Here is a 144,179-nt window from a genome sequence, read left to right on the forward strand (position 1 = left end):
CCTCTATCGGCCCTGTGCCAGGCCCTGGGCGGTTCACTACGGGTGGTTATATGTGCCTTGCACAGGATGGCTTTGCACTGGCTCCTGAGGGATCTGGGATGCAGACTAGCCAAGGAAGGGTGCAGCCAGGCAGTCAAGTGCCACTGAACACAGCTTGGTGTTTCCCACCTCATCATGTAAGAATGACCAGATGTGCTACAAACACAGTCATTTTTATTGAGTGTGAAGGAGTAATTTAGGATGTTAAATTATGCTTGAGGGCATTTTGGGGAGAACTTTTTTTGCCATCATCATGGTCACAGGGGGTGCCAGATTCCAGATGCGGAAGCTTGTGGTAAAGCCAGAGTGAGGACCACAGAGAGAAGTGCCAGTGCCTGAGTAAGAGGGAAGTTGTGCAAGGAGTGTGGCTGACTGTGGGCCAGTGCAGGGAGGCTGCGTGGGGGCTGGCCTAGGTCAGTGGATGGTGACCCTGGAAGCACATTATAATGACCTGGGAAGCTTAAAAAAAAATCTGCCCCCAGATCCCAGCCCCACCTGATTAAATCAGGATCTCTGGGGAGACATTTAGGCACCTGTGTGTTGTGGCTAAAGATCTGCAAGTGATGCCAGTGTAAAGCAGGCATGGGACAGAACTTGGCCATCAGTGAGGTTGCTCCTTCTTGCTTAATTGCACTTGACTTGGTACAATGAAAACACACACGCACACAGTGGTACATATATATAGACACATACACACACGTAAAAATCCTGGTCAACACTGTAATTTTAAACAAACAAAATCTAGCATATATGTTGTCAGGTATCATTGTGACTCTTGGGGACACGCTGATTCAGCCGTGTGCAGAAGACAATTGCAATGGTATTGTAACCTTAGGCTAATCTCTAGGGCTTATGCACAGTGCTTGACTTTTTTCTTTTTCTTCCTTCCTTCCTTCCTTCCTTTCTCCCTCCCTCCCTCCCATTACTGATTTCTTTTTGGATGTATAGGAAAAAAAGATTCTGGAGATACAGAACCAAATAAACTAGGGCTTTGGGTGGGCGTCCCTGTCATTTACCCCGTCATCATCTTGATCTGGTTTCCTTTGACTAAAAGTAGTTATCTGTGAACCCTTTCTTTGAGGGCCTCTCTTGGCCAGTCTCTTGGCTGGGGACATCAGCAAAAGGTTGAGAGGGTTCTTCTCATGCCTTTTCAAGAGTCTGCCTACAGATTATGTCATGAAATGGAGGACCCTGAAAGGCTTTTTCTAGAAGTTTCTTTCTCAGGGATTTGCTCCAGTGGAGGGTGGGTCATGGTTCTCAATGAGGCATCTTCTTTTCGATGCCAGAGTCCTAGCCCCATGTTCCCAATGTGAGCTGGTCACTTGAGAGAAAAAGCATGATAAGGTTTGGTGATGGGGCTTCCCTCTCTGTGTGTATAAGAAACAAACAAAAGAAACTGAAAAGAGAAAAATCCAACCCCTTTCAGAAGATCCAACCCTTCCCTGACCCTGGGTGGCCCTTAGCCCATCACCCAGTCACCTCCAGGGAAAACCCTAAGACTCTTGTCCTAAGAAAACCCTACTCTGAGAAGGAACTTGGGTGCAGCTGCTCGCATGGAAGGAGCTAGACTAGGGATGACAAGGCAGGCCTCTGTGAAAATCTTCCAAGGAGCTATGGAGAAAAAAACAGAAAGATTCCTCATTTGCATCAAGAGTAAACTTCCTGTCCTGTTAAACAATGAGGCATTCAAAAATCTGCCTGAGTAAAAGTCCCCTGATGCAATGAGAGGGTGAGCAATTTCATGTCAGACTGTTGTTATGGGATTTATACATGTCCTAGCCGGGCTTGAGGTGAACCTCAGAGCCAAAAACAATAGCCCTAAACCCCACATGCACAGAAAGCTCATTCCAGTGGAGTTTCCTTAAGAGAGAGCACAGCAGACTTTTCACAAACAAAATGACTTCAAAGGCAGGCTTGCATCACCTGCCTTCCCCCTGGCTTGACACTTCCCTTTAGTCCAGACCTGGCCCTTCTGTTTCTTGGTTTACTTTATGAGGTTCTCAAACACACACATTGCAAAGCAATTATCTGAGCTCGCAGGCCAACAGGAAAGTAATTGTAATTGAGTACTTCCTTTGTCAGTTGCAGACCTGGCCTCTGCAGTGGGGATGGGAGAGAAGGCAGCTCAGCACCCAGTGACCTGGCAACTCCTCCCCCCAGGCACTCAGAGTGAATTCCCCAGGGAGCAGGATGCCAGGGGGATGGGGGAATGGGGGGAATTTTCTTACATCACTTGACTGCGCTTGCTTTCACTCCCCAAATCCTGAGTCATGACTAAAGCCAGATTGCCTTGGGTCTCTGGCTGAAACCAGAGGTTACAGATTTGGAAACCTGACTCCCTCAGCTGACTCTTGTTCAGTTCATCAGAGGAAATGTGTATTATCTTACTTGCCCCTCTTCAAGCTGAAGTGCCTTCTAATTGAGGGGATTAGGTGAGGAAAGTGGCTCTGTAGTGGCTTAGTAAACTGACGCCAGGCTAGTGAAGGATATTGGGTGAGTTTACAAAAAGGGCAGTCTCTCTGTTTGTTTAAATGGAGATTAAGTGAAAGGAAAAGTTTTTCTTTCCCATCCCAAGACAAATGTGAAACACATGTTTTCCCTTTTGACTTTGTAGTACAAGGCTCAAACAGTGCTCCCCAGCACCCCCTCAGCTGTGAGTTTTCAAGCATTGCAGAATGTTTCCTCTCTTTGGTGGCCAAAGCCAATATGAGCCTTTATATTTCCAGACAGTGGAGCTAATGGTGATGACCCAGTTGATTCCAGGTAATTGTGTGTGGGGTGTTCCTGGGCAATTTACCGGTAGGCAGGATGGTAAGATGTAGTACAGGTGATCCCGGGAACTGGGTTCAAGTCATAGCTCTGCCTTTGTCCAGGTGACCTCACTAAACCTCAGTTTCCTCACCAGCAAAATGAAATTGGTTGAACTTGAAATGTCTCAGGTAATTTCCAACTCTGGAAAGACTGTTGGTTTAGGTTGGTTTTTCCTGTATGTGGGAGACATTCCTAGTTGAGGGCACCCTTAGCGTGGGCTCGGGGCAGCGTGGGAGACCTCAGTCAAGGAGCCTGCCCTGCCACTGTGCACGTGACTCACCGTGACCTTGAACAACTCACTGGCCCTCTTTGTGAGTCCTTCTCCTTATCTGAGAGAGGAGGTTTGATGGTCTTGCCCCTGACAGAGCAGTTCAGATATGAGACAAGACTGAATGAGACAAGGGTGTAGTTTGAGTTCCTTGGACTAAATGGATCATTCATCTCAGAAGATAAGTTAAAAAAAAAAACGCTAGTCCCCAAATATTTTTTGGATTATCTCAAGAATAAAGCAATGAAAATCTGTATTCTTTACTCTTGGCTTTCCTTAAATGGCTACTGGTTCAGGGAGTGCATGCATCAAATGACCAATAAGGGCTGTGAAAATCAGGATTTCTTCCTCCTGTGTTGGCCAAAGCCATGTTCCTTGCTTTTATCATGTTGCTAATCCGCTCAGAAACCTGTTTCTACTCTGCTCAGAAACCTTCGAGGTTCCCTTTGCTTCCAGGATTCAGTCCAAACCGACATTCAGTTCCCATTACGACCTGGCTTCAGCTTGCATTATCTGCCACCTCTTCTACCTAAAATCCTAGAATTCACTAGAATCTCTGCAATGATGCCAAGATCACCCCTGTAAATGTCTCCTCACAAGTGGGCAGCCAGTCTCTGCTTGGACACAGTGGCGGGGAGAAGCCTCTGATCCTGAAAACAATCTGGCCTTTTTCAAATCATTTCTAATCATTAGAAACTTCTCTCCTATGTTGAATCAGAATTTGCCTCGTGGTAAATCCCAACCACCCATCGCTCCTATAGGAGCTACTCCAATTCAGCTTCATTCCTCTTTCTCAATGTTTGAAGACAGCTGTCATGCCACCCCTGAGAAATCTCTTTTCCAGACTTAACAACTGTGGTGTCCTTAACAGATTTTCATTGACTTGGTTTTTGGATTCCTAAATGTTGTTGTCCTTACCTTCCCCTGGGCATGCTTCAAATGGTCAGTGTCTCTTAAAAAAAAAAAAAAAGTGACCCTTTGAAGGAAACACAATGTTCTAAATGCAATCTGGTTGGTGGAGCTAGTGTCTCCTTTGTTTCTGTAATAGTCAGGTTAGGTGAGAGATACAACAGTAGTTCAGTGGCTTAAAGAATATAGAATGTTTTTTCTCTCTCAAGTACCTGCCTGAGGTGATTGATGCAGGTTAGCAAGTGGCCCTGCTCTCTGCAGTCATTCAGGGACCCAGGCCCCTTGAGCTGGGGCTCCACTATTCCATGGGGTGTTCTGGTCCAAGCTGGGTGGCTACCAAGTCCCAGATGCAACCAGGAGGAAGAAAGAACAGAGAGTGAGGAGGGGGTATGTCCATCTCTTAAGGGCCCAGCTCCCGACACAGACCACTTGTTAGCATCTCACTGGTGAGAACTCGGCCCCGTGGCCATACTCAACTGCGAAGGAGGCTGGGAAACATGATACAGCGTGTCAGCATGCATCACCACGGAGGAAAGCGAGAATGGATCTTGGTGGCCATGAATATAGACAGGGCTCACTGGTCTTTCAATTCTGGGAACACACCAAGCTCCTTCTGTGGTCAGGGCCAGTGCACTCCCTGTCCTGCCTGGAATGTTCCATCTCCCTGTCTCCTCTTCCCCTTCATATAGCCTTGGCTTCAATGCTACTTCCCCAGAGGGGCCTGCCCTGACCACCCAGGAAAAGTAAGCACATCCCTCACCACATTCTTTCTGACCTTCATTTGTGTGCTGCTGGGCCCCGTCACAAGTTTCAGCGATTTTTTTTTTTTTTTGGTGTTTACTTCTTTCCCCTAGTAAACTACAGCCTGCATGAGGGCAGGGACTCCACCCGTCTTGTCCTCCTGTGTTCACTGCCCATCACAGTAGTGACACATATTGGGGGGCTAAATAAGGGTTTGTTGAATCAGAGAATACATAGAGACTAGATGCTTCTTAAATACAGTCTTTTCTTCCAAGTGCGTTGCACCGTTAGGTCACTAGCGGTGAACCAAAAGCCCTGTGTCTCTTCTTGCATCAACTGTTGCTGAGACATATTTCTCCATCTGCTTCTTAAGAAGTTGATTTTTTGACGATGGAGGCAGCATTTTACCCTTAATATCTATTGTATTTCTGCTGCTTGTTTTTGACATCATTCTAGTCCCCAAAGACCTTTTTCTGATATATCAACGAATACATTTATTTTCCCCTTCCGGTATTATATTATCTGAGATTCTGATAGATGCAGCCTGTGTGTTTCCTTATGCTGTTGGCAAACATTGATGGAGATGGAAAAAAGGGCCAAACATGGACCCCTGTCAGTACCAGAGTCTGTCCTCCATCCTACCATCAATCCATCACCAGCTGCCTTTGGGAATGAATGTTTTCTCATACAAACCATGCTCTTGACTAGCATCTCATTGAGCCCAACTATGTCAGGTGCCTGTTGAAATGAGATACACATTAGAACTCAGGGCCTTCTGTTCCTTTCCTGCACAGGACCATAGAAACTTCCAGCCAATGGCAAGGATCCCTTTGACAACACCCTCTAGTTTACCAGTCTAGTAATCTTATAAGAAACAGGAAATGACTAGTTCTTAGTGAATCCATGCTTAGTGATTCCTAACAATTACTGTTCTCTCATAAGTGTTTACAAACCTTTAATTCTTAATTTCTTCTGAAACGTTTCCAGGATCTAACCTTTCCAGAAACCCTGCCACATCAGTCCATTTTCTGTCCCCAAGTGTACCTCTATCCTCATACCTCTGTAGGAAAGGTTTTTCCTGCCTGACTCTGAGTATCCAGACCTCTACCTCCCCTCAAGAGCTAGCTGGAAGGGGGCCCCCTCCATGGCGCTGTCCCTCCACATTCTAGGCCTCTCTATGCTGTGGGTCCTTGTGGAATTCGTTAACCACATCCCTCCTCAGGTCTTGCTGCTGCCACCTGGGCAGACTTTCAGACCTTCCTCTCATGGTGCTCAGCCTGGCCTTGTACCAAACACTCTCCCAATGAGGTGTGTGGATTGAGTTGACCACTGAAACCAGCATCCACTTATGCTCAGAGACTAGCCCATTATTGGAACTTCAGCCTGAGCTGTGATCTAGGGCCGGCTGGTCTTCCAGTGTGTTTGGAAATTTTTTTTTTAGGTTGGTTTTTTTTTTTGGTAAAAGAAAAATTTGGTAAAGTATTGATATACTGTAAAGTCCCAAGGAAGCTATAGACGTACTGGATCGTTGACTAAGGGACACCAATCTGGTTGATGTAACATTCTGGGAAATCAAGATAGGTAGTGACAGATGATCAAACTACAACATTTACAACACCTTGAATGTTGCAGCGGCAAAGGAGACGAATCAAAATTCAGAGCAACGTGCAAAATATTTCAGAAGTGTTTAATCACCTTTCAGAAACATATTTAGATTTATGAAAGATTTCCAGTAGGGTTTCTTTCACTACCTTTGTAGATTTATTTTTTTAATTTTTTAAAATTAATTAATTAATTATTTAAAATTAATTAATTTTTGGTTCTGCTGGGTCTTCGTTGGTGCGCACGGGCTTTTCTCTAGTTGCGGTGAGCGGGGGGCTACTCTTCTTGAAGTGCATAGGCTTCTCATTGTGGTGGCTTCTCTTGTTGCGGAGCACAGGCTCTAGATGAGCAGGCTTCAGTAGTTGCGGCACGCGGGCTCAGTAGTTGTGGCTTGCGGGCCCTAGAGCACAGGCTCAGTAGTTGTGGCACATGGGCTTAGCTGCTCCACGGCATGTGGGATCTTCCTGGACCAGGGCTTGTACCCATGTCCCCTGCATTGGCAGGCAGATTCTTAACCACTGTGCCACCAGGGAAGCCCTACCTTTGTAGATTTAAAACAACTTAATTTCCGTATAACTTTGGAAGAAAAAGTCAGTGTTATAAAGTGAAATCCACCTGTTTAACTTCCCCCCGAGCAGCATCAGAATCTGGCTGAGGTGCTGATGCCACATCACACAATATTTGGGGGGAAAAGTTAGCTCTTTCAGATCATTGAGTCCAATTCCTCCCAACTGCAATTGAAAATCTTGTACCCTGCAAGGGAGGGTACTCAGAAGGGAATGATTCTGCCACTCCACTCACAAAAGGAGCCCCCCGCTCCCGCCTTCCTAGTCCCCCGGGGGCCTGCCACTTCCTTCAGACCAAAGAGAAACTTTCTTCTCTATCGAAATGCCTGCTGATGACTCTCATTGTAAAAACTCTCTCTGCTGCTTGCGTTCCAAGCCTTAATAAATCTCAGATTAGTGTGAGAACCACCCAGGCACTGACTATCCACATTTCCCAATGAACTGTCTGGACGTGGCTTCTTCTTCATGAGTAACTTCCCCAAATGTTTGGGAAATTGCCTGACACCGTGAACTTACGACCACCATGTGAACTCAGGGCAGGGAGAGAAAACTCACCCCAGTGTCAGTCCTGACCTCTCCCCTGTTTCTTTTTCCCCTCCTTCCTTACTCTCCCTTCTTGCTCAAGGCAATTCAGGCCCCTTTTCTCCACTAAGAATGGAATTTGGATTCCCAGCTGTCGCCAAGGACTTACATACAACTCATGGATTTTCAGCTTTGCCCTTTCCTATAACTTCTGAGCAATTGGTTGTTCAGCTTAGGCTGAAGTTCCAGTGAAGGGCTAGTCTCTGGGCATAAGTGGATGCAGGCTTTCAGTGGTCAACTCAATCTGTACACCTTGTTGGGAGAGGGTTTTGCACAAGGTTAGGCTGAGCATCACGAGAGGAAGGTCCGAAAGTCTGCCCAGGCGGCAGGAAGCCTATTTTCCAGTGATCTCTACCCCGTGCTTCACGACCTTCATCCATATTCCTAGGAAGCTGCGATGCTACAGGGGTTCTTGCAAAAGACCACAGAGTTTCCCATCTTAATGCTTTCCCTGGCCTTCACTTCATGTGTGCTCAGGACCACTGTCACCGTTTCCAGAGTTACTTTCCAGCATCCACTTTTCCCTCCCTCGTTTCCCCTGGGGTGAGCCTCCATGACCCGAGGGCCTCTGTCACCCCCTCAGCAGGTGTTAGTTAGACTGAGGCATGAGCAGGTGCTGACGCAGAACTTCACAGCAACATCAAAAGGCAGCACCTTGGGAGTGACTGTGAGAGAGGACCATTCTGGGGGTGGCTGAAGGCACACGATTAAAGCAGTTGGTTGACCTTAACGTCCAGAGCCCCCATCCAGAAGCCAGCTGATTTGTACATGTGTCTTCCCATCCACAAAATGGTAAGTGAAATCTGCTCGAGGACAGAGAAAATTTTGATTCCTTTTTTTTAAATTGTGGTAAAATATACATAACAAACTTTTACTCTCTTGACTGTTTTTAAGTGTACAGTTCTGTGGCAGTAAGCACATTCACAGTTGTTGTGCGACCATCATCAGCATCCACCTCCAGAAATTTTTCATCTTCTCCAGCTAAAACTGTACCTATTAAACTATGACTCCCGGGCTTCCCTGGTGGCGCAGTGGTTGAGAGTCCGCCTGCTGATGCAGGGGACGCGGGTTCTTGCCCCGGTCTGGGAAGATCCCACATGCCGCGGAGCGGCTAGGCCCGTGAGCCATGGCCGCTGAGCCTGTGCGTCCGGAGCCTGTGCTCCGCAACGGGAGAGGCCACAACAGTGAGAGGCCCACGTACCACAAAAAAACAAAAAAAACCCAGAAAAACTATGACTCCCATTCCTCTCTCCCAAAGCCCCTGAAAATTACCATTTACTTTCTGACTCTGTGATTTTGACTGCTCTAAGTACCTCATATAAGTGGAATCATACAGTAAATGTCCTTTTCTGACTGGCTTAGTTCACTTAGCATAGTGTCCTCAAGGTTCATCCCTGTTGTAGTGTGTGTCAAAATTTCCTTCCTTTTTAAGGCTGAATAATATTCCATTGTATGTGTATACCACATTTTGTTTATCCATTCATTGTTGTCTGATTCTGGTCTTTTTTAAAATAGTGAAGTTTGTATTTTAACAATTGAAGAGTTGGAGAGTCGGTGGAGTATGGTGGGAAAAGCATTGAACTGGACATCAGGAAACCTGGGTCTCAGTTCTGGCTCAGCAGCTAGTGGCCTAGGAATGATGGCTCCTGCTGAAGTGGGTTGGAGCAGCCCCCCGGTCAGAACTGGCTGGGCTCCCTGGGAGGATTGCAGACTCCTTGGATCTGGTCTCTGGGAGTGGAGTCTGAGAATCTGTATTTCTGAAAAGCTCCCCAGGTGTTTTTCTATATTCAAGTTTGACAACCACTGCTCTAGGCCTCATTCGTCCATCTGGGCTAGACCACAGATTTTTCAAACAGGGCTGCACCCTTGCTCAGAAGAAAGCCAGGGTTTCATAGAGGGACAGTGGAGACTCCCAGGTGGATGGGTGCAAGGCGCACAGCTAAGAGGAAATTCAGGGCAGATTCCCACCTCTACTTGCTTAATCTCTTTTGCTTCTAAGTGTCTACAGAATTCTTAAAAGCAAATTTAAAACCAATAGGATCAATATTAAAAAACCACTTCTACTGAAGTTAAATGAATTAACTAAATGTGTTTTTGAAATTACTGTTGTTTTAAACATGATTGTTTTATAAACTTAATTGGTTTTGAATTCTCTTTGGGTTTTTTTTTTTTAATTAATTTATTTTATTATTTATTTTTGGCTGCGTTGGGTCTTCGTTGCTGCGTGTGGGCTTTCTCTAGTTGCGGTGAGCCGGGACTACTCTTTGTTACGGTGCGCGGGCTTCTCATTGCGGTGGCTTCTCTTGTTGTGGAGCACGGGCTCTAGGTACATGGGCTTTAGTAGTTGTGGTACATGGGCTCAGTAGTTGTGGTTCATGGGCTCTAGAGCGCAGGCTCAGTAGTTGTGGTACATGGGCTTAGTTGCTCTGCAGCATGTGGGATCTTCCCGGACCAGGGTTAGAACCCGTGTCCCCTGCACTGGCAGGACGATTCTTAACCACTGTGCCACCAGGGAAGCCTCTTGTTTGGGATTTAACATAAGGTTGTTTTAATTTAATTTTAAGCTCTGGCAAAAGGTTTCCATAGAGCTTTGAATGTCCCTCCTGCCATGCTGCTGACAGGCCATTTCTGTAAATGGGTGTTTAGTACGTATATTTAGTGTCACACGTGCACTGTAGAATGCATATCTTGGTCCGTATGTCATAATTCTGCCTAGTCTCAATATTTCTGATTCTTGATTTTAAAACATGATTGTAGACCTTGAGGCAAAGCCAGTGTCTGACACCTGTTCTCTCATCTTGGCTCCGTCTGGGCCTCATTTGCTCTCAGACAAGTCCCTTAACCTCTTCGTAGGGGACCCCTTTCTGTGGGCATTTTCCTCCCCTCCTAGCCCCTCTCCTCACTGCCACAGGGTCGGGAGAATGGGCCTCTGTGTGGTGTGATTCCCACCCCTCCCAGTCGTTGTGGTCCACACTCCCCCCTCCCTGACTCAGCTGGGCCATCAGACCCTCTCCCGGGAAGACCAGTGCCTGGATCCAAGGTGCAGCCCCTCAGCCTCCCTATGTAGCTGGGCCTGTGACTGTTGACCTTGGACCATGGGCACCCATCTTTGGCCAATGGACTGGGTATCAGAAAGAGCCATTATGAAGAGAGAGAAGAATGGGTTGTATGTGTAGAAAGAAGCAGAAACAAGACCCCAGTAACCTTGGGTTTCTAAAGGTTTTGCAGTTTCTAAGTCTAATCCCTTTGCAACCTCTGACTATAAGCCTTGGGTTCCACCCCTGCATGGGTATAGCAAACTCTCCAATTTTTTTTTTTTTTTTTTTTGCTTAAACTAACTCAGGATGGGTTTTGCCACTTGCAATTGTAGAGTCATAACTAACATATCCTGTAAAATATGAGTCCAATCCATAGGAGTATTATAAGAATAGATTGAGATATTTGTATGAATATGCCATAGAAGGATTATTATAATTACTTTTTTGGCTGCGTTGGGTCTTCGTTGCTGTGTGCGGGCTTTCTCAAGTTGCGGTGAGCGGGGGCTACTCTTCATTGCTATGCGCGGGCTTTCTCTAGTTGCAGAGCGAGCAGGGGCTACTCTTCGTTGCGGTGTGTGGGCTTCTCATTGCGGTGACTTCTCTTGTTGCAGAGCACGGGCTCTAGGCTCGTGGGCTCAGTAGTTGTGGCTCACAGGCTGTAGATTGCAGGCTCAGTAGTTGTGGCGCACGGACTTAGTTGCTCCGCGGCATGTGGGATCTTCCCAGACCAGGGCTCGAACCCGTGTCCCCTGCATTGACAGGCGGATTCTTAACCACTGCACCACCAGGGAAGCCCCGCCATAGAAGTATTAACACTAATTTATCTTGTAATAATGTTATCATACGAGCCCCCCCTTTTTCATTTAGATTAAAAAATACTATATTCACTGGCTAGACTTAATATTCCAAAGTTACTCTTTTATTTGGGATAAGGCATTGAAGGCTGAGTGGATTTTGAGATGCAAAGAAAAGGGTGGGCATTTTGAAATGCAAATATTTTCAAGTAAGAGTAACATACTTAAAATAATTGACCGCCTTATGTATTTCAGGAAAGGTGCCAGGGTGAATATTCACCCCTCTCTTGCTTGCCCAGCCCCAGAGAGTTAGGAGCAAGCAAGGGGTGGGCGGCCAGGCAGTTACAGTGTGTTCTAGGTGCCAGGATGAGAAGAAGGAGAGGACAGGGCCACAGGGGAAGGCATCTGACCCAACTCAGGAAGATTTCCTAGAGGAAATGATGCTTAAACTAAAGAATGAATAGAAATGAGAAAGGCCACTGGGAGAGAGGGTTGTAGGCAAACAGCCTGCTCACCGCCCTGGAGGAAGAGGAGAGCATGGCACATGCCCGCCGGGCACTGAGCACCGGGATGCTGGTGAGGGGGGCAAAGGCTGAGCACGCAGGGCACATGGGCTGCGCTGAGGAGTCTGGACTTGACTCTGAGGCCCTGTGGAGCCACTGGAGGTTTTAGGTAGGATAAATCTGTTCATACTGGGCTTCCCTGGTGGCGCAGTGGTTGAGAATCCGCCTGCCGATGCAGGGGACACGGGTTCGTGCCCCGGTCCGGGAGGATCCCACGTGCCGCGGAGTGGCGGGGCCCGTGAGCCATGGCCGCTGAGCCTGCGCGTCTGGAGCCTGTGCTCTGCAACGGGAGAGGCCACAACAGTGAGAGGCCCGCGTACCGCAAACAAACAAACAAACAAACAAAACTCTGTTCATACTCATTCTCGGGAAGGATTCTTTTAGCCAGGGTGGAGGGTGTGTGGTGGGGTCATGTCTGGAGGCAGAGAGACTGGTCAAAGGGCTGCTACTGTAAACTGGGTGAGAGAGGACAGTGCCCTGAGATTTGCTTTAGGAGAGAAAGAAGGGTTGAGGGGAAGAGAAGGAATTCAGTTGATTACATGACATTCCGAATGATTTCACTTGATCCTCACTTGTAAACAACTGTTATGTGCATTTTACAGGTGACATTCGTGGGTGGGTGCTGAGTTACTTGCCCAAACACACACAGCCAGCAAGTGGTCCCCGGGCGGTTTGGGGTGTTAGACTGTTACACCATTGACAGCATGTAGTCTCTTAGCACAAATTGACCCCCTGGTAGGGCTTGGAGAGATGAGATGCAGAGTAAGTGGGTTTAATTGTGGGAGAAAAGGTCTAGGTTCAAGGCCCAAGTGGTTACGCAGGCGGGCAGGCCTGCTGTGGTATTGCCTCAGGGAGTCCTGGGAGAATGGGAGGTGGCCGAGGTCATAGGAGAGAAGCCTTCAGGATGGGGTAGAGGGTCACCAAGACCAGACGTTCACCGTTTAACAGAGTCATTTAACTGATCAGTGTGCCTTAGAGAAAGACAGCCTTTGACTGCAGTGAAGGCCCTATACTGAGCTGAACAAGGTGTGGACCAAGGAGACGGAGGGTGGGGGAGAGCAAGGCCACCATGCACGCCTTGCAACCCTCAGACCCAGGTTCTACGTGAATGTTGTGATCCGGGCAGCCAACAAAACCTCTCCGGGCTGTGGGCAGTGGTCGTTACCCACCTCACGAGACAGATATGAAACTTCAAAGAAATGATATACGTTAGAGGCACTCTGTAAATCCTACGTAAAGGTGCGTTCTGTGTTGTCCTGCGTTGTGGTTATTGTCTGCTCAGATCCTCTCCAGAGACAGGCTGTTAGTCTGGTCCTCACCACTCACTTCTCCCCAGATCAACCCCTCCCTTGAAGGAGGCTCTATGGGATCTGGGAGAAGTGGTGACCCTCCATCCCTAGTAGGTTGTTGGTTAGAAGAGCTGATTAGTTTAGTCCCAATGCCTTGTCATTCCCCCGGGATTAGAAGACTCAGACAGAAAGACGTTTTCAAAACACTTGCAACGGAAAGAAAAACAGATTTGACCTTAGTTTTAGGGTCAAAGAAAAATTTCTTTTGATCCATCTGGCTGCCTGGTATTGAATCTTAAATTTCAGACAGCTCCTGCCTCAACAGCTCCAAGGGGACCTAGGACCAGTGACTATGGGTAAGAGGTAATTTAAAGGGAAGACGGGGTGGGGTGGGGGGTGGATTTAGGGGCTCAAGTTAGTGAGTTCCAGTTTCCAGAAAAAGCCAAGTTTGACTTAGCAGTTGAGATACTCACCTGATTTTCTGGTAGCACAACTCAAGTTAGAACAGTGGGCAGGAAGCTTGGAAGAGTAACTTCGTTGTATGCGAACTCCAGAAGGTACTTATTGTGGAAATTTATGTGCATATGAAAGTAATTCCCAGAGAGGGCCCTCTGAAAAGCTTGGCCCTCGGCCCTGCTCTCCACTGCCTCACCTGCAAATGGGTAAAACAGCTCAAGGAAAGAGTGAGAATTGATGCAACTGTGTTTCTAATGACTGGATGACTGTTTTTTTCAGAAACGGGGGGTCATTCTTTGACTTCCCCTTTTGTATATGTTTTTCTGTTTCTGCTGCTTTAATTAGTGCTAGAAATTCAATTAACAAGGAGAAAAAAAAAGAGAAACAGTCTTTTCAAGCCAATTTCCTTGTGCTCCTGAGAGGTTTTGAGGTTAGGTCGGCAGGCACATAGCTGTGCTGTTTACCTCCCTGACTGTTGACGGGATGGCATGTGACTTGGCCCAAAGCTGTCACCGGTCATAGCAATGACCACTACTGTCTTGGCTTCAGAGACTGTTCTTCAGTGTCTTGGCGTATAACACCAGTTTTTAATAACAGTTTTGTTTACCAGGTAAATGGTTCTTTCGAACATTTATTATTATTTTTGCAACACCTGTCAAAGAGAAAGCAGCCCTGCCAGGGTGTGATTAGTGGCCACTGTGCTGTTTCAGGGACTTCAGGTTTCCTGTTGACTAGCCTACATTTTTCTTTGCACCCAGACTCATTCCCCCTGCCCCGCCCCTAAGGAAACTGAACAATATGAAGTGGACATAACATGAAATGCTTTGAAGGGAAAAGTCACGCTATGTTTCTAGACACAACACATTTTTTCAGGTCACTTAAAAGAAACCATTCTGCGCCCATTTTCAGAGAAGCTCTTTGAATTTAGGGAAATAAGGCCTCTACTAAATCAGCAGCCCCCTACTCTACCCCACCAATCATAAATAAGTGCTTCCAAACTTGGCTGGGCTGGTATTTACAAAGTAGACTAAGACAATTGTTTGTGCAATCAAAGTAATATCTTTCTATGGGAGAATGTTCGTAAGGTATAGCTAATTGAAAGAGAGAGGGGGGTAGATGAGAAGTTCCACTAAATTAAATGCTTTTGTACACACACACACAAATACACATACACATAGAAAATACACAAAAATGGGTGGTGGGACTATGGGTAATTTTTTTTCTTCTTTATGTTTTTCTTATTTTTCTAAACTTTTTACCATAAGCAGGTATTTATACTCATTGTACAGCATGGTTATTGAAAGCACAGACTTTGGAGCTAGGCTGCCTGGTTCGAGGCCTGGCCCTACCACTTCCTGTGGTGACATTAAGCAAATGACTTGACTGATTTCTCTGTGCTTCATTTTCCTGATCTGTAAAATGGGGATAAGGATTGTACCTATTTCATAGGGTTGTTATAAGAATTAAAGAGTTTATGTGTGTAAAGTGTTTAGAAAATGTCTAGCACATGGTAAGCACTTTTGTTAAATGAAGAAAACAATAATTTTTAATTAACTCAAATCGTGGTTAATTTTCTCTGGAATGCTCTTGGCCATACTTCTATGGCATTCATATTTTATGATACGTGTTGCTGAAGAGAGGATACATACATCCCTATGCCCATGTTTTGTGCTCAACTAATGCAGTTAGGGTGGACGCATGGCATTTGTTGGGTGGCTAAAATTCTTAATTTGCCAGGTCATGACAAAGAGCAGGGATTTCTCAAGGGTATTCTGTGACCTCCCTCCACCCCCCACCCCCAGTTTGGTCATAGCTGAATTACATACAGCAAGCCTAATTCTCTTCTAAACCACAAGTTATACTATCACAGTTTGGTTGGTGACGTTCACAGAACTGGAAGGATCCTTGACCTTTGGTAAATTATACCCCCTTGCCCAGGTTGAAATGCCCTGGATAAACCTGTGTGCAGTGATGCGTGCTTCACTTCCTCACGTAGGCCCGGGAGGAGAAGAGGGAAATGAGAGCCGGCTTTGTGGTAGATAGTCAAAGAATTGTGAAATTGTTAATGAGTGATAGAAGGTGAAGGATCTAATGATGAGGCAGGATGAGCTCAGAAGGATCTTTTCCCAACACTGTGAGAGTATCTACACAAAAGCAGGTCCGTGAACATATACTTGATATTGTCTTGCAGACCAAAGTACTGAGTGGTGGAGCTCATTTTTCATTCCATAATTTAAAAAAAAAAAATGTATTTGTGAGGTGTAGCCCAATAACTGACAGAAAGAAAGAAATGGAAAAAAAAAAAGCATAAAAGAGGGGATGCCTCCTGCTCGAGGGAGGGAGGACAGGATGGCACTGAAAACCATATAAAACCACACTGATGCTGTTTCCTTTCAGCCAAGGGAAAAATATTCTAGAAAAAGGAAACTCCAAATCTCTTGTTTACCCAGCTGTTTGTACAAAGTGAATTATTCATGATCAAATGTGAATAATAAACCTATGCAAATATTTGTTGTATTCTCAATTTTGAGGAGGTTGGGGGAGCAGCAGGAAATAAAATCACTTTAAAGAGATTTAGTTAACTATTTTCTTTAGAAATATATCAAGAATATAGATTTTGATTGTTATTTATATACAGCCTTCTCCAAAAAAAAAAAAAATGTGTTTTTCTTTAGGAGGTCATGTCCTGTTGGAAATGACAGTCTAAAACTTTTCTCTTAGTTATTATGACTTTTATATAATTTCCTTAGAAACTAATTGTGAAAGTTCTTTTTTCTTTCTTCTGACTTTAGAGGCTTAAAAAGCTTACAGCAGAAGTTCTCTAATGGGAAACCTTAACTGACAAGTTTCCAAGTACCTGCTGCTTACTGTAAATTCTTAACTATAAATTTCAGTTATAAGTTTTTGTTAAAGGGAATAATACAATAATACTGATACCTGGCAGTTTTAAGCCGTTTGTCTTTTGGTTGCAGAATTGGTTTAACAGTTTCCATCAGAACTGTTAGACTTTTAGCTAGAAGTAGGTTAGATTTTATGTCACTTGCCCATTCTAAGAAACACTTAAAATCCAAACAATAGCAGGAAAGTGAAAGGTGTTTAATCATCTCGCAACCTCTGTAACTTTTCAAAGTCAGTTTACATAGTGTATCACCACCATAATCTCCTAAAGGGTTTATAGCACGTAAATGACTGTTCTAGGTATACCGTAATTGTAAATGAGTTTCGTTAATAATAATAATTTTAAAAAACCTTTCCCCTGGGCCCCAACCTTAAGGCTGAGTTCATTCCAAGTGAAGCCCATGTTATAGTTGACGGTAGACTAGGTTCAGATAAGTCTCACTTGTGCTCAACAGTAACCTTAATGTCTGGAGGAGGGGCCAGAGGACTGGTATGGTCTCCCCTGGCTCCTGGGGATCAGGCCTTCTCTAGAACCAGTGGCGAATGGGCTGGGCCCCCAAGGGAGCTCTCCTTTCCTCCTCCAAACTACCCCAGAGCCCAGGCAGAGGGATTCCAGGCACAAGGCCAGATTTAGCGTGGGCTGTCACCACCCCTTGCATCTACCTCCTGGCTGTCAAAAACCCTAGGTGGGTCACCATCTGCATTTTGCAGCTAATGAAACAGAAGAGAGGAGATAAATGACTTGTCCAGAAATAAAGGGAGAACCAAGATTAAGATTAAAACCCAGATTCTGCCAAATTGCTAGCCAGTTCTCCACATTACGCTACCCTCCTCAGTCTACCTGGAAACCAACAAATTGGTGGTTTATCAGTAACTAGCACAATCCCTAGCACTACAGTTAATCTTCTGCCATTATTTTTTTCTTCTGCTATTGTCATTTCTGGAGATTTGGACAGTGTACAAGCAGGCCATACAGAGGAATAAGAGACCAGAAAGTCATCTAAGCTACTCCCCGGGCTTTAGGCAACACTGCATTGAAACCAATCTAGACTTCCAAAAAGGATAATTCTACCACCTTCTCTTGAATTTGAGTGCCACATAATCCATCCTAACTCCATTATCTTTTATTCTATGTTGACTGGAGAGAACTATTTTCTTATTAAAAAAACATTAAAATTGCATTTTAATGTTAATTGGTAGTATTAATAAGTGGCAAACATAGGTCTCATAAAAGAGGCGGTAATAAAGAACTTGAAATTTTTGGAAAAATATGATCTATATTTAATACAACCCCATCAGTGAGTGAAAATTGGTTTCATTGTTAACATTTTCACTATCTTGTTTCTCCTAGGGTCTGTAGTTACCTGAGCAAACTTGCCTCTCACTTTATAGGAACTTGTCTCAGGATTTAGATCGGTGGTTTCTTTCTCAGGCTATTACAGCTGGGGAGCCATTTCATTATGCTGGGAAGTTTTCTGAACCTTCAATGTAATTAATTCCTTTAATAGGCTCCTCTTTAGGGAAGGCCCATTAGTAGACATCACCGTGAATTAACATCTTAGTCCAGGAGGAAAGCTCTTTGGAGGCAACAGCGAAACAGATAAATCTTTGTTGAGAGATGTGACCAGGGGACTTAACCACGTTCCTTGTGGTTTCAGAATGACATGCATATTCTTGGACCCATAGATAGGCAGAGATAGTTGTCTTCTCAGTAATACCCTAACCACACCAGTTCTTTACCATAAAGAGATAGTTCTGAATGTTGTAATTTCTTAGGAGAAAGCGGTGTGGCGGGTGTGCACATCGAAGGCCAGGCCATGAAACTCTGCCTGCTGACTGACTAATGCCCATGAAGAAAGGCTACCAGCCATTTAAAGCACACTTGAAGACTGCTGGACAAATCCATTCTATATTAACCTGCGAAGGATTCTTACCCCGCTCCCTTGCTCTGGTTAAATAGTAATGAAGTCTTTCTGTTGGAGTTTGAGTATTTTCTTGATTAGTTTCACATTGCTTTGGGTTCAAAATTCTGGCTCTACTAGCTGTGTGACCTTGGGCAAGTGATTTCACTTCTCTGTATCTTAGATGTCTCATCAGAAATCGAGATAACAGCAGGACCTGCCTCCTTTGGTGTGGAAGGGATTAAATGGATGAGCACGAGTGGGTGCTTAGTAGAACGCCCAGCCCAGAGGAAGTGCCACTGATGTTGACTAATACTATGATTAGCTCTGCTGAGTGGAGGTCCCACCACACCACGTAGGCCTGAAACACAGAAGCTGAAAAACTCTGACAAAGCAGAGGAGTGGGTATGTGGGCCCAGGGAGGGGCACAGCTACAAAGGAACATGAAGGAACTTCTGGGGGTGACAGAAACGCTCTATATCTTGATTGTGGTGGCAGTTACCCTGGTGTAAAACTTAAAAAAAACCCCACTCAAACAATTCTTTCCCTGATTACCCTCTTTAATATACTAGCCCAGGCTCTGATCACTTTACATGTGGGTTGATGCAAGAGTTGCCTGGTTGATTTTCTGTCTCTGAGCTTTTTCTTCTCTAATTCCTCCTTAGTGCGCCCATGCTCACCCCCACTTCTGTGACCACATCAGTAAACGTACCTGGAACAGTGTATGTGGCTGTTTGTTTAAAAAGGAGGGAAAGAAACCAACGTGCGTATGCTAGTATGTTTACTTATTTATGCCTAAAATAACTCTAGAAAGACATATGAGAGAGTGGTTACCTTAGTCACCTATGGGGAGGAAAACTGGGGACAGGGCGGGAGGGATGTGTTTCACTCTATAGCCTTTAGTTCCTTTTGAATTTTAAGTCATGTGAATGAAATTACCGAATCAAAAATAAATAAATAAAATGTAGGAAATAATAAGAACCCTGCCAAGTTCATCTATTCATTCAACAAGTATTTACTGGGCATCCACCACTTGCCAGGCACGTGTCAGCGTTAAGGTGTCCACGGCCGTGATTGAGTTTCATCAGCAGGATCCTTCATAAACTGTGCGTCACAGGCTCTGCCTGCTTGTTTAGCTTTAAAGCTTGCCTACAGGAGATAGACAGTGCACTGGTTAATTACAGTGGCCATGGCTGGCATATGATTTAGGAAAAAACAAGGTCAGGGTCAATTATGGTAGAAGGGACTTCCTTCCACATACTGAAAAGACGTAAAAAGCTGCAGAGTAGCAAGGGTATCAGATAATACCTTGTAACTAACGTGTATTGAGCGTTAACTCTCTTTGTGCCAGGCATTCTTCAAAGTGCTTTACCTATATTAACTCACTTAGTTCTCACGATAACTCTGTGATAGAGACACTATTATGGACCGCATTTTGCAGATGGGGAAACTGAAGTACAGAGAGAGCAAAAAACTTGCCCAGGGTCACACAGCTAGTAAGTAGGATGACCAGGGTTTGAACCCAGGCAATGTCTAACTCCAGAACCCTCAGCTTTAACAACTTCACTCTATTGCCTTTTGGGAAAAGGATTTATAAAATGTTGCTTTGCTCCCAAAATCTCTCTGTTGAAATTCTACCTTTAATAAGTGTCATAGAATTTTACACCTAGAAGAGACCTCAATATTCATTTGATTCAATTCTTATCCATAGAGCAACATCCTGGACAACTCGGCTTGAACACCTCTAGTGATGGGGAACTCATTACAGTCAGAAGCAGTCACGGATAAAAAAGTCAAAGAATAGTGGTTACTTTTATGGGGAAGAGAGGAGTAGCCCTTTGCTAGAGGTACAAAGGCAATTTCTGGAATGCTGGCAATGATCTTTTTTTTTCGGTTGTGCTGCGCTGCTTGTGGGATCTTAGTTCCCCGACCACAGATTGAACCCAAGCCACAGCTGAAAGCGCCAAGTCCTAACCACTGGACCTCCAGGGAATTCAATGATCTATTTCTTGAATGAGAGGTAGATACTTAGGTGTTTGCTCTGTGATAAATCATCAAACTGTAAAAATAAAAATAGGGCTTCCCTGGTGGCACAGTGGTTGAGAATCTGCCTGCTGATGCAGGGGACACGGGTTCGAGCCCTGGTCTGGGAGGATCCCACATGCCGCAGAGCAACTGGGCCCGTGAGCCACAACTACTGATCCTGCACGTCTGGAGCCTGTGCCCCGCAACAAGAGAGGGCGCGATAGTGAGAGGCCCGCGCACCGCGATGAGGAGTGGCCCCTGCTTGCCACAACTGGAGAAGGCCCTCGCACAGAAGCGAAGACCCAACACAGCAAAAATAAATAAATTAATTAATAAACTCCTACCCCCAACATCTTCTTTAAAAAAACTAAATAAATAAAAATAAATAAAAATAGAGATTATAAAGAATTTTTAAAATTTTCCAAAAAAATCAAAATTCCATATAAAACTCATTCACTCATTCAAAAAAAAAAAGAAGCAGTCATGGGCAGCTCTAATTGCTAACGAAAACATTAAAATCCATGTGCCCGGCACCTTGCATGGGGGAGAAAGTCTTCAATGTGTTGAGCCCAAACCTTCCTCCCTGCCACTTCTTCCTCCTGGGTCTGTGTGTTCTGTCTTTGGAACAACACAGATTGTATCTGTGGTTCCTGCATTTCCAGACAGCCTCACATATATTTGAAGACAGCTATGAAGTTCTCCTTAGACTTTCTTCTTCCCTGTTTATTCAATCTCTTCTCATATCTCATTCCCTATGTGAGATTCAGTTTTCTTATACACAAGCTTTTGTTTTAAAGTGCACATGTGGGAGGGCAGCGCATTAAGCTTAATCTGATGCTTCCCTTCCATCAAACTGTCTTGAGGGAAAGGAGTGGGGAGGGTGCTGAGAACAGAAGCAGTTGGGAGCATGGTTCAGGTGCCAGCCCAGGCTTGGAGAGGGTGTCCATGCAGGATCTCAGGGTAGGCAAAAAGCAGCACAGGAACTCTGAGCTCCTGAGACTAAGGAAGGGGACGTGCCAAGAGCTAAAAAATAGCAAAAGTGATGAACACCTGTTGAGCACCGACTATATGCACGCTGGGCACTTAGCTTGAATTGCCTGGCTTAATCCTCACAACTGTGTCACTAGGTAGGTACCGCTATTATCCACATGTTATAGATTGAGTAATCCGAGGGCTAGAGCAGGGAAATAACCTGTCTAGAAAACGGCAACCAGGTTCTGCAGCCAGCACCCTAGCCTTTTCCTTAACTACTTTGCTCACAGAAAGATGAAAACCTAAATTTGCCTCCTTACCCTAGAGCCGATTAGTAATTATCCAGATGCCCCAGACTCCTCCAGCCTTCAGGAGTCCTGCGGTACACAAGTAACAAACCCCACTCTTATACCAGGTCCCTAAGTATTTGAATCCCCAAGGAATGGTCTGTGCTCCACCAGTCTGTCTTAGATGTTTTTGGCTCTCTGAATCTGCCTGCCTCACCACTCCTGCCACGGGGAAACCCTTGTACTGCTGAACCTCATGGCACAGTTGAGACCAGACGAGACTGTTTAGTGAGACTTGTTCCCAGGGTCCCCTACTGAGCAAATCTCACGGCAACTTCCAGCCAGGTTGCAGTGATCAGTTTACCCTCCACCTTCCCCACTGTGAGCCCACCACCTCCAGAGTCAGTCTCAACAACTTCGACACTCCCAGAAGGTAGACCCTATTTGCAGAGATGTAGTCACCCAAGGGGAAGTGATGTGAGCTGATTAGCACCTCATGTCTCTCCATTTCTGGATAGGATCTTGGCTTTACCATTGCAAAACCAAAGAGCCCATTAATTAAGGCCCTCCTCCTCTACAGAAACTTGCAAACTGCATAGCAAGTCTCAGCCAGGGCCTCATTACACAAACACACAATCACATTGAAAATATTACCTTTTAAAATATATATATATATAAACTAATAATTTCTAAAGAGAATACATTTGGGACAAAGGCATTTCTTCGCTTGTTCGGAATCTAGACTCACACCGTGGGAGGACCTAGCTTTAAAAGCACAGTGTGTTAACTCTCATTTTATCACCTGGGTCTTCCTTCTGACCGGTGAAGGAATTCTGACTGAGAATTATTTTTACTATAAGCATCTGTGGAAATCTCTCAAGATCCAGTACTGTTGGGTTTGAAACCATGAATTGACAATTTTAAGACACACTGAAAACTGTCTCTAATGGTTAGTGTTATTTTAAAAAACATATACACAACTTTGAACTTGTGTGAATGTAACTGACACTGATGAACATGTCCAGTGTCTTCCTGGTAGAGGTGAGCTGGAGAATGAAAGAACCCAGATACCATAGGGACCTACAAGAAGGGAAATGAAGGTGTGGTTTTGGTGCCTGGCTTCAAAGGCTAGTGGCAATCATGAACCTAATCTGTCTCTTTCCAGCTAGACCAATTTTCTGTAAAGACAGAAAAACCCCAGACAGCCAAACTTCCCCTGCAAAAATGTTAATTTAACAATGTCCCAGTTTCCAAGCTATCTGCAGCTGATTTTTATAAGCACACTGATAACCCAGGCACCAGCAGGGTGAGGGAATGGCTAGTGTGCCAAAGCTTAGGCTCCCCAGCTCGGGGTCTAAGTCTTCCTTCTTTTCCCTGAAGTTCCAGCTCCTTGATGAACTTATGTTTACTCATTCCATTATTATTAAGGACAGAAATGAATAGACTAGAAAAGAGGTTCTTTTTTTTTTTCCCCATCCCAATAAATCATCCAGTAAATAGCACTGAACAGCCTCCAATCTTGATAGCTGGTTGCACATATGAACTCTGCTGTGTAAAATCAGCTAGTTCACGTTTTCTGGGTTCTCAGATCCTCTTGATAGCAGATCTCTTCCTTTGTGTGCCCAGCGCAGGGCACAGGCCCAGCAACTTCTCTCTGCTGCCTCACACAAACTGCATCAGACATACACATTCCACCTATTAGCATCCATTGTGGGAGGGGGAGTGTTAATAGCGACGGTAAACTCACTAAAAAATATCTAGACAGATTCAGATTCTAGACTTAAAGGACCTGCCACCTTAGGCTAAGTTTATGAAAACTATAAATATCAATTAAGAGCTAAATTCCTCTTTTAAACAAAATGGTTCTTCCTGAGATCCAGATTGACTAATTACTCCCCATAACTAATTTGCTCTGAGAGTCAAAGCCTCCTAGAGTATATATGAAGCTTCTTTGTGTTCAAACGCTTGGGGGGTGGGTAGGATCACTGCCTCACAAGGCAGGCTGTTTCAAATTTTTGACAACCTGTGGAGTTACAAAGTTCCTCCTTATACTGAGTCCAAATGACCTCCTATAGCTTTCACCAATTTGGTCTTGGATCTACGCTCTGGAGAGACACAAAATAAACCTAATCCTTCTACTAGACAGCTAATCTCTTTATATGATTCTCTTAAAAGAAATTGTGGTGACTCAGGCTACAATTCTATCAAGGATATAATAAACCCAATACCTTCCCCCTCCTCCTCCTTTTAGTGGCAGAGTGAGCTTATGTGAGTATACTTAACATGCTGGGAGAAGGGAAAATGCTCCTCTCTGGCAGGCCCCAGTGCTACAGGCCAATTCAAGATTCCAGTTTGGAGGCTGCCTATGGGCAATCAGAAATGGATGAGAGTCTCACAAAAGGTAGCGCTGGACAGGCAAGATCCCTCAGATTTTTCTCTGTTACAACCCACAGCCTTCTGCTGGCTAAAGTGCATGTCTAGCCCCAGGGATTCTCCTTTTAGCCTGGATCAGGGGTCCTGGTTCTCAATCTTTTGTGTGCATTAGAACCCAGGGAGTTTTCCATAGGGCCCACCCCTTGAGATTTTGATTAGTAGAAATGAGGCAGGCCTAGTAATCTGTATTTTAACAAGCACTCCAGGTACTGATGTCCTTTCTACACTGATCTGAATGAAGAAAAAAAAGATGAGCCAAAAAATACCTTGTATTTTGGCTTTATTTAACCAGAAAGCACACACACTTATAACATTTAACTTATTGGTCCTATCCATTTAAACAAAATTATTAAATTTCATGTTATATAAATAATAAAAATAATACTTCATCATTTATTATTCATCTGATACTAATCATTAAGTCTATCAAAATTCTTCCAGAATAAGGAGAGGACTAGTAGCATCATTTGCAGGTTACAGACTGATAAACTGAAGTTTTGGGGGAAGCATTTAACATCGGCCTTCAGAAGGGAGCCAGGCTCCTGCACTGCAGCTAGTCCTGTCTCGGGCTGGCCAACAGAACCGGGTGGAGGACCAGCTTTGAGGAACTCTACAGGGAGAGTACGTTTTGGTCCAGCACTTAGCTGATCAACCTCGTGATTGAAGTTAACACAAAAATCACACCTGGATAAGCACCACCACACACATGCTATGCAATTTTGTGGGAGTTTTAATAAAGCTAAAGAGGGATTCTAGCACACAGGTTACAACAAGTTAAAATGCTTCACAGTAGTCTAAGTACCTGGGAAGTTTAATTATGCAAAGAAAACCCTCTTTCCTTTGAGAACAACAGCTTATTTCTTTTCAAAATAGCTGCTGTGGTTCTTTAACAAATATAAAGGGTGTCTCATCTCTAACTCAGCCTTGAAGTAATGCTGTCCCAAAGCAGCCCTGGTGACCTTGTTTCCCTGTGGCAAAGTGAACCCACGTCCTACCCAGTAATTTAGCACTTAGTAAACTGACTCAAAAAGTTGAGCAGCAAATTTAGTAAAAGGTTTTGGTGATAGGAACTTACTTTCCTACTACGACACTTCATGCATATTTGTTGCAAAATAAACTTATTTTAGAATAAAAGTAGCAAAGGCATCTAACTTTCATTTTCTGTCAGGGATGAAGACTTCACTGGTTGGCTGACCTTCCTCTTCTTCCTGGAGCTCTCAGAACTTTGCTGACTGTACACAAAATTCATTCTTTGAATCTGTGAGAATCATCAGAGATAGGCACAATTCAGCAGAGATTTTGACATCTGCACAAGGCATATACAAGACAGGTAGACCAAGCATTAATCCCTCTTGCTGCATAACCAATCTAAACCTGCTTTCCTGTGGGCTGGTTTAGCCCTGCACAGAGGCCCTGCTGCCAGTATCAGAGTCTGGAATTCAAAGTTTCAGGAGCTGAGGCCCCTGGATGCAGCCAGTTTCAGGGGCAATTTCTTGTCTCTCTTTAGTGAATTCAGCACATCCAGCTCTTGAGAGAAGAGTTGTCAAGGTGTGGGGCCAACAAGGGGCAATTAAGGGTCAGGAGAGATCTAGGGCACTGGCTGGTTTAGAGGCAAATAGAATTGAAGTCCCTTTTCAGTTAGCAGAAACATACAGCCTTATTATTATTTTTTTAATCGTAGGTTCAGATTAATGAATTAGGAAGCACCATGGCCCTTCTTTCTGCTTGATGGGACTTATATGTTATTGATTTAAGACAAGTTGATTAGTGAATCATCATAGTCATATATTTCTCCATTGGGCTCAACTTTGGTAAAGATTTTAGAATTTATATTTGCTTAACTGAGTGAACAACCAGATGTCAGACAATCCCTAATGCCTGGAATTCCAAGAAGCACATGGAGGGCATTTTTATATTTTCCAGCCACTAGATGGGAGGAAAGGTTTTTCCATGTTCTCTGTTCTTTCTTTGGAGGAAAATGGAATAAGATATATATTTTTAAGCAAGACTTAGAATATCTAGTAGAGGTTCCAACATTATTCTTTTTTTATTTTGTTATAGATACAGGTTATTATTATTGACATGTTTTTACTACAAAATAGTGGAAATGTCATTAAAGCATTTACCATTTAGAACCAAAGATTGGGTCTACAAATGGCTAATTTAATCACTAACTTTTCGTTTTAGAAAGTAGTTGAATTTCTGATCTCAGAAACCACAAATTCCCTTTGGCTTAAACCAAGACATTGACTATATAGAGCAGTAAAACTCTGAGAATATAAGTAGAGCTGCTTTTCAAGTAACTGGTTTGCTTAGATATGCAAAGTTTGAAATGGTCTGCTCTAAAGGAAAGGAAATAGCAACATAAAAACCCAAAGCACAAAAACCAACTTCTGCATCTAGGAGATGAATTTTTTACAGTGTAGCTGTAAGAAAAAGTACTTGGTAAAATTCAGCTTTTTAAAAAATGTTGCTTGGGCATGCTTTCTATTCAAATGAAATTATCCTCACTTCTATCAAGTCTGGATACACTGGGAAGAAAACAAGATGGGTGTACAAGTTGGTCTGTTGGTTTAATAGTGTTTTTCTCTTTTTCTTCTTTGCTCAAAAGTAAACCAGAGTTTTATTACAAGTTTTAGAGCTGTAATTTTATTACAGTGAGTTCATCAGAACATCTTTAATAATGTATACAATCTCAGGGCAACCAGTGAGGTCTGGGAAGTCTCACTGGTTTATAGAAAACTAGTGGGTTCGAAAGCAAGTGTGTGATCAGTCAGGGGATACTTCCTTACATAGATTAATAGTCCATATTCTGAACTATATAAACCAACAAATTTATCCATAGAAAGCAACATGTTTTTGAGAAACATTTTTCAGGTGTGTTCTAACTGGCTGAGTTTGCACCTTTGATGGCAAAGCCACCCAGGCAAGCATTCCCCTGGAGGTGTCCAAGTTAAAAACCTGGGAGTTGAGGGAGACCTTCAAGATGGCGGAGGAGTAAGATGTGGAGATCACCTTCCTCCCCACAAATACATCAGAAATACATCTACATGTGGAACAACTCCTACAGAACACCTACTGAACACTGGCAGAAGACCTCAGACTTCCCAAAAGGCAAGAAACTCTCCACGTACCTGGCCATGTGGCTGACAGGGTCTTGGTACTCTGGCTGGGTGTCAGGCCTGTGCGTCTGAGGTGGGAGAGCCGAGTTCAGGACATTGGTCCACCAGAGACCTTCCAGCTCCATGTAATATCAAACAGTGAAAGCTCTCCCAGAGATCTCCATCTCAACGTTAAGACCCAGCTCCACTCAACAGCCAGCAAGCTACAGGGCTGGACACCCTATGCCAAACAACTAGCAAGACAGGAACACAACCCCACCCATTAGCAGAGAGGCTGCCTAAAATCATAATAAGGTCACAGACACCCCAAAACACACCACCGGACGCAGTCCTGCCCACCAGAAAGACAAGATCCAGCCTCATCCACCAGAACACAGGCACTAGTCCCCTCCACCAGGAAGCCTACACAACCCACTGAACCAACCTTAGCCACTGGGGGCAGACACCAAAAACAACAGGAACTACAAACCTGCAGCCTGCGAAAAGGAGACCCCAAACACAGTAAGTTAAGCAAAATGAGAAGACAGAGAAACACACAGCAGATGAAGGAGCAAGGTAAAACTGCAGAAATACAAAGGATCATGAGAGATTACTACAAGCAACTATATGCCAATAAAATGGACAACCTGTAAGAAATGGACAAATTCTTAGAAAAGCACAACCTTCTAAGACTGAACCAGGAAGAAACAGAAAATATAAACAGACCAATCACAAGCACTGAAATTGAGACTGTGATTAAAAATCTTCCAACAAACAAAAGCCCAGGACTAGATGGCTTCACAGGCGAATTCTGTCAAACATTTAGAGAAGAGCTAACACCTACCCTTCTTAAACTCTTCCAAAATATAGCAGAGGGAGGAACACTCCCAAACTCATTCTATGAGGCCACCATCACCCTGATACAAAAACCAGACGAAGATGTCACAAAGGAAGAAAACTACAGGCCAATATCACTGATGAACATAGATGCAAAAATCCTCAACAAAACACTAGCAAACAGAATCCAACAGCACATTAAAAGGATCATACACCATGATCAAGTGGGATTTATCCCAGGAATGCAAGGATTCTTCAATATACGCAAATCAATCAATGTGATAAACCATATTAACAAATTGAAGGAGAAAAACCATATCGTCATCCCAATAGATGCAGAAAAAGCTGTTGACAAAATTCAACACCCATTTATGATAAAAACCCTCCAGAAAGTAGGCGTAGAGGGAACTTACCTCAACATAATAAAGGGCATATATGACAAGCCCACAGCCAACATCATTCTCAATGGTGAAAAACTGAAGCCATTTCCTCTAAGATCAGGAACAAGACAAGGTTGTCCACTCTTACCACAATTATTCAACATAGTTTTGGAAGTTTTAGCCATGGCAATCAGAGAAGAAGAAGAAATAAAAGGAATCCAAATCGGAAAAGAAGAAGTAAAACTGTCACTGTTTGCAGATGACATGATACTATACATAGAGGATCCTAAAGATGCTACCAGAAAACTACTAGAGCTAATCAATGAATTTGGTAAAGTAGCAGGATACAAAATGAATGCACAGAAATCTCTTGCATTTCTATACACTAATGATGAAAAATCTGAAAGAGAAATTAAGGAAACACTCCCATTTACCATTGCAACAAAAAGAATAAAATACCTAGGAATAAACCTACCTAAGGATACAAAAGACCTGTATGCAGAAAACTATAAGACACTGATGAAAGAAATTAAAGATGATACAAACAGATGGAGAGATATACCATGTTCTTGGATTGGAAAAATCAACATTGTGAAAATGACTATACTACCCAAAGCAATCTACAGATTCAATGCAATCCCTATCAAACTACCACTGGCATTTTTCACAGAAGTAGAACAAAAAATTTCACAATTTGTATGGAAACACAAAAGACCCCGAATAGCCAAAGCAATCTTGAGAAAGAAAAACAGCTGGAGGAATCAGACTCCCTGACTTCAGACTGTGCTACAAAGCTACAGTAATCAAGACAATATGGTACTGGCACAAAAACATAAATATAGATCAATGGAACAGGATAGAAAGCCCAGAGATAACCCCACGCACATATGGTCACCTTATCTTTGATAAAGGAGGCAAGAATATACAATGGAGAAAAGACAGCCTCTTCAATAAGTGGTGCTGGGAAAACTGGACAGCTACATGTAAGAGAATGAAATTAGAACACTCCCTAACACCATACACAAAAATAAACTCAAAATGGATTAAAGACCTAAATGTAAGGCCAGACACTATCAAACTCTTAGAGGAAAACATAGGCAGAACACTCTATGACATAAATCACAGCAAGATCCTTTTTGACTCACCTCCTAGAGAAATGGAAATAAAAACAAAAATAAACAAATGGGACCTAATGAAACTTCAAGGCTTCCTCACAGCAAAGGAAACTATAAACAACATGAAAAGACAACCCTTAGAATGGGAGAAAATATTTGCAAACGAAGCAATGACAAAGGATTAATCTTCAAAATATACAAGCAGCTCATGCAGCTCAGTATCAAAAAAACAAACAACCCAATCCAAAAATGGGCAGAAGACCTTAACAGACATTTCTCCAAAGAAGATATACAGATTGCCAACAAACACATGAAAGGATGCTCAACATCACTCATCATTAGAGAAATGCAAATGAGGTATCACTTCACACTGGTCAGAATAGCCGTCATCAAAAAATCTACAAACAATAAATGCTGGAAAGGGTGTGGAGAAAAGGGAACCCTCTTGCACTGTTGGTGGGAATGTAAATTGATACAGCCACTATGGAGAACAGTATGCAGGTTCCTCAAAAAACTAAAAAATAGAACTACCATACGACCCAGCAGTCCTACTACTGGGCATATACCCTGAGAAAACCATAATTCAAAAAGAGTCATGTACCACAATATTCATTGCAGCTCTATTTACAATAACCAGGACATGGAAGCAACCTAAGTGTCCATCGACAGATGAATCGATAAAGAAGATGTGGCACATATATACAATGGAATATTACTCAGCCATAAAAAGAAACGAAATTGAGTTATTTGTAGTGAGGTGGATGGACCTAGAGACTGTCATACAGAGCGAAGTAAGTCAGAAAGAGAAAAATAAATACCATATGCTAACACATATATATGGAATCTAAAAAAAAAAAGGGCTTCCCTGGTGGCGCAGTGGTTGAGAATCCGCCTGCCGATGCAGGGGACACGGGTTCGTGCCCCGGTCCGGGAGGATCCCACATGCCGTGGAGCGGCTGGGCCCGTGAGCCATGGCCGCTGAGCCTGCGCATCCGGAGGCTGTGCTCCACAACGGGAGAGGCCACAGCAGTGTGAGGCCCGCGTACAGGAAAAAAAAAAAAAAAAAAAAAATCCCTGCCCTGTAGATTTTACAATCTGGCCATGTTACCTTTTGGCTTAATGATTTCCAATGGCATCTCACTACTTTTAGGACAAAGTCCAAAGTTCCTGCCTTGGCTTTTCATACACCATCAGTGGTTCTTCACACTTCTAGGGAAGGAGAGGGGTCACAGATTGGCTATAAAACCCTGATGAAAGCTCTGCAATCATTCCTTAGAAAATTGCTCCCACTCCCACTCCCACACTCATCCACTGTGATGGGCCGTTTGAGGGGCTCCTACCCCCCCGAATACCTCCCAATTAGAGCCACCCCCCCTCAGGGCCTGGCTGTGCCCAGCAGTACCAGCCTCATCTCCTCTACTCTGCCTCTCACTCTCTGCCCTCTCAGTTTTCTCATACCTTGCTTCGTCTTGATTCTGGACCTTTGCACATGATATTCCTTCTGTTGAAAAAGCTCTTTCCCCTACACCAGCCCTCTTTTTGCCTAATTAATTCCTACTCATTCTTCAGATCTCAGCTGAAAAATTATTTCCTTAAAGAAACTTTCCTTCCCCTATTCCAATTAAGTTAGGTACCCCAGTCATACGCTGTTAATAGAGTTCCAAGAGATCAGGGACATGCCTGTATTGGTCACAACTTACATTAGAAGGGGCTTAATACATTTTTTTTAATGGATGAATGAATGAATCTGTCTTCAAAGAGCACTCTGCCTGCTGTATAGAAAGGTATTGGAGGCATCAAGTGGATGCAGGGTGATGAGTCATGCTACTGTAGTAGTCAGGTAATAACTTGGATACCAGTGCAGATGGAGAGAAGTCAACAGTGAAATATTTAGACGGTAGAGTCAGAAGGATGATCAACTGGATACAGTGGTAAAGCTGAGGTAGGTAGGTCAATAATGACTCTTGGTTTCTGGTTTAGCTAACTTAATGGATGGAGGGACTATTGTCTCAGGCAGAGAACAATGAGAGTTTTGAACCTGCTGTGTTTGGAGTACCTGAGAAACCCCAAGTAGACGTATTGAATCGGCAGCTATATGTGGAAATCTGGAGCTCAGGACAGAAGTCTGGGTTGGACACGTAAATTTAAGAGTCATCAGCATATGGAGGCTAATGCCATGGGTGTGGAAGAGATTGCTTATTGAGAGATCAGAGCGTGAGAAGGGAAAGGGGCCAGGACATAGCCATAAGGAACTCCAATATTTAGAGATCAGGTGGAAGATGAGCCAACAAAGAAGGTTGAGAAAGAGAGAGAGAAAAGAAGTCTAGCAGACTGTCCTACAAAGAAAGCCAAGAGAAGAGAGTTTTAAGAAGGAGTAGAGAAAATAAAAGAGGTGAGGGTGGTGGTCAGTAGAGTCAGGTATTGCTGAGAGGTCAAGATAAGGAGTGAAATGTGTCTACCTGATTTAGCCACATGGAGGTTACTAGGGGCATTGGATTGTTCAGGGCAGAAGTCGCCTTGAAGTCGTTGAAGAATGCATAAAAAATTAAAGAAATTGAGACAGCAAGTATGCAAAGTTTTATCAAATCAAGAGAGAGTGACCAGCTCAGCCTGGGGAATTTAGAGAAGCCTCCTTAGCAGAAGAGGGATGTTGAGCTGGGTCTTGAAGAACGAGTAGGAGTTCACCGTACTGGAGATGGGGGTGGATAGGAGAGATCCTTCTAGGTGGAAGGTTCATTCAGCATGTTTAAAGACACTAAGGCATAAAAAGACACAGAAGGTATATGGGACAGTGAGAAATGTCCCTTCATTAGATTGGCTCTTAGGGTGAGGTGTTATATATCCAACACACTCCTGTTAAAAATATAAATTCCCCTGGAATTATTACTCAATATGATGTTAGTGTAAATTAACTTATCAAGTGTCTCTAAGTGGCAGCCTGCTGAAAGCAGGGCCTCACAGGCTTTGGGAAGAAGATAGATAAGTATCAATATAGAAAAAGCAGTTCAGGGCAGTGTGCTTTGCTTTAGGAGGTAGATCCGTGTGGCGGACCAAGGGGTGGGCAGCCCCAGACACCCAGGAAATATCGTGAGTACTTCTGTGCCTGGGGTGAGAGTGCAGTGAATTTTGCTTACTTCAAAATTGTCAGGTCAGGTATGGCAAAACGTTTTTCTTTAGAAAGAAATTCCTAGATCAAGGAAATTTATGGTTCAGAGAGGGTCTGTGCCCCTGTAAGTTATAGCAGTGATGTTAGTTTTGAATCCTTTCCCTTAACATTTATCTTTTTTGTACAATGAAAGGTAGATCAACAGCAATTATAAAATAAATGCTATTAGCATAAATGGAGCTCGTGTTAACATTGAGATGAATGAGCAGTAAGAAACCAAATACCTAAAGAGAATGCTTACCTCCAATTCCAGTAGAGCTGTGAACTCTCTGATATGTTGGGAAGTGTCTCATGTTTTACTGAGATTTATGAAGTGTTTGCCCATTAACTTACTTTCTTGATTTTCTGTAGTTTATGCCCAGGGTTCTGGACCATGTTTATCTCTATTTGGGAGGTAAATATGTATTCTCCTTAGAGTCATAATCACATATTTCCATTAATCTCTAAAAGTTATTATATCGGTTCTGCCTTCCTCTGTATTTTCTAAGGCATCATATGGCTTTAAAGTTCTATAATTAATTCAGTTTTTAATTCAGAAAACATTCAGAAAACATTCAAATGTTTTTGAGCATCTTCTCTGTGTCCTTCATTGTGCTGAGCACTAAAGACACAAAGCTGATCAAGACATACTTCAAGTCCTTAAAGAGATTATGGTGGGGAAACAAACTGGCTACAGATGAAATGATAGAGTCACGTATAGGGTACAGTAAAGGTTCCAAAAAGATCTTATCAGCTCTTCCTGGGGAGGCCTGGCAAGGCTTCAAAGGGGATGTGAAACTTGAACTAAGTACTGCAAGATGAGCAGACATTCACCAGGCAAATGGCATTAGGGACTGATCTTGTAGAGAGAACATTCTAGACAAAAGCACAGGGATGGAGATATAAAGCAGAATACTCCTGGAGAATTGGGAATTGTTCAGTGGGACTAACAGGAAGGGCATAGGGTGGTGCGCTGGGTCAGACAATGTCATTCTCCGAAGTTTGGACTTTGTACTATAGTGGAGTGCCGCTGAAGGGTTCTAAGAGCAGATTTGTTTTAGAAAAGTCCCTATGGCAGCATTGTGAGGGGTGAGCTGGGGAGGAGTGTGACAAGAAGCAATGAGGCTACTTCAAGCAAGAACAAGAGCAGCAGTGAGGTTAGACAGGAGAGGGCTAAAGCGGCAGAGGTCCGAAGAGAGAGAGAATGAAGGCCTGAACCTGAACCCTAACATATCTTTGCCATCCATTGTAATGGGCACAGAGGTGGCAAAAGAAAGAAAGGAGTAAAAAATGACAAGAATTACCCAGGTAATGCCATTGACAAAGATGGGAAACAGAGGAAGCTAAGGGGGTAGGTGGCAGAAACAAGGTGGGGAGGATGGATGGAGAAATAACTGACTCTGTTTTCAAGATTCTGAATTGGAGGTGAGATATCCAAATGAAGATGTCCACCAAGGCACTGACTATGTGACCTGGAGCTCAGGATGGAAGACACTGCCTCAGGAGCACGTGTAGAAAGTGTATTCACTTTGGATAAAAGACGGACTATTACTTGAGGTCTGCAGGAGGGTGGTAAAAGTGGATATAGATACAGGTACATCTTTAAATAGGGGGCAGGAAGTTGAATGATCTATACCTGATGGCCTTAATTATTTCTATGAAGTAGAGTTTAGGTCATCTGTTTAGAAAGGGAGTGAATTGTCATGGGTGGCACTTAAGACACTTATGTGATAAAAGTATGGACAATGGGAAAGGAGCCAATAATGCACTTTCAAAACTAATAGTTATTGCTTAGAATCCAGATAACTTTAAGATATATCACCTTCAAATTAAAATATTTAAGTTTGACATATTAAAATTTTTGCTCTTCTTTTTACAAACATTTGAAGTCTTACAACAGACTGTGCTAAGAACATCACAAATGTTATGTCATTTATTCCTTGCAATAACTATGTGGACAGGGAGGGGGTTTTTATTCCTCTTCTACAGATTTAGAAACTGAAGCTCAGAGAAGTGAAATGACTTGTCCAGTTCACACATTTAGTAAGTAGAAGTCTTGAACACAGGTCTCCTGACTTCAAACTTAGTGCTCCTTATAATTTGCTTTCAACCCAAAGGGGTAAACAAAGGTAGGAAATTGCAGGAGAGGCTGTCAGGACTCTATGTAGGGTCCTTGGGCTTCTATCTGCGGTTGACCATTATTGGGCATAGCCTACTGCGACCTCAAACTAAAGCCCAAACTGAGTTCATTCATTTTCCTTTGTAACCAATTTTTCCTCATGACTTTTCAATTTCTGTTAATCACCATTTCCCAGTCATCAAAGGTGGAAAACACAGGCACCCTAGATTCCTCTCTCATTTCCTAATGCCTACACAGAGTTCTTGTAATGAGTAAATGAAATAGCACAGATAGAGCACCTGGTACATCTCATATGTGCGAGTCATTTAGTGACTGGTGGCTGTTATCATCTCTACTGCCACAGGTATCCCTACTCCAGCCAAACTGGATCCTTGTGGTTTGAAAGGCTGAAAAATGGGCCACCAAAAGATTGTGCATGTCGTAGTCCCTGGAGCCTGTGAATGTTACCTTATTTGGCAAAAAAGGCATGGGGTGGGGGGGGGCAGTCTTTGCAGATGTGATTAAGGATCTTGAGATGAAAAGATTTTCCTGGATTATCCAGGCAGACCCTACATATAAGCACATATATTTTTATAAGAGGGAAGCAGAGGGAAATTTGAACACTGACAGAAAAGAAGACAGTGTGACTGCTGAGGCAGAAACTGGAGTGATGTGGCCACAAGCCAAGGAACGCCAGCAGCCACCAGATGCTGGAAAAAGCAAAGAACCGACTCTCCCCTAGAGCTTTTAGAGGGGGTGTGGCTTGATTTCAGCCCAGTGACACTGATTTTGGACTTCTGGCCTCTAGTGAGAGAAAACATTCCTGATGTTTTAAGCCAGTAAATTTGTGGTAATTTGTTACAGCAGCCCTAGGAAACTAATACAGTTATTCCCCAAACACACCTCATTCTTTTCCCTCTTCTCTATTTCCTCCACATTTCAGAATACAGAAATCTTCTATTACTTGCTCTCTTAAATTTTGAATAATTCCTTCAAGATCAATCTCTAAAAGTATTTCATCCACAGAGCCTTTCCTGTTTCTTTAATCTAATATGAGCTTTCTTTCTTGAGCGAATACCCACAGCCCATTTTTTGTAATTAAGTTTTCCTGACAGCATTAATATTTGTAAACAATTTGTCCTTTACCTGGGACAGGGTTTTCTGTTCTTTAGGAATTCATTTGTATTAATGTTATGATCTTTAGACTCTCTGCAATGCTTTACGTGGTGTCTCACATCAGTAATTCTTTTGCTACCTACCTCTACTACGTACAAAAGTATTCAATTACATAGTTATTCACATAGCCTAAAGCTGCACTGTCTATTATGGTAGCCATTAGCCATACATGACCATTTAAATTTAAATTAATCAAAATTAAATAAAATTTAGAATTCAGTTTAGTCAGTTGCTTTAGTCACATTTCAAGTGTTCAAAAGTCACATGTGGGTGCTCAGTTCAAGTGCTGAATAAATAACCACATATCAGACATCACAGATATAGAACATTTTCATCGTCACAGAAGTTCTACTGGACAGAACTGCTTTACAGAGGCAATCTATATAATGCAAGCAAACAAGTTTCCTAGGGACCATGGTGATAATAGGAATACAGAAATTAGAAATAAATTTTCCTCAAAATGCAAAGACTTGTTATTGTAAAAATGTCACAATTTTCCCAAGATAATTTTATCAAACCAATGCAATCCCCATCAATATCCCAATAATATGTCTTTTGGAACTTATTAAGATGATTCTAGTAGTCGTCTAGAAGTGAAAATACACAGGAAAATCTCTCAAATACTGAAATAGAGGAACTATGAGGGGAAGAAGAGTTGCCCATCCAGACAGCAAAACATAAATGTAGAGTAATTAAAACACAATAGCAGTAATATAGGAATAGACATATGGATCAATACAGTAAAATAGAATAGCAAGTATAAAAACCTATATATCTATGGGTTTTTAATTTATGATAAAAGTGGCGTTCAAATTAGCAGGGAAAGGGTAGATGATTCAAGTGGTACCAACACAATGGGAAAACTTTCTCACACCAGGAAAAAAATATTCTAGCTAGCTTAGGGAGCCAAAAGTAAAAAGCAAAACTACTTCATTAGGAGAAAATGTAGAAAAACTTATCAGAAGAAAATATGGAAAACTTTGTTTACAGCTTTAGCACTGTAAAAACCTTTTTAAGCAAGTATGAAATGATGAAACCATGGAAAGTTACCCTGTGTTCCTAAATTGGAAGACATAATATTGTTAAGATGTCAATACTACCCAAAGCAATCTACAGATTCAATACAATCAATCCCTGTCAAAATCCTAATGACGTTTTTTTTTTGCAGAAATAGAAAAATCCATTCTAAAATTCATATGAAATCTCATGGGACCCTGAATTGCCAAAACAACCTTGGAAGAGAAGAACAAAGTTGAAAGCCTCACACTTCCAGATTTCAAAATTTACAACAAAGCCACAGTGATCAAAACATGGTACTGGCATAAAGACAGACGTGTAGACCAAGGAATAGCATAGAGAGCCCAGAAATAAACCCTCACTTATATGGTCAAATGAGTTTTTTCTTTTTAAAGTTTCTCATAGAGTTTTTTAAAAAATAAATTTATTTTATTTATTTATTTTTGGCTGTGTTGGGTCTTCGTTGCTGCACGCGGGCTTTCTCTAGTTGCGGCGAGTGGGGGCTACTCTTCGTTGCAGTGCGTGGGCTTCTCATTGTGGTGTCTTCTCTTGTTGTGGAGCATGGGCTCTAGGCACGCGGGCTTCAGTAGTTGTGGTGCGCGGGCTCAGTAGTTGTGGCTCGCGGGCTGTAGAGCACAGGTTCAGTAGTTGTGGCGCATGGGCTTAATTGCTCCGTGGCATGTGGGATCTTCTCAGACCAGGGCTCGAACCTGTCTCCCCTGCATTGGCATGTGGATTCTTAACCACTGCACCACCAGGGAAGCCCAGCTCAAATGATTTTTGACAAGGATGTCAAGAGGATTCAGTGCGGAAACTAAAGTCTTTTCAAAAAATGGTGTTGGGAAACCTGGATATCCACATGCAAAAGAATGAAGATGGACCCTTATACCACCTCAAAATGGATCAAAGACTAAAACGTAAGAGCTAAAAACTATAAAACTTGTAGAAGAAAATATAGGGGGGAGCCTCATGACATTGGATTGGGCAAGACTTTCTTGGATATAACACCAAAAACACAAGCAACAAAAGAAAAAATAGATAAATTTGACTTCATCAAAATTAAAAACTTTTGTGCATCAAAGGACACTACAAATGAGATGGAATAGACAATCCATAGAATAAGAGAAAATATTTGCAAATTATATATCTTATAAGAGATTAATATCCATAATATATAAAGTACTACAATTCAACAGCAACAAAACAAACAACCTGATTAAAAAGTGGGCAAAAGACCTCAAGAGGCATTTCTTCAAAGAAGATACAGAAGTGGCCAACAACCAAATGAAAAGATTCTCAACATCACTAATCATTAGGGAAATGCAAATCAAAACCACAGTGAAATATCACTTCACACCCATTAGGATGGCTATTAGTTAAAACAAACAAACAAACAAAAACTAGAAAATAACAAGTAATGGAGATGATGTGGAGAAACTGGAACCCTTGTGCATTGCTGGTGGGAATGTAAAATGGTGCAGCTGCTATGGAAAACAGTATGGCAGTTCCTCATAAAATTAAAAATAGAATTACCATATGATCCAACAATTTCACTTCTAGGTATATACCCGAAAGAACTGAAAGCATAAATTTGAACAGATACTTCTACACTCATGTTAATAGCAGCATAATTCACAATAGCCAAAAAGTGGAAGCAACCTAAATGTCCATAGATAGATGATTGGGTAAACAAAATGTGGTATATACATACAATGGAATATTATCTAGTCTTAAAAAGGAGGGAAATTCTGACACATGCTACAACATGGATGAACCTTGAAGACATTATGCTAAGTGGAATAAGCCAGTCACAAAAGAACAACTAGTGTATGATTCCACTTATATGAAGCACCTAGAGTAGTCAAATTCACAGAGACAGAAAGTAGAATGGTGGGTGCCAGGGGCTGAGGAGAGAGATGGGGAATTACTATTTAATTAGTATGGAATTTCAGTTTGGGAAGATGAAAAATGTTCTGGAGATGGTTACACAACAGTGTGAATGCCACTGAACTGTACACTTAAAACACAGTTAAAATGATAAATTTTCTGTTATATATATTTTACCTCAGTTAAAAATAAAAAGTGGCACGTGATTTAAAAAAAGATGAAACTGTAAGGAAAACGTTCTTTGAACAGGACAATCTGGAGGATATACAAAAATTTCAAATGCACATCTATTCTAGTCATCTATTCTAGAGAAAAGTCCCCATATGACACAGAGTCGTGTTCAAGGACATTCCCTGAAACGATGTTCCTAAGGAAAAGTGAAAACAAATGTTCCAGTAATAGCAGAAAATTGAAACAAACTAGAGCACTTTACTACTAAGGAATACTATGCAGTACTTAAAAAGAATGGGGTTAATCTAAATATACCAGCAAGGAAAAATCTCTTAAGACATACGTTAAGTGAAAAAAGCAAGTTTCAGGAAAAGATATTATCCCATTTATGCTTTTAAACTACCCACAAATAGGGAATTCCCTGGTGAGGGAGTGGTTAAGAATCCGCCTGCCAATGCAGGGGACACAGGTTAAAGCCCTGGTCCGGGAAGATCCCACATGCCGCGGAGCAGCTAAGCCCATGCACCACAACTACTGAGCCTGCGCTCTAGAGCCTGCGAGCCACAACTACTGAACTCACGTGCCACAACTACTGAAGCCTGTGTGCCTAGAGCCCGAGTTCCGCAGCAAGAGAAGCCTCTGCAATGAGAAGCCCACGCACTGCAAAGAAGAGTAGCCCCCGCTCACTGCAACTAGAGAAAGCCCGCTCACAGCAATGAAGACCCAACGCAGCCAAAAATAAATAAATTTTTAAAAATCCACAAATATATGCATATATGTGTGTATATATATATATGCATGTATATATGTATGTATGTATACTATATATACGTACATACCTATACATGTATATAGCGCTGTCCAATAGAAATAGAATGCACAATTATAAAATTTAAAATTTTTTAGTAGGTACATTTTAAAAAGTAAAGGAAACGGATGAAATTAAATTTTAATAATTATTTAATCCAATATATCAAAAATATTATCTCAATATGTAATCAATATGAAAACTGAGATATTTTACATTTTTTATACTATGTCATTACAATCCAGTATGTAGTTTACACTTGCGGCACATTTCAACTCAAATTAGCCACATTTCAAGTAGTTAATAGCCACACATAGCTAGTGGCTACCATATTGGTCAGCACATCTTGTGTGTGTGTGTGTATGTATGTGTGTTTTAAATACAAAATCAGTGGTATGGAATACCCTTATTGGTAGTGTTTGAATTATCTGTGAGAATGTATTCATGTAAAACTTATATAATTAAATTTATATTAAAAATATAAAGTTCCATATTAGTTTGCTTATTGTTAAAATTATATCTTTTATGAACTGATGTGTTTATAATTAACATGGTTTATCTCTTTGTTTTCCTTTATTTCAATGTGATGAAAGCTTTATTATGAAACTATTTTAATTTGTTAACTGGAAAGTTAATAAAAGAACATTAAAACCTTTAAAGTTTGTTTGGCTTACGTTTTACAGTTATAAAATATTCTGAACTATTATTAGATACTTTTCAGTAGAAAAATGTCAGCTACTTTCCTACCTTCAAATGCCTGAGTAATTAACTATTAACTCTATGGTAGCTAAAGGTAGATATATAAAACACATATAAACACACTCAAGCACATACTTGAAGTAATTATAAAAATGAAAAAGTTGTTTTTGGTTTGTGGCATGTAGGAGGAAACCTACAGGCAATGATATGATGATGTTATTAGATGTACTAAACTTGACATAGGTTTGCTGATTCTTCAAAAAAGAGATGAACAGATAATAGTTACAGAATTGGAAATGTGATACCCTACTTCTCATAGACTTGCTATGTAGGTCATTTGCTTGAGTCTGAGTCTCTATAAAGTGCTTCAGCAGGTGTTGAAAGGAACATAGTATAACTGTAAGTACAGAAATGACTATAGAGATAGGCCCCATAAAATAGACAGAAAAAGACCACTCTGGTATGAAGACTGTCTGAGATGCAAGATCTCTATGGGTGTGACATCCAGACCTCGGGTCATAACTGCCTACTCTTGCTGGCAGGAAGGAGAGGGCAAAGCAGATGACACTTAAGAACTCTGGCATCCCCTGAACAGTTCTTCCATACAAGGTGGAGGCAGAGTGGCAAAGATACATTCACTAAGAAGTCAGATTTTCACTTTAAACTGGTCCTAAGTTCACTTGAAGAAGAAAAGAGAAAAAACTAAAAAGAAGTAGTTGAGTGTTTAGAGTGAGGATAAGTTTTATATGAGGGACAGACACCTAACCTTAATTTTTATTTTACTTTTTCAGCCAACAGTGAAACATTTTCAAAGTTTTTAACAGAAAATGAAAATAATCATACCTCTCCTTCTGATCTACTTTTATTTTTTAATATATTTGAATCCTTTCCTATAATTAACAGAACTTTCCATTCAGTTCACATCTAGTTATTTAATTGCCTGGTTCCCTTTTCTTGATTTTATTTATCTATTTCAATAACTAATACAGTCACATAGTATGAAATTCAAAATGTAAAATAAAGGTATACAGTGAGATTCTCCCTGCCATCCCAGAGCCACTCAATACCCTGCCTAGAAGGCAACCACTGTTACCAGTTTCTTGTACATCCCTCCAGAAACTTCTGTTTTCATGTTGAAATCAACTATACCACTAAAAAACTTAAACTGCTATAAAATTCACAGTATCATCCTCTTCAAATTGTTTTACTAAAGCTGGATCAGGCCTGGCCTGATGAGGAAGTGGAGGGTTGTGACCAAGTAACCGACCTATCTGCAGGGTCATTCCTGGTCTCATATCAGATGGAGGTGGGCTTTCTTCCCGTTGTCTCCAGTTATCTTCCCCATCTGGAGACCACATGTTTTCCTCCTGACTAAAGGAAATGAAAGAGAACCAAACTGTAGAAGGGTAAAAAGGAGGGTCAGGAAGGCAGAGATTCAAGGTACCATGCTAAGTGCTGTGGTGGTGATGGGAACAGCAGGATGACACGGCAGGGATGGGCAGCAGAGTGCCTCAAGGTAGTAAGGAACAAAGATGTAGAAACAGTGAACTCTAACCAACATCTAACACAGGTAAGATGAAGTAAGGGCTAAATAAACATACAAGCAGGATGCTGTAGGAATGTAGAGGGAGAAGGCGAATGGGGGGAGGGACTTCAAAAATTAGCCTGGGGCTGGTTGAGCTCGTCTGATGAGCTTCTTCTCAAAACAGCACATGTTTTTCCCTGACTCATGAAAACCTAGAGCTGGGAGAACGCCAGACCAGTGTGCTGAAGCTCAGTCAGTAGGGAAGTCTTTTAAAACCAATATGGAGGGACTTCCCTGGTGGCACAGTGGTTAAGAATCCGCCTGCCAATGCAGGGGACACAGGTTTGAGCCCTGGTCCAGGAAGATCCCACATGCCATGGAGCAACTAAGCCCATGCGCCACAACTACTGAGCTCGAGTGCCACAACTACTGAAGCCCACGTGCCTAGAGCCCATGCTCCACAAAAAGAGAAGCCACCGCAATGAGAAGCCCACGCACTGCAACAAAGAGCAGCCCCCGCTCGCCGCAACTAGAGAGCCCATGTGCAGCAACAAAGACCCAACACAGCCAAAAATGAAATAAATATATTAAAAATAAAAACCACTATGGAGAGGAAGAACTAAGAGCTTGCACACACACAAAAACATAAAGATGAATAATAAAAGTCCCGCTGCAGCTTACAACTTGTCTTTGTTGTGAATCTGAGAAAAAACATGAATATTTTCCAAAGCTTTACTAATTAATTAAATCGGAATAGCCAGGCATTGCTCACCTCCAGGGGGCGCCATTCACATTGCTATCTATGTTTTAGGTACCCCACTGGAATTGTGCACAATCAATACAACCATGCGTGGCAACCCTGGTAGGGCAAACATCACTTTTTTTTTTACTACCACTTTCTAAGTTTCCCCATCACTAGATTTTTACTTGGGATACAGGATATTCCTTTTGGCTAATATTTCCTATGACAATAAAAAAACATATTTAAAATATGAATACATTTTCTTAAAAACCCAAGGTTGTTGAGTATAAACTGCAGTATAGCTATGCTACAGAATATGGCTAGATTATATACCTAAAGTATGACATACTGTACATATTTTCCAACCTATAAAGATTTTCCATGATGGGATAGGGCTGCTCAGTCTCAAATTAAATACTATTTATTTAGAAATGTAAGGCTATTTCAAATCAAGCTGGGCCAGAGAGCAGGGTGGAATAGTATTATTGTTGCAGGGCATCTGGCACATTTTTACTCTGAGGCTTTCAGATTTAATGATTAAAAGTTGAAAGTTTCTCCTTGTTTTAGAAGAAGAGTTTTTCTGTTTTCCCCCAGCATCTCTCTTTTCACTGCCATTATCTAATTCAGCAGCGTAAATACATCTACCGGTTTGGAAAACAATATGACGGTGGGTCACATGAAAGAATAAAAAAATGAGATGTGAAATTGATTTTTGTGTTTAAAATTATGCCACCATAGTTCATAATTCCTGGTTCGAATATTCCTGATTAGGAAGTGTCTAACCAAGTGAAATCGAGAAATACTTGTCTTCATTAGACACTGTTGTGTTTTGTTCTCTGTGCTTTGCATTAATTGGTGAATATGCAGGAACCAATCTTTTAAGGTGTTAGGGTTTTTATTTTGGTGGGTATTGAGCTAATTCCTAGTGGTTTTTAGAATTCACCCACATTTTCCCTTTTCGTGGAAATATTTATGCTGGGGATTTCCACTAAGGGAATTAGAGTTAATTGAGCTCTTTGGTTTGGGGTGTGGGAGGGGAGGTTGGAGGCAGGGACATGGCAGCTGAGGCCATACTTCTATTAGTACCTTTCTTTTTCTTGCCCCACTCTGTATCCATACACATAAGACTTAATCTAACAGGTCCTCATGGGATATCATATATGTAAAATAAGATCATGTATTTGAAAATGTTTGGCACAGTATCTGGTACATGTTAATCACTCAATACAAATTGGTTGTATCTAGTTGAACATTGCCTAATTTTGGTGAATATGTGGTTGCTGTAAATGAAATGTGCCCTAAACTGGCATAGGGATTTTAAAAAATCTAACTTATCCTGGGGTATGAGAAGTATACGGGATCTCTGAGTGATAAGTGAGATTATACATTTAGTAACGGTCTTCCCTTCAAATTTCAGCTACAAACTTGCACTGAAAACTGAAATGCATACAAACTGAGACATCCTCTCAAATCCCACCCAAGAAGAAATGAATAAGCTTGAAAAATTATTCATCTGGTTATTTTCACGGTATAGTGCAAAGACTGAGAACTAGGGGGCTGGGTTCCATCACTGACTTGCAAGTTTCCATCACAGTAAAAAAAAAAAAGGAGGGGGATAGTATTTGCCATGTACCAAACAGCAATGCTTTGAGGATTAATGACATAATGTCTGTAAAGAGGTTTGGAGCTCCTTGGAAAAAAGACACTACATAAATATAAAGTAGTATTAATATTTAGGCTTAGTCCACAATGTGAGACCTGCTTTCTTTGGCTCATGAGGTCATCAGCAGTTTTGTAAGGTGTGCTCAAACACCCACAGAGGAGCCTTGTTAGCTTCCTCGTAAGTGGACTGTAAAGTTAATCTGGACCCACCTGGTGGGAGCAGTCACAGAGGCCGTGCTCCCTTTTCATGGTCTCCAAGAGGGTATGGATGGAGAGTGTTTGACTCCCTGAAGGAATGAGACGTGGCCAAGGAACACTCAACAGCATTTAGGACTTCCCAGGAATGCAGTGGGAGTTTGGGAACGTTTTGGCTTAGAATTAAACAGAAGGCCAGTCTATCATATCTTGATTTAGAAGAAAGGCTAAATTTGCCTTTCTCAGACAAAGAAAGTTGGGAGTAACAGTAGGAATGAGAAAGCTACTTCTTGGAATGGTTAGTTTATATCTTTAAAGGATTTGGAAGCAAACTTGGGTATTTTTGTCCTGGGAAAGTTGTGGTCTCCAGGGGCTGTCTGTAGTCTCTTTGATGGCCACATTCTGACTCCTCATCAGTGCTTCATCTCTGTGAAATCGTTATCAAGGGCGATCTTGCAGAGGTCTGACTGAATGATTATAATATTATTGTGATGAAATATTTGCATTTCTCAGTTTTAAAAGATAAAATTAATTTTGAGCCTCAGGCATCAGAAACCACCATCTTCAAAAATGTAAGGTTCATGAATTTACCATAATCACAAGCACTTGATAGTGATTCTGAGGCTGTGTCCATAATACCAAAATATTTAAACAAAAGGTGGAAAAATATGAAGAAATATTTCTTTTTTTATCTGGGTGTTTTGTTTCTACATTGATCTAGGTTGGGTATTCTTTCAGAAATGATTTGGCTTCTTGTCCACTGATTGCTATGGTATTTCAGATTGATATTGACAATATGTGTTTTTTAGGAGAAAGGAAACAAATGTTATCACCTTCTCAACTTGTAGTCAAATCTACACTAACTAGAAAGCTTTTTCTAAATAAAATATTGACTTTAATTCTTCTTCCTCTTCCTGCCCCTCAATGAGCAGTTCAGTCCTAACATCAGTGTCAGGTGTGGCAGAGCCAGAGAGGTGTGTGCACGGAGGGGAGTCAGAACCTGAGCAGCGTGAGGAAAGCCTCCATGTGGAGGATGGGCCTAGCGTGAGAAGTCAGAGGCTGAATGGAGTGGGGAGGGCCTCACAAGTATGGGTGACTCACAGGGGGTGTCAGAGCTTGAGCAGGGTGAGATAGGTATCTATATGTGTGTGGGGAAGGTGGCAAGGATGGGAGCTTGGTTACATTCGAGGGGACAGATAACATAAGTAAATATGTTAAGTATAATGGGGGCCAGGTTTCTTACTGATGCAGAAAGAAATGACAAATACAGAAAGTGAGAAAACTAGAATGATTTCTGTAGTATTAGATTGGAATTGATGGTATAGGTGTGAATTCATGATAGGAAAATAATAATTGTGTATTGGACAGTGGAGTTAGTGGGAGTGAACACCTGATTAAAGTGGGTCAAAGAGAATAGAGAGCAGGGAAGTGGACACAGCAAGCATAGACAATTCTCTTGCAAGATGGATATGATTTAGGTCAATAGAAAGAAGAAAGGCATTCCAAGCAAGAGAAAGTATATTCGTTAAGATATGAAGGCAGAAACAAACTTGGCTTCTTCTTTGACAGTGAGAAAACAGACTTAAGGAAGGGGGAACAGGTTGGGTAAGAGTGGGAAGTAAGACAGGTAACATGGAGCCATTTCATGAGTGGCCTGAAAGCCAGGTAGGGGTGTTTAGACTTGATGTAGTAGGAAATAGGAATCATGAGAGATTTTGATTAAGGAAGTGATACAATGAAAGTTGTATTTAAAGAAGATTTGACTGGCAGTGGTATATGGGATAGAGCAGGAGGCTGTGGGAGAGCCTGGAAGCTGTGGCTGCAATTCAAATGCAAGAGGATGAAGGCCTGGACTCCAGTTTTGGCAGTAAGAACAGACTGGAAAAGGAAGGCTTGGAGGAACTTTGATACCTGACTGAATAAATAAGAATGATTTCAAGATTCTGAACTTAAGACATTGAGAGGATAAAGGAAACTGCTGAGAGGCAGGGAAACTGGGTGAGGAAAGTTGTTCTGGGTGTGGAAAGGGGAGGGCAGTGGTGAATAAAAAGATGAGCATACTGGATTTGACATGATAGTGAGATATCAAAGGGGAAATGCCCAACAGAAGATTAAAGATATAGAACTGAAGCTGTTCAGTGCTGATGGTCAGGGCACAAGATAAGACTTTTGGGAGTCAACAGCACACATGTGATGATTAAAGCCCTGAGAATGGATGAATCCTCCAAAGTATGTAGACATTGAAGATTATATAGTCTGGGCCTTGAAGAGGTTGGGCTTTGCCCACAGTTAGAGGTGGGAGAAGGAACAAAAGTAACGGAGAGAAGCGGATGACAGCACAGACAGATGGAAAGAGAATGAGAACAGTATAATGTCATAGAAATAAAAAGGAACATTTAAAAGAGAGTATAGAGTCAACATCATAAAACAGGCCAAGAAGATTGAAAAAAGGAGTAAAGACAGTGAGATCTCTTAATTAAAAGTCATTGTTAGGAAAAGTGAAGGAAAGTGAAGATGACTGAAGAAGTCAGCTTTCTGATTCAAAGAGCAGGTGAGAAGGGGTACAGTAAATGGATAGCCTCTTATGAAAAATTTGGTAAGGAAACAGCACAGTAACTAGAGGGATAATCAGGATCACGTGAAGGCTTTTTCTTCCTAATGTTTAGAACAACTTCATTCAAATTTTCCTCCTCACCTTCTACTCAGAATTTCAAAGTCTTGCTTTTGAACAAAGTCAGGATTATGACACAAAGCATCCAAAACCAAGTGGAAGAATTTGATCTCTGTGTGTTCTTCTAAGTTAATAGGACAGTATCTTTGTGGACTTTTAAACTATCTTATACTAATATTTTTTTCCTAAATTGAAACTATGGATGTTCTAGCAAGCTCTGAAAAGATAGAGTATGCATGAAAAATTTTAAACATGCAAATATTTTCAGATAATATCATTATTATATCCAGTGGCCTTCTACCCATCTGAGATATTTATTTCCAAGTGGAAGACTCTGAGCTAATATTCTCTTCTTGAAACCATTTAGACTTAAATTATCTCTCTTTTTTTTTTTTTTTTTTTGCGGTACCCGGGCCTCTCACTGTTGTGGCCTCTCCTGTTGCGGAGCACAGGCTCCAGACGCGCAGGCTCAGCGGCCATGGCTCACGGGCCCAGCCGCTCCGCGGCATGTGGGATCTTCCCGGACCGGGCACGAACCCGTGTCCCCTGCATTGGCAAGCCGACTGTCAACCACTGCACCACCAGGGAAGCCCCTAGACTTAAATTCTTTAAATATGATTTTTGTAGTATCTTTATAGTATTATGAAGTGTTTTTTATGTTAAAATTGTTGAGCAATACTTTACCAATTCTCAGAAATCCTGTCTGAAGCAAGTAATAATACCTTTATTCTTCAGACCAAAATGCTTAAAGAAAAAAATGCATTGCTGGTCCTATAAAGTAATTCTTGACATATTTATTTTTTTAGGAGTATATTTACTGACTTCTGGGTAAAGATGGTAGATGCACACACCATCAACATTTATTTAGTTTCCTCCCCAAACCTCTTTAGAATGACAGTAAAGAGATTTATTTAAAGAGTAGAAACCCCAAAGGACAGAAAGAATAAGAGAGAAAGCAGCAGCAATGAAAGTTTGGAAGCTGGAAAGCAGATGGATGAGAGGTAACTAATGTAGTGGTAACTTAAACCAGCAGTGGGGCAAACCAAGAACCATCCAAATGTACAGCAGTCTAAAGAATTTCCAGCATCAGGTACTTGTGAAATAAGGGATAAAGAGGGTGGGTAGAGGAGCTAAAATAAGACCAACTAAAAGACATTTATGAAGCAGTTGGAATCCTCAGACCCCTTCTTCAATTTTGCAAAACCAAACAGTTGCCCCTTGACCACCCAGGCATAAAATTGGAAGTTTATTCTCTGGGGAAGGTGATAGAGGTGTTTGGATAATGGGATCCAAAGCACAGTTGAGGCAGGGTTATGGTACTGGAAATGGGGGAATTAAGTGAAACTATGCATACTGAATGTGGAGACCCTCAGCCCTCTATCTCTATTTGGCTCCCAAAACACTGGTGGCCAGCATAGATTGAAGAAACTGACCAAGAGGAATGATTTAAAAAATACAGATATTGAGCATTCCCCCCAAAGGCCTGATCATATCATTCTACAATGAAGGCCACAATCACAATCATCCACAAGCTCAGAGCTTTCTAGTCCTTCCCCTTTTAAGTATAAGCAGACAACCAACGACTACCAGCCATCTTTGGCCTTCTGAGGAGAGAGAGGTGGGAGAGGTGGATGGGGGTAAAGGAGGAAACTGCTAACAAATAGAAGAAACAAACAAAGACATACAAAGAGAAGAAATGTATCTAGAGATATCAATATCCTCTGAGATAAGAGACAATTCTGTAAGCATTAACGAGAGCGGGATGCCGTAAAAAGGAACACTCAGAGAACAACAACAAAAGGCTCTTGGAAACAAAATACGATAGCACAAATAAAAACTCAACAGAAGAATAGGATTACGTTGAAGAGTTATCCATGAGAGCAGAACAAAAGCACAAGGATATGGAAAATTGTAGAGAAAAGATTTTTAAAAATAGAGTAACTATATACAGGAGGTCTACTATCTAAATATTAGGAGATCCAGAAAGAAAGGATAGAGAGTTTTGAGGGGACATAATTTTTATCAAGGAAATAATTCAAGAAAATTTCCCAGAACTGAAGGATCACCCAAGTTATCAGATTCAAACTGGCCACTGACTGACAAGCATAAATAATTAATGAAAACAGACCTATATCAAGGCACAACATTATGAAATTTCAGAAATCTGAGGAAAAAGCTTCCAGACAGGAAAAAACATAATATACAAAAACTTGAAATCAGCATGGCTTGGAAATTCTTAACAGCAACACCAGAAGCTAGAACACAAGGAACAATGCCTCAAAATTCTCATGAAAAATAATTGTCCTCCTAGATTGTTATTTCCAGCTAGACTCTCAAGCAAATATAAGGGTAAAATAATAATATTTTTAGGGCTTGTATGATTTCAAAAACTCACCTCCCATCACTCCTCTTCTCAGGAAGTTATCAGAGGATATGTTCCATGGAAATGAGGAAGAAAACCAAGAATAGCAAACAAAAGGTCTAACACAGGAGAGGCAAAGAATTCCCCAGAAATTGTTGAAGGTAGATTCCAGGATGAGAGCCAGGCACCAGAGAGCAACAGATTTGGTCAAAGGTGAAAAGCTCCAGGAGAAATTTCTCAGTGAGGACAAAATTATTGCTTCTGAGTATCTTAGAGGAGACTTAGGCCAGCACTGTCATTAGATCTTTCTGTGATGATGGAAATGTTCTATATCTGCACTGTCCAATACAGCAGTCACTAGCCAGAGCGCTTGAAATGTGACAAGTGTGACTGAGGAACTAAACTTATCATTTCACTTAATTACAATTAATTTAAATTTTAATAGCCACATGTGGTTAGGGGCTACCACTTTGGATAGTGCAGGTTTAGATAATCAGTAGAAAGTTTGGAATTGAATTAGGAATAAGTAGAGGAAAAACTAAGCAAATGAAGAACAATTATTAACTGCAGAGAAAGCAAAAACTTATGCAAGAAAGGAAAAGCAATCATGACTTACTACATAACTCAGCTCTTTATAGAATTATATAGTTATAAGAATATAATGCAAATTACTGACATAACCCAAATTAAATTATATATTTGGGAAAGTATTAGGTGGCTTGTTTTATCTTATCTTCATTTACCAAAAAAGTACAAATATTTTCTCCAGATCAATAATTTCACTTCTCTACTGTGTTCTTAATGGCTACATAGTGCCTCATCTTATTGGTCTACCAAAACTTATTGAACCAAACTTTCACTGAGGGATGCTTAGGTTGTTTCCAATTTGTAACAATTACCAATAGGGCTTTAATGAGTAATACCATGGATTACTGCTTTTTAAAATTTAACTGTAATGAGGCAAAGTTTACATACTATTGTACATACTATTGCATCTATTTTAATTATACATTTCTATGAGCTTTGATAAACCTATATATCCACCACCACAATCAAGATAGAGAATGTTTCATCGACTTAAAGTTTCCCTATTCCTCTTTGCACTAAATCCCCATCCAACCCCCACTCCTAGGCAAACATCAGTTTGTTTCCTATCATTTTAGATTAGTTTTGCTTCTAGAATTTCATGTAAATGAAATCATATAGTATATACTCTTGTCTGACTTTTTTTGACTTCTAAAAATTTATTCACAGTTTTGCACAGTTTATTCTTTTTTTTTTTTTGCACTGTTTATTCTTTATTATTATTATTGCTAATACTAATTCGTTGTACAAAGATACCACAGTTTGCTGATCCCAGGACTAGTTGATGGGCATTTGGATTGTTTCCAATAATAGGAGCTATTATGAATATAGCTGCTATGAACATTTCTGTTCAAGTATTTTTGTGATTATATGTTTTCATTTCTCTTGGATAAATAACTAGGAATGAGATTGCTGTACCATATAGTAAGCGTATGTTTAGCTTTCTAGGAAGTTGATAAAATCTTCTCCAAAGTGGTTGTACCATTTAACATACCCACCAGCAATGTATGAAAATTCCAAAAGATTTACATCCTTGACAACACTTGATATTGTCGATTTTAATTTTAGTCATTCTAGTGAATGTATGCTAGTATCTCATTTTGGTTTTAATTTGTATTTTCCAGATGACTAATAACATGAAGCATCTTTTCATGTGCTTACTTGGCTATGGGTACATATTTTTTGGTGAAGTGTCTGTTCAAATTCTTGGACATTTTTAAAAATGGGGCTGTTTTCTTGAGTTGAAAATTATCTGTATAAATATCATCTGTACACATAAAAATTATATATCCTGAATACAAGTTCTTTGTCAGATGTATGTATTAAGAATATATTCACCCAGTTTTTTTGTTTTGTTTTGTTTTTTTATTCACCCAGTTTTTAGCTTGCCTTTTTCTTAACAATGTCTTTTTGGAAGAGAAGTTTTAAATTTTGATAAAGTCCAATTTATCAATATTTTTCCTTTTATGGTTAGTATTTTTAGGGAACTGCCTGAAAACTTTTTGCTGAACATTTTGTTTCCTTCTAGAAGTTTTATAGTTTTAGCTCTTACGTTTAGGTCCTTAATCTGTCTTCAATTAACCTTGTGTGTGGTATGAGGTAAGGATTAAGGTTCACTTAATATGGATATATGGATATCCAATTGTTCCAGCACCATTTGTCAAAAAGACTATCTTTTACCTTGGTCCTTTGTAAAAACTCAATTGACTATATATGTGTGGGTATATTTCTGAATTCTGTATTCTGTTCCATTGATTTATATGTCTATCTTTACTACAAGGTCACCCTATCTTGTTTACTGTACTTTTAGTACCTTTACAGTGTTGATATCTGATACAGTAAGTTCTACAACTTTTTTCCTTTTCAAAAGTTCTGTCTTTTCTAGGTCCTTTGCATTTCCTTTCAAATTTAGAATCAGCTTATCAATTTCCACAAAAGAGAGGCCTGTGGAGTTTTGACTGGGATTCCACTGAATGTATAGATCAATTTGGAGAGAACTGACATCTTAATTATGTCTTCCAATCCATGAACATGGTAGATCTCTGCATTTATTTTGGTCTTCTTTAATTTATCTCAGCAATGTTTTATAGTTTTAATTGTGTACGTTTTGGCAAATGTCTTATTAATTTAGCTTTAAGTATTTCATGAATTTTTATGCCACTGTAAATAGTATTTAAAATTTTCATTTTCCAATTGTTCATTGACAGTATAGAGAAATACAATAGTTTTTTTGTGTGTTGACCCTGTATCCTGTGACCTTGCTAATTTCATATATTAATCCTGGTAGTGTCAGGATTTTCTGTGTGCACAGTTGTGTCATTTTCAAAGAAATTTAGTTTTACTCCTTCCTTTCCAATCTGTATGCCTTTTATTTTTTATTCTTACTTTAATTCACTGACTAGGACCTCTAGTATAATGTTAAATAGAAGTGGTAAGAGTTGATATCCTATTTTACTCTCTATCTTAGGTACAAAGTGTTTAGTCTTTCACCATTATGTACGATGCTACCTTTAGGTTTCTTTGTAAATGTCTTTTTTTTTTTTTTTTTTTTGTGGTACGCAGGCCTCTCACTGTTGTGGCCTCTCCCGTTGCGGAGCACAGGCTCCGGACGCGCAGGCTCAGCGGCCATGGCTCATAGGCCTAGCCGCTCTGCGGCATGTGGGATCTTCCCGGACCGGGGCACGAACCCGTGTCCCCTACATTGGCAGGTGGACTCCCAACCACTGCGCCACCAGGGAAGCCCATAAATGTCTTTTTTTAAATTGAAGTATAGTTGATTTATGATACTATATTACTTTCAGGTGTATGGCATAGTGACTCAGTACTTTTACAGATTATACTCCATTAAGAGTTATTACAAGATAATGGCTATAATTCCCTGTGCATATAATATATCCTTGTTGCTTATCTATTTTATACATAGCAGTTCGTATCTCTTAATCCCAAATTTGCTCCTCCCCCTTCCCTCTCCCCTTTGGTAACCACTAGTTTGTTTTCTATATCTGTGAGTCTGTTTCTGTTTTGCCTATATATTCATATGTTTGGTGTTTTTTTTTGGATTTCACATATAAGTGATATCATACAGTATTTGTCTTTTTCTAACTTATTTCACTAAGCATAATATTCTCTAGGTACATCCATGTTGCTGCAAATGGTAGAATTTCATTATTTTCTATGGCTGAGTAATATTCCATTATATATATATATACATATGTATGTATGTATCTCACATCTTCTTTATCCATTCATCTGTTGATGGGCACTTGGGTTGCTTCCATATCTTGGCAATTGTAAATAATGCTGCTATGAACTATGAACAATGCTATGAACATTGGAGTGCATGTATCTTTTTGAATGAGTGTTTTTGTCTTTTCTGAACATACACCCAGGAGAGGAACTGCTGGATCATATGATAGTTCTATTTTTAGTTTTTCAAGGAACCTCCATACAGTTTTCCATAATGGCTGCACCAATTTACATTCCCACCAACAGTGTACAAGGGTTCTCTTTTCTCCACATCCTCTCCAACATTTGCTATTTGTAGACTTTTTAATGATAATCATTCTGACAGGTGTAAGGTGATATCTCGTTGTTTTGATCTGTATTTTTCTAGTAATTAGCAGTGTTGAGCGTCTTTTCATGTGCTTGTTGGCCATCTGCATGCCATCTTTGAGAAAATGTCTATTCAGTTCCTCTGCCCATTTTTTAGGTCAGGTTGTTTGTTTTTCTGATATTGAGTAGTATGTGCTATTTATATATTTTGTATATTAACCCCTTGCCGGTCATATCATTTGCAAACATTTTCTCCCATTCTGTAGGTTGTCTTTTTGTTTTGTCAATGGTTTCCTTTGCTTTGCAAATCCTTTTAAGTTTAATTAGGTCCCATTTGTTTATTTTTGCTTTTATCTATTTTGCCTGAGGAGACAGATCTGAAAAAATATTGCTATAATTTATGTCAAAGAGTGTTCTGCCTATGTTCCCTTCTAGGAGTTTTATGGTTTCAGGTCTTACATATAGGTCTTTAATCCATTTTGAGTTTTTGTATATCGTGTGAGGTAACATTCTCAATGTTTTACATGTAGCTGTCCAGTTTTCCCAGCACTAGCTGTTGAAGAGACTATCTTTTTAAATTATTTATTTATTTATTTAGTTAGTTAGTTAGTTATTTGGCTGTGCCGGGTCTTAGCTGCAGCACATGGGATCTCCCTTGTGGCATGAGGAATTTTTAGTTGCGGCGTGTGGGATCTTTAGTTGCAGCATGCGGGATCTAGTTCCCTGACCAGGGATGTGGGATCTAGTTCCCTGACCAGGGATCGAACCTGGGCCCCCTGCATTGGGAGTGAGGAGTCTTAACCACTGGACCACCAGGGAAGTCCCAAAGAGACTGTCTTTTCTCCATTGTATATTCTTGCTTCCTTTGTCATAGATTAATTGACCAAAGGTGCATGGTGTAAATGTCTTTTATAAGGTTGAGGAAGTTCCCTTCCATTCCTTGTCTTCTAGAAGTTTCTCTTTAAAAAATTACAAATAAATGTTGATTTCATCAAACACTTTTTCTGCATCTATAAAGATGATCATGTGGTTTTTCTCCTTTATTCTGTTAATATGGTGAGTTACATTGATTGATTTTAAAACCTTAAACCAATCTTGAATTTGTGGGATAAACCCCATATAGTCATGATGTATTTTTCTTTCTGTATATTGCTGAATTAGATTTTCTAATATTTTGTTAAAGATACTTGCATCTATAGTCAGTCATGAGAGCTATTGGTATTGTTTGGTTCAGAGTTTTCTTTTCTTATAATGTATTTGTCTGGTTTTAGAATCAGATAAGTCCAGCTTCATAAAATGAGTTGTGAAGTCTTCAATATTTTCTTAAAGAGTTTGTTTAAGATCAGCATTATTTCTTTCTTAATTGTTTGAAAGAATTCACCAGTGAAACCATCTAAACTGGAGTTTCCTTTATGCGAAGAGTTTCAGTTACAAATTCAACTCCTTTATACAATATAAGATTATTAAGTTTATCTATTTCTATATGTGTCAGTTTGGTAATCTGTGTCTTTCAAGGAATGTGACTATTTCATCTAAGTTGTCCAATTTATCAGAATACAGTTTTTACAATATTTCTTTATTTTGCTTTTGATATCTGTGAGATTTGTGGAAATATCGATCTTTCATGCCTGTTATTGGAAATTTGTGTCTTCTCTATTTTTTAATCAGTTTAGCTTATAGGTTTATCAATTTTATTGATATTTTCAATATTTTCCAAATTTTTATATATTTCCCAGATATATTGTTATTGATTTCTAATACAGGCATACCTCATTTTATTGTGCTTTGCAAATATTACGTTTTTTACAAATTGAAGGTGTGTGGCAATGCTGTGTGGAGCAAGTCTGTCAGTGCCATTTTTCTAATAGCATTTACTCACTTCATGTCTCTGTGTCACATTTGATAATTCTCAAAACATTTCAAATATTTTCATTATTGTTATATTTGTTATGGTGATCTGTTATCAGTGATCTTTTGATTGTTACCATTGTAACTCTTTTGGGGGCACCATGAACTGCACTCATATAAGACAATGAACTTAATCAATAAAAGTTTTGGGGGTTTTTTTTGTTTTTTTTTTTTTGCGGTACGCGGGCCTCTCACTGTTGTGGCCTCTCCCATTGCGGAGCACAGGCTCCGGACGTGCAGGCTCAGCGGCCATGGCTCACGGGCCCAGCCACTCCGCAGCATGTGGGATCTTCCCGGACCGGGGCACGAACCCGTGTCCCCTGCATCGGCAGGCGGACTCTCAACCACTGCGCCACCAGGGAAGCCCGTTTTGTGAGTTCTGACTGCACCACCGCCTGGCCGTTCCCCATCTCTCTCCCTCTCCTCGGGACTCTCTATTCCCTGAACACAACAATATTGAAATTAGGCCAATTAATAACCCTACAATGGCCTCTTAGTGTTCAGGTGAGAGGAAGAGTTGAATGTCTTTCACTTTAAATCAAAACGTTTTTTGGTTTTTTTTTAAGATTAAATAAAGGAAGGCATGTCAAAAGCCATACTAGGCCCAAATCTAGACCTCTTGTGGCAAACAGTTAGCCAAGCTGTGAGAGCAAAGGAAAAATTTTTGAAGGAAATTAAAAATGCTACTCCAATGAACACATGAATGATAAGAAAGCAAAACAGGCTTGCTGATATAGACAAAGTTTCAGTGGTCTGGATAGAAGATCAAACCAGCCACAGTATTGCCTTACACCAAAGCCTAATCCAGAGCAAGGTCCTAATTCTCTTCAATTTTATGAAGGCTTAGAGAGGTGAAGAAGCTGTCAGAAGCTCAGAGAAGCTTTTCTCAGAAGAAAAGTTTGAGGCTAGCAGAGGTTGGTTCATGACGTTTAAGGAAAGAAGCCATCTCCATAACATGAAAGTGGATAAAGCAGCAAGTTCTGATGTAGAAGCTGCAGCAAGTTATCCAGAAGTTCTAGCTAAGATAATTAATGAAGGTAGCTACACTAAATAACAGATTTTCAGTGTAAATGAAACAGCCTTATGTTGGAAGAAGATGCCATCTAGGACTTTCATAGCTACAGAGGAAACACCAATGCCTGACTTCAAAGCTTCAAAGGACAGGCTGTCTCTCTTGTTAGGGGCCAATACTGCTGGTGACTTGAAGTTGAAGCCAGTGTTTACTTACCATTCTGAAAATCCTGGGGCCCTTAAGAATTATTCTAAATCTACTCTGCCTGTGCTCTATAAATGGAATAACAGAGCCTGGATGACAGTATGTCTATTGATAACACTGTTGAGACCTGCTACTCAGGAAAAAAAAATTCCTTTCAAAATATTATTGCTCATTGACAATGTACCTGGTCACTCAAGAGCTCTGACGGAGATGTACAATGAGATTAATGTTGTTTTCATGCCTGCTAATACAACATCCATTCTGCAGCCCACCAATCAAGGACTAATTTTGACATTCAAGTCTTATTATTTAAGAAATAAATTTCACTACAACAAAGGAGGCAAGAAAATATACAATGGAGAAAAGACAGTCTCTTCAATAAGTGGTACTGGGAAAACTGGACAGCTACCTGTAAAAGAATGAAATTAGAACATTCTCTAACACCATCTACAAAAGTAAACTCAAAATGGATTAAAGACCTAAATGTAAGACTGGATACTATAAAACTCCTAGAGGAAAACAAAGACAGAACACTCTTTGACATAAATCACAGCAATAATTTTTTGGATCCGTCTCCTAAAAGTAAAGGAAATAAAAGCAAAAATAAACAAATGAGGGCTAATTAAACTTAAAAGCTTTTGCACAGCAAAGGAAACCATTGACAAAATGAAAAGACAACCTACAGAATGGGAGAAAATATTTGCAAATGACATGACCGATAAGGGATTAATATCCAACATATATAAACAGCTTATATAACTCAACATCAAAAAAACCAAACAACCCGATTAAAAAAATGGGCAGAAGTAGACATTTTTCCAAAGAGGAAATGCAGATGACCAACAGGCACATGAAAAGATGCTCATCAGGGAAATGCAAATCAAAACCACAATGAGATATCACCTCAGACCTGTTAGAAGAGACTCCTGGAGAAATTCAATAATGTATATTTAATGTATTGTTCAATCTATAACATAAGGAAGTGTAATATATGTGCCAATATAAGCACAAAGGACTTGAGTAAGAACAAAGCTGCATTGGGCTAAGAAAATGACTACAGATGGCAGAGTAATAATTATGACAATGTATTGCTGGGTGTGTAACATTATAGGTGTAATATTAATAGCAATAATAACCACAGAAAAGGGGGAAAGGGAATAGAGCTATATAGGAGTAACACTGCTAAATCCCCCTGGAATTAAATTAGCATAAACCTGAAGCTAATTCTGATGAGTTAAGATGTATATGACAGAGTAACCAATTAAAAAACCAAAAAATTTAGTGAAAAAATGTTTAATTTTAAATGCTTCATTAAAAATATTCACTCAATACAAAAGAAAGCAGTAAAGGAGACTAGAGGAACAAAAAAAACAAACACATAGAAAATGAAAAGTTAAATGATAGTCATAAATCCTACTTTATCAATAATAACATTAGGGACTTCCCTGGCAGTCCAGTGGTTGAGGCTTCACCTTCCAGTGTAGGGGGTGCAGGTTCGATCCCTGGTCGGGGAGCTGGGATCACGCATGCCTCACAGCCAAAAAACCAAGATGTAAAACAGAAGCAATATTGTAATGAATTCAATAAAGACTTTAAAATAATAATAACATTAGTGTGAATGGATTAAACAATCCCATCAAAAGGAAGCGATTGTTACTGGAGATAATGAGGGACATTTTATGATGGTAAAAGGGCCAATCCATCAAGAAGATGAAATAATTATAAACATATATACATATATACACACCTAACAATAGAACACAAAATTACATGAAGCAAAAACTGACAGAAGTGAAGGGAGAAACAGGCAATTCAACAATAACAGTTGGGGACTTCAATACCCCAATTTTAGTAATGAGTAGAACAGCTAGACAGAAGATTAATAAGGAAATAAAAGGACTGAAAAATAGTATAAACCAACTAGACCTAACAGACATCTATAAAACACTATATCCAATAACAGCAGAATATACATTCTTCCCAAGTGCATGTGGAACATTCCCCAGCAAAGACCATATGTTAAATCACAAAACAAATCTCAAATAAATTTAAAAGGATAAAAATAATTAAAAGTATGTTCTCTGACTACAGTGGAATAAAGTTAGAAATCAAGAACAGAATAAAATCGAGGAAACACACAAATACATGAAAATTAAACGACACACTCCTAAATAAACAATGTGTTCAAAAAGAAATCGAAAGAGAAGTCAGAAAATCATTTGAGATTAATAAAAAAAGAAGATACAACAGAACAAAACATAACACTGCTAAAACAGCAGTGCTTAGAGGGAATTTAATAGGTGTAAATGCCTATATTAAGAAAGAAGAAAGATCTCAAAGAACCTAAACTTCCTCCTTAAGACGATGGAAAAGTGCAAACTAAATCTAAAACAAGCAGAAGAAAGGTAATAAAGACTGTATTGGAAATTTATGAAATGGAGAATACAAAAAACAATAGAGAAAACTGATGAATCCATAAGCTGGTTCTTTGAAAGATTGACAGAATTGACAAACCTGTAGCCAAGAAAACAAGAGAAAAGACTCAAATTACTAGAATCAGAAATAAAACAGCAGGGCTTCCCTGGTGGCACAGTGGTTAAGAATCCGCCTGCCAATGCAGGGGACATGGGTTTGAGCCCTGGTCCGGGAAGATCCCACATGCCTGGAAGCAACTAAGCCCGTGCACCACAACTACTGAGCCTGTGCTCTAGAGCCCACGAACCACAACTGCTGAGCCCACGTGCCACAACTACTGAAGCCCGTGTGCCTAGAGCCCGTGCTCCACAACAAGAGACGCCACCACAATGAGAAGCCCGTGCACCACAATGAAGAGTAGCCCCCCACTCACCACAACTAGAGAAAGCCCACATGCAGCCAAAAATAAATAATAAATAAATAAATAAATAAATAAAATAGCAAACATTACTACTGACTTTACAAAAATATAAGAAAAAAATATAAGAAAGCAGTATAAAGGGGTACTACAACCAGTTATATGTCAATAGAGATAACATAGCTGAAATAATAAATTCCTAGAAAGACACAAACTACTAAAACTGACTCAAGAAGAAATATCAATAGAAAATCTAAATAGATCTATAACAAGTGAAGAGACTGAATTAATAATAAGTTTAAAACTACCCAGAAAGAAAAACCCAGACCTAGCTAGCTTATTTTAATTCAAAGAAAAACTAATGCAAACTCTCCACAAACTATAGAAAAGGAGTGAACACTTCCCAACTCATTTTATGAGGCCAATGTTATCCTGATACCAAACCAGACAAAGACATCACAAGAAGAGAAAACTATAGATTAATATCTCTTATATATGTGGACAAAAAAATCCTTAACAAAATTTTAGCAAACTGAATTCAGGAAAAAAATATACATATATAATCTCCCATGACCAAATGGAATTTATCCCAGAAATACAAGCTTGGTTTAATATGTAAAAATCAATTAATGTAATACATCATATCAAAATCACTTGATCATCTTAATAGAAAAAAAGCATTTGACAAAATCCAACAGCCTTTCGTGATTAGAAACAAAAAACACTGAAGAAACTAGGAATAGAAGGAAACTTATTGAACATGTTAGAAGGCACCTACCCAAAAACCATAGTCAATAACATACCTAATGGTGAAACACTGGATGCTTTCCTCCTAAGATCAGGAACAAGACAAGGCTGTCCACTCTCACCGCTTCTATTCAACATTGTAATGGAAGTTCTAGCCAGGGCAGTTACAAAAGGAAAAGAAATAAAATGCATCCAGATTGGAAAGGAAGAAGTAAAAGTGTATCTATTTGCAGATGACATGATCTTGTATGTGGAAAATCCTAAAGAATCCACTAAAAAACTATTAGAACTAACAAGTTCAGCAAGTGTATTATCTAGGGTTCTGCAGAGAAACAGAACTAACAGGATTTGTGCAACTAACATTGCTGAAAGAAATTAAAGAAAATCTAAATAAATGGATAAATATCCCATGTTCATGGATCAAAACGCTTAATATTATTAAGATGTCATTAATCCCCAAACTGATCTTGAGATTCAATGCAATCCCTATGTGAATCCTAGCAGACTTCTTTATAGAAATTGACAAGCTGATTCTCAAATTCATATGAAATTGCAAAGAACTCAGAATAGCCAAAACAATCCTGAGAAAAAAGAAGGAAGTAGGAGGACTCATACTTGATTCAAAACTTATTACAAAACAATGGTAATCAAGACAGTGTGGTACTGGCATAAGGATAGACACATAGACTAATGGAATAGAATTGAGAGTCCTAAAATAAAACCACCTGTCTATGGTCAACTGATTTTGACAAGAGCACTAGGACCATTTCAGGGAGAAAGAACAGTCTTTTGAACAAATGGTGTTGGAATATCCACATGCAAAAGCATGCTGTCAGACTCTTACCTCACACCATATACTAAAATTGACTCTCAAACTGTATCAAAGATCTAAATATAAGAGCTAAAATTATAAAACTCCTAGAAGGAAACAAAGGAGTAAATCTTCAGGACCTTGGATTTGGCAAAGGATTCTTGGATATCAGATACACACATCGCACAAAGCATAAGCAACAAGAGAAAAAATGGATAATTTGGACTCGATCAAAATTAAAAACCAATTGTGCTTCAAAGGACACCATCACAAAAATGAAAAGACAACTCATAGAATGGGAGAAAATATTTCCAAGTCATACATCTGTTAAGAGACTGTACCCAGGAAATAAAGAATTTTTACACCTCAACAGTTTTTATTGTTGTTTACAAATAACCTAACTTAAAAATGGGCAAAATATCTGAATAAACATTTCTCCGTGAAAGACATACAAATGGACAATAAACAATGATATCACTAGTTGCTACAGATATAGAAATCATAACAACGAGATACCAGTTACTTCATACCTACTAGGATGGCTAGAATCAAAAAGTGACATAAGTTTTTTGGGGATGTGAAGAAAATTAGAACTTGCATACACTGCAGGGGGAAATATAAAATGGTGCAGCCACTTTAGAAGACAGTTTTGGAGTTCTTCAAATGATTAAACAGAGTTAATAGGACCCAGCAATGCCACTCCTAGGTATATACCCAAGAGAATTAAAAATAGGTGTTCCAAAAAACTTGTACATGAATGTTTTTTCATTTTGTTGTTGTTGTTGTTGGCATGATGCAGGATCTTAGTTCCCTGACCAGGGATCGAACCCCTTGCAGTGGAAGCACGGAGTCTTAACCACTGGACCGCCAGGGAAGTCCACATGAATGTTTATAGTAGCATTATTCATAATAGCCAAAAGGTAGAAACAACCTAATTGTCCATCACTGATGAATAGATAAACATGTGGTCTACCCATACAATGGAATGTTATTCAGCCATAAAAAGGAATGAAGCACCAATACATGCTACCACATGGGTGAAACTTGAAAACATAATGCTAAGTGAAAGAAGCCAGTCACAAAACACAATATATTGTGTGACTTCACGTATATGAAATATTCAGAATAAGAAAATCTATAGAGACAGAAAATAGATTAATGGTTGCTTAAGACTTGGGGGAGAGATGGAAAGAGGAAATAGGGAGGTGATAGTTAAAGGGTATGGGGTTCCTTTCTGGGGTGATGAAAATGTTCTAAGATTGACTGTAATGATAGTTACACAACTCTTTGAACATACTAAAAACCATTGAATTATATACTTTAAGTGGGCAATTTGTATGGTATATGAATTATATCTCAATAAAGCTGTTCAAGAAAAAAATGTTGTATAAATAGAATCATACAGTATGTAGTCTTTTGATGCTGGCTTCTTTCACTTAGCATGATGTATTTGCAACTGATCCATGATGTTGCAGGTACCAGTAGTTTGTTCTTTTTTATTTTAAATTTATCCATTCTCCCATTAAAGAACATCTTGGTTGTTTCCAGTTTTGGGAGATTACAAATAATGTCACTATAAACATTTGTATACATGTTTTTGTGTAAACATAGGTTATTATTGCACTTGGTATAATAGTTGTTTTAAAGTCCTTATCTACTAATTTTATCATTGCTGGCATTTCTGGGTCTCCTTCTATTGACTAATTTTCCTTGGTTATAGGTCAGTATTTCTGCTGCTTTACATGTGAATGAATTGTTATCGGATTCTAGACAATAAGAATTTTACATAGTTGAGTGTTTGGACTTTGTTTTCCTCTAAAAAGTGTTGAATGTTATTTTGGCAGGCAAATAAGCTTGATCCTTGCAAGGCTTGTTTTTAAGCTGTTAGAATTCAGTTTGGAGGCCTTCACTAAAGGATTGGTTTAGCCTTCATGCTAAGGTGTAACCCTTCTGGAGTCTCTATTGAATGTTCCAGGTGTTCAACAAGGTCTCTCCACATAACTGATCGTTATGTGAATGTCTGTCAGTCTTGTGAGAGTTCTAAGACTCTTTTACAGTTCCCCCAATAGTTTTCTGTGTCCAACCTTGTAGAATTTCAACCCATACTTGAGAAGCTGAATATTCAACAAAAGACTCAAGGGATGCCAGTGATGATTTCTGGAGCTCTTTCTCTCTGTAGATCCCTCCCTTCTGATACTCTGTCCCCAGGTGCTTCAGCTTCCTCAAACTCCAGTCTATTTCTTCAACCCAGCAAGATGCCATGCTCTGCTTGGGTTCCCCCTTCCCACACCAGTGGTCCAGAAAGAACCCCCTGATGGAAGGTGCAGTTTTAAGGCTCACCTTGTTTTTCTTCTCTCAGGGATCACAGTTTTGCCCTTCCTGTTATCTAATGTCTGAAAACAGTTGCTTCATATATTTTACCCAGTTTCCTAATTTTTTATAACAGGAGAGCAAGTCTGTTACATTATTCCTTCATGAATAAAAGTGGAATTTAATCATTCTATAGGATTTTTGCTCTCTTGTGGGATTTTTAACATTCTCTCCTACATGAATGAATGTAAGGTTTAATGGACTGAGGATGAGCTTTGGAGCCAGAGAGACCTAGGTTCTCTGATACTGACTCTGATGCTTTCTAGTTGGGCAACCTTGGATATGCTACTTAATGTCTATGAACTTCTGTTCCTTCAGCTATAAAATGTTATGCAAAGTTGTTGGGATCAATTGAAGCCATGTGTATATAAAGCCCTTTGTAGGCACTTAATAAATGCTGATTATTATTATTATTTATATAACAGCTACTTGTTCCATTTCTCCTGAGCAATTCTGAATCAGGGATTTGACGTGTTTATCTTTGTACAGTGAGTCAAGCATGATAGGCTTCAATATAAATTTGCTGACTGAATAAATGTTGATACCTTATGGTTGATTAGAATATTTTAGAATATTATTTTAAACTTTCTTCACAATGAGCTAAGTGTGGACTTGTTTTAATGTCAGACCAGTGCTATTAGCTATAAGGTTTCTGTTTGTTCTGCATTTGGTTATCAAAGCAGGAGGAGCCCTCCATCATACAGGAAGAAGCAAATTTGAGGTGGTGGCTCCATAGAGGATATATATATACTTCAGTGTCTAGCTCCTCTTTATCACTGTCTGAAGGACTGATCTTCTGAAGTCTTAAATCTCAATTTTGAGATCCTAATATAAATACCAAAAGAATTACTCTCCTTACAATGCCTGGGTTTGTTACAAACCATAATCTCATCTGTTTACCAACAGGCAATGTAACTCAGATGGAAAACTAGCAGCACATATAACAAGTATTAGAAAAATTGGCCAACTGTATATAGTTCTATATAATTAAGTAACATTATCATTATATTTTTTCCAATATGTAATTGACTAAATCTCAATAAAGTCTCTATTTTTTAAAAAACTCTAAATAGAGCCTAATATTACACTGGTTTTAGTATAATGATAACATTGTATTATTTCAGATTATTACAGGCATTTTTTTTAAACCAAAAAGAACATTCTCAGTCTTACTCCTTTTTTAAAAAAACAAAACTTACTTCTTTTAATGCTAGGGTTTAATAATAGTAACATCCAAAGTGTTATTACCTAAGATTACTCACTATGCTTTTCTTCTGTTGTAATATATATATATATATATATATATATATATATATATATATATACTCTTTTTTTCTTTATGTAAATGAAACATACACAGATCATCAGAGTGGCTCTTCCCACTCACAAAAGAAGGAGATAATTCTCTGGTATGTTATAGAGTGATTCATTTAAAAAAAGAGATGACTTATATGACTGATGGAAAAGTCAACCAACTTTCATTCCTCTTTTCATGTTTAACAGAGGATAATAATTATATTCTGTAATGCAGAACAGAAAAATTAATTGAAAAAATTTCCTATTTGACAAAAAGAAACTTTGTGAAAAGGACTATATAGCCCCATGACAAAGAGAGAATGATGTGTGGTTTTTAAGTCTGAATATTTTCTGTAGATAATGTGCCTCTTCCAATGTTTTCAATAATCAACTCTATTTCCAAGAATCTAAGATATTCTTGCCAATACTACATTGTATCAAACAAGGCATATATGCTTCAAGAGATGTAATACTGTGAAAATCATCAGACTATACCTCAAAAATGCAAAACTTCAGTTCAGAGTTTAGTGGGAGGAAATAGATTCTGAATGAAAAGGCTCTTGTTTTAATCCACTGACTAGAATACAAAGCAATTCTAAGGAATTACAGAAAATATCTTTCTAGTCCACGCTTAAACGGTTCCATTTACTTTGGCACCAATGTACTTTACATTCTAATTTCTCAAAAACAAATCATTTACACTTTAATCAAATGTGTTAGCGCAAAAGGTAAGAAATGGCCTTCACACAGGGAAAAAAATGGCCTTCACACAGGGAAAAAAAGGCATATATTGTTATATGTATTATTTTGTGGACTTCATCAAAAAGAAAAAGCAACCCTTTCTGAAGGTACAAAAATTCATAAAAAGCTCAGAAAATTACGGCCTATGGATCCCCACTTAAAAATTGATAAAAATACGAATTCCCAAAGAGCTGTAATGTCTTAATAAACTAGGACCATCAGTCTCTACAATAGACATGTGCAACATTAGCTCTCCATCTTTTTATAGCTGTCTGGATGTATCAGTAATTACTAGTCCTTTAAGGAGCCTGGGTTAAGTACCTCTATTAGAAAGAAGTACTTTTCCCTCAGCATTTAAACTTAGCATAAAATTTAAATAAGATTCTACAACCAATTCCAGAACATGTGGTTATTGTCACCACATAGGTGAATTCTTTAAAGAAGCCTGTCCAGGGCTTCCCTGGTGGCGCAGTGGTTGAGAGTCCGCCTGCTGATTCAGGGGACACGGGTTCGTGCCCCGGTCCGGGAAGATCCCACATGCCGCGGAGCGGCTGGACCCGTGAGCCATGGCTGCTGAGCCTGCGCGTCCGGAGCCTGCGCGTCCGGAGCCTGTGCTCCGCAACGGGAGAGGCCACAACAGTGAGAGGCCCGCATACCGCAAAAAAAAAAAAAAAAAAAGAAACCTGTCCAAGAGCCTCTCTCTAGTGTATATTTCTATTGCTATCCGTCCAGCTGACTGAAACAGAGAAAACAGGTCCAACTTCACAGAGTACTGTGAGGTGCCACTGTGTTTTTGTGTCCTTACTACCTAAGGCCTTAAGCTTAAACCACCCCTACAAGGGAGTAAGACCTGTCCCGAAGATGTCGCAGAGGTAGATAAAGTAAGGACACATTTGGGACAGGGTTTTTCAGACAGTTCTACATAACCCTGTTTTGTCCTGGGATTCCTTGGTCTCTTTACTTGGGTTCTGTGTCCTATTTTCCAAATGGAGTTAGGTTTTAAGAGTTCTTGGGGACTTCTCTGGTGGCACAGTTGTTGAGAACTTGCCTGCCAATGCAGGGGACACGGGTTCGAGCCCTGGTCTGGGAAGATCCCACGTGCCGCGGAGCAACTAGGCCCGTGAGCCACAACTGCTGAGCCTGCGCGTCTGGAGCCTGTGCTCCACAACAGGAGAGGCCGCGATAGTGAGAGGCCCGCGCACCGCGATGAAGAGTGGCCCCCGCTCACCGCAACTAGAGAAAGCCCTTGCACAGAAACGAAGACCCAACACAGCCAAAAATAATTAATAAATAAATTTTGAAAAAAAAAAAAAAAAGACTTCTTGGGCTTCCCTGGTGGCGCAGTGGTTGAGAGTATGCCTGCCGATGCAGGGGACACGGGTTCGTGCCCCAGTCCGGGAAGATCCCACATGCCGTGGAGCGGCTGGGCCCGTGAGCCATGGCCGCTGAGCCTGCGCGTCCGGAGCCTGTGCTCCGCAACGGGAGAGGACACAACAGTGAGAGGCCCGCGTACCGCAAAAAAGAAAAAAAGAAAAAAAAAAAAAAGAGTTCTTATCATCTAAGAAATTTTAAATTTCAAGTTTATCTCCTTTAATCATTTCTGAATCCATTGCCAAACTATGATCTCAGTTTTACATTGTTCTTCAGATCTTAAGGATCACACCAGAAAATGAAAAGTACAAATATTGAATAATTTCAACTACTGGTAGAAATCTTTTATATTTGTCTTTCTGTGACTGAGATAAGAAATAACCTGAAAAAGAAAATTGTATTAAAATATTTTTTTCAATCTTACAATAACCTCACAAGATGATTATGTTAAATTACTTCTTTACTATGGATCACTGGTGAAAAAGCAGCATAAGCTGTTTTGATCAAGATTTTGTAAACTTTATATTTTAATAGAAAAATTTTATGATTTAAAAAAGCTTTTAAAAATCTTTGAGTTAAAGTTTATGAAAAGTAGAGATTTCAGCAAAGCCAGGTAGGATACAGGAAAAGATGTGGAAGGTTCAGAATTGGAATTCCAAATCATAGAGACAGAAGTTCTGATGCTACCACACTGTACTTTCCAACTTGCCTGGAACGTCCTCTGCCTTAATCTCTGCCAATCAAACTGATGTATCCATAAAATCAACTCAATGAAACCTTCCCACACAGTGCCAGTTTACCTTTATTTCTGTATCCTAAGAGCACAGGCTTTGGAGTCCAACTGCCTTGATTTGAATTCTGGCACTGCTACTTATTCACTGTATCTGTAGCCTTGGGCTAATTTCTCTAAGTTTCAGTTTTCTCCTTTGTAAAATCAGGATAATAATAGAATCTACCTCATAAAATAGCTGGGAAGATTTAAAGTGATAATACATGTGAAGCCCTGAGTATCATTCTCAGTATTGTTAGTTAATATTATTTCTATCATTCATATACTCTCCAGTATTATTTTTCTTTATATCATGTAGATATTGTCTCTTCAGCTAAAGTTCTCAAAGGTAGAAACTATATTTTATATGTCTTAATTTTCCTCACAGTGCTTAGTAGGGCATTATTCTCTTAATAGGAATTCAAAATATAACCCAGGGAATCTTAGCATGGAAGGGACCTCAGAGGTCAGTCTAGTTCAACCTTCCCCCTAAATCATGATTTTCTCTTGCAACACCCTAGAGACAATCATCTATACTCTATCTTGAACATAGTATATACCTGTACTTGAACACAGCTGTCGACAAAGCGTTCACCCTTCTCAAGACAGTCAGTTTTATCAAGTAGTTGTCTTTTTTAGAAAATCCATCCTGAGGAGGTAGAGAAGCTGGAAGCTTCTGGAAAATGATAATACTCATTTGAGAGCTATACAAATTTTCAGGCTCTGTAAATTTCACTCCTGATACTATACCCTTAGAAAATAAGGGAATATTCTGCCATACATACAAAGGTATTTATTACAACACCATTTACAGTAGTAAAATCAGGAATTAACTTAAATATTTAATGTAGGAAAATGGTATAATACCTAAATGGAAAAAAAAGTTCATTAAAATTAAAAATATGAAGAGTAAGGTAGGACATAGTTATAAAATTAATATTAAGTATAAAATTATCAATAAAACAAATTTATATTTATACCATGATTAAAATCGTGTATAAATATGTATATCTGTGAAAAAAGACTAGATGGGACGGAAAATATAAAAATGAAAACAGGGATTTCCCTGGCAGTCCAGCGGTTAAGACTCTGTGCTTCCACTGCAGGGGGCACAGATTTGATCCCTGGTTGGGGAACTAAGATCCCACATGCCATGGTGTGGCAAAAAAAAAAAAAAAAAAAAAAAGGAAAGAAAACAGTAGTGATGGGATGGGATGGTAGGACAGCTGGAAGATTTGCACTGCTTTTTAAATTACTTTAATATCATTATGATATTGCTTTAAAATTTTTTTTAAGAGAAAGTTCTTCCTTCTCTTGAGCCAAAATCAACCTCTGCACACCTCACCCAGCCAATGTAATTTTCATTTTCTGGTTCTCATTCTGACCTTTGAAATTACACAAAATAAATCAACTTGAAATATTTGAAAATGATCATCATAGTTTTAGTACCCTCACTCTCTGGCACTCTGGAAGACAAATTAGAGGGGCAATGCTGACATCAGGGAGACTCAGTTAGGAGGCTCAGCTGTCTTTCACCAAGAAAGCAATGATGACAGCCTGAATCAGTACAATGGCAATAGGGCCAGACTGGAGAAGTATTTCAGACACAAAACAGACAGAAATGGCAACCAAAAGGCTGTGAAAAGTGAGAAGAAAATAGGAGTTGAACACATTCCTGGTCAGGTTGCTTGGTAAAGTTTTAATGAAATACAAAGATAAGGAACCTGGGAGGAAGAAGAGCATGTTTGGTAAGAAGTTGAAATTCCATTTGATACTGAATTCGAGGTACTCGTAGAATATATATGTCTATATATTGATGGAGAGATCAGTTTGGAATAAGGGAGACAAAACCAAACCAGAGAAATAGAAGAAGGCAAAGATAAAAACAAAACATGAGCAAAATAGAAAAACAAAGCAACAGAAGAGATCAGTACAACTAAAACATGACTTTGAGGGCTTCCCTGGTGGCGCAGTGGTTGAGAGTCCGCCTGCCGATGCAGGGTACACGGGTTCTTGCCCCGGTACAGGAGGATCCCACATGCCGCAGAGTGGCTGGGCCCGTGAGCCATGGCTGCTGGGCCTGCGCGTCCGGATCCTGTGCTCCGCAGCGGGAGAGGCCACAACAGTGAGAGGCCTGCGTACCACAAAAAAAAAAAAAAAAAAAAAAGATGACTTTGAAAAGAGTAATAAAAAATACTGATTTGGGGCCAATCTAACCAAGAAAAATGAATGGGGCACAAATAAATACCAGATATAAAAACAGGGAAATAACTACAGAAGCAGAAGCAATTTTTAAAATTATGAGACCTCCATGAATAACGTCACACCAAAATATATAAATACTTGAAGATAGGGGAGAGAAAGGTCAGTTATTTATATTTTTGGTATGATGTTATTCATGGAGGTATCTTATAATTTTAAAAATCACTTCTGTTTCTGCAGCTATTTCTCCTTGTTAGAGAAAAACAGAGTACATCTCTGTAAACTTTAGAGTGGATAAAAATTTTTAAATAAAAACTGCCGAAGATAGCCGAAAAGATTGATAAGTTGAACTATATTAAAATTAATATTCTGTTCATCACAATACACCGTTAAAAGAGTAAAAAGGCAAGTTAGAAAGTTGAAGAGATATTCACAATACATGTATCTGACAAAGGACTTATATGTGGAATATATATTCAGAACTCCTACAAATCCCTAAGAATGAAAGACAAACCCAACAGAACCCAATAGAAAAATGACAAATGACTTGAAAAGACATTTCACGAAAGAGGACATCCAACATGGCCAATAAACATGTGAAAAGGTGCTCATCTTCATTAGTCATCAGGAAACTACAAATTAAAACCACAATGACCTACCACTACACACCCACCAGAATGGCTAAAATTAAAAAGATGGAAAATGCCAACATTTGGTGAGGATGTGGAGCAACCAAAACTTGCTGATGGAAGTGTAAATTGGCACAAGCACTTTGGAAATTGCTTTGTAGTATCTGTTGAAGCTAAATGTACTCATATCCTGTGACCCAGCAATTCTACTCCTAGTAAATCTATTCCCTCCAGAAATGTGTATATATTTCACTAAAAAACATGTTCGGAATGTTCAAAGCAGTGAAAAAATGTTTCATCCTCCATGATTCCACATCTATAAAATAAAAAACAAGAGAAACTAATCTATGCTAATAGAAGCCAGGATAGAGATACTCCTGTTGTGTAGAACAGTGACTGCAAAGTAAGACTGAGTTTTCTCAAGGTGCTGGTAGTATTTTGTTTCTTGATCTGGGTGCTGATTTCACATGTGTATTCATTAGGGCTGGAATGGGGTGAGGCAAACAAGATACCTAGGAAGTAATATTTAAGGTGGTACTCACTCTTACCTTGTTTGCCTCACTCTCATCCCAGCCCTGGTGTTCAGTTTGTGAATATTTATTGAGCTGTATCACTATGATATATGTATTTTTCTGTATGTTTATTATACTTGGATTTTAAAATGTAAAAGGGGTCTGGTCTACCTTACCCCACAAATAAAAATAAACTCCAAGTGGAATAAAAATGTAAAAAGAAAAACCTTAAATTTTTTATAACAAAATAGAGGAGAATATTAAAAATGGAACTCAGATAAGGAAGAATTTCTTAATATCCAAAAGCACATATTAGAGGAAAAGAGTTGACTACATTAAAATTAAGAACTTCTCTTTAGCAAAAAACATCTTAAAGAAAGTGAAGAGACAAGCCACAAACCTGAAAAAAAATTGCAACATAAATAATGAAAAATAATTACTATTCAGAACATATTTTTAAATCAATGAGGAAAAGATAAATAATCCAATAGAAAAATGCATGAAAGACTTGAACAGTTACTTTATACATAAGAAAACCAGAACCGCCAATATACATGAAAAGATACTTAAACTCATTAATAATCAGGGAAATGCAAATCAAAATCAAATCATGAAGCATTACCATTTACATCCAGGAGTTAGGCAGAAAACATAAACTTGGGTAAAATTAAGTATTGACAAGGGGACTTCCCTGGTGGCGCAGTGGTTAAGAATCTGCCTGCCAATGCAGGGGACATGGGTTCGAGCCCCGGTCCACGAAGATCCCACATGCCGCAGAGAAACTAAGCCCATGCGCCACAACTACTAAGCCTGCGCTCTAGAGCTCGCAAGTCATAACTACTGAACCCGCGTGTCTATAGCCTGTGCTCCACAATAAGAGAAGCCACCGCAATGAGAAGCCCGCGCACCAGCAAAGAGTAGCCCCGCTCGCTGCAACTAGAGAAAGCCCGCGCACAGCAACGAAGACCCAATGCAGCCATAAATAACTAAATAAATAAAATTTAAAGTATTACTTAAAAAAAAAAGTATTGACAATAATGTACAGCACTCCCTCCACTTTTGGTGGAGCATAAATTGGTACAACCATTTTAGAGAACAGTTTTTCATTACCTAATAAAGTTGAAAATGTGCAAGCCCTAGAACTCTTTGGTATATTCCCTGGAGACACTCTTGCATATGTGTACGAGGAGGTGTATACATGAATGTTTATAACAATTGCAGAGGAAGAAAGAATGTCTGTCAAGAGTAGAATAATCTACAGCAGTGAAAATGAATGCACTCTGACTTAAGTTTATCCATAACACTTTTCTACCCCAGTAATCAAGAACTTACTTATACTTGCAGTGAGTATGAATAAACACCTATAATATTTTAAAATATGTTTAATATGCTCTTATAAGTTATAGAAAATCCAAAATTTCCTAAATTCATGGGTACCTTTTATAAAAAGAAGTATATTAGAAAGTCTTTTTTTCTCCTAGCCATGGACCACTTCATCTAACAGAGTATATTTCCTTCTCGAAGATAGTGCTTTTTTAGAATAAAGACTCGAGGTTAGGGGCTAGTTTTGTTTCAGTTTTTACACCCGGCACACTCCATTGGATCCTGTTACTATGATATGACCTGTGTATGAACTGAAAAATGTCAACTGGGTTTAACTGAAGCAATGGAGGGTCGCTACAGCTTTGCCTTACGTGATTGTTGCATTCCTCTTCCTCTTCCTCTTCATCACAGTCTAGACCCTGATGGGCGATCTCTGTAGTGCTGCTCTCCTGAAAGACTCTGTCCTCCAAATCAGACACTCTGGTGGCCTCAGTTGTGACTTTTAATTTCATGCTGTGAAAGCCAGTGGAGACCAATCCCGCTTGCAGGTTTACAGGGTTCCCCTCGAACAGCAGGAAGTGTGAGTTTACCCCTTCTTTAAAACCAGGGGGATGGTAGTTATGTGGGGTCACTGCAAAATGAAAAGGGCAGAAAACCGAGAAAACTGTTGAGTTTCAGGAGAACAAGTCAGCATAATCTTTCATGTGTAACAACAGACATCTCTTTCAAATGCTTGCCAAAATCCTTCTATTTATCCAAAACATTTACTTCACCACTGAAGAAGGAATTTGACTAGAGGTCTTCACCTACCTGCATTATAGTAGTGGAGGTTCATAGTAAGTATAACATCATTAGGAAGGGGTCCAAGGTTCTGCATCATCATGTACAATTTACGCATCAGTAGAACACTGGCTTTCTTAACATCTTCACTGTTTGTCCCACTTTCGAAGGTTGTGCTACTGCTATAACCACATAGAAAAACAGCATACTTTTCAATAACATATAATACTGAAAATCTATTTTAAAAAGAACAAAACTTTTTACTATATGATCAGATAAATATAAACTCAGGACACTCTTGAGACTATTTTAGAATGTAAATTAGAGGAGTTATTGTACTTTTTGCAATGTATATACAAAGGATTTCTTAAGTAGCAAGTTCCCTTTAAGACATTTTCAATGTGACCTGATTTTTTAAAAATCTGATTTACAAATAACTGCATACTATAATAGTGAGAGCAATGGACTTGACATTTAATATTGGCTCTGCTGCTAACTGGCTGAATGACCCCGGTCAAGTCACTTAGACACTCTATGTCAGTTAGCTCCTATGTGAGATAAGCTTACACACATTTCTATACCTCTCCAAGTTAAATCAATCATCAGCTCTGGGCCTTTGTACCATCTGGTTATCTCTCAGAGGCATCCCCTTCTCACTGTTACATGGATTATGACAATGACTGACTATTCTTCCTGCTTTTCTTCTTGCCCACACTGCAAAACATTCTCCACACTACTACCAAAATAATATCCTAATAGGAAAATCCACTCATCTCATTCTCTTGCTTAAGTTTCTTCTATTATATCCATCAACTTTCAATCAAATTTGAGAACAGTGTGTGTACAATGCCTTTCACAACCAACCACACACTCACCTCCACCTTCATCTGCAACTACTACCCAGTTCCTTCTTACTCCTGTGCATTTGTATGTGCTGTTCACTTTGCTTGTACTGTGCTTTTCCCACTTCTTTTCCTGACTCTACCGAATTTATCCTTTAATACCCATCTCATGTGTCATCTCTTCAGGGAAGTCTTCCCTGGTAATCCCTATACCTCACCCCTGTTTGTAACTGTATGTTCCCTCCAGACTATGAATGGCTATATTTTTCATCTCCACTGTACTAAGTTTAGTGCCCAACTATATTAAGTACTCAATAAACATTTGTTGTATTAATGAATGAATGGACAAGTTGGACTAAATTACCTTCCAACTCTAAACATTTTTTATTTCTCTCCAAAATTTTTTCCCCAATTAGTCTCACATTTGAGTAGTTTCCAAGGACTATGACTGCAATATATTTTTACAATGCCTTTCTCAATACTGAAAAATAATCCTTAGTAATTGAACTACTAGAGATAGTGTGAATTCATAAAACAAACATTAAGGAATCACATTTGCTCCTTTTTCAGTTTTGAAAAACTTAAAGTTTTGTCTACCAGGATTTAACCAATTTGAAATAGGTAATGAGAGGGAGGGGCTATTGCCATGTAGCACATGGGATCCTTCAGTATACACCATATTCATAAAATCATACTCATGTAAAATCATTTTCAAGACTCCCTTGTACTCTTTTAAAAGGAAAATTTTCTTTACTATAGAAGAGGTGATAAGGTAATTTTGTATGAACAATCACTTGAACAAATGCCCACCTTTGGTCACGTATGCATTACCTTCTCTTCCCCTTAGTAAAAGATTTGACCATTTCTTCTTTTTTCTTTTTTAAAATATTTATTTATTTATTTGGCTCTGCCGGGCCTTAGTTGCAGCACGCGGGATCTTCGTTGCGGTGTGAGAGAACTTTTAATTGCGGCATGTGGGATCTAGTTCCCTGACCAGGGATCGAACCCGGTCCCCCTGCATTAGGAGCACGGAGTCTTAACCACTGGACCACCAGGGAAGTCCCAGATTCGGCCATTTATGTTTTACTGTTCACCTCTAGACATATGTGCCTTCGTAACAAAAGAGATTAATCTGCTTGTCAGTTGTACAGAGAGTAAAATACAGCTGTTTTATGTGAGAGAATATGTGTGAAAAGTGCTGAACAATCTGTAAAGTGTTATACAGATGTTAGCTAATGATGGTTAGTACCTTAATTTTTGTTCCTAGAACTTACTTCCACTTCACATCCTAATGCTGTCCATATATTTTACAAATGAGAAGATAATTAAGGGTGTGAATCTTGGAGAGAAGTCATTAAACTTGTAATAATAAATGATGAGACAGAACTAATAGTATGGAAAATTGAGAATTAGGCCACATTTCTCTTCAGTGTTATTCCTTTCAGAGAAACTCATCCCCCTGAGGTGCAGCTTTCTACCACCCAAGGCTTTTCTCCATCATCCACCCTCCCCACTTCTGTTCCGTCTCATCAGCAATACTTAGCTCTATCTGAATCCAAAAGCTACTGGGAGGGGAATAAATGTTGCTCCTCAACAAAACATCTCCATCTTTACTAAGGACCTTCTGAAGTAAATGTCCTTGTCCTTGCTATTTAACCCATTAGTATATCTAAAACTTGGAATTTCAGACTTGATAGGAAAATGCGGTGCTTTCCAGTCTTTTCCATACAGGGACACATAGATAATTATATTTGTATGACATACTGGGGTAAACAGATGAGAATATTTGTGTCTATATGTAAATAGCACAGGGGTTTCATCTACCCCAGTCCTGATCTGGCTATATTGAGGGTAGAAAGGGTTAATATCTTGGCATAGCAATTGAGAAACTTTGAATTAGTGGCTAGATAGAGCCTCATGGAGTTCTTCAATCAACACCACATAGACAGCCTCATTAATATAATTTCTACTGCTGTGCCACCCACCAAACCACCATTGCCTCCAAAGACCACCACCATCCCCACCACTAGGTACAATTTACTGTGTGTTTATTATGTGCCAGGCACGGGTAAAGCTTTGTATATAATTTAATAATCACAGCAACCATATGAAGTAGATATTATTAATTCCACTCTGCAGATGAGAATACTAATATTTAGGGAGGTTTATTATTCTGTCCAAAGTTAAATGACCAGTAATAGTCAGAGCTGGGGTTCCAAGCTAGATCTTTCTGCCTTAGGAATTAGAACTCTTAACCACTAAATTGCCTTTAGACCCTACTAATATCACCTATAGGAGAAGAAGGAAAGAAGCAAAGGAAGCCTCTTCTCCTACTGGCTTCATCTATGGATTTCAGAAATTTAGACAATTTTTACAGTCCCTTTTCATAATAGTGGTTTTTGTGAGATTGTTGGGGAAGTTACAAAGGAAGTATAAGACCTATCTCTGGCCTCAAGAAGCTTATGTTTACCTCAATCCTACATATTTCTCATGTTCATTAAACAATTAGATTCTACCTGTCAAAATCCATAGTGGCTCCTTCTTTTGTGTATTTGAATTTGAACTGGTATATCTCAGTCACTTTCTAGAAATAGCAAAGGGAATAGAGAAAGAAATTATTTTTAAAAAATCCAGAATCTTATCTGATAATAAGTAAGGAACACTTTCATTGTATACCTACTATACCTCCTACATACTTGTTTTATAGCATTACATTATTCAGGAGTAATATTTCCAGATATAAAGATAACACTTTTTCTCCTCCATGCTGAAAATGAGTTAGATGGCATAATCTCTTGTTACCATCTTAAAGCTGGAGAAGCTAAAGCACAGAGTCAAGTGTCTGACCCAGCTTAGGTAAATAACAGTGGAACTAGTTAAGAAACCATTCATTCATGATAAGGATATTTATTGAATGTCTACTTTGTGTCAGGCAGTGGAGTCACTATGGTGAACATGACAGAAAAGGTCCCTGTTTTTCTGGAAAACACAGACTGGTGGGAGAAATGGTCAATAAACAAGTAAACAAATAAAATAATTTCAGGTAGTAATAAGAGCTGTGAACAATATGAAGCAGATGCTGTGACAGAGTACAGAAGGGAGAGGTGGTGATTTGGTTTGGAAGGGCCAAGGAAGGCCTTACTAAAGAGGTGATGTTTGAGCTGAGCCTCATTGATGAGAGAGGTCAGCCATGTGCAGAGCTAGGGGAGAGCAGGGCACCCCAGCAGAAGAAACATCAATGCAAAGGCTCTACAGTAGGAAAGGAAGCCTCTTCTAGGATCACAGAGGAGGCCAAATGGCTGACGATGAGTGAGCAAGGGGGAGAGTGTAGGAGATGAGGTTGTAGAGAAAGTTGTGGGGCCTTGTTAACTAAGGGGTTTGGACTTTATTCCAAGTAAACCAGAAGTCCATTGAAGGGTTTTAAGCATGGGAGTGATCTGCATTTTTTAAGATCACCTTGGCTATTTTAAGAGCGCAGAGAAGTGGGAACCATGAGAACAATTAAGAGACTCCTGAAAAAAAAAAGAGAGAGAGAACGCAAGAGGGAAGAGATATGGGGATATATGTATATGTATAGCTGATTCACTTTGTTATAAAGCAGAAACTAACACACCATTGTAAAGCAATTATACTCCAATAAAGATGTTAAAAAAAAAAAAAGAGAGAGAGAGAGAGAATTCTGTAGTAATTCAGGGAAGACTAGAATGGCAACAGGAAAGCTAGAAAAAATCAGAAAGGAACCAGGGTCTATGGTATCACATGTTTTTTTATTTTTGTTCTTTTGATCCTGCACTAAAAACTAGACACCACTGCTGTCTGCTAACTGTAAATATGGACAAATATAAACAGATATAAATAAGCTAGAAATAAAGGACAGATTTCCTCATGAGAGATGTACTCCATTTAAAATAAGGTGATTGCCTAATAGTTGAAGCTAACAGTTGACCCAGATACATGTACAGTTGACTGTTGAACAACATGGGTTTGAACCATGCAGGCCCACTTACACGCAGATTTTTTTCCAATAGTAAATACTACAGTTGTACATGATTCATGGTTGTTGAATCTGAAAATGAGGAACCAAGGATACAGAGGAATCGTGTATATGGAGGACCTACCATAAATTATACATGGATTTTCCACTGCTTAGGGGTCACCACCCCTAACCCTTGTGTTGTTCAAGGGTCAACAGTAGTCTGTACACAGAGCCGGAGAAGGTGCTAAAGACAGGCAAGGGTATGAATTTAAGTCTGAACACAAAAAATACCCTTCATTCATCTATTTCAGTGTTTGTTCCTTGACAATGTGGGAATGGAATGTTAGACTGATCAGAAAAACTCACAATGTTCTTGTTACTTTTGTCTATTCTGAGATTTGGTATCCCATGAATTATAGGTGAGCAGGTCCTAGGGAAACTGGCTCATGGTGCTTATACTCTAAAAAGACTGACTTGTAATGGAGTTATTTTTAAGAGAAAAAGATTTTTTCTAGCAAGACAGTCTACTTGAGAAATCAAACCAAGTTCAGAATGTTGCTTTGTGAGTACGAGAGATATGTGAGAATAGAGGTACCTACAGCAACAGGTTCACTCCAGACAGGCTAGATACACAATATCCTCTCTTCCGTTGATGCGTTGATGCATTGATGCGGTATAGTTGCCCTGTCAAGTAAACAATGCCTGTTCTTCCTGACCGCCCATGTTTCTCAACCAGCTCTAGCTTTTTGATGCTCTGAGCTATCTATTATTTTTTTTAAATGTATCAAGAGTAGATCCTTTAGTGGCTGATAATTTTATTAACATTTTATTATTTGGTCCTTAGTGCAACTACTAATAAAAGAGTTATGTTTGTAATTGTTTTATAGAAGATGATAATCCTTAATAACTTCCATCCGAGTCTGATTGATCAAGGAAGGTATATTTACAGCAGGCACTAGTCTCTTCTTAACACCTCATAAAACATTCTCCTGCTTTTCAGATTAATGTGTTGCCTAATAAGTATCAGTCTTTAAACTGCTCACCAATGGTTTCTATTAATCATACTGAATGCATCCACATGGTCCAAAGCAACAGCAACATACACAGCTTTTCATTCTCCCTCCACACTCCAATCCATCGGCAAGACTTTTCAGGTCTATCTCCAAAGCACATCCCAAGTCCATCTGGTTCTCTTCACCTTCATTCTCTTCACCCTATCCAAGCCAACACCGTCTCTTTCCATCTGATCTGCTTGCTTCCGAACTACTTCTCCTCCTCCAAATTCATTCTCTGTTCTACAGCCAAAAAAAGTTTTGAAAATGCAAATCAGACCATGTCACTCCTTTGTTAATGGTTTCCCATTGCCCTTAGAATAAAATCCAGAATTTACCTTGGTCCATGGGCCTTACTCATCTGTCCCCTGCCTACCTCTCTGACCTTATCTCCTGCCTCTTTCCCTCCTACTCACTCAGCTCCAGGCTCAGGACACCCTCTTTGTCCATGAACACACAAGATGCCTTCCTGCCTTTGGGCCTTTACACAACTGTACTCTGGAAAATGTTGTCTCCAGTTGATGATAATAATCATGATATCTGGGCACTTCCCTAAATGCTCTACATCTATTCATTCTTACATAGCCACACTCAGAGTAGGTATTACATCATTATAGATGAAGCTAGTAAGTAGTAGAGCTGGGATTTGACTCCAGCGCCTGCAATGTTAACTACTGTGTTGTTCTGCAGTCACATGCTATTACCTCTCACAGGCCTGCATGGGGTGACTCTTCTTCAGTTTCAGCTCAAACAGTGGCCCCTCAGGGAGGCTTTCCAGGGACTGCCCTCCAATCTTTCTTCCTCCATTCCTACCTTAGCACTCTCCAGCATACCAACTTTTATTTTCTTCATAGCATTACGATCTATCTGAAACTGTTTTGCTAATTTTTGTTTACTTGTTTATTGTTTATCCTCCCTCATAAGAACGTAAGCTTCCAGACAGCAGGGACCTTGTCTACCCATTAACTCCTGTGTTTCAGGCACATAAGGGGAACCCAATTAATACTTGCTGAATGAATAAATATTCAGCCAGGATAGAGTTCACATTCAATTAGGATTTCATCCTACAGGATTTTTTAAAAACAAAGTATCTAAAAGTATATTGTGGCTAGAAGCAGGGACCATCTATAGTTCAGTTCCTGAAGCAGTCTATTAAAAGTGGTGTTGACCACCTCTAACAGGCAAAAAGAAAAACCGATGGTGAAATAGTAGGATTTGAATCCTCACAATATTCAAATATAGTAATTCTTTATGGGTCTATCATGCATTAAACTGTGTAAAAATTTCCTTAACATATTTACATTTTGGCTTACACATCTTATTAATACCCTGCACCCATTCTGTAGTGTGTATCTGCAGAAAAGACACACTAGCCCTCTTCACTACTTTAGTTACTTTCGTCAGTTCATCTCTTTCTTAAGATGGAGCAACCAGAACAAAGCCTCAAGTGCAGAAGCTGTGTTTGTGCAATGCCCAAAACTCTGTTGGTCTCTGGACTGGATAAGCAAACTTATTTAAGGCAGAGGTTCTCAACTGGTGTACCATGACAGACTCTTCACAAGAGTGCTGCAAATTTTAGTCCATGTGTAAAATGCATTTTTGCTTCAGGTAAATATTAATGTTGTTACTGTTTGTGCAGTTTTGCTTAGGGGACAATATATACTTCTACCAGTATGAGTCAAGAAACATGGTACCATATCAGATAAATGCCAAAGAAAGACTTTATGTGAGAATGCTGTTTTGCGAGTACATAGAAGAAAGAGATCAAAGAGGTAAATAGTTCTATCAGTGACTTGGTGCTAAAGAGCAACCATAAAACAGTGTAACCCCATGGATACTTTCAGGCACTATGAACATTGCTGTGCCATAGTTATACCATAATTATTGCTGACACATTTGGTGTCCTTTTAAGTCTTTTAATACCCTTAAACATGCCACCAAATTTTCTAGTAATCAAGAGTGTGCCATGAACACAGAGGTTAGGGATCACTGCTATAGGAAATAATATGTAAGAGTTCAAAATATTTTTTTCTGGGTCATAAATGATAGCTCAGAACTTATATAATAAGCTTTTGCTTTCTAACTTTATTATTACGTACATTGCCTGCATCAAAACTCATTTAACAGTTTTCTTCCCACTCTGTAATATTTTTCTGTAGATAGCCCAATTTCCTCAGCATTTCACTACCTCAAAACCATTAGTTTCAGATGAGTTTTACATGCATAAGAAAACATAATTTATTGCACTAAGGAAATGACCAATTTATTAACAATTTATCAGGAGATCTTACTTTGGGAAACCTCCCCTCAAACCTACTGAAAACAAAAAAAATTGAAACTAAACTAGAGACAAAGATAAAAATAGGTTTAGCTTGGGCATTGAGGAATTGTTACCCACCTCATGCACCAGTTTTCTTCTGCCTTGCTCAAACAGCTGTTTATAATCTTGCCAAAGAAGAAAGGATATTAAAGGCTAAAAAACACTTAACTTAGTTGTGAAGGTTACCAGTTAGGCTAAATCCATAGGTTTAGGGAAGGAAAATTGAAAGCAAGCAAAAGGGAAAGGGAAGAGGAAAGAAAGCTGGGAGGAAAATAGAGGATAGAATAAGAAGAAAGAACGAAGGGCTTCTCCCTCCATTTGTGCCACTGCCACAGCTGTCATTCAAAGTAGCACAAGTTACTATTACGTATCCAGGACTATGAATTCACACTGGGAGATCGAAAAGAAGATAAGATTTGTCCTCAGGAATCACAATCTGGTTAGGGAGATAAAGTAATCTTTATGAATTAATTAAGAGTGTTAAATTGTGAGGTCCTGCTGGAGAAAGGAATTTAGAGAAAGGAGAAATTAGTGTGAACAAAACAGCCAAAGAGGCTTTCATGAAAGCTTTAAACATAAGTTGGTGTTGAGGATAAGTAGGATTCAATAAGCAGAGGGGAGAAATTTAGAGAGAGAAGTAAAGAGGTAAAGCTTAAAAAATCTATGAAAATGTCAGAAGGGAGAGAATTAAGTTAGCCATAAAAAAAGAAGTTTAGCATTATGCCACAAAGGTCAGAAATAGAAAGGATTCAGCATCATTTAAAATAAAAATAAAAGGTAGTTTTCATACAGATTCTTACTGTTAACGTGTTAGGGAATACGCTCAGTTCTACTCAATGTTTTTTTCCCAATACCCTTAGGTAGTTTTTTAAATCTCATAATAAAGAATTGGTGACATTTATAATAAAACACACTGAAAAAGCTCACTACAAGTTGCTTTGTTCATATGGTAGTCTAGTGATATAATTTATAGCCTCAACTCAGGTAAACATATTTAAATATAATATACTGCCCATCTCTTTATGTGTTCTTACCTCAGGTTCCTTCGGATTTGTGTAAAGCTATTTAAGGAAAAATAAACAGCATTTAATTTCTGAAACTAGATTACTCCCCACAGAATATATTTTCTATGTGAAGAGTTCAATTTGTGCTATATTAATTGAGTACTGAAATATATATATATATATGTATCTTGAGATATATATTTCAAGCTAGAGATAGAATAAGCTCTTATTTTGTGAACATAGAGAGTCTTTAGAGCATTCTGTGAACCCTGATTATAAGGAAATTGATAACCAGATATTTATGATTACTGCGACTGCACTACAGTCACAGTAATTTGTTATGGTTTAAAAATTTTAAAATAACTCATATATCTAAGACTCTCAATAGTATCTTTTCAGGCTTCCCTGGTGGTGCAGTGGTTGAGAGTCCACCTGACGATGCAGGGGACACGGGTTCGTGTCCCGGTCGGGGAGGATCCCACATGCCGCGGGGCGGCTAGGCCCGTGAGCCATGGCCGCTGAGCCTGTGCGTCCGGAGCCTGTGTTCCGCAACGGGGGAGGCCGCGGCGGTGAGAGGCCCGCGTACCGCAAAAAAAAAAAAAAAAAAAAGTATCTTCTCATTTTCCTTCTATTCTTAACTACATATACCGTGTTATATACCAGGAAGTATACAAAGCTTCAAAAAAGTCTGTAAAACTTCAAAAACAAAGAGCTTTGAGTCTGTAAATTAACTCAGAAAATGAAATTCTAATAGCCAGTAGATGAAGCAGATAGTATAGCCTATATATTTCCTCATGTATTATAATATGCCAAAGAAATATGTAGATTGTGATCTTTTATTAAAACTTCTGATAGAGTTTTTTTTTTTCTTCCAAAATGCATAGGACAGACAATGCAATTCAGGGAGGATGGGGGAGAGTACTGTTTTACTATTTCACTTGCCAAAAGACAATGAAGCAGAGACAGAGGCTTGGTCTTTAAATGTGCACTTACTGTAAGTACTGCCATGTGTAGCTTCAAGAGAAAAGAAAACTATTGTTACTATACACTTGCACCTATATTATTATTATTTTCAATAAAGTCTAATTAAAATATGACTTTCAAATTAAAAGATCTGGGTAGGAAAAAAATACTATTCAGAAGGTCAGAGAAATGGATACTAATTTTTCATCCATTCATGTGAGTCTCTATTACATACCCAAGGTCCTGCTGGGGAGGGGAGAGATGGAAAAAAAAAAGAAGAAGAAGATAACTATCCTTAGTCTCTATAAGTTACGTTCTAGTTTGGGAGGCAAAAGATATACAAAATAATTCATTATTACTAAAAGTTAATTATGCCATAAGCATCTCTAAAACAGTTTGTGTTTTGAAAGTAATCTAAAATAAAAAATTTTAAGTCTGATATAAGTCTACAAAATCTCTGCCCTCCCTACAACTACATTACTATAAACAGATTCTGCTTGGAAGAATAATGGAATATATAGATACAGAGATAGAGATATAAGCAAGCCTATTAAAAACTAGGATACAAATGAGAAAATTTCAGGACCATAATTTTGTATCAAATTATTCACCTATTTCACCCAAAAGACTAAAACTTTAGTGACACTGTGTGGCCGTTTTGGTTACTGCATACAATTGATTTTCAGACTACACAGTAAAACTCTAATTTATATTAATTATTTAATTAATAGTTCATTCATTCATTCAAAAATAGAAATGGCCCCTGATCTCAGGGAACATGCAGACCAGCAGGAGAGAACAAAAAAAGCACACAGATAGGTACATCATTACAATTGTGTTAATTGCTATGAAGTAGCGGCACTGAGTGCTTGTGACCATTAAACAGATGGACAGTCTAGGCTGGGAGAGGGGTGGCGGTGGGGGGGGGTGGTTGTCAGGGAAGGCCTCCCCGTGGAAGTAAATATTTAGGCTGGGACCTGAAGGATAAATTGGAATTAGCCAGATAAAGGGTGTGGGGTAGGGAAGAAAATTTTGCAGGCAAAAGTAACAATATGTACAAGGGTAAAAGGCACTTGGCATGTTCTCGAATGCTTGTGTGCTTGAACATGGTGAGCAATGGTGAGAGTGATGCCTTGGAAAGTATGGTCCCTAGACCAGCAGTCTCAGCATCACTTGGAATTTGTCTGAAATGAAAATTCTTACACCAGAAATTTTGGGGTGGAACCTGGCAATGTGTGTTTTAACAGGCCCTCCAGGTGATTCTGATGCAAGCTAATGTTTGAAAACTACTGCTTTAGATTATTAACTCATTTAATTCTCAAACAACCCTAAGAGGTTCGTTCTATTATTATTGTAAAGAAACTAAGTTACCAAGAGGTAGGTTATGTGCCAAGATCACACTGGTATTAAGTGGCAGAACTAGGATTCACTTCAGACTTACTTCTTCTAAACCTTGAGCTCTTAACTATATTTCACTGCCCCTCAAAGATGGGCACTCAAGAAATGTTGCTAAATGAATGGACAAAGGAGAATGAATGAGTGCTGTTCGGTGTACTGGTAAGGACCTTCTTCCCCTCTCAACCTGTCTAAATACTAAGGGCCTTCAAAGTCATTTTCTCCCAAAGATTTCCCTCATGTCCCTCACTGGATATAACCCCTCCTTTTCCATACTTCCTTTGCACATGATCAATATCTTGCCTTTGGTATGCATCACTTTCTAATGAAATATCAAACTGATATGAAAAAATCAAAATTTAACAGCCCAACATGGCACAGGTACTGACCAATCAGAAAAGATGCCAACTTAGCCCTGGTGCTGGGTTCCTGGAAGCTCCCCCCGGGCCAGGTGTCAACCCTTTAGTTGCTAGATTGTGGAACAGTCTAGGGACATCCCAGAAGAGACACTGGTGGGGTGAAGGGGCGGACATGGTGGGAGTCATTTGGGATCTCAGAGAAGCAACCATTTACCACTGGATATAGAGTACTTCAACATTTTAACAACAGGTACAGCTATGCCAGTGTGCAATAGCTGATCATCAGCCGTGCATATGATGTCATCTGTCTTCTGCCATGGACTATAAGCTCTTTGTGTGCACAATCTCATATCTGTTTTATCTTTGTATCCCTCAACCCCCCCAGTCAGTGTTGAATAAATCATAAGTAATAACTATTCAGTGAAAAAGGAAATATATCAGTGCAACTAAATAATCCAATGTAAGGCTTACTCACCTTAAGGTTTTTTAAAGGAATAGGAATTGAGAAGTAAAAAGAAGACAGAGATGGGGAAAGGAGAAAGCAGTGGTGGAAAGTTCATTTATATATTATCTCTTCAACTAGGACTAGAGCCTCTAATTTTTACACGCTTCATAGCTGTCTTGGGCAGCAAGAAAAATCTAATGCACTTAAAATTCAAGCTGCATTTAAAAAAATTCAAGCTACAATACTAGCTATTTTGAGGGAACAGGTTATATACATGTGCCAAACATAGTTAACAAAATAACTAACATAGAATAAAAACCGATTATTCAAGTCCATTTTTTACTCTCATATCTGCAAATTGAATCGCCACTATTTTGAACATGTTCAATGTGCTAAATGCCAGATTCTTGTCTGCCCTTTCCCACATCCTGTGGATCTCTTCCAGTGACTTCAGAGGAAATTCTGTGGTCAAAAGATATGAGTATGTAAAAGAGAAAAATGAGGGTTTCATTTCTAATTGATGTAAATGAGACATCAACAGGACAACAAAGACACAAAATAAAAAGAAACTGGTTCATGAATGCAAATGTAGGAACTGGTATACTGTTAAAACACAACAACAAAATAAAGGCTAAATTTTTCTTTTAAAGGGATAAAGGATGAGTCTTTGATCCTGGTGTAAATTTAAAAACATTCTTACGTATCTCTTTTCCAAAGCATCAAAACAACCTCGAATCCTGTCAAGAAATAAATGTTTGGTGTCAATTTGGACCAGATGCAAAGCCAGAAAGAATCCCAAGTACAAAACTGATTTGTTTCTTGCTTTGAAATACATTAAATTGATAACCATTTCACCTTTCCCATTTAATCATTTTTTAGAAATTCCTATATCTTTTAATATGTTGATAGTACTTTATAAATAATATGTAAGCAATTTTGAGGTAGGGAATCACATCTTATTTTTCTTTTGGCCTCCCATAATGTTTAGGACACTGACATGCACATGATGAGTAATCAAATTTTGACTGATATTTTTCTTTCTTATATAAAGTCCACTTTCTTCAAAAACAAAACTAAATCAGTATCTTAAAATAATATTGAATAATTGTTACATATTTCTAGGAAATTAAAAAAAAAAGAAGATGAAAAGAAAGAAAGGAAGAAGGCAATAGTTTTAAGGAAATGATCTTACCAAATAAAGTCTTATGGGTAATTTCAGCTATGATAAAAATAATGTTGTTCAACTTTGGTGGAATTTCAATTACTTACCACCTGATAATATGCAGTGACCCAGGACATTTTTTATCTTCTCGGAGGATTTTTAAACTGAGGTCTACAAAAATAGAAACAGTCTGTTGCACTAAAATTGTCCATACTAAATAAGGGTATTTCCTTTCATGATTTTATTTTTATAACTTACTTAGTTTATAGCTTATAAAAACATTTTGAATCACAAAATATCTAATTTAAAAATAAATCCTATGTTGATAATTGACTTAGTTCCCATTTTTATTATAGATTAGCAGTCTTCCCTTCTACAATGTAGCACAACTGATTTGGTTGCAAAATCAATTTGTGTCACTTCTTTGCTTCTGCTGAATTCTAAGTTATCATAAGGTAGTACTGAGACCATCTCCATCAACCAATTTAAAACGTACACCTCAGTCTCAAATCACTTCTCTGGTATTTCTCTCTCTCTCAATGAAAGAAAAAAAGGATGAAAAATGTTTCCATGGATTATTCTCAAATATTAATTTCCATCTGAAATTCGACTACCTTACTATAGGAAGGAAGAATAAGAAAATCACATTAAAAGTTTTGGTTTAGATCAGTCTAAAATCAATTACTGATTCACGTATGACTTTATATAAATCACTTCACCTTTTCAGATTGTTTTCCTATCCTAAAATTGATGTTACCTCTATTGCTATTGAGAGATATGAAAATTATTCCATATTGGTATAACATTTAGAGATTGCCAAAAAGAGAGCAACTTAGGAGTACTGGGCATTTTTATGATATATGCTACTTTAAGTACAAACACTGGGAGGGAGATATATAACTTCCATTAAAACTGTCACAAAAAATAAAGCTATAAACAATGGTATTGCCCTCCATGCACAGGTTAGTGATTGGCACACAGTAAGCGCTTAATTACTCCAAATACGTCTTTTTCCAATTCTATATTCCAAACAAGAGGAGAAACTGCAACTATATGCTACATATAAACATTTTCACTATTACAGATTTATATCCTATAGACCAAAAGAGGACATAACACAAATGAGGCTGTCACAGTTGCAAATATAATGCCTTTGTGTTTATAGCACACATGCATTTCATTGATGCTCATGTAGAGAATCAAATGTTTAAGAAAATTAAATTGGAATGAGGCCCAAGTATATCATTAAATACAGATGTGAGAAATTTAAAGTAAAGTTAGATTTTGAAAAATAACATCTTACAAGGAAACTTGTAGCCCTCTATATTTATTTTCCAAATGATACTTTCCCACTTTCATGACAAATCAGCAAAATTTTCTGAATTGTTATCACAATCCATCTTTTTAAACAAAAAGATTTTTGAAAAATTGAAGAGTCCTAGGTACATTCTTTTTAATACAAGAGAAGGAAAGGAGACAGAAACAGCTTGTAATACAAGGAAATGAGATCATGAGTTTAAGGACATAAGAAATAAAAGGAAGAAAAGTAGAAAAGACAGAAAATTAAGAAAAAACCAGAGCTGATTAGAATAATAATTGTCTACATATCCATGTTAATCAACAAATGGGTTTGGCATGGGTATGCATATTTTCCACATATTTGTATATGTTAACAGAAAGAATTAAACTTCTCAATTAAAATTCCTCAAGGCCAAAGTCTACCTCAAAGAAAAAAATTCAGTTGAGACACAAAATAGTGCAAATGTACAGCCCCCAAGTAGATTTCGATCTGGTTGCTGCTTTTGTAGGTACAGTTTAGAATTACTGGGCTTGTCCATACGTATTTCTTTTCTTTTCATTCCGTGATTTGGTATTAGCCAGGAACTAATGGTTCCTATAAGTAAAACCACTAAACATAGTGAAATTAAAATGGAAAATGAATTAGCAAATTGATCTTAAAGAACCCATGACTTGGAATTAGCACACTCTGTGAGAAAGTAAAGTTTTACTCCTGCCAAATAGAGGAAAAGGGCTCCACCAGCCAAAGTAACCATTTAGTTAAACTTTACCATCCAAATGGCTTTCTTCGTAAGAGCTCTCTGGAAACAGGCCCCTTAGATATGTTACACATGAGATAGAAGTAGCAAAAAGTTTCTTCACCATTATCAATGACTCATGCTCCTTAGTTATTTGACATGGGAAAACTGTTTGCTGGGAGGGGGGGAAAATGAAAAAGATTAGTATTCTTTAATATATTCAGCCCATCATGCCATTATCACAGTAAAATGGAAAGATTTTTCAAGACCTCAAATCTGATACCTTTATAGATAATCAAAAGGAAACTGGGCTTTGAATATTGCGTCAGATTAGATCTTCACTGGCAAGGCAAAGAAGAAAGGCAGAGACGGTTAACCAAGTAATTCAAGACTGACATAATTTATTTTACAATGACCCATGGATTTAAGCAAAATGGGGAGTTTTACTATGGTTATATAATCTTCCCTTTCATACACTCCTCAGAACCCACTGCAATCTGTCTTCCACCCGCTCTGTTCTATACTATTCTCTCCAAAGTCACCAAGTACATCCTATCATTGACCTCATCTTGGTCCTCGTACTATGTAAACTCCTCTGCAGTGCTTAACACTTTTGCCTACACTCTCCTCTCTCTCAGTTGCCATAACATCCTCAAACTCAGTTTATCTCTATCACCCTGACTGAAACCTGATCCCAAGTTTCATTCTCAGACGAATGGATCAGCATCCACTCCAATCATCCAAGCTAGAAGTACAGTCATCTTCGGCTTCTCTCTCTCCTCCATTCCCCATATCCAATCACAAAGTCCTATTAATCCTCTCTAGGAGAGTTCTCAAATCTGTTTTCTCCTTTCTCTTCTCACTGCCACTGCCTTGGCTCAGGACATGGTCACTTCTCCCCTTTACTACTGTAGTTGCCTCTGACCTCCCTGCTAACAGTTCCTTTCATTCAATCTGTCCTTCATACTGCCGACATTATTAACTTTAAAGAATACAAATCTTATCATGACACTCCCAGTGTTCATACAGGATAGAGTTCAAGTGTAGCGTTTGAGAACTGTCAAAATCTTATCTTTGCCTAGCTTTCCTGTCTCATCTCCCACCCCTCCCTTCTGCCCCTCCTCCCTTATCCCCTCCTATGCACCCTACTCCCTAGCCATGTGGAACTACTATTCATCTACTATTCTACTACCATGTATTTCCACATCTTTGTGCTTTGCTTAAGCAAAAGTTCTGCAGTATAAGTGACTCTCACAGATAAAGCTGAGTGCAAAGAAACCTGATACAATTGAGTACTAAAGTATGATTTCATTTATATAAAGTACAAAAGCAGGTGAAACTAATCTATGATATTAGAAGTCAGAATGGTAAATCTCTGATTACCTCATGCAAATTCAGAGGTCTTTTTTTACTATACTGCACAGTTTCAACTGTTGAAGTTTTAATAATTCTGTCACTTAGAGGCAGGTACTACCCACAAATATGCATTTAGATGAAAGAGAACGCCCCAAAATCTTTATCTATATCTGGTTCTAGAATGTCTTCAGGACATTCTAGACATGATTTTGCAATGTAAGCTTGCTTCCTCTTTGGTACACTACATAGCGAAAATGAATTATCAGTTCATCATTTTGTCAAACCATATTATATTCAGTTGTTAAAAAGATACATAAAATTATTCTTGCATGTATGATAGGAACTTTGGGGACAAATTATTATGGATCTTAAAAGTCAGGCTAAGGGCTTCCCTGGTGGCGCAGTGGTTGAGAGTCCGCCTGCCGATGCAGGGGACACGGGTTCGTGCCCTGGTCCGGGAAGATCCCACATGCCGCGGAGCGGCTGGACCCGTGAGCCGTGGCCGCTGAGCCTGTGTGTCCGGAGCCTGTGCTCCGTAACGGGAGAGGCCACAGCAGTGAGAGGCCTGTGTACCACAAAAAAAAAAAAAAAAAAAAAAGTCAGGCTAAGGAATTTATGCTTTATTCTGTAACCAGTGGAAAAGCAGCAGGTTTGATTAGGAGAGTGAGCAGAATAATTGTTTTACGAATATTAAGCTATAGCAGAAGTAGGAAAGATTAACGTTGAAGGAGAATATGTAATATGCATGTGTGTCTATGTGTATGTGTGTAAAATTTTACAGAAAATTGCTTTTGGTACCCATAGATCCTGAGAAATTAAGGTTCTGTGGGGGTAATTGGGTAATAGCCGGCATGGCATACATGTATAATAACTTATTGAAAACATGCCAAAATTTAGAGGCAATACTTGAGTAATAACCACTTGTTAAATTAAATAACCTAAAAATATAAAGATGTTTACTTTAAATATAGAATCTAAAAGGCCATTTGTAATAATGAAGATCAATGATTGGAAAAGCCCTCTAGAATTGTTACTTTTCTATACTCCAGGGATTTTTTTCTCAGCTCAGTTGATCTAATACTTTAGGGGTTATCATTCACGTTTTTATAAATGTCTAATACATGAAAATACTGTGGCTTGATAATAGAAAACACTATTATAAATTATTTTAATAAGAAATTGTGCTAATGATATAAGTAATGTTTGACAGCTCAGCTGTCAAGCTACATGACCTACGGCAAGTTACTTTACTTCTCTGAGCTTCAGTTTTCCCCTTATTTCAAGGTTTAAGTGAAATAATAATATAAAGCCCTTGGCACAGTGCCCAGCACATGGTAAGTGCTGAATAAATGTTAGCTTCTATAGTTATTATTATTGTTGTTTTAAGTATTAAATAGCAAAATCATACAGTCACTTAAAATTTACTGGGAGAAGTAGCTCATGCAGTTCAAACTACAAAGATCTGTTTATATCAAAAGGTCAATTTGTTAATTTACAGTAAGAAAAATAACTGCCAAGCTGATTGCAATTCATATACCCAGCTCAGCATTTTCACCCCAGGAAGGGTTTCCTAAGTGGAAACGCAATGAGATCAGAAGTTGGCTTGGTGAGTATATTGAATTTGAGCCAGAAAGATGACTGCTTTCTCTCTGCCCTAATTCTCTTTCAACTTCAGTCTTCCCTGCCTCTGTTACAGCTTAATATTCCTAAAACATTATTTTACTCACTGTCCTGGTGAAACCACTGACTTTCCATTGATTACAGAATAAAGCATAAATTCCTTAGCCTGGCTTTTAAGATCCACATTAATTTGTCCCCAAAGTTCCTATTCAATTTTATTTCCTACTTCTGTCCAACATGATGACACTCCACTACAGTAAGGATGGATTCTTTGTTATTCTCTGAAACATGCCATGCTCATTTCTTACTCTGAGCCAAGGCATATGCTAGTTTTTCCTCATGGAATTCTCTCCTCTCTCCTCTCTCCTAATCCTTTTCATTAATTAAGGTCCACCTTAAGTCCTATCTCCTTCGTGAGGAATATACAAACCATTCCAGTCTATATAAAATCTCTGAATTCCTATAATTGTATTGCTTTACTCTTTTCACATATATTTAATGCATATACTGCTTTGTATATTGACTTACCTCCTGTAAATCTTATTTCCCTAACCAGATTATAAACTTCTAGAATGTGAAGATTCTTTTTTTTTTAATTCTCTCAGAGAATAACACAGCATTACATATATATTATATAATATTAAGCTCTCAATGAATCAATGAATGTTCATTAATGAATGTCATGGGACAAGATAAATTTGCCCAGGTGAACCCAGCAAGGTTGCCTGGCCCTGGCATGCTTCCCCAGGGCCCCAGGATCCTAGTTTCTCTAAGTGCTCTCTCCTCCAGTTATTATAATTACATCATAGTGTGCATTAGAAGTGTCCTAATTGTGTCAGGAAGTGAATGTCTAACAAAGAGCCATTCTCTTTAAACATCTTTTTTTGTTTCTGATTTCTTTTCCTCTACAAAGTCTAAATATATAAACATGAAACAAGCACCCAATAAGTTACTTTGTAGAAATCTATTGATTTCCTGAACATCCTCAGTCCATTAGCTAGTTAAAATGTAGACATAGTCTGCCAGAATATTATGTGCCGATTAACTGATAAAACTGCTGTTTAAAAAAACACCAAAGATTAAAGTCATGATTCTGAACTAACTCACTAAATAGTCATTGATTTTCTTTTAATTCTTAATAAATACCTTAGGTGCCTTGTGAATTCTGATAGAATGAGAGAGCTGAGCAGTGGCCATTATAGCAATCTATCAAGGATTCTTTTAACAAGTCTAACCTGTAAAAAAAAAAAAAAAATTAGAGACCTTGCCTAATGTAATCCTTATTGTGAATTTTCCGAAGAACTATATAATTAGCATTTGATTGTATTCTTTTGAAAATTAGTTTAATAAACATTTTTATCTCCACTACCAATTTTCTATAAAGTAAGATCTCTGGATTAGTTTTTCCAACCACCCGATAAAAATTTAAGTTGACTTACTTGTTCCCAAATACATTTGGAGGGGAAAAATAAATTGTAAATCCCCTAAAGATTCAACAGTATATTTTACTCATCCTTGTTATTCCCTCAGAGTGTAACAGTGCTCTCTATATAACAGGGGCTCAAAAATACTTCTTGAATTAACTTCATGTATAACTGATTTTCAAAGTAAACTCAAAAGTTAAAGTTTACACTTCATACTCATTAGGATGGCTATTCAAAAAAGTGGAAAATAACAAGTGGAGGTGAAGATGTGAAAAATCAGAATCCTTGTACACTGCTGGTAGGAATGTAAAATGGTGCAGCTGCTGTGGAAAACAGTATGGCAGTTCTTCAAAAAGTTCAATAGATTTACCATATTACCCAGCAATTCCACTTCTAGGTCTAAACTCAAAAGAATTGAAAGGAGGGATTCAAACAGATTACACACCAATGTTCACAGCAATATTATTTACAATAGCCAAAAGGTGGAAACAACCCAAATGTCCAACAACAGTTGAATGGATTTTTAAAATGTGGTATATACAATGGAATATTATTCAGCCTTAGAAAGGAATGAAATTCTGATACATGTTGCAACATGGATAAACTTGAAAACATTATGTTAAGTGAAATAAACCAGACACAAAAGGACACATATTGCACGATTCCACTTATATGAGGTAGAGATACCTAAAGTAGTCAAATTCATAGCAACAGAGAATAGAATAGAAGTCACCAGGGGCTGGAAGGTAGAAAGAATGGGGAGTTCAATGAGTACAGAGTTTCTGTTCAGGATGATGAAAAATTTTTAGAAATGGGTAGTGGTGATGGTTGTACAACACTGTGAATGCACTTAGTGCCACTGAATTATACACTTAAGAATGGCTGAGATGATGAATTTTATGTAATGTACATTTTGTCACAATAAAAAGTATTAATATTTAAAATACATAGTTTTCAATTCTGTTGCTTCACTAACATAAAAAAGAAGTAAATTTCCCTTTTTCTTTTCAAAGGACTTAATTTATATTGTAGTTTCTTGTCAAGGTTTTATGGAGTTCTGACCAAAATATCTGTAGATAACCCACTTAAAGAAATTCCATTCTGGATCACTCAGGATAGCCTGTGACTTGTTTTTGTGTACAAATTAATGCAAGATTCTGGAAGATTTTGCAAATAAAAGAGGGCAGAATTATTTAAGGACACTGCCACAAGGTGGTGATAGAGATTATAAACAGGTAATAATTTCTCTCAAATTATTTCTTCAGAGCAGCACTAGGGGACACTCTTTTACAAGATTTTACATGAGACTGAAACCACCTAATAGTCCTTTGGTCCTTAATGATTCCAAGGTATCTTTTGTTGACTTCAGATTATAACCTTCATTTCTGAGTGTAACCTGACCCTTTCTTAGCTTTTGGTGTTCTTCAAGGGCTCTGTCCTAGGAGCTTTTTTTTCTTTTTTTAACTTCTAAACACACTCCCTGGATGAACAAATACTTTCTTGTTTCAATTATATTTCTATTCTAACGACTCTTAGATGTATTCCCCCAACCTAGGTTTCACTGGGGAGTTGCAGATCTATACCTCTATGAGCCAGTTCCAATTTGATGTTCCCAGCATACCCAAATGTGAATTCTTTTGCCCGAAACCTATGTCTGTACCTTAGCTAAGTGAATGACAACATCAAATACCTAGATGCTCAAGCCTAAAAACTATGACTCAACCCTGTTCCCTCCCTCATTCCCACATCCATTCTCCTTTCTCAAGTGTCCACTCCTCACTTTATACACATTGTTGTCATCTATGCTTCAGATCAGATCAGCCTCATCTTTTGACTGGATTTCTTCAACCACCAGTCTGCCTGTCACTGGTCTTACCCTTCTCCAGTATGTTCTTTGTATTGCAGCCAGAGTATTATTTTTAGAGTACAAACTTGACTATGTAACTTCCTCAACTGAAATACTTCAGTGGCTCCCCACTGTCCTCAGGATGAAATCCAAACTCCTTACCATAGCCTCAAGATCTGGCTCATGCCTCTTTAGCCACATCTCTAACCATTTTCCCTTACACTTTTATGCATCAGCTATTCTTATCTACTTTAATTAACCTATATTCTCTCTAGCTTTCAGGCTTTTGTAATGTTCCTTCTGCCTGAAACATCCTCCTCCCTTTCCAATTCCTACTCATCTTCTAGACATGGCTTAGTATAAGTTTCTCGAGGAATTATTCCCTGGTTCACCACCAAGTCTGGGTTATGTGCCCATTGTAATATATTCCATATCATTGCATTTATGTATCCACCCCACCCTGCTGTGAGATAATGTGAGGGCAAAGTTGTATCTGCCTAGTTCATTCCATATTTTTTAAGTTTTTTTTTTAAGGTACAATTCAGTAGGTTTTAGTATATTCATGAAGTTTTGCAACCATCACTACCATCTAATTTGAGAAGATTTTCATTACGTGAAAAGAAACTCCATACCCACTAGCAATCACACCTCATTTTCCCCTCGCCTGACTCCTTGCAACCATTAATCTACTTTTCATCTCATGGATTTGCTTATTCCAGACATTTGATATAAATGGAATCATATATAAACTTTTGTGTCTAGTTTAGCTCATTCTTGGATCCTTAGCACCATGACAGTACTGGAATAAAGTAGGTAGGTGCTCAAAAAATATCTGCTGAATCAATAGAGAAGTACTACATGAACAAGGAAAAAGTAAGGGTCTAGAATAGAATTACAGAATTTTAGAAGTAGAAGGAACTTTAAATGTCATCTAGTCCAAACATCTAATTTTCTAGATGAGAAAATCAAGGTCCAGAGAAGTCAATTGACTTACTCAAGGTCAATCAGAACTGAGAATAAAAATCAAGAAAATTTGACTCACAATTTAGGGGTTTTTCTACAATGACTCTGCGTAATGAAATTCCCCTTGCTTTCATTCCATCTAAAATACTGCATTACCAGCACCTTCTTAGTTGTTGGGCTTGCTTGCTTATTTCTAAACATGGTAGGGTCTCTTTTTGGTGTCCTGAAATAAACTGGCTTCAGGAAGGCAAAAAAGATCTAAATAATTATTTTAAATAGCCAGGCTCCTTTCAACCTCTAACTATTCTGTTGCTACTGTCTTTTTCCCTTTGAGCAGGTGTTTTGTGGAGGTCTCCTATTCAAGTACAAACTCTGCTTAATTTTGAAAGCTCACAAGCTGACAGCCCCAGGAGGTATGACTCTACAGATCATGTACTCTCAGAGAATTACTCTGGTATTTTTTTATCACCTTGTTCTGACTCATTATCTAAAACTTAAGAGATATTTCATAACTATGGGTTTTAAGAACAGAACTTTAACTTCCAAATGTCTTTGACATATATTTGCTTGTATATTGGATCCACAAACATCCGAAACTTCACAGGGCATCAATACATTCACTCTTATGCTTGATATGTCTACTCTGTGACAAGGATTATGATCTTGAGAAAAACAAAATTTCTGTGTTTTCTCAGATAAGACTCACTCTGGGCTTACTTCTTGACCTATATCACAATTGCCCTATTTAAAATGGTGGCACAATTACTCTTTTACCCTTTTATGTGTGAATCCAAGATTCAGATAAAAATTAACCAGCTGTTGTTTAGTTTCTGAAGGCCTAAGCCACTTTTTTTTGGGGGGGGGGGTGTAGGTGGCATTCTGAGTGACACACACAAAAAAGTTTCATTACATTTGCCCAAAGACAATAATAGTTGATTTCCTAATACTTTTCACCCATCTTTCCCAATCTTCCAAAACCATTTTTTTGAAACAAGAAAATCCCTTTTCTATCAAATGTATAATGTCCAACAGCTAGATTCTAAAATGCAGCTAGATGACCTTCCATACATGTGTATGGTATGAAGGAGATGGCTTTACTCAAAGGAAGTACCTGTCAACATAAATGGGCTTAAATCAGAGTTGGAAGGGGGAGGAGACATGCTCTAAAACTAATCCAATCCTTTCATTTTAAAGAAAAGTCAATTCAGTGGAGGAAGGATAGTCTTTTTAACAAACAGTGCTGGAACAACAGGACATCCATAGACCAAAAAACCCTGAAAACCTTCAACCTAAATCTGACACCATATACAAATATTAATTCAAAATGGATCATAGATTTAAATGTACAATATAAAACTATTAGTACAAAGAAGAGGAAAGTGAAGTCCAGTAAGGGAACATGGTTTGCTAAAGGTCACCCTGTGACTCAGAGGTTTCACAGAGTTTGCTCCCATAAATTATTATTCTCCATTTTAACAAATCCCATTTGGTCCTGTTAATTCCCCTACTCTGTGCTCACTCAGAGTAAATGGTTTCCACTATATTAATTGGGTATTTATTCATGCTCTTTTGGTTTTTTAATATCTTCTTCAGGCTACTTCAATTATTCATTCTATTCAACATTTACTGGGCGACTACCACGTGCTAGTCTTCGTGTAGGCTTACAAAGATGTAAAATACTGTTCCTACCTCAAGAGATTTATGGCCCAATGGGGGAGAAATTAGATTATTATCCTAATCAGTTTAAAACTCCTTTATGGGCAAGAACTGTACTTTTTCTTCATTTTCATCAGCCAAGTAACATGATGTACTGCACACCAAGTCCAGTGCTCTGCACAATTGAACACATTTCGGTGATTGGTTAATCTTGAGTTTCAAGACACTCTCTCCCCTGCACTGTTTGGGGAACTAAAGTCCATGAGATTAAACGGCAAATCCTGGATAAGGCGAAAGAGGAGCTGAGGTCATCCTGTGGGGACTCACACCTCTTGGTGTGCGCCAGCCATTGATTCTCACAGAACACCTCAATGGCTGGAGAAAACCTGACCTAGAAGATAGATAGCCCTCCCCCACAAAGCTCCCGATCCGACTGGTTGCAACACGCAGGTGTCGGCCGGAATAAGAGCTTGGCTGCCGACTGCCCGCTGCTGCGTCCTCACCTGGACTGATTCCTTCTTTTCCACCACCATTTCAATTTAAAAGCTACCTTGATAGTGGGAATGTGAGTGTTCCCAGTACAATTCTCTCCACCCCCGCACCCCACCCCCAGTAAATGTGAAATTTTTCATCATCAAGCGTTGGGGAGAGGGGTGGGGAATGCTACCTAGGGGTTCCTCTTTGTCCTTCCCCTCAGCCCCGGCCTTCCCGCTACTCCTCAGAATACTTCGGGCCTCACAGAAATACTTTCAAATCAAACTTAAAGCCTCGAGGAAAAAGAAACGTAAAGGGAAAAAAATAACCTAAGAGGAAAAAAAAAAACCCGAAAACTCTAAGAGAACTAACGACGCTCAAGCGCCGTTTTTCTCCGTATGCCTCCCATCTGGACAGCCCTCACCTCAGAGGGTCGACACCTCCCAGTGAGAGGGACTCAACGGCCTTTTCCGGCTCAAACTCTCCCTCGGGCTTAAGAATAAGCAACGAGACCTTCCTGGGCGGGGCGAGACGCGTCATGAATAATTCATTACTTCTGCTCGCCTGATCGGCCCGCCTCGCTCGGTCTCATGAATATGCAAAAAGAGGCGAGCGACGGCTAACGCGCCCCCAGCAAGCCCCGCCCTCCACGCCTGGCCTCCTGGCGCCCGTGAGGAGGTGGTTCCCTGCTCACCTGCCGTCAGGCCTCCGGCTCCAAGGCTCTCCTCCGGCGTTTCCCGCCCTTCCGAGGGTTCGCCGGGCGCTCCCGGGCCTGAGGGACCCGCACCGAGCTCGAGGCGCCGCACACGGACCCCGACGGGGCCTTCGGCTCGGGGCTGCTCCGCCTGGGCAACCCTTACGTCGAGGACAGCCTGCTGCCAGCCTCCCTGAGGAGACGCCTGCCCGCCGAGGTGAGGGGGGGGGCGGGGAGGACTTCGCGGGCCCGGAGGGGCCTGGGTTAGAGCCTGCGGGGTCGTGGGGTTAATGCGGGCCAAGGGCCCGCCGGGGGTGGGGGGTGTGGGGTGTGGGAGGGGAGGCTAGAGCCTGGAGGGACCGGGTCAACGCAGAAGGGCGGTAGAGGCCCAGAGGACAGAGGTTTCGCCCGCGGGAGGGCATCTCTCCACTTCTTCCCTGTATGGACCCCCACTTTGCATTATTTTTAATATTCATTGGTTATTATGGAAGTAAAACACGAATATGTGCTCCTCTTACACTGCCTCCTAACCTGGTCCCCTGCGCAGAGGCAACCCCAGTGAGCAGTTGGGTGTGGGTCTCCGCAGGTCCCTTTCCAACGGGTTCAGCTACACATCTAGTATCTTGTGGGGCTTCTCAGCGGTTTGTGGAGCCCCTGGAACCTCTGCAGTGGGCTTTCCTGAGAGAGTGGATGAAGCAGTGGGTCACTTGAAACCTGTTTTTACTTTGTTTCCACAGTAAAGGAAAACAAAAAAGATTCAAGTTTGTAAAAACATGAGTTTATAACCTAATGACTAAAACCAAACTTCGGGCAGTAAATTCCTTTAGTGCAGGTTTTCTCAATCTCAGTAGTAGTACCCTCCCCACCTCAAATCATTTGACAACCCAAAATGTCTCCAGACGTTGTCAAATGTCCCCTGGGGGACAAAATGGCCCTTAGTCAAGAACTACAGCTGACCCTTGAACAACTGGGGGGTTGGGGGTGCTGGCAGTCTGCACAGTCAAACATCTGCCTGTAAATTTGTAGCCGGCCCTCCTTATCTGAGGTTCGGCATCCAAGATTTAAACCAGCTGTGGATTGTGTAGCATTACTGTAGTATTTATTGAAAACAATCCACGTGTAGGTGGACCCGCGCAATTCAAACCGGTGTTGTTCAAGGGTCATCTGTACTGCTTTAATTCTGTACTTTCCAGAAGTAACTGCTCTTTAAAACAACCATGCAGATGATCTGTCTGCTCCAGCCCTTTCCAGCCTCGGCATTTTCCTGCTTCCCTCGAGCTGAACCACTAGCCCCTGTGTGCTGGCTGTGCTCACTTGAGGTCCCAGTCAGCTAACCACTACCATCTCCAAAGGGCCTTCCCTATGTTGAAGTCCACCCCCCACCACACCGCATGCACACACACACAGAGTTATTCTCTCTCATTATCCTCTGTTTTCTTCCTAGAACTAATCACAATCTGGATTTCATTTATTTGTTAACCTGTTTTTCTTTCTTCACCACCTAGAATGCAAGTAAGCTTCATTAGAGGCCTGATCTCTTCAGGTCACCCCAGGATCCCCAGTGCCCAGCACAGTAATCAATAAACTTGGTGGACTGAGACAATAAATTACCCTCTCTTCCTCCCAAGAGTTTCTGTGGGGTTTCTCCTACTCCTTTCCATCCACATTCCCTTCTGGGCTCCTCTGTGACTTTTGTTTAGAACTAAAATGGATGAATGAGCTCCTAGGAACTGCGGGTGAAGCCTTCACTTTTCCCACTGACTTATCCACTCTTTGAGGGCAGAAACTGTCCTTTACTATGTTCATTGAAGGTATTCATATTGTTGAATGAACTAATTGATGACTTAAGGAAAAATATTAGACAATTAAAAATTGATCATGCTAAAAGGGGCTTTAGAAATTATCAAAGAACTTCACAGATAAGAGTTTAGGTAATTTGCTCAAGGTCCCCAGGCTTGTTGAGAGGCCAAGTCACAGGTGGAACCCATGGTATCACACCTCTCATTTCAAGGCTCTTTCTTATCTCCAGCCAGTCTAGTTTCTGATTACTTTTCTGTGAACCTGACTTACAGCTCAAACAGAAAAATCCCAAGACTTTTTTTTTTTTTTTTTGGCTGCTTTGGGTCTTCATTGCTGAGCATGGGCTTTCTCTAGTTGTGGTGAGTGGGGGCTACTCTTCGTTGCGGTGTGCAGGCTTCTCATTGCGGTGACTTCTCTTACAGAGAAGCCTGCACACCGTAAGGAAGAGGTGGCTTCATTTGAGGAGCATGGGCTCTAGGCGTGCGGGCTTCAGTAGTTGTGGCGCACAGGCTGAGTTGCTCCGTGGCCTGTGGGATCTTCCCGGACCTGGGCTCGAACCCGTGTCCCCTGCTTTGGCAGGCTGATTCTTAACCACTGCGCCACCAGGGAAGTTCCAAGACTTACTTCTTGTCAACTAAAAGCTTTTGAGTTTGTATTTTTCATCTTTTGATTAAATCCAGCCCTGGATTTTGATTAAATCCAGCCCTTTTGATTAAATCCAGCCCTAATAAACTCAAAAGTGCTATATGGTATTCAAACAATTTTCCATTTTCTTTTATGCGTTTCAGTGCTAAGCGATTGGAAATTGTCCCTGTCAAAACAAAGTATCTTGTTTGTTTTGGAATGGAAAAATGTACATTGTAGGAGAAAGTGATCATTGTTTAGAAATTTCCAAATAACCAGTTGTTAGTTTTGCCAAATCCTGTATCCAGCAGTAAAATAACATGTGAAACAGATGAAAATGTGGGGGGGGGGGGGGGGGGGAGGATCTTTTTTGACTTTTCATTGCCTAAAGTTGACCTTTCTCTCTTTAGACACGTGTGTTTCCTTTTTACGCTGTGTACCTGAAACAGTTGTCACTCATTAGTTTCTAGTTAGACCCTTGCTTTTTGAGAACTAAAGACCATTCAGGGTTCCTTCTTTCCTCTTCTTGATCATTTTATATAGGTAGCACCTGGTTAATAGAGTCTTGTGGAGTCATGCTCTCAGCTTTTACAATTTTGCACTTTTTTTCTGAGGTGTGTGACAGCACACTGCATCACAGGAAGTAGAGATAGCTTTTGTCTGACTCATTGAAACTTTCCCCCATTGAATTCCATTTAACCCTGGAAATCTTTTCTAAAAGATGGTTTACTCGAGGGTTATCAAAATAGACATATCAAATATAAAATGTATTCTCAGGAAGACATCTCTAAATCTTTCTCTCTCTTCAGTGCACATAATCATGATACCAAATACAGAGAAAAGAGATTGAGGTTTGGGGAGCAACTACTCTTAACATCATCAAAACTTCTAGTCATCATAAAGCTGACACCACCGTATTTATTCATTCATCAAACATTTATTTTGCACCTACCATTTATAAAGCACTCTGCTTGGCCTTGTGGGGACCAGAGAGATAATGACTTGGTCCCTGAGCTGTGGAAGTTTACAGTTTAGTAGGAGAGGGAGACCTGTAAACACATTACTCACATAGAAAATAATTTGCAAATATTAATGGAGGTATAAATTATGATAGAGTGTAGAGAAGGAAGGTATGCATTGTGAATGGGGAATCAAGACAGCTTCACAAAGGAGGTGGCATTTTAGGAGGAGAATGTGTATATATAATTTCCTTTGCACATTTTTTGGCAGTGGTTTAGGCCACTTCAAACCAATAAAAGCAGACATTTTGCTCACCGCTTTAGAATTAGGAAAGAAAAGAAGATGTAAGATCCTTTCTTTCCACTCTTGTCAGCAACAAGCTTCTGAAAGCTAAATGTTGCCTTTGCAATCCCAGGTGCCTCACTCATGGTTAAGAGGAGAGCTCCAGCTACATTATTTTGAGCCCACTCATTTCTGCGTTAGGGTGTTATTTTCATTGGGGCATACATTATACAGTAGCCATGTGATTTTTTGTTTTTGGATCAGTGGTGTTTATAGAAGCGTTTATGAATTTGAAATCCTAGAATTTTAAGTATTACAGGGAAGGAAAGAGAGGCAAATGATTGAAGTTTTTAATCAAGCCTCTGTGTGTAAATTGGCTATGCTGCCTTACTAATTTAGGTATTTTTTAGAGAGAAAGGCAAAGATAAAGAATTGACAACTTGGCTTTAGCTTCTGAACTTGATCTATTTTTTGGCAGCCAAAGAGAAGCCAGTCAATAGGAAATAAGTGCCGACTATAAAATCTAAACATATGCTCCTGCTGCTTCTGCCCATACACTGTCAACCTAGAAAATATAATTCCATGCGTAGGTAGCAGTTTATTATGGCGTTCATGCCCACTCAAGAGTTGCATATCAATTTCTGCATCCTTTGAATTGATCTTTTCTGACTGGCAGAAGAATCTCCATGTGGATTGTGTGTTTCTGGGGAAAGCCTAGGGTTTAACGAATTGGAACGGGAAATGACAGAGGCTGTAAGTGACAGGCTGCTGCCTGCTTGAGTGCCCCGACTAAAAAATAATGTCAAGGAAGATATTGAATGCTCAAACATTATAGAAATGTTCTATTTGGCTACTTAGTTGCGTTTTCTGCTGACTGTGATGTTTTGTTGACATGTAAGATTATGTTATTCCTCTTAATGTTTATCATTTAATAGAAAAGATTTCAAATGAAGTAGTTTTTAAACTGCCTTTCTGTGATTGCAACTTGGTACCTCTGTACAGAGATCTGAGAGGAGGTGATGTTCAAAATTTGCCACACTACTGACAGCCCATATTTTGAGGCCCTTTACTTTCTACACATTTTGGTGCTTGGAAAATGACAGTTACCAAAAATGGTTTAGAACTCCTATGAGAACATAGTCCAACCTCAGCCCCATGAGGGGCTTTTCTTCCCCTTCCTTTAGTTTATACTAACCTAATGATAAATGTGTAAGTACTAACCTCTGACTGAGACGGTGCCTAATTTAAGATTCAGAATACTTATGATCTTAGCATGAACTGAATGTAACGATACAAGACATCTGAGGCAGGCGTTTCTAACAACTCTCCTCATTAAACAAACAAAACCCAATTCCCTCCTGCCAAGAGAAAGGTTAAACAACTGGAAAGTGAGACATTACACAGAAATTACCAACATAGCTTTAAAAATGAAAGGGAGAAAGAATTGCAAGAAGACATCACTTAGAGGTTTGCTATAACTTACACCTAGGAAAGCTATACCAGAAAGCCAGATTTCTTTGAAAGTCATATTCTCAAATGTGCCAGGGGCTATGTTAGCCTCAGTCATGTTAGTGCATAGCACAGAAGATTTACCGTAGTTAGAGGCATTGGGAGAATTTAAAGTATGACCTCATCAATAACCTGTGGATATACCCCCCACCAACCTTTATTTGTTGAAGAGTGACTAGGCATAAGACTTACTCAATAAACACATTGAGTGAATGCACATATGTTATTGGAAGAATCCCAAATACCCAAGCAATTAACTGGGATACGTTCAAATTATGCATAATGGATTGATCTTTGAAAAGATGCATTGAAAACTTCCTATTTCTGTTGATAATATTTTTTTTCCATTTATCTAATTTGAAACCATTATCTGTATGTTAACTTTTTAAAATATTTATTTATATTTATTTTGGCTGCGCCAGGTCTTAGTTGCGGCTTGTGGGATGGGATGGATCTTCGTTGTGGCATGCGGGCTCTTAGTTGTGGCATGCATGCTGCGGGATCTAGTTCCCCGACCAGGGATCGAACCTGGGTCCCCTGCACTGGGAGCACAAAGTCTTACCCAGTGGACCACTGGGAAGTTCCTGTGTGTTAACTTTTTATTCAGGTATAGTGTACATACAGAAAAACATCCTCTTTTTTCTTTTTATTGAGGTATAGTTGATTTACAGTATTATATTAGTTTCAGGTGTACAACATAGTGATTCAGAGTTTTAGATTATACTCAGTTTAATTATTATAAAATATTGGCTGTATTCCCAGTGCTGTACAATATGTCCTTGTAGTTTATTTTGTATATAGTAGTTTGTACCTCTTAATCTCCTACCCCTATGTTGCCCCTCCCTCCTTCTCTCTCCCCTCTGGTAACCACTAGTTCTCTATATCTGTGAGTCTTTTTCTATTTTGTTATATTCATTTGTTTGTTTTATTTTTTAGATTCCATATATGAGTGCTAACATATATTTGTCTTTCTCTGACTTATTTCACTAAGCGTAATACTATTCAGGCCCATACATGTTGTTACAAAGGGCAAAATTTTATTCCTTTTTATGCTGAGTAGTATTCCAGTAGTATTATGTGTATATGTGTGTGTATCACATCTTCTTTATCCATTCATCTGTTGATGGACACTTAGGTTGCTTCCATGTCTTGGCTATTGTAAACAATGCTGCTATGAACACTGGGGTGCATTTATCTTTTGGTGTTTTTTTTTTTTTTTTTTTTTTAGCAGTACGCGGGCCTCTCACTGTTGTGGCCTCTCCCATTGCGGAGCACAGGCTCCGGACGCACAGACTCAGCGGCCATGGCTCACGGGCCCAGCCGCTCCGCGGCATGTGGGATCTTCCCGGACCGGGGCACGAACCCGTATCCCCTGCATTGGCAGGCGGACTCTCAACCGCTGCGCCACCAGGGAAGCCCCCCATGAACATGTTATATCTTTCCATCTGTTTGTGTCATCTTCAGTTTCTTTCATCAGAGTCTTATAATTTTCCAAGTACAGGTCTTTTACCTCCTTAGTTAGATTTATTCCTAGGTATTTTATTCCTAGATATTTTATTCTTTTTAATGCAATGGCAAATGGGATTCTTTTTTTTTTAATTTTTACAAAAACTTTATTTTTGGCTGTGTTGGGTCTTCGTTGCTGCACGCAGGCTTTCTCTAGTTGCGGCGAGCAGGGGCTACTCTTTGTTGCTGTGCAGAGGCTTCTCACTGCTGTGGCTTCTCTTATTGTAGAGCATGGGCTCTAGGTGCATGGGCTTCGGTAGTTGCAGCATGTGGGCTCAGTAGTTGTGACATGTGGGCTCTAGGGTGCATGGGCTTCAGTAGTTGTGGTGCACGGGCTCAGTAGTAGTGACTCGTGGGCTCTAGAGTGCAGGCTCAGTAGTTGTGGTGCATGGGCTTAGTTGCCCTGCGGCATGTGGGATCTTCCCGGACCAGGGATCGAACCTGTGTCCCCTAAATTGGCAGGCGGATTCTTAACCTCTGCACCACCAGAGAAGTCCTGGGATTCTTTTCTTAATTTCCTTTTCTGATCATTCATTGTTAGTGTATAGCAATGCAACAGATTTCTGTATATTAATTTTGTATCCTGCAACTTTACCAAATTCATTGATGAGCTCTAGTAGTTTTTTGCTGGTGTCTTTAGGATTTTCTATGTATAGTATCATGTCATCTGCAAACAGTGACAGTTGTACTTCTTACTTTCCAATTTAGATTCATTTTATTTCTTTTTCTTGTCTAATCATGTGGCTAGGACTTCCAATACTATGTTGAATAAAAGTGGCAAGAGTGGGCATTCTCGTCTTGCTCCTGATCTTAGAGGAAATGCTGTCAGCTTTTCACCATTGAGTATGATGTTAGCTGTCGGCTTATATATGGCCTTTATCATGTTGAGGTATGTTCCCTCTATGCCCACTTTGTGGAGAGTGTTTATCATAAATGGATGTTTAATTTTGTCCAAATCTTTTTCTATATCTATTGGGATGATCATATGATTTTTATTCTTCAGCTTGTTAATGTGGTGTATCACATTGATTGATTTGTGGGTATTGAACCATCCTTGCATCCCTGGGCTAAATCCCACTTGATCATGGGATATGATCCTATCAGTGTGTTGTTGAATTTGGTTTACTGATATTTTGTTGAGGATTTTTTGCATTTATGTTCATGAGTGATATTGCCTGTAATTTTCTTTTTGTGTGATATTTTTGTCTGGTTTTGGTATCAGAAGGACGCTGGCCTTGTATGAGTTTGAAGTGTTCCCTCCTCTGCAGTTTTTTTGAATAGTTTGAGAAGACTTGGTTTTAACTCTTCTCTAAATATTTGGTAGAAGTCACCTGTGAAGCCATCTAGTCCTGGACTTCTGTTTGTTGGGATTTTTAAAAATTACCTATTCAATTTAATTACTGGTAATTGGTCTGTTCATGTTTTCTATTTCTTCCTGGTTGAGTCTTGGGAGATTGTACATTTCTAGAAATTTGTTCATTTCTTCTGGGTTGTCCATTTTATTGACATATAGTTGTTTGTAGTAATCTTATCCTTTGCATTTCTGTGGTGTTGGTTGTAACTTCTCCTTTTTCATTACTGAGTTTATTGATTTGAGCCCTCTTTCTTTTTTTCCTGAGTCTAGCTAAAGGTTTATCCATTTTATTTATCTTATCAAAGAACTAGTTCTTAGTTTCATTGATCGTTTCTATTGTTTTTTTAAGTCTCTATTTATTTCTGCTCTGATCTTTATGATTTCTTTTCTTCTACTAACGTTGGGTTTTGTTTGTTGTTCTTTTTCTAGTTCCATTATGTGTAAGGTTCAGTTGCTTATTTGAGTTTTTTATTGTTTCCTGAAGTAGGCTTGTATAACTATAAACTTCCCTCTCAGAACTACTTCCCTCTCAGAACAGATTTTGGACTGTTGGATTTTCATTTTCATTTGTCTCCAGGTATTTTAAAATTTTTTCTTTGATTTCTTCAGTGGTTGTTTAGTAGTATATTGTTTAGCCTCCACATGTTTGTGTTTTTTGCAGTTTTTTCTTGTAGTTGATTTGTGGTTGGAAAAAGCACTGTGGTTGGAAAAAGATTCTTGATATGATTTAAGTTTTCTTAAATTTACTAAGACTTGTGGCCTAGCATGTGATCTATCCTGGAGAATGTTTCATGTGCACTTGAAAAGAATGTGTATTCTGCTGCTTTTGGATGGAATGTTTCGTATATATTCCATTTGGTCTATATCTCTAAGGCAGTGTTTTCATATTGATTTTCTATCTGGATGATCTGTCCATTGATGTAAGTGGGGTGTTAAAGTCCCCTACTATTATTGTGTTACTGTCACTCTCTCTCTTTATGTTGGTTAATAATTTGCATTATGTATTTAGGTGCTCCTGTGTTGGGTGCATATATATTTACAATCGTTATATTTTCTTGGATTGATTCTTTCTTTGTCTCTTATTACAGTCTTTGTTTGAAAGGCTATTTTGGCTGCTATAAGTATTGCCACCCTGGCTTTCTTTTGATTTCCATTTGCTTGGAGTACCTTTTTCCATCCCCTCACTTTCAATCTATGTCTGTCTTTAGATGTGAAGTGAGTCTCTTGTAGGCAGCATATATATATGGGTCTTGTTTTTGTATCCATTCAGCTACCCTGTGTCTTTTTATTGGAGCATTTAGTACATTTACATTTAAAGTAATTATTGATAGGTATGTACTTAGTGCCATTGTTAATTGTTTCGGAGTTGTTTTTGTAGTTCTTTTTTTGTTTCCTTTCTTCTTTTGTTCTCTTCCCTTGTGATTTGATGACTATCTTTTATATTTGATGTTGGGATTCCTTTTTCTTTTCTGTGCATATATCTGTTACAGATTTTTGGTTTGTGGCTACCATGAGATTTATATATAGCAACTTATATGTATATGTGATCATTTTAAGTTGCTGATCTCTTAATTTCAAATGCATTTTAATGACCCTGAATTTACACTCCCCTCCCCTACAGTTTACTGGTTTTGACATCATATTTTACACCTCTTTGTTTTGTGTATCCATTAAATACTTATTGTGGTTATAGATGATTTTACTACTTTTGTCTTTTAATCTTCCTGTTAGCTTTGTACATGGTTGATTTACTACCTTTACTGTATATTTCCCTTTACCAATAAGCTTTTTCCTTCTGTAATTTTCATGTTTCTAGTTATGGCCATTTTTGCTTAGAGAAGTCCCTTTAACATTGTTTGTAAAGCAGGTTTGGTGGTGAACTCTTTTAGCTTTTGCTTGTCTGTAAAACTTTTGCCCTCCTTATCAACTCTGAATGAAAACCTTGCTGAATAGAGTATTCTTGGTTGTAGGTTTTTTTTCTTTCATCACTTTAAATATATCATGCCATGCTGAAATTTCTGCTGAAAATTCAGCTGATAGACTTATCCCTTGTACAAAACTTGTTGTTTTTCCCTTGCTGCTTTTGATAGTCTCTTCATCTTTCATTTTCGCCATTTTGATTACAGTGTGTCTTGTGGTCCTCTTTGGGTTGATACTGTTTGGGACTCTCTGTACTTCCTGGACCTGGATGTCTTTCCTTTCCCAGGTTATGGAAGTTTTCAGCTCTTATGTCTTCAAATATGTTCTCTGCTCCTTTCTGTCTTTCTTCTCCTTCTGGGATCCCTATAATGCAAATGTAAGTATGCTTCATGCTGTCCCAGAGGACTCTTAAACTGTCCTCTTTTCTTTTTGTTCTTTTCTCTGTTCAGCTTCAGTGATTGCCACTGATCCATTCTTCTGTATCTTCGAATCTACTGTTGATTCCTTATAGTGTATTTTTAATTTCAATTATTGTATTCTTCAGCTCTATTTTGTTCTTCTTTGTATCTTCTCTTTGTTCATCTTCTTACTGTGTTCATCCATTCTTCTTCTGAATTCTTTATGATCATCACCTTGAACTCTTTATGAGGTAGATTGCCTATCTCCATTTCACTTAGTTCTTCTGGGTTTTATCATGTTCCTTCGTTTGGAACATGTTCCTCTGTTGCCTCATTTTTCCTAATTTGCTGTTTTTTTTTTTTTTTTGGTGGTACGCGGGCCTCTCACCATTGTGGCCTCTCCCGTTGCGGAGCACAGGCTCCAGATGCGCAGGCTCAGCGGCCATGGCTCACGGGCCCAGCTGCTCTGTGGCATGTGGGATCTTCCCGGACCGGGGCACGAACTCGCGTCCCCTGCATCAGCAGGTGGACTCTCAACCACTGCGCCACCAGGGAAGCCCTTTAATGTGCTGTTTTTATTTCTATGTCTCTGGTGAGAGACATAGGTTATGTCTTTGGTTATGTTTCCCAAGTTTGGAAAAGTGGCCTTTTGTAGGAGACGTCCTATATGTCCCAGCAGTGCACTCCCCTCTGGTCACCAGACCTATGTGCTCTAGGGGTGCCCGCATGTGGGCTGCATAGGTCCTTCTGTTATGGTGGGCTGACTACTGTGGGCAGTCTGGTAGGTGTGGCTTGTCCCTGGTCCAGCTGGGTTGCTAGGCCCTGCCCGGTGAGGAGGCTGCTGGTCACTGGTTGGCAGGACCAGGTCATGAGGCAGCTGGCTGCAGAGCCCTGGAGGGTCCTGGGGCTAGTGCTGGCACACTGATGGACAGAGCCAGGTTTGGGGATGGTTAGTTGTGGGGCCAGGGTTCCTGGATCTAGTGTTGACCTACTGGTAGGTGGAGTCAGTTCCTGCATGGCTGGCTGTGGGTTTGAGGTGTCCCAAAGCTAGTTCTGGTGCAGTGGTGAGTGGGGCTGGATCCTGGGGTAGCTAGCTGATGAGACCAAGCTATCTTGGAGTTGGTGTTGGCCTGCTGGTGGGTGGGGATGGATTCCAGGGCTGCTGGCTGAGGGACCCAAGGTGTCCCAGAGCTGCCAGTGGGCAGGGCAGCGTGCAGGGGGTCCCAGGGCATGGGATGTCCTAGGGCTGGTGCTGGCCTTCTGGTGTGTTGGCTGAGTCCTGACAAGGCAGGCTGTGGAGGTATGGTGGTCCTGGGGCTGGTGTCTACCTGCTGTTGGGTGAGGTCAGGGCCCAGGGTATCAAAGTGCTGGTGCCTGCCCATCAGTGTGTGAAGCTGGGTCCTGGGCCTAGTGCCTGCCCAGTGGCAGGCAGAGCCAGGCCCTGTGGTCTCTGGCTGCAGAGTCCAGGGGTCCCAGAGCTGGTGTTGAACTGCTGGTGGGTGTGGCCAAGGCCCAGCGGTTACTGGGGCTAGTGCTGGCTCACTGGTAGGCAGAGCCAGTTCCCAGGATCTCTGGATGCAGGGCCCTGGGGATCCTGGAGCTGGTGTTGGTCTGCTGGCAGACATGGGCCATTTCCTGACACAGCTGGCTTCAGGATCTGGGGTGTCCCAAGCCTTGTATTGGCCTGCTGGTGGGTGGGACCAGATCCCAGGGTGGCTGGCTAAGGGGCCCAAGGTGTCTCAGAGCTGGTGTTGGCCTGCTAGTGGACAGGGCTGGGGCCCACGGGGTCCCAGGGCTGGTGCTGGCCTGCTGAAAGGTGGGCTGGGTCCTGCCATGGCAGGCTGCAGGGCTGTGGCGGTCCTGAGGCTGGTGTCCATCCTCTTGTGGTATGGCAGGGGCCCAGGGGGGTCCTGGGGCTGGTGCCTGCCCACTGATGTGTGAGGCTGCTCCCAGGCTAGTGCCAGTCCTCTGGTGGTCAGGGCTGAGGATACTGGGGCTGGTGCCTACCTGTTGGTGGGCAGAGCTGGGTACCAGGGTCTCTGGCTGCAGGATCCTGGGGGCCCTGGAGTTGGTATGTTGGCCTGCTGGTGGGTGGGGCCAGGGCCCAGAGGGTCCTAGAGCTGGTGCCTGCCCACTAGTGGGTGGAGCTGGGTCCTGGGGTCTCTGACTGCAGGACTCTGGGGGTCCCATGGTTAGTACCTGTGCACTGGTGTCGGGGGCTGGGTTCTGGGCCCTCTGGTGGACAGGGCCTTATCCTGGGGCAGTTTTGGGCTCAGGAGGTCTTAAGGCAGCCTGCCTGCTGGTGAGTGGAACTGTGTCCCTGCCTGGCTAGTTGCTTGGCCTGAGGGTGCTGGTGCCAACAGGCTGGTGGGAAGGACTGCTTCCAGTGCTAATAGGCTAGAGGAAGGATTCCAAAATGGCACTTGCCAGCACCAGTGTCCACATGGTAGAATGAGTTCCCAGAGGCTACCACCAGTGTCTTGTGTCCCCAGGGTGAGCTCCGTTTGCCTCCTGCCTGTCCAGGAGACTCTCCAAGATCAGCAGGTGGGTCTGACCCAGGCTCCTCTTAAATCACTACCTCTGCCCTGGGTCCTGGAGCATGTGAGATTTTGTGTGCGCCCTTTAAGAGTGGAGTCTCTGTTTCCCACAGTCCTCTGGGTCTCCCAAAAGTAAGCCCTGCTGGTCTTCAAAGCCAATTGTTCTGGGGACTCTTCTTCCTGGTGCAGGATCCCAGGACTGGAGAGCCCAGTGTAGGGCTCAGACTCACTGCTCCTTGGTGAGAACCTCTGCAATTGTAATTATCCTCCAGTTTGTGGGTCCCCCACTCAGAGGTGTGGGGCTTGACTGTACCGCTCCACCCCTCCTACTGGTCTCGTTGTGGTTCCTTCATTATATCTTTAGTTGAAGATCTTTTCTGCTAGATTCTGGTCTTCCTTAACAATCGTTGCTCTGTAAATAGTTGTAATTTTGGTGTGCCCATGAGAGGAGGTAAGCTCAGGGTCTTCCTACTCTACCATCTTGGCCTGAACTCCCACCATCCTCTTTTCTAAATATACTTTTTATTTACATATACATAAAATTCACCACTTTAAAGCATACAAATCGGTGGTTTTTAGTATATTCATAAAGTTGTGCAACCATCAGTACTAATTCCAGAACATTTTCATCACCCCAAAAAGAAACCACATGCTTATTAGCAGTCACTCCCCATTTCTCCCTCCGCTATCCCCTGTCAACCATTAATCTACTGCCTCTGTAGATAACTGTTCTGGATATTTCACATAAATGGAATCATACAATATATAGCCTTTTGTGTCTGGCATCTTTCATTTAGTAAAACAAAAGTATGATATTCATCCATGTGGTACCATGTATCAGTACTTCATTCCTTTTTATGGCCAAATAATATTCCACTGTGTGGGTATACCACATTTTGTTTATCCATTCATCAGTCGATGGACATTTGGGTCACTACCTTTTTGCTATTAAAAATAATACTGATGGGGCTTCCCTGGTGGCGCAGTGGTTGGGAGTCCACCTGCTGATGCAGGGGATGCAGGTTTGTGCCCCGGTCCAGGAGGATCCCACATGCTGCAGAGCGGCTGGGCCCGTGAGCCGTGGCCGCTGGGTCTGCGCGTCCAGAGCCTGTGCTCTGCAACGGGGGGAGGCCACAGCGGTGAGAGGCCCACGTACCGCCAAAAAAAAAAAAAAAAAAAAATCCTGATATGAACACTTGTGTATACAAGTTTTTGTGTGGATATATGTTTTCATTTCTCTTGGGCATATACCTAAGAGTGGAATTACTGGATCATATGGTAACTGTATGTTTAACTTTTTGAGAACCTGCCAAACTGTTTCCATACCACCTGCACCATTTTATATTCCCAGCAACAGTGTGTGAGTGTTCTGATTTCTCCACATCCTTGCCTTGTCCTTTCCATCTCCCCAACCCTTTTTTGTTTGTTTCAAGCTATCCTAGTGGATGTGAAATGATATCTCATTGTGGTTTTGATTTGCATTTCCCTACTGACTAATGATGGTGAGCATCTTTTCATGTGCTATTTGGCCATTTGTATGTCTTTGGGGAAATGTCTATTCTAATCCTATGTCCATTTGAAAATTGGTTTTTTAAAATTGTGCTTGTAAGCCTTTACATATTCTGGATACAAGTCCTTTAAAAGATATATTTTCAAATATTTTATCCCATTCTGTGGGTTGTCTTCACTTTCTTGATGGTGTCCTTCAAATCACAAAAGGTTTTAATTTTGATGAAATCTAATTTATTTCTTCTCTTGTTGCTTGTGCTTTTGCCCTCCTATCTAAGAAATCATTGCCAATCCAAGGTCACAACGATTTATGCCTGTGGTTTTTTACTAAGAATTTTATACTTACATTTAGATCTTCAGTCCATTTCGAGTTAATTTTCATATATTATGTGAGGTAGGGATCCAACTTCATTCTTTTGCATGTGACTATTCACTTATCCAAGCACAAATTTGTTGAAAAGACTATTCTTTCTCCTGTTGAATTGTCTTGTTACCTTTGTTAAAAATCAATTGACGGGGGGCTTCCCAGGTGGCGCAGTGGTTGAGAGTCCGCCTGCCGATGCAGGGGACACGGGTTCGTGCCCCGGTCCGGGAAGATCCCACATGCTGCGGAGCGGCGGGGCCCATGAGCCATGGCCGCTGAGCCTGCGCGTCCGGAGCCTGTGCTCCGCAACGGGAGACACCACAACAGTGAGAGGCCTGCGTACCGCAAAAAAAAAAAAAAAAAAATCAATTGACCATCAATTGTGAGGGTTTATTTACATACTCATATTTCTTTTCTATTTATATATATGTCTGTCCTTTTGTCACTACCACACTGTCTTGATTACTGTAACCTTCTATTAAGTTTTGAGATCAGAGAAGTGTGAATCTTCCAATTTTGTTCTTTTTCAAGATTGTTTTGGCTATTCTGGATCCCTTAAATTAATTTTAGGATCAGCTTGTCAATTCCTGCAAAAAAGGCAACTGGGGTTTTGATAGGGATTGCACTGAATCTGTAGATTGGGGAGTATTGCCATTTTAATAACATTAAAAATTTTGATTCATGAACACGGGTATCATTCCATTCATTTAGATCTTTAATTTCTTTCAGTGACATGAGTAGTTTTTGTTGTACAAGTCTTGCACTTCTTTGGTTAAATTTATTCCTAAGTTTTTTATTCTTTTTCATGCTTCTGTTAGTTTGCTTGGGCCGCCATAACAGAAAAACCATGGACTACTTGACTTAAACAACATAAATTTTTTCACAGTTCTGGAGACTGAAATCCCAAGGTCAGGGTGCCTGCAGGGATACTTACTGGTGAGACCTCTTTTTGGCTTGCAGATAGCCACCTTCTCCCTGTGTCTTCACGTGCATTTTCCTCTGTGCATATGTGGAGAGACTGAGATCTCTGTGTCTCTTCTTCTTCTTATAAGTACACTAGTCCTGTCAGATTACAGCCTCATTCTTATGACCTCGTTTAACCTTAATTACTTCCTTAAAGGCCCTATTTCCAAATAAAGTCACATTGGGAATTAGGGCTTCAATATATAGCTTTTGGGGGACACAGTTCAATCCATCACAATGCTAATGTAAATGGAAATGTTTTCTTAATTTCATTTTCAGATTGTTCATTGCTAGTGTATAGAAAGATAATTAGTTTTTATGTATTGATCTTGTATCCTTTAGCGTTGCTGAACTAGCTTATTAATTCTCATAGTTCTTGTGTGTGTGTGTGTGGATTTTCTACATGTCATTGCAAATAGAGCTGGTTTTACCTCTTCCTTTTTAATCTGGGTATCTTTTCTTTCTTTTTCTTGCCTGATTGCCTGGCTAGAATCTCCAGTACTATGTTGACTAGAACTGGGAGGAGTGGATATCTTTGTCTTGTTCCTGATCTTAGGGGAAAGCATTCACTCTTTCACCATCAGGTATGATGTTCACTGGGGTTTTTTCATAGATGCCCTTTATCAGGTTGATGGAATTTCCTTCTATTCCTAATTAGTTGAATGTTTTTAGCGTGAAAAGGTGTTTGATTTTATACACATATTGTATTCATGCATTTTTATACATATATTAAGACAATCATGTGGTTTTGTCCTTTATTCTTTTAATATGTATTAAATTGATTTTCATATATTGAACCAAACTTGCAACCTCAGGATAAATTCCATTTGGTCACAGTGCATAATCCTTTGTATCTATTGCTGGATTCAGTTTGCTAGTATGTTTTAAGGATTTTTACATCTAAATTCATGAGGAATATTGATCTGTAGTTTTCTTTCCTTGTGATTTTTTTATTTTTTAAATATTTATGCATGCTGCTCAGGGTCTTAGTTGCGGCACACGGACTCTTAGTTGTGGCGTGCATGCGGGATCTAGTTCCCCAACCAGGGATCGAACCCGGGACCCCTGCTTTGGGAGTGTGGAGTCTTACCCACTGGACCACCAGGGAAGTCCCCCTTGTGGTATTTTTAAATTTGGTTTTGGTATCAGGGTGATACTGGCCTCATAGAATGAGTTGGGCAGTATTCTCTTTCCTTTTATTATTTTTTGTAAGAAGAGTTTGTAAGGGACTTCCCTGGGGGTCCAGTGGCTAAGACTCCATGCTGCCAATACAGAGGGCCTGGGTTTGATCCCTGGTCAGGGAACTAGATCCCACATTGCTGCAACTAAGAGTTCGCGTGTCGCAACTAAAGATCCTGCATGCTGCAATGAAGATCCACATGCTGCAGCTAAGACCCTGCGCAGCCAAAAATAAATAAATAAATGTTTAAAAAAAAAGTTTGTGAATTCTTGTTTATGTGTTTGGTAGAATTCAACAGTGAAGCTATCTGGTTCTGGGCTTTTCTTTGTGGGAGGTTTTGATTACTGATTCAATCCTTTTGCTTGTTATAGACCTATTCAGACTTTCTTTTTCTTCTTGAGTCCATTTCAGTAGTTTGTGTCTTTATAGAAACATTTCCATTTCATCTAGGTTATCTAATTTGTTGGCATACATTTGTTCATAAAATTCCCTTATAATCCTTTTTATTGATGTAAGAGTGATTATAACATCCCTCTTTCATTCCAGATTTTAGTAATTTGAGTCTTTTCTTTTTTTCTTGGCCTTTCAAGCTAATGATTTGTCAAGTTTGTTGATCTTTTCAAAGAATCTACTTTTTATTTCATTGATTTTTCTATTGTTTTTCTGTTCTCTACTTCATTTATTTCTGCTTGAGTGTGTATTGTTTCCTTCCTTCTGTTTCCTATAGGTTTAGTTTGCACATCTTTTTTTTTTTTAGTTTCTTAAGGTTTGCAGTTAGGTAATTAATTTGAGGTCTTTCTTTTTTAATATAGCATTTATAGCTATAAATTTCCCTCTAAGCTTTAGCTGCATTATAACTTTTGATACATTGTGTTCTTGTTTTCATTTATCTCAAAGTATTTCCTAATTTTCCTTGTGATTTCTTCTTTGACCTGTTGGTTATTTTGGAGTGTGTTGTGTGATTTCCACGTATATGTGAATTTCCCACATTGCCTTCTGTTATTTATTACTTTTTAAAAAACTTCTATTGAAGTACAGTTGATTTACAGTGTTGTGTTAATTTCTGCTGTACAGCAAAGTAACTCAGTTATACACATATATTCTTTTTCATTATGCTTTATTACAGGATATTGAATATAGTTCCCTGTGCTATACAGTAGGCCCTTGTTGTTTATCCACCCTATATATAATAGTTTGCATCTGCTAATCCCAAACTCCCAATACTTCTCTCCCTCATCCCCCGCTCAACAACCACAAGTAGTCTGTTCTCTATGTCTGTGAGTCTGTTTCTGTTTCATAGATACGTTCATTTGTGTTGTATTTTAGATTCCACATATAAGTGATATCATATGGTATTTGTCTTTGTCTGACTTACTTCACTTAGTATGATAATCTCTAGGTCCATCCATGTTGCTGCAGATGGCTTTATTTCATTCTTTTTTATGGCTGAGTAGTATTCCATTATACATATATACCACATCTTCTTTTTCCATTCATCTGTCTTTGGACATTTAGGTTGTTTCCATGTCTTGGCTATTGTAAATAGTGCTGCTATGAACATACGGGTATCTTTTCGAATTAGTTTTGTCTGGGTATATGCCCAAGAGTGGAATTGATGGATCATATGGCAACTCTATTTTTAGTTTTTTAAGGAACCTCCATACTGTTCTCCATAGTGGCTGCACCAGTTTACATTCCCACCAACGGGGTAAGAGAGTTCCCTTTTCTTTACACCCTCTCCAGCATTTCTTTTTTGTAGACTTTTTTTTTTTTTTTTTTGTAGACTTTTTAATGATGGCCATGACCAGTGTGAGGTGGTACCTCATTGTAGTTTTGATGTGCATTTCTCTAATAATTAGTGATGATGAGCATTTTTTCCTGTGCCTGTTGGCCATCTGTATGTCTTCTTTGGAGAAATGTTTATTTAGGTCTTCTGCCCATTTTTTTTGATTGGGTTGTTTGTTTTTTTGTTATTGAGCTGCATGAGCTGTTTGTATATTTTGGAAATTAAGCCCTTATTGGTCACATCATTTGCAAATATTTTCTCCCAATTCGTAGGTTGTCTTTTCATTTTGTTTATGGTTTCCTTTGCTGTGCAAAAGCTTATAAATTTGATTAGGTCCCATTTGTTTAGTTTTGCTTGTATTTCTATTGCCTAGGGAGACTGACCTAAGAAAACATTTATATGATTTACGTCAGAGAGTGTTTTTCGTTTGTTCTCTTCTAGAAGTTTTATGGTGTCTTGTCTTATATTTAAGTCTTTAAGACATTTTGAGTTTATTTTTGTGTATGGTGTCAGGGTGTGTTCTAACTTCATTGATTTACATGTGGCTGTCCAGCTAGCCCAACACCACTTGCTGAAGAGATTGTCTTTTCTCCATTGTGTATTCTTGCCTCATTTGTCGAAGATCAATTGACCATAGGTGTGTGCGTTTATTTCCAGGCTCTCTATTCTGTTCCATTGATCCGTGTGTCTGTTTTTGTGCCAGTACCATGCAGTTTTGATTACTGTAGCTTTGTAGTATTGTCTGAAGTCTGGGAGGGTTATGCCTTCGCTTTGTTCTGTTTCCTCAGGACTGCTTTGGCAATTCTGGGTCTTTTATGGTTCCATATAAATTTTAGGATTTTCACATTCTGTGAAGAATGTCATGGGTAATTTGATAGGGATCATGTTAAATCTGTAGGTTGTTTTTGGTGGTATGGCCATTTTAACAGTATTAATTCTTCCAATCCAAGAGCATGGGATATCTTTCCATTTATTTGAATCATCTTCAGTTTCCATTATCAGTGTTTTATTGTTCTTGGCATATAAGTCTTTCACTTCCTTGATCAGGTTGATTCCTAAGTTTTTTGTTTTTTGGGGTTTTTTTGATGTGATTTTAAACGTGATTTTTTTTTTTTTTTTTTACTTTCTGATATTGCATTGTTAGTGTAAAGAAATGCAACAGGTTTCTGTATGTTAATCTTGTATTCTGCTACCTTGCTGAATTTTTTTTTAATCAGTTTTAGTAGTTTTTGTGTGGAGTCTGTATGGTTTCCTATATATACTATCATGTCATCTGCATATAAGGACAATTTTACCTCTTCTCTTCCAATTTGGATACCTTTTATTTCTTTTTCTTGTCTGGTTGCTGTGGCTAGGACTTCCAATACCATGTTGAAAAGAAGTGGTGAGAGTGGGCATCCTTGTCTTGTTCCAAATTTTAGTGGGAAGGCTTTCTTTCAGCTTTTTACCATTGAGTTTTATGTTGGCTATGGGTTTGTCATAAATAGCTTTCATCATGTTATGTTCCCTCTATACCCACTTTGGTAAGAGTTTTTATCATAATGGATGTTAAATTTTATCAAATGCTTTTCCTGTATCTGTTGAGATCACCATGTGGTTTTTGTTTTCTCTTTTGTTGATGTGGTGTATCATAGATTGATTGATTTGTGTATGTTTTACCATCCTTGTGACCCTGGGATGAATCCAACTTGATTGTGGTGTATGATCATTTTTCATGTGTTGTCAGATTCCGTTTACTAATATTTTGTTGAGAATTTTTGCATCTATATTTATCAAATATAGATATCAGTATATAGCTATAGATCAATATATTCATAGATAATAGATTAATATAGTCATCAGTACAGATACAGATTTGCTGATATTGGCCTGTAATTTTCTTTTTTGGTGTTTGTCTGGTTTTGGTATCAGGGTGATAGTGGCTTCATAGAATGACTTTGGGAGTATTCCCTCCTCTTCAGTCTTTTGGAAGAGTTTGAGAAGGATCAGTATAAGTTCTTATTCATATGTTTGGAAGAATTCCCCAGTGAAGCCATCTGGTCCTGGACTTTTGTTTGTAGGGAGTTTGTTTTTTTGTTTTTGTTTTTTTAAATTACAGATTCTATTTCACTTCTAGTGATCAGTCTATTCAAATTTTCTGTTTCTTGATTCAGTTTCGGTGGGCTGTATGTTTCTAGAAACTTGTCCATTTCTTCTAGGTTGTCCAATTTGTTGGCATATAATTGTTCATAGTATTCTCTTATTTTTTTTTATGTCTATAGTATTCTTTATTATTTCTCCTCTTTCATTTCTTATTTTATTTGGGTCCTCTCTTTTCTTCTTGGTGAGCCTACCCAGAGGTTTGTCAATTTTGTTTACCCTTTTGAAGAACCAGCTCTTGGTTTTATTGATTTTTCTGTTGCTTTTTAATCTCTTTTATTTATTTCTCTCTGATCTTTACTATTTCCTTTCTTCTGCTGACTTTAGGTTTTGTTTGTTCTTCTTTTTCTAATTCTTTTAGGTGGTAGGTTAGGTTGTTTATTTGAGATTTTTCTTGGTTTTTTTGAGGAAGGCCTGTATCACTATGAACTTACCTCCAAGAACTGCTTTTGCTGCATACCATAGATTTTGTACAGTTGTTTTGTATATTTTTATTTTTATATGAAGCTGATACGACTGGATTCTAAGTACACTGAGATTGTCAAAAGGTTACATATTTCCTTCTGATTCTTTAGGTTTTTTCTTTGACTTCATACTCTTTTTAAAAAAAAAAAAAATCAGTGTACCTGCCCCATTTATTTTAACAAACACAAAACATTCGCATAATGTTTAACATTTGATGGACACAACCCTATGTTATAGATACTATTGTTGTCCCAACTTACAGATGAGGAAACAGAGACATGGAAAGATTAAATTCTTTGCCAAGTTCCCACAACTAATAGATGGCAAAAACTGAGATTTGATCCTGGGCTTCCAGCATTTGAGCCCATACTTTCAGTTAGCAGCTCTCAGAGTTTTTGGTCTCAGGACCCCCTTATATTCTGAAAAAATGACTGAGCCAAAATGTATACGGACATACAAAGGCCCTAGAATATCTAAGAAATCTTGATAAAGAAAAAAATTTTTAATAAAAAAAAATGACTGGTTCTCAAAGGTGGAAGACTTAACCAGCATATTTCAACATTTACTACAAAACTACCGTAATTAACACAGAGTACTTTTGGAGCAAGGATAGATAAATATACCACTGGAACAGAACAAAGAATCCGTAAATAGACCCACAGATGTATGTTTTCTTGATTTACATCAAAGGTGCCACTGTAATTACATGGGGGAATGATTTTGGAACAACTAATTGTGTGTATGGAGAAAAGTAAAGCCTGACCTTTAACTCAAACACAAAAATTTGTTAAGTATATCATAGACCTAAAATCAAAAGATAAAACAATCAAACTTCCAAATAAAAGCATAGGAGAATATTTTCCTGGTATTGTGGTAAATAAAGTTTTTAATCAGATCACAAAATACACTAAACCAAATAAGAGAGATTGATAAATTTGACTTAAATTAGAACATCTGATCATCAAAATGCATCATTAAGAAAGTAAATAGGGGCTTCGCTGGTGGCGCAGTGGTTGAGAGTCTGCCTGCCGATGCAGGGGACACAGGTTCATGCCCCGGTCCGGGAAGATCCCACATGCCGCGGAGCGGCTAGGCCCGTGAGCCATGGCTGCTGAGCCTGCGCATCCGGAGCCTGTGCTCCTCCGCAACGGGAGAGGCCACAACAGTGAGAGAGGCCCGCATACCGCACACACACACACAAAAAAAGTAAATAGGCCAGCTATAGAATGATAAAGAATTCATATACAGAATATACAAAGAACTTATACAAATCAATAAGCTAAAGATAATTTTTTTTCCTATTCATCTTTTTTTTTTCTTTAGGGTTTGAGGTAGAGGTTTTTTTTAAGGTTTTTTTAAAATTGAAGTATAGTTAATTTACATTGTTGTATTTCAGGTATACAGCAAAGTGATTCAGTTATCTGTGTGTGTGTGTGTATGTATGTACATACATATATACATATACACACATATATCCTTTTTTAGATTCTTTCCCATTATAGGTTATTTTAAGATATTGATTAATCTTCGCTATGCTGTACAGTAGGTCCTTGTTGTTTATCTATTTTATATATAGTAATGTGTATCTGTTAATCCCAAACTCCTAATTTATCTCTCCCCACCCCTTGCTATCCCCTTTGGTAACCATAAGTTTGTTTTCTATGTCTGCGAGTCTATTTCTGTTTTGTAAAGAAGTTCATTTGTATCATTTTTCGGATTCCACATATAAGTGATATCGTATTTATCTTTTTAAAACGAACAAAAGATTTGAACAAGCATTTCATGAAAGAGGATATTCAAATGACCAATTAATGTATTAAAAGGAACTCAGAATAATATCAAAGAAATGCAAATTAAAACCATAATAACACAATTAGCAGAATGGATAAAAAAATTTTAAACTTTCATTATCAAGTGTTGCTGAGGATGTGGAGTAACTGAAATTCTCATCCATTATGATTTGGCAGCTTCTAATAAAGCCAAACATAGACCTACTGTGGAACCCAACAATTCCACATCCAGGCATATGCTCAAGAAAAATTAATTCATATGGCCACCAAAGACTTGTACAAGAATGTTCATAGCAGCTTTATTCATAATAGTCAAAAACTGGACAAAATCCAAATGTCTGTCAACAGGAAAAGAAAACAATATGTGATATAGTTGTACAATGGAATATTACTGACAATAATAAAAATGAACAGACTATTAATACACAGAATGACATGTATGAATCTCAAGAACGCTATGCTGAGAGAAAAAAGCCAGGCACAAAAGTATACATATTAAGATTCCATTCATATGAAGTTAAGAACAAGCAAAACTAATCTATGATGACAGAAATCAGAATAATGGTGACCTCTGGTGGATTGGTGAGTCCTTCCATGATGATGGAAATGGCCTATAACTTGAATGTGGTGGAGGTTACATGGTGTATACATATGTAAAAATGAATTGAGCTGAATGTTTAAGATTTGTGTACTGTATGTAAATTATACATCAGTAAAACTTTAAATAAAAAGGACCTCCAAAGAGCCTTTGTTTATGTGAGTTATATCTATCAAATTTTATATTAGAAATTGAAATTGTGAAACTTTAAGGTATTAACTCATTTTTAAATTAAAAAAACTTACCACACATTAACATACATAATGTCTTTATGAAAAATAACTATTTTCTAAAACAAAAAATTAGAGGAGTGGCATTGTTTTACATTTTTGCAAATTTCTTTAACGTCTGACTAAAATAAGACAGCTGGAAAAAAGACAGCTGGATTCTCAAACCTGCTTCTGCATTTAATGTGTTAAAATATCATGTTATGCAGCCTTTGGAAACTCTACTGTACACTTATAGGAGAAGGCAAATGAAAAGACAAATGAAACTTATAAAAATAGTTTTAACCTCATGATTCTCTGGAAGTCTCAGAGACCCTAGAGTACCCCATATTATACTTTGGGAACTGCTGCTCTGACCCACCCTCCTTTGCTGCCTTTTTAGCATGTTGCTAGAAGAGAAATGTAATATTCAAGTTTAGAATGGGGTTCATGTTAGCTATTTTATTACACAGATTCCTTAGTATCTCTCTCATTTTCCACAGTTCTACCCCTGCCTCCCCTACATTTTCCAGGGCCAATAAGTTTGGAGATGAAGACTTCTCTTCCTCTTGGCCCTTGTCCTCTCTGTAGTGGAGGCTATATTCCAGCAAGCAGGTAGATGTTAACAATAGGACACATGAGCATGACAGGGGCTGACTTTGATCATTATCCACCCTCTTAGCATAATTATCATCATAAATTGCTGCAAGAATTAGTTTTCGTTTCATCTCTCAACTCACAGGTCACCCCTATGACTGTATAGGAAGCACCTTGGTTAGTGACTTAGTAACCTCAGCTGTCTCACACCAGTTCACATCACTGTCCTTTCCAGAGGCAGGACTGCCTTAAGGACCTTGACATGGCACTCTTTTGCCTTCTTAGTGTGTCTTTAGTTATAGTTTAGAGCTGCTGGGTACAGCCAGATGACTGTAGGTACTGGCTGGCTTTCTGAGATGCATCTAATATGAGTGTAAGACATACGCTTCAGAACAATTTTTTCCAACATTTTTTAATGAAAAATTTCAAACATACAAGAGAGTTGAAAGAATTTTATGGTAAAAACCAATATACTCATCATCTAGATTTTACAATTTACATTTTACTATATTGCTTTATCATATATGTCTATCCATCCCTCCATCCATAAATGATTTTTTATGCATTTCAAAGTAAGTTGCAGACATAAATACACTACACTCCTCAATGCTTCAGCATGCATACGTTTAACTAGAATTTAATGTTTGTGTAGAGGGTTGTTTTTTTTTTCAGGTAAACTTTGTATATGGTTTACCCAAAGGAACTGAAAACTATGTCCACATAAAAACCTGCACATGTATGTTTATAGCAGCTTTATTCATAATTGCCAAAACTTGGAAGCAACCAAGATGCCCTTCAGGAGATGAATGGATAAATGAACTGTGGTACCTGCAGACAATGGATTATTTTTCAGCACTAAAAAGAAATGCATTTCAAGCCATGAAAAAAAAAATGAAGGAAACTTAAATGCATATTACTAAGTGAAAGAAGCCAGTCTGAAAAGGCTACATACAGTATGATTCCAACAGTATGACATTCTGGAAAACGCAAAGCTATGGAGATAGTAAAAAGATTAGTGGTTGCCAGAGGTTAGAAGGGAGGGAAGGATGAATAGGCAAAGCACAGAGGATTTTTAGCATGGTGAAACTGTTCTGTATGATACTACAATCCTGGTATGTTATTATATATTTGCCCAAACCCATAGAATATACAAAACCAAAAGTAAACCCTAATGTAAACCACAGACTTTGGGCAATTATGATATGTCAATGTAGGTTCATCAGTTATAACAAATGTACTACTCTAGTGAGTGATGTTGATAATGGGGCAGGCTGAGCATATGTGGGGGTAGGGAATATATGGGAAATCTCTGTCAGTTCTTCTCAATTTTGCTGTGAACCTAAAACTGCTCTAGGGACTTCCCTGGTGGCACAGTGGGTAAGAATCCACCTGCCAATGCAGGGAACATGGGTTCGATACCTGGTCCAGGAAGATCCCACAGGCTGCAGAGCAGCTAAACCTGTAAGCCACAACTATTGAGCCTGTGCTCTAGAGCCGATGAGCCACAACTACTGAGCCCACGCGCCCTGGAGACCACACACCACAACTACTGAGCTGACACACCACAACTACTGAAGCCCGCGCACCTAGAGCCTGTGCTCCACAAGAGAAGCCACCACAATGAGAAGCCCGTGCACTGCAAGGAAGAGTCGCCCCCACTCACTGCAACTAGAAAAAGCCAGCATACAGCAACGAAGACCCAATGCAGCCAAAAATAAATAAATTAATTAAAAACAAAAGAAAAAACTGCTCTAAAAAAAAATTATCTTAAAAAAAATAAGTCCTGTCAGAAGAATGAGCTCTCTAGAAGACAAAGGCTGCTTTCATTTAAAAAAATTCATGTACAGTGAAGTGGACAAATTGTAAGTACAGCATTTGGTTAGTTCTGACAAATATGTTCACATATGTTTCCCATATAGAATTGTAAAATATGACTATCACTCCAGAGTTTTTCTTGTGGTCCTTCTCAGTGAATACCTGACCCCACCACACTCCCGGAGACAGGTACCTGTTTTCAGAATAATTTTTAACTTACACCCAGTGAAATTCTTTTTTAAATTAAATCCAGAAATCTCTGGATTACTTGGGCTTATTGTTCTTGGTTATAGACTCTCTAGAAGTCACAGAAAATTTCCAGCCTTTCCTTAGATGATAAGATATTTTGTGTAAATGACTTTTTATCTATAAGTTATTTTTTAAATTTACTTTTTATTTTATATTAGAGTATAGCTGATTTACAATGTTGTGTTAGTTTCAGGTGTACAAAGTGATTCAGCTATGCATATATCCATTCTTTTTCAGATTCTTTTCCCATACAGGTTATTACACATTATTGAGTAGCGTTCCCTGTGCTATACAATAGGTCCTTGTTGATTATTTTACATATAATAGTGTGTATATGTTAATCCCAAACTCCTAATTTATTCCTCTCCCCACCTTTCCCCTTTGGTAACCATAAGTTTGTTTTTGAAGTCTGTGAATAAGTTTCTGTTTTGTAAATAAGTTCATTTGTATCATTTTTTTAGATCCCACGCATAAGTGATATCATAGGATATTTGTCTTTCTCTGTCTGACTTCACCTAGTATGATAATCTCTAGGTTCATTCATGTTGCTGCAAATGGCATTTCACTCTTCCTTATGGCTGAGTAATATTCCATTGTATATATGTACATCTTCTTTATCCATTCCTCTGTTGATGGACATTTAGGTTGCTTCCATGTATTGGCTATTGTACATACTGCTGCAATGAACATTGGAGTGCATGTATCTTTTCGAATTACGTTTTTCTTCAGATATACGCCCAGGAGTGGGACTGCTAGATCATATGGCAACTCTTTTCAATTTTTTAAGGAACCGTCATACTGTTCTCTATAGTGGCTGTACCAGTTTACATTCCCACCAACAGTGTAAGAGAGTTCCCTTTTCTCTACACCCTCTCCAGCATTTCTTATTTGTAGACTTTTAAATCATGGCCATTCTGACTAGTGTGAGGTGGTACCTCATTATAATTTTGATTTGCATTTCTCTAATAATTAGCGATGTTGAGCATCTTTTCATGTGCCTCTTGGCCATCTGTATGTCTTCTTTGGAGAAATCTCTATTTAGATCTTCTGCCCATTTTTTGATTGGGTGGTTTGTTTTTTTGATATTGAGCTGCATGAGCTGTTTGTGTATTTTGGAGATTAATCCCTTGTTGGTTGCTTCATTTGCAAATATTTTCTTCCATTCATTGGGTTGTCTTTTCGTTTTGTTTATGGTTTTCCTTTGGTGTGCAAAAGCTTGTAAATTTGATTAGGTCCTGTTTGTTTATTTCTGTTTTTATACTGAGTTATTTTAAATTATGAAACAGAAGAACTGATCTTCAAGCACAGAATAGGTGTTCAATATAAGCTTTTTATTTCCATAATTCTAAACTGCATGGATCTAAGAAAAATATATTTAATGGGCAAAACTTTCAAAAGAAAAGAAAAAGCAAGTCACTGTCACTCATTCCTATGTAGCAGTAGTCCAGTGAAGGCAAAGCTCTCAATGTATTGTACAAGGTGAAAAAGAAGCTCTCAGGCTTCAGAGTTGCAGGATATTATTAAAGCCCTGTGACCATAAACCAGGCTGGCCTTAGTGCCTCTTTCCCAGACAGTCTTATTTAACATCAGCACTCCAGGCAGGGCAGGTCAGAACCTTTCAGAGCCAGGAAAACACCTCCTGCAGTGCTTAATCATACATATCTTGAGGCTTGTGGATAAACTCTTTATCAAACGAAGGCTTGAGTCCCAAACAAGTATTGAGTGGCTCATTTATTCCTTCTTTTGTCCCACCAAAATGATTTTTTTAGTGCATGGACAATTCTGCAGAGATTTATTAAGTCCTCATATAGACCTATTCCTGTGGAGCATGTCAGGATGAAAAATATGATTCTCAATTTCAAGGGGTTTTATGTTTTAGGGGGAGAACCAGGTAGAGGAGAATTCCAATTAAGAGGAGGTAGGGCATGATGGAGAGGGAACTTCTGGAAGAGGGAAAATCTGAACTAGACCTTGAAAGATTGGTAAGGTTTTTTTTTTTTTACAAATATGGATGAGAAGAAAGAGCAAATAATTTTTCATACTGCAGCCCGAGTGATCTTTATGAAGCACAAATCTGATCATTACATTCCTCTACGTAAAGCCCTTCATCGATGAGAAATATTAACACTCGTGTTTTATGAGATAATAGTGCCTGGCACACAGTGGATGAGGAAACTGAGGCCCAGTAGGGGCCGTGCCCTCCCCAGAGCTAGGTACTTAATGGCAGAACCAGACTGGGACTTAGTCCCCTAGGAAATACTCCTCTCCTTAGGCATCTCAGTAGCCATTTTAGGTTCAAGAAAATAAATCAGCATCCTAGGATACAAGTATATCTGGGCTGTGGAGGACCATACAGCCATTCAAACCGGTGGGCACATCTGCGTGTAATCACCCAGAAGGAAATTCAAGATTACTGCTAATTCAGTAAGGGAAGTTGCCGAAATTATAGGTAGCATAATCCTGTTTTCACAAAACTAATGAAGTTTGTGAGTGGCAGGAAGAGGTCTGGAATGATAACACCAATGTGCTAGCTGAGGAGGGGGGATTTGGCAGAGGAACTTTCACTTGTTAACATATACATTTCTTTGTTGCTAGAGTTTGTTTTGGTGGCGGGTGGTCGTCTTGTTTTATTTACAAGAAGCATGAGTTTTGTTTCTAATTAAAAAGGCAGGCAAAACCAAACTCTCCGCTGACCCTCAGGATTGTGTCCAAATTCCTTACTGAGGCCCCTCTTGATCCACCTGCCTTCACGCCTGCTCTCCCCCTTCCAGTTCCGCCTGCATCCGAGCTCCAGCTGCCAGAACTCAGGGCTCTGCCTTCTGGACTGTGAGCTTCTTCTTCTCTCTACCCTTCTTTTCCCCTTCTCTCAGTGGGGCTGTCTTTTATTTATCCTTCAGGGCTGGTGCTTCCTGAAATACTTTCTTCCCTATTGTTTGGCACCATGTTGCCTTCGTTTTCCTTTTTCTTTTCCTTCCTGCCCCCTTTGGCAGCTCATTTCTTCTCCGTGGCCTTTTAGCTCAGTCCTTGGCCGCCTGTTCTCTCTCGGGTGGAGCTCCTTCCCATCCACTTCTTCCGTTCCATCGCTCTGCCTCGACTCTCACACGTCCAACCCCAGGCCACGCTTCCCTCTGAGCACGACATTTGGAGAGCCTTCTTCAGAACTAACCCCCCGACTTTCCCGGGACACACATACCCTCAGCAGGTGACACTGTTGTCCTTCCTGTGTGCTTCTCCCTTCTCTGCAGCCCAGACACTTTTCTTTATTGCACTGCTGCTCCCTTCTCACCCAGAGCATGATGGCCCTGTACCTCCTCCAGAAGGCTCTTCAAAACACAGCTCTGGTGTTCCCTCTACTGAAAATCCTTCAGAGGCTTCCCGCGGCTCTGAGGACAAAGACCTTACTCTTCAACCTCAGGCTCAGCTTATCTGACCCGAGCTCACATCCCCCTGTACCCCCTGCACACCAGCCCCACTGGCCTTTCAATGCTTCCCTCTAAAGGGCCTTGCTTCCGAGACCATTGCCCTGCTGACCTGGCCTTGAGTGTGCCCTCCTCACAGCCTCCCTGCACCCTGGTTGGTGCCTAGTTACCACCTCTCTTTCCACAGAAATCACACTGCTCAAGGAAACCTTTCCTGATGCCCAAACTAGACCAAACCCCTGATGGGGCGCTCAGAGCCCCACCACTTTCCTTCACAGTCCTCCTCACCGTTTGCTGTGAAGGTTTGCATAATTCATGGATTCACTAGACTGAAAGCCCAGGCTAGGGACTGTGCCTGTTTTCCTCCTTTTGTGTCCCCCAGACCTAGCAAGGACAGGCACGCAATAACAGAAATGTGAAAGTTGAGGGAGAGGAAACAGGTGAGAAGAGTTAAGGGGAGAAAGTCCATGGGGTCAAGAATAGCTGAGTATGCCTGGTAGGCCAGCTGATGTCAGTCAGACCAAGGAATCTGGGTTGTATTTTGTGAATCAAAGGAGGTCAGCCAAGCTTCCAGGGCAGGACAGCTGAATTATATGATCAGCTCAACAGTGTAAATGGGATGACCTAGTACATTCCAAAAAGCCTTCAACAGTTTGGATTGATATTGGCTATGTCTCTGAGAAAAGGAATTGGGGATGGATTTTATTTTCTGTGTGCTGTGCTTGAAGTCTTTGGTGTTACTACTGTAGGTGAACGACACTGGAGGACTTCTCATTCAGCGGTCTGAGTGCTTCATCCATTAGCTCATTAGGACGGGAAAGCCTATGACGATAGCCGGCGGAGCATTTCTGCACCTTTCTTTAGCAAGGAGTCCAAACATTTTTTGAGTTCAATTTTTTTTTTAAAACAGGTGTTTACTAAAGTGAGCAAGGATCTTCTGCAGCTGTTTGGAGCCTGAGTGGCAGATGACACCAACTAACTGGGGACAAGTATGAGTTACACTCCAAAGGCTGCTGCAGCAGGATGCCCAGACAGCACGTAGACCACCTCCACACCTGCAGAGCTGAGAGGATCTCAGGTAAGGGGTCCATAGATGCTCAGTAATGAGGCTTGTGAGAGAAATACTTTAACTGGAGGTGAGGCCTTGATGGCAGTTTTGGCTTCGGAAGCAAGGTTGGGGTCATCATTCAGCTGCCTCTCCCTCCACCTCCTGAGGGGCCCTAGGTTTTATTTATTTATTTATTTTTATTTTATTTTTGGCTGTGTCGGGTCTTAGTTACGGCGTGCAAGCTTCTCTCTAGTTGTGGCACAAGGCTCTGTTGTTGTGGCTCATGGGCCTCTCTAGTTGTGGCTCACATGCTCAGTAGTCGCGGCACACGGGCTTAGTTGCCCCGCAGCATGTGGGATATTAGTTCCCCGACCAGGGATCGAACCTACGTCCCCTGCATTGGAAGGCAGATTCTTAACCACTGGACCACCAGGGAAGTCCCCTTAGGTTATATTTAAGTAGACCGCCTTCCCTACCTATAACTGTGAGTGCCAAAGCAATCCAAACGTGCCTCCACTCTAAGCTATAAAGAAACAATTAACCACAGTTAATGGCCCATAATTTGTTACTTCTGTATTCTATTCCCAAGGTTCCCTCCTAAGTTATTACCCATGAAGAAACATAAAACTGCACATAAAACTGTATTTCACAGAAACAAAGTGAGCTCTTTTTTGCTTTATTTCCCTCTGATTTAAAACAGTGGGTCTTCCTAGATGGAAAAGAGGTTCATCCCCACAGATGGGAAAGGCTACCACTCAGTGTTTTGCACCATGACAATGCAGACACATGGACAGGACCAGCTACAGAATTTGCAAGGCCCAGTCCAAAATGAAAATGAGGCCTCTTGTTAAATATAGTAGGAATTTCAAAACTGCAATAGAAGTGCATTAAACCGAGGGCAAGGTCCTTCTGAGTACGGGGCCCTGTGTGACTGCAGAGGCTGTGCACACACCAAATTTCTAGGTACTAGGAGGATGCGGGGGTCGGGGGGGGGGAAACGCTACCCCGAGAAGCTCAAGCATAGGAGCAGCTCCTCCCCTGGCAGAGAGCCTCTGCAGAGGAGGGAGTGTCAGGAGACCTGGACAAAGCATGGGGTGGCCAGAGGGCCACTGCTGAGGGAGCAGATGGTGTGGCCAAGGACAGCGTTCTCTTGGTGGTCCTCCCAGTTCTGATCTGCTTGGGGTTTGGTTATTAGAGTGCCCACGGATCAGAAAGGAATTGGGGTGCTTTAGAAAACTAGAAGGAAGGGGCAACAAGTGAGTGTAGACAACACTGAGATTGAGGAGGCATGAAGAAAGGGAGTTTCTAGAATGGAATTATCCCTGTTTTATTTTCATTTAATCAACCAATCTTTTTTATTTTTAACTGAAGTAGAATATCAAATTTAGATGATTTTTCCCCCTAAACCTACTCCTCCCCATTCTCCATTTTAGTAAATGATCCAACTGGATGGATCATTGTCCATCCAGGTGATCCAGGCAGAAACCTGGAGTCTGGTTCCTCCTCCTCCTTTGCCTCAACAGTGCTCACTGAATCCTGTTAGTTCTCTCTTCAGGGTCCTTCTTGGGCCTGCACATCTACCTCTGTATCCAATGATGCCACCACCACTTCTTGCCATGACTGACAGCAGCCTCCTCACTGCCTGGCTTTTGAATCATGCAGACTAGAGTTCACGTCCTCATTCTGCCACATGTTAGCTGAGTGACCTTGGATAGGGCTCTTCACCTTTCTGAGCCTCAGTTTATTCATCTGTAAAATGGGAATAATAATACAAAGGGTTGTTGTCTGGACTAAATGAAATGACGAAAGTGTCTTAGTACACAGTACATGCTCAATGAATTAGCTTCTTGTCTCTTTCCCTCTTCATTCCTCAGGCCTTAGTTTATACATTACTTCCCTAGGAACCCCTCTGCCGACTTGCTGCAAGTTCCCACAGATCCCCAGACTGCTCTGCAGCGTTCATCACACTTACCTGTCTTTTGTCCACAGTCTTCTCCATGAGCACAGGATTCTGGCTTTCTCTGCCTACTGAGGTGCCTGACATGAAGTAGGAATTCGTATTTTGTTATTTGACTGGTATCCCTGTATATAATCAAAGGTTCCCAGCCATGGGGTCTCTGTAATGTCCCCCCACCAACTCTAGGTAAGTGGGCAGATGACCATAAACAAACGATGGAAACCAAGAGCATCCTACCCAATATAAGTTAAACCTAGGGCACTGGGGCAACTCGTCATAGCAGATCCCGTTCATGAGAAGCAGGCCTTGGTCAGGTAAGGCCCATTCAAGGCCAGCCGACCAAGCCAGGAAGCCAGTGCTCCAGATCAACACAAACTTCCCTGGGAAGGCAGTGAGGCTGGGCTAAGGAAGGGACAGCACTACGGGCAGGACCACCCGCCCTGGAGAAGGAATGAAGGTGGCCCCCATTCATTGACCCAGGGCCACCTGAGTAGTTGGGCCAACCCTCCTCCTCAGGCCTTGACAGCTCCCCACTAGATATCCCCCACTGAGGCCAGTCAATTGCATGAGAGGTATGCACACCAAGGGGCTGACGCCCTGAGAAGCCCAAGGTGGAGGGGCTGGGTTTTTTGTTTTCTGAACTTTGAAGTAACATATACGTAGAAAAGTACATTAAAAATCTGTAGTTTATACTCCAATAAAGATGTTAAAAAATTTTTTAAAAAAATCTGTAGAGGCTGATGAGTTATCAGATGAGCATTCATGAAAGCCACTACTCTGATCAGTACCTAAAGCATCTCCAGCACTCTGGAAGCCCACTTACCCTCCCCAACCTGCTCGCTCCAACCCCTAGAGATGACCAAGGCCCTGGCTTTCGTAGTTACCATACCTTGGCATCTGAAATAATACTTTTGCCTGGTTTTGAACTTTTAAAGAATAGAATCATACAGCACATAATATTGTTCTTTTTTCTGTTCAGTATTATGTGAGATTCATCTGTGTGTTTGTATGTGTAACTAGTTTATTCATTCATTGCTGTGTTAGATCTTGTAGATGAATGTTTCACAAACTGTTTATCCCTTGCTCTGTTGATGGACATTTGTACTGTTTCTGGCTTGTGTATTTTATTGCCTTAGTGTGAGGCTGTCCTGGATGACTTGCAGAGGCAAGGGGAGTTTGGAGCAGAAGGGAAAGGAGGGGGAGAGGCAGGAGGAGCTCTGGGCATGGCGGCAGGGCAGGTGAGAGGGACTCTCAGGTCAGATAGGGCTGTGGAAGTACAGAGTGGGGCTGACGGCACCGTGGAGGAAAGGGTGCCAGAGGGCTCCTTTGAAAGTTTGCTCCTACTCAGAGACTAGAGGAGTGCAGTTCCCCTCTGAGGGCAAGTGTTCTGCGTGCTGAAGGCCATGGTCATGTGGTTTAGCAGGCAGGAGTTCAACTCCTCCACCTTCTGGACCTGCTGCCTGAACCCACTTCTCTGCTCCCCATGGGGTGCAGGGCCGGCTCTGCATGCCTAGAGAGAAAGCCAGGCAGGGCAGCTGATAGCAAAATATTGCCCTAGGGGGACAGAGGCAACACCACAAACTGGCCAGGGAGTCACCTCTGGTGCCTCTTTCTCAGGATGGGCAGACATCAAGAGATTTGTGTTTGGGAAGTTCAGGGATCACCACTGCCCATCCAGACACTGACCAGAATGGAGGTAAGGCAGCAGAGCCCCGAAAGGAAGGGGCCAGCACGGCTGACTGCTTGCCCAGCCCTCACCTGCCCTGGAAGCAATGCCACCCTGTGGAGCCCACCTCTCGGAGACTCCCAGCAGCCCCGGGCAGAGCTCCCACCCCAGCAAGAGAACCTGTCCCTGGTAACACTCCACCCACTTAAGTGGCTGGATCTTAAGTATTTCACCTTGGGGACCATCTTGGCTGGAGATGGCCGGGAGTCCCTATCACCCCTGAAAGACCTGACATGTTTCCCTCCTCCCTCCAGCTGAGCAGGTACAGGTAAGAAGAGAAGTTCTCTTGCCTTGGAGCAGTACAGCTGCCTGGGAAACAAGAAGGGTTCCTGCTGCTTCCAGCTCTGGACGACGTGTGAAAGCAGGTAAGGTGGGGGCCTCAGGCAGAGCAGAAGTTCAAGTGTGGGCTTTGCAGGATGCTACCCATGCTGCAGGGCAACTAGACTTTGTAAAACATGATCTATTTCCTCATTGGATCCTCAACAGCTTTGTGGGTTGACTGGACAAACTTCCCCATAGAGGAGAAATTAAAGCAGAGTAGAGTGGTCAAGGCTACACCCTAAATCATCAATGAAGGGGCTAGAACACAGGTCCCACAATCTCCGGGTCAGGGCAGCACAGAGCTACGCACACACAGGCATGTGCCTAGACAGACACCCAGCTCTGGCTTCTTGGGCTAAGAGTTGCCTTGACCCCTGACACCTGCCTTGGGGAGGAATTCAACTCTTCCTAGCGGGGCTTCGGGGAGAGGATGGCAAAGTGACATCAGTGTTCACACCTGCTCCAAGCTGACTGGGAAGGAAATGCTGACATCCTAGCACTTTAGATCCTGCACACAGAAGACAAAAGGCAAGGCCCGTGCTGCAGGCCTTTTGGTTCAGCCATCCTTTCAACTGACAAGACTGGGCAAGCAGTCCTCAGGCCCATGAGAACCAGTCCCCAAGTTAATGCCTCAGAGCTGCACAGGGTAGATGTAAGGGTATGTATGTGAGGTGGCCTTGCACACTGGCTCAGGTGGGCACACCTGATGCCTTAGCAGTTCCTCCAAGCCCCTGGGGAAGGATGACTTCGCTGCATTTCTGGCAGAGACTCGGAACTGTTGTTAATAAAGTGTCTCCATTTTAAGTACCCTGATTTATAAATTTCCAGGGAAGCAGGTGTGGAAGGAGGGCAGAGACTGAACCTCAGGAACACCAATACCAACATAGGCACAGGGAAAGGATGATCTGGCGCAGCCTCTAAGGCCAACTGCAGAGGCAGAAGAGCCAGCAGGTATGGTTAGTCCTTGGGGACACCCAAGAACGTGCTGGGGGGCAGAAGTCTGAGGCAGCAGTTGGCTGGTTTATCAGCTCAAGTGAAAGAATAGAAAGAATTATGCTACCCAGGTCAGGTCCCAAGGGCTGACAGGGACTTCAAAATTGGGAGCCTCCCCAGTATAGAGTATGTGCCAGTGAGTACCAGAATCTTCTGGGTGACTTGAAAGAACCTCTAGTTCTAGGGACTGATTTTCCAATGGGCAAAATACAGTAGGGGAACCATTTATAATTAACTCACATCTGTTTTAATTTGGATGACGAAGGCTTAAATATGTTCAGCCACTATGGGCTCTTTTGGCATTGGAGATGAAAGGAGGACGAGCTGACGGCAAGGTCTTCACTCCTTTTCCAACCTTGGGCTCGCTTGCCAGGTAGTGAACACAATCTGGTCCAGGCCTTAGACATCCATGCTGGGCAGAGGTAAGGCCCACCTCGCTCTACCTCCCCTGCCTCCTCGGCCTGGAGAGCTGGCTGGTCTGCATATCTTAGGGCTTGGTCAGTCTTCAGTCAGGAACCTAAAACTCATCACCTGTTCAGCAAAGTGAGGCCACATCAGTCTCCACAGGACTCAGAGTTCTTAGATGCCACCCCAACTCCAACAAGCGATTTCTTTCTCTTGGCCCCCTTTCCCATTGCTTTTATAGGACTTTAAAGCAGCAGTGCACCTGCAGACTTGCATCCATTAAAAAAATATATTTTAAGTTCATATATGAACTTTAAAGTCTCTGAGTAGTGATAAACTTGCAATTTATTTTAACTCAGATCAGAATGTTACCTCTGTAAGGTGGAAGACCCAGGGCAGGGCCAGTCATCTTCTAGTTTTTAATACATGGTGGGACAGAAGCTCTGTCTGGCTCTGACCGTTCAGAATGTCCACCAGCAGCCAGAGACAGAAATGTCACCTCATTAATGGATGGTGGAAAGGGGAGCACTTTCTAGGCACTCACTGTCAACCCCCTCTTTGTGGCCAGTGCTCTGCTCTAGATAAGGAAATGCTCAGTTCCTCACCACACACGGGCAACTCAGCTGGCGCTGCGGGGCTGGATTCCAGCCCAAGTTTGTGGGCTCAGAAACCCCAGGTTCTTTCCACCAAACGAGTGGGTTTGAAACTGGCTCTTGTGGCAGTGCTTCAGAGGTTCCCTGCAAAGTGTCATCTTAAATTTTAAAAGTCGTCTGTAACACGTACACTCAGATGTAAAACGTGCATTGCTTAGGCTGCCTGAGACCTCAGGTAAGGCCTCCATTATTGTGCTTGTGTGGGCTTCTCAGGTCGCTGATGCAGAAGGTGCAAGCCTTGTGCTGGGATCGCCACACCCAGCTGCAACTCAGTGCTATGGCTCTCACCATAGTACAGTTTTAGTGATTATAACCTTCGTGTGTTTCTTACCTGATGTATGGAGGATAAGGGCTGAAAGCAGGTATTGGATATTCCTCTTGATCTTTTTTCAAGTATCTACTTCAGTTTTGTCCATAACTAGAGATTGCAGACAACCTATGACTATTTCCACTTACACAGATAAAAATCAGGATTTTTTCCTCTATACTATACCAAACAAAATCAGATATAAATTGGACACTGAGATAGCTCACAACTAACCCATTTGCACTAGTCAAAAATGCTCCCCCCACCACCCTTGCCACCCCACTAGTTTAAGACATGACTTGAACTTAGTTCATGCTAGTAACACTTTTTATGTACATGAAAGGTTTAAAAGAAAAACAAAAATACTGCATTACAATATCAAAGCCTTTTGATTTGGGTTACCAGGGAGAGGAGGGCTCACAGTTTAAGCCTTCTGGTAGTGACTACTAAGCTCTTTTCCAAGATTTCTGGTTTGGCTAACTCAAAGAGAACCAGGTTAGAGTAACTATTTATCTAAGGCTGCTTTCTGGAAACCCAAGAGCACTGAGGGGAAGGGGGCAGGAGAGAATGTTTCTTATTCAAATTCTTCTGTTTATTCACTGGTAACCGTGGATGAATCTTTGCTGCTCCCTGAAACTTGGTTTTCTCAACAAAGTATCACAAACTCAAAATGGATTAAAGACCTAAATGTAAGACCGGATACTATAGAGGAAAACAGGTAGAATACACTGACATAAATTGCATCAATATCTTTTTCAATCCATCTCCCAGAGTAATGGAAATAAAAACAAAAATAAACAAACGGGACCTAATTAAACTCAAAAGCTTTTACACAACAAAGGAAACCACAAACAAAACAAAAAGATAACCCAAAGAATGGGAGAAAATATTTGCGACTGACAAGGAATTAGTCTCCAAAATATACAAACAGCTCATGCAGCTCAATGTCAAAAAAAAAAAAAGCAAACAACCCAATCAAAAAATAGGCAGAAGACCTAAACAGACATGTCTCCAAGAAGACATACAGATGGCCAAACAGCACATGGATAGGTGCTCAACACTGCTAATTATTAGAGAAATGCAAATCAAAACTACAATGAGATATCACCTCACACTGGACAGAATGGCCATCATCAAAAAATCTACAAACAATAAATGATGGAGAGGGTGTTGGTGGGAATATACATTGGTACAGCCACTATGGAGAACAGTATGGAGGTTCCTTAAACTAATAACAGCTACCACATGATCTAGCAATCCCACTCCTGGGCTTATATCCAGAGAAAAACATGGTTTGAAAGGATACAGGCACCCCAGTGTTCGTTGCAGCACTGTTTACAATAGCCAAGACATGGAAGCAACCTGAATGTCCATCGACTGATGAGTGGATAAAGAAGATGTGGTACAACAGAATGTTAGTCAATTAAAAAGAATGAAATGATGCCATTTGCAGCAACATAGATGATGGGCCTGGAGATTATCATACTAGGTGAAGTAAGTCAGAGAAAGACAAATATGTGGAATCTAAAAAAAAGATACAAATGAACTTATTTACAAAACAAACAGTTTCACAGACTTAGAGAATGAACTTGGGGGAAGGGTGGCGGGGGAGGATAGATTGGGAGTTTGGGATTCAGATGTACACACCGCTATATTTAAAACAGATAACCAACAAGGGCTTACTGTAAAAAATAAAAAATTAAATTTAAAAAAATCAGGAGGTTGGATTAAATCAATGATTTCAGACATTCATTTTAATCATCGGAGCCTTTCTTCAAATCACATCACATCTTACTTGGAAGCCTAATACTGAATGGGACAGAAGGCTCGCTCCCCACAGAACAGCATGAAAACCACAAAACTACACTATCTAAGGTCCCTCCCCACTACCTCTAATACCAGGATTTCAAGTCCCAGGCCTCTGAAACACAGATGCTGACTCCTGCTGCCCCCTCCTGGCCAGGCCTCTCCCTGTCTCTTGAACAGACTAAGGAGTGGAGCTGTTTTATCCCATGCACCTAAAACACTGGTCACAAGACTGACTAGAGAACCACAGTGGCAAGGGGCCGAACAACTGTTTGTGGGTGAAAACGACATTTACTTAGTTTACGTGGTCACAGAGGCTATAGCAGAATCAATGCTGTTACAATAGTGGGCACTACTGTCAGCAGCAACACGACGTTTTTAACCAGAATCCGAGCCTCATGGGTTCAGTTTGCATTTAAAAAAAAAAAAAAAAACCCAGTCAGGAAGAGTGAAAGGTCAATTTTGAATGCCAGTGTAAAACAAATTTCACTGAAAATACAACTGAAATGCAACTGCTATGAGCACTATAAGAGAAGCTAAGAACTTCGATACGATAAAAAAGTGGTAAATAAAATACAACAGCAGCATTAAAAAACTTTGTCATTCCTACTTCAGAGGGTACCCCTTCCCTTTCCTCCTCATGCCTCCGACAACTGCCTAGTCTGGAAGAGCCCTGTTCAACCAGGGAGGGAGCTGGTATCTGCACAAATGTGCAGCAGATGAACTCCACACAAGGGAGAGGACCAAGGTGTAAGTGTGGTTGTGTACCGGGGGCAGGGAGACTCCTGTTTAAGAGTCAGAGGCTTAGGAGCGTAGCCACCTACTCCTGCTAGATGCCTCTCACACATTCTGGTCCTGCCCTCCAGACATCTCATCAGTAACCTCGACTTTGAACAAATGTTCTTAGAAAATGTGACTAGAAATTAAACAGCTGGGACTCCTGCCATATTTTCCAAACTCCAAATGGAGACTCAAGTCATTTTGCTCCACAGTCCAGGTCCATTTTCACTCATTGTTAGCCCTACCCTCAGCTAATGCAGTCGGGTGGGTACAGCTGCAGCCCTGGAGACAGATCACTTGAACAGGTACCAGCAAAATGAAAAGTCCTGCAATAGCACCTTCAAAGCAGCCCTTGTTCTTAAGACATCAGCAGAGGTCATGGCTACAGTTAACGATCTCCCAGCCTCATGTGCAGTGGCCAAGTATATCAGCTGTCTCAAGGACAGTGGCCTGAAACCATATTCTAGGGTTTATCCTCAATTCCCATTTTGATATTTTTTAATAGCTGGAAATTAACAAATGCTCTGCGGCAGCATTTTGTTCATTCCCCTTTAAATCCGCCACAGTACCTTTTTAATTCTTAGAATATTATTCTCTGCTAACATAGAAATGAACAATGAGCATATTAGCAAAATAAAAATTTTCTGTACACCTTTACTAGGAAGTCTCAGTGGATTAAGGCAGTCCTATCATTTTTTGGACTGGGATTAAGGACACCGAAGTACAGAAAGAGGGGAAAAATTCAGAGATGAAGAGGACATCCTGGCATCTCAAGGTCACCGTTAGTACTCCACTGCTTAGACCAAATACCTCCATGTGACAGCCTGAAGAAATCTGACTGTGTCCTCGGATAACAGCTTTTCTTCACATATTGCCCTCTTCCACAGGGCAGTTCTTTGCCTTGACTCGCACTGTGCAGGTCTCACCAGCACCGGGCTCTTCATCTTCCGCAACGCCAGTAACTCCGCCTCTATGGACCCAACAGCGTTGCTAGATCCTACAAGTGTTTTTAACTTGCCGAGGGCTAAGCATTATCCCCCACGCACAACAGGAGCTCTGTGTAGACACACATTGGCTGACACAACTCAGGTTTTTACAAATTGGTCTGAGCACAGACTTGGCTCCCAGATGGACTGAAGGGAGCTGAAGTGGCACCTTCTCCTCCCAGAGAACAAGTTAGTTCTCAAACACCTGCCAGATGGCACACACAGCTCTCAGACTGGAACCAACTAAGCTGTTTTTAAGTGCGTGTGTACTTTAGGAAGTGAGTACATCCGGAAAGTGACCTTGGAAGGCTCTCTGGTAGCTCAGAGCAGGTCACTCATCAGAGCCCCCAACTCACCACAGATGTGAGGCTGGCAACCCCAGAGCTGGGCGTTACTCAGTACCTACCTTCCCTCACGAAGAACTGCATAACGTTACGTCCCCCACAGGCCCACGGGATGGGAAGCGTGCCCAAGAGTGACACAGGAAAGAAAATCCACCTCCGCGAAGAACAAGAACTAGTCCGGAAGTGACTAGAAACTACGGCCTCCTCGGCTGGTTGCAGATCTAAGGAGCAGAGGTTCCTCCCTCTGTGTGGGAGGAGGAAGGAGACCTCTAGTTAGGCACACAATCCACTCATCCAATTCAGTTTCTGCCCAAGGTCTCTCTGCCCACCCGTAATTCTCTCATCCAAGACAGGCAGAGCAGAAGGACTTTCTAGCCACCCTCCCCGCAAAACCTCCTTTCAGTCTCCACTGCACGCATGCCTCAGTTCTTACCTGCTGCTACATGTGCAGCTGTTGCTCCTCGCATGGGGTTAAGGGGCCAGAGCACTGGCTAAAATCAAAGCAACAGCAAAAAAAAAAAAAAAAAACGAGCCTGGAGGACAGAGGTAGTTTTAATTACTGTTGACACTCAGTTCTTCAGATAAGGAAGAACAGCTGATTGTTAATGTTAAGATATCAGACTGCTTTGCCTTTTTAGCTTTGGAGATGTTAGTGGCAAAAACCATCGAGGAAATGTGTTGCAGTGTGTGGGTATTGTGGTGCGGCTCCTTGCCAAGGTCCAGAGTTTAAAAGAAATCAGTAGTTTTCCTTTGCCAAAGTCAACTTTCTCAGCAGCACCTCAAATTGCTTCTGTGTAAGAGGGAAATGGGGTGAAGGGGAATAAACCACAGGGAAAAAGAATTAGAACGTGTTAGCAAATGCTACCATGCGGAACACTAAACTTTATTCACTTTATTTATATATTTAACAGTTCTAAAGTATTTACTTCTTGCTTTGACAAAAAATGAAAAATATAGGAGCACTGACCAACTCCTCTTTAGGAGAAAAGGGTTATATATACAGCTACGGAGAGTTATGGTTCCTCCTTTACATACAAAGAAAAATATTAATAAAAAAGTGCTTCATTGATCAAAAAAGGGCTAAGAGCTGCAAGCATTTATTCACACTGTACATCAGACCCAAGAAACCCGTATCGTAACCTCTTGGCACCTGTCACTAGGACCTGCACAATCTTCAGTTAGACTGACTTCTCCCTACCTGCAAGGCCAGACCACACAGAGTGCGAAGAACTTACACCCTGTTTCACTAAATTCAGATTCTGAGCAACCTCCTGCCACTGGGAAGTCAGACGCACTCAGACGCTCTTGGCTTTGCCTGGACTGACAGCTCCAGGGAAGGCTTCTGGGCCACGTCTTATCTACACCCAGGCACACACAGGAGCCACCTTCCTGAGAGACAACTTGCCTTTAGCCAGGGAATTGCTTCCAAAGGGTAAGGAAAGTTCCCAGGCCTCACCCCCACTGCCCACCACAATCCGCCCTGTTACCAGTTAGCAGCTTTTAGCAGAGCCAAGCATGGCCCTTCCCCCGAGAGGGAGGGCAGGCACAAAACATGGATGCCAAGATCACAAAGCACAAACCTAAACTCCTCTCCACTCTTCTCCATACCCACCTCCACCACAAATATTCTTGATTTAAGGCTCTTTTTGGACCCTATCGAAGCTTACTAAGGAAAGGTGCCTTGCATCTCCTATGGGCTTTGTCACTTCTCTAAGGAGCCCTGCAGAGTCACCAAGTGGCCCCTCACTGCTGACCAGCAGCACAGGAGCAGGGCAGTGGGACCGCTGGGCCCTTCCCACTGCTCCAAGAAGGGGAGGCGGAGGAAGGCTGAGTCTATGGGACATGCTCCCTTCTCCAGACACTGCACTCTGAAAGGCTGATTCTACCCCTAAAGGGGGAGATCCATGATTGGTTTGGGAGTGGGGAATTTTTGGAACCCTGAGTCTGGATTTCCGTGTGCTAGACGAGGAAGAGAGATTGTTTGGGGGACCAGGCCCCAGAAGGGGCTTCCAGGCTCAGGGCATACTTTGGCCTTGACCATGGCAGCAGGATACTGCACTCTGGCCAGTCTGCACCCTATGCCTGAGGGTGGGAAGCGCCACACAGCCTGGCTGAGGGGGGGCAGACTGTTGACAGTGAGGGGAGCCCTAGACAATCTGGGTCAAGTTAAAAAGAGAATCCCATGGGGGAGAATAGCCAGCCACCCATTCCCAGCCCTCTCCCTGCTTCACGAGTGTACCCCTTCTTTACCTAAACGGGGTGGGAGCGCCTAAGGGGTCCCACTTACTATGTGCCTGTGCCCCTCTCTCCAAACCCCAATCCCATTTATCTGCCTGTGGGATGGGACTAGCCCAGTCCCTCTTGGAAGGGAGAGGGCACCTGGGGCACTGCTCTTAGAGCAGATGCTTTCGGCGTCCTCAGCAGCAAAGGTTTTTCCAATCCGATCAGCTCTGATGTGGCAGTGATACGAGGAATGGTCACAAACGTCAGCATTGGCTTTATTCGCTGCTCTCTATCTCAGGCCTCCACTCCTGACTCAACCAGCCTCCTCCCATCCTGAGGAACTAAGCCACCCCTCAGCATTGCCTGACAGCAGGCAGCTCAACAGTTACAGGGGGCCTGGCAACCTCTGGTCTTCCATCCAAAAAAAAAAAAAAAAAAAAGACAAATAGGGTACTTGTCTCATTTTTGGAGGCAGAGGGAGGATAGAAAATGGAGAGGAAAACAAATGCGGGGGTGGGTTGGGGAGGGAGAGATCAATCTACAATCCAGTGGTGCAGCCCAAACTTCCATCACTCTGCACAGTTGGTTCCACGTCCCCATTCCAAAGTGCACGGGCCTCTCAGTCTGCCCAGGCTGTTGTGGGCCTGTCAGAGGAACAGCAGCTTGGCCTCTGCCCGCCCCAGGTCACTGAGCTTCAGTTTGAAGTGGCTGCAATGGGCTTATCCAGTTCAAGGTCAATGCTGGAGCTTGTGGGATGCAGGCTGCTATAACAAGACTTGCACACTCGACTAGGTTCAAAGAGCTGTTGGCTGGGAACTGGAACCTTCTGGTTACAACAACTGGAGCAGAATACGTTCCCACAATTCCTTGAGATGAGCAGAAACAAAAACAGCATTAGTGTCAGCAGACACAGGGTGGAGAAACCAACTTCAGAAGACAGCGCTTCTCTGTACACGATTCAGATATGCCGGAGACTCCTCTAATACCAAACACTCTCATTTGTCTAAACCCACAAAGAAGCCAGAGAGGGAGGGGACCGCTCCCTAGCACAATCGCACACCACTTTCACTTTAGGGCCAAGGACCCTGGCTGCCTCACCACTATGGCTCAAGGTTACAAGGTGTCAGGTAGATGCTGCTCAAGAGAGATCCATGAAAACAAATGAGCCCAGGGCAGAAGGCAGCTGCTAGCTCAATGGCCACGTCTTGGCCCAGGAAAACCCCGTGGCCACACCCACCTGGGCAATGGCCTCTGTGTAGCTTATGATCACAGAGAGGCCAGAGTCCAATGGAACTGCCTCTGAGCTAATCAGATGACAGAAACTCCCAGCCCAGCTGGGGAGTGAGGAGCCTTGCCCAAAGGCTCAGAGGCAACAACAGGAAGAATTGACTGCTGCCATCCAGGACTGCTTTTGCTGCCAGCATGCGAAGCCAGGAGACAAGCAACCAGTGACACATGCTCAGGGTGAAAAGACAAGAGCACAGGTGAACACAGGTGCACACACACACCCTATTAGACAACGATGAGTTGACACTGGGTCACTCCCCTGCCCCCATGCATCTCCAGGGAATATCAGCTCTACCTGAAGGCCTGACTGCACCCAGGTCCCTAGCCTCTCTCCACTCCTCCACTTGAAAGCCCA

The 144,179-nt window shown here is 40.4% G+C and overlaps 2 protein-coding genes, 1 long non-coding RNA gene and 1 other non-coding gene across 18 annotated transcripts in view; 1 reads left to right on the forward strand and 3 right to left on the reverse strand.

Moving 5' to 3' along the window:
- Positions 1–24,446: 24,446 nt before the first annotated feature.
- On the reverse strand, positions 24,447–93,701 carry HORMAD2 (HORMA domain containing 2). The gene is given in 11 exon segments (XM_027124346.1): positions 24,447–25,351; positions 25,354–25,432; positions 73,023–73,282; positions 73,462–73,613; positions 76,790–76,857; positions 82,656–82,682; positions 83,619–83,639; positions 86,488–86,524; positions 87,057–87,120; positions 89,019–89,160; positions 93,108–93,701. Coding segments are annotated over 11 exon segments (924 nt in total). The 5' UTR covers positions 93,159–93,701; the 3' UTR covers positions 24,447–25,328.
- Positions 54,670–54,742, reverse strand: TRNAG-CCC (transfer RNA glycine (anticodon CCC)). Its single transcript has one exon. It is a non-coding gene; the product is annotated as a tRNA-Gly (tRNA).
- Positions 93,702–98,410: 4,709 nt separating the features above from the next.
- LOC113629695 (uncharacterized) overlaps positions 98,411–144,179 on the forward strand; it is a 46,324-nt gene continuing 555 nt past the window's right edge. The window contains exons 1-4 of one of the 2 annotated variants that reach the window (XR_003436662.1): positions 98,411–99,235; positions 129,899–130,066; positions 133,974–134,084; positions 134,869–134,991. This is a non-coding gene — a long non-coding RNA (uncharacterized LOC113629695). The remainder of the gene's footprint in view (positions 99,236–129,898; positions 130,067–133,973; positions 134,085–134,868; positions 134,992–144,179) is intronic. The other variant, XR_003436661.1, reaches the window with a different exon arrangement.
- The window catches only part of MTMR3 (myotubularin related protein 3), a 147,254-nt gene continuing 133,687 nt past the window's right edge, over positions 130,613–144,179 (reverse strand). For 9 of the 14 annotated variants that reach the window (XM_027124330.1, XM_027124331.1, XM_027124337.1 and 6 more), the window contains one exon: positions 141,177–143,403. In XM_027124330.1, the coding sequence (XP_026980131.1) occupies positions 143,232–143,403 (172 nt within the window). In that variant the 3' untranslated portion in view covers positions 141,177–143,231. The other 5 variants (XM_027124339.1, XM_027124343.1, XM_027124342.1 and 2 more) reach the window with 5 other exon arrangements.

The sequence above is a fragment of the Aethalodelphis obliquidens genome, unplaced genomic scaffold, assembly GCF_003676395.1.
Source record: "Aethalodelphis obliquidens isolate GAN/ISIS:26980383/991018 unplaced genomic scaffold, ASM367639v1 scaffold28, whole genome shotgun sequence".
Taxonomy (NCBI): domain Eukaryota; kingdom Metazoa; phylum Chordata; class Mammalia; order Artiodactyla; family Delphinidae; genus Aethalodelphis; species Aethalodelphis obliquidens.